The 142,704-nt window shown below is 48.7% G+C and overlaps 3 protein-coding genes across 10 annotated transcripts; 1 reads left to right on the forward strand and 2 right to left on the reverse strand.

The window, feature by feature from the left end:
- The first annotated feature begins 4,722 nt into the window (after window positions 1-4,722).
- On the forward strand, window positions 4,723-102,089 carry LOC106737887 (C-type lectin domain family 2 member L). 7 transcript variants are annotated; one of them, XR_009461915.1, is made up of 7 exons: window positions 4,741-4,997; window positions 6,457-6,546; window positions 7,237-7,421; window positions 12,103-12,203; window positions 18,004-18,339; window positions 23,350-24,040; window positions 101,573-102,089. XR_009461915.1 is itself a non-coding variant. In XM_019488529.2 (5 exons), the coding sequence occupies exons 1-5, from the start codon at window positions 4,772-4,774 to the stop codon at window positions 18,143-18,145; spliced, it is 744 nt and encodes a 247-aa protein (XP_019344074.1). In that variant the 5' UTR covers window positions 4,741-4,771; the 3' UTR covers window positions 18,146-19,653. The 7 variants fall into 7 exon arrangements, 3 of the variants coding, with proteins under 3 accessions (XP_019344077.1, XP_019344075.1, XP_019344074.1); XR_009461914.1 differs by lacking the exon at window positions 101,573-102,089 and adding an exon at window positions 24,784-27,436; XR_002090601.2 differs by lacking the exon at window positions 101,573-102,089 and having other exon boundaries at window positions 23,350-24,767.
- LOC109283440 (C-type lectin domain family 5 member A-like) lies at window positions 43,775-64,845 on the reverse strand. Of its 2 annotated transcripts, XM_059726788.1 has the most exons (9): window positions 64,614-64,845; window positions 58,799-58,855; window positions 58,020-58,109; window positions 57,693-57,758; window positions 56,999-57,055; window positions 53,664-53,720; window positions 51,614-51,756; window positions 50,944-51,053; window positions 43,775-47,694 (listed from the first exon to the last, which is right to left on the reverse strand). In XM_059726788.1, the coding sequence occupies exons 1-9, from the start codon at window positions 64,702-64,704 to the stop codon at window positions 47,571-47,573; spliced, it is 795 nt and encodes a 264-aa protein (XP_059582771.1). In that variant the 5' UTR covers window positions 64,705-64,845; the 3' UTR covers window positions 43,775-47,570. The 2 variants fall into 2 exon arrangements, with proteins under 2 accessions (XP_059582771.1, XP_059582772.1); XM_059726789.1 differs by lacking the exon at window positions 56,999-57,055 and having other exon boundaries at window positions 43,776-47,694.
- Window positions 73,219-93,476, reverse strand: LOC102574650 (putative DBH-like monooxygenase protein 2). The gene is made up of 14 exons (XM_019488523.2): window positions 93,456-93,476; window positions 92,403-92,561; window positions 89,061-89,207; window positions 88,103-88,264; window positions 86,761-86,844; window positions 83,872-84,039; window positions 82,845-82,947; window positions 81,513-81,679; window positions 80,820-80,911; window positions 78,781-78,877; window positions 77,363-77,422; window positions 74,959-75,089; window positions 74,560-74,674; window positions 73,219-73,233 (listed from the first exon to the last, which is right to left on the reverse strand). Exons 1-14 carry the CDS (start codon window positions 93,474-93,476, stop codon window positions 73,219-73,221), a joined length of 1,521 nt encoding a protein of 506 aa, XP_019344068.2.
- Window positions 102,090-142,704: the final 40,615 nt, after the last annotated feature.

Genomic DNA, 142,704 nt, shown 5'->3' on the forward strand with positions numbered 1-142,704 from the left:
CTCCTGTTACAACGAAGGACCTGTGCCCCAGCGACTGCCCTGAGAGTCTAACTCAGCCCCAGGAGAGCAGCACAGGCACTGGATTAGCACACAGCATCCAACCAGCAATTCCAGGCCTGCCCATCAGTAGCAACAGTGAGCACTTCCACTGGGGCAGGGCTCTCCAGGGCTTGATCTGTGGCTTCCTGAGCTCAGTAGAAATCTTTTTACTTACCTCACAGGGAGCAAGATCAGGCCACATGTGTACAGGAGCTGTGAACTAACCTATGCTAGGGGTCAGCAACCCCCAGCATATGTGCCAGAGCATGGCATGCAAGACCATTTTCCTTGGCACATCACAATCAAGCCAAGGACTCTGGGCAGCTGATGCCAAGCACAAAGCGTGGCACTGACTCCATACCAGCGGCATCACATGTCCAGACAAATGGCAGGGAAGAGGCCCAGGGCAGCGCAGGTGGCAGGAAAGCTACAAACAGCTGTACTGGGGTGCAGAGCCCTAGTTCAGCTCCCCTGCCAAGCTAGTAACTAGTCCCTGCTCCCCCTCACTTCTGGGAAACTGACAGAAAAGCAGGACACAGCTGGGAGGAGGGAGGCAGACAGCAGACACCTGCTGCCCTGCCCTGTCCATCATGGGTGTCTGGGTAGGGGCTGGCCCCCTGCCTGGGAGTGCTCTGCCTCAGAGAGCTCTGGAGGCAGTGGGCAACCAGGGACCTGCACCCTATGAGGAGGGAGGCATTGCCACCATGGTGGTGTTGCCCCACTGAGCTGGGAACCCCCTGGGGAAGGTGCCACCAGCTGCCAAGGCTGCCCCCGCAACTGCCAAGGTGCTGCCACAGGCACCACAAATCCCCTCCAGGCCATTTTAAAATGACAGAATGGCAGAGGCAAGCATCTCTTTCTCTCCCCTTCCTTACGCCTATTTGCAGCAGGCAGCTGTGAGGCTGCAAGCAGCTGGACTGGGGCCCGGAGTGGCTCCTTCCTGGTAGCGTCTACATGCATACCTTGGGTAGCAGGGCAGGGAAGGAGCCAGGGCTGCAGTGCCACAGTAAGGATTGTGTCCCTTGCGGCTCCCCCGCTGTCCACCCCGTCACACCAACATCTTCCAAGTCCACGTTGTACTTTTTTTGGCATTTGGCCCAAAACTGCTGCCAACCTCCGGCCTATGCTAACCTTCAAGCTGCAGTTGGCTGACCAATACTGCCTGCGTGTCTCTGCACCCTTCTGCTTTTGCTATTGTTTTCAGTGTCAAGTCCCCTGACTCAGCGTTGGTGATGCTGTGGTACTTCCCTATTTTTCTGTCATCCTGGGGGAGGCACCATAAATTACAGTTTCTTGGAGCAATTAAGTCCTGGGATCTACAAGAGGGAAGATGTTCTTAATTTAGTCTGAAGTAGTGCACAGGATTTGGTATCAAGGGTAGTTGCTGAGCCACTCTGTAACAGTGACAATAATGTAACTGGGTTTGACATTCTTGTAGGAAGGAGAAAACAAAAATGAAAACAAAATCTAACACAGGAACTTTTACCATTCAAAATGAGAACTATGCAAAAGTGAGGAACCTAGTTAAACACAAGGTTAAAAGGGCCATCAAATCAGGGTACGAACAGCATGGAAACTGCTGAAGAACATCATATTGGGGGCAGAACGCAAGTGCCTTCCACAAATCAAGAAACAAGGAAATCAGACCAAAAAGAAGCCAGCATGGTTAAATAGTAGAGTAGTGAAGATTATGAAAGGAAAAAAGGCCTCCTCTAAAAAATGCAAGTCATAGAATCATTGAATCATAGAAAATTAGGGTCGGGAGGGACCTCAGGAGGTCATCTAGTCCAAACCCCTGCTCAAAGCAGGACCTTCCCCAAGTAGATCATCCCAGCCATGGCTTTGTCTAGCTGGATCTTGAAAACCTCCAAGGATGAAGATTCCTCCACCTCTCTGGGTAACCTGTTCCAGTGTTTTATTACCTTCCTAGGGAGAAAATTCTGCCTAATATCTAAACTAAACTGCCCTTGCTGCAACTTGAGACCTTTGCTCCTTGTTCTGTCATCTGCCACCACTAATAACAGTCTAGCTCCATCCTCTTTCAAACCTCCTTTCAGGTAGCTGAAGTCTGCTATTAAATCCCCTCTCAGTCTTCTCTTCTCCAAACTAAATAAGCCAAGTTCCCTCAGCCTTTCCTCATAAGTCATGTGCCCCAGCCCCCTACCATTTTGAATGCCCTCCGCTGAACTCTGTGCAATTAGTCCACATCCTTTCTGTAGTGGGGGGCCCAAAAGTGGACACGGTACTCCAGATGTGGCCTCACAGCGCTGAATAGAGGGGAATAATCATTTCCTTCGATCTGCTGGAAACACTCCTACTAATGCATCCCAGTATGCCATTAGCCTTCCTGGCAACAAGGGCGCACTCTTGGCTCAGATTCAGCAGGGCTGTGCAAAGCGTCAGGTGCTGATTCAATTTGGAGGAGATTCAGCCCAATTCAGTGGCTGAATCTCCAAGTCCAAATTGAATCAAGGGACTAAGAAAAAGATCCAAATCAATTTGAAGCTCACAGAGAGCCTTGATGATTTGGGCAGTCCCCAGTGGCTGCAGCTGGGAGCTGGAGCTGGACTCAGAGCTGGTAAGTGGGGGGTGAGGGAGGGGGGTCTGGGGGAGGGGACTATGCCCTGCCTACTTCCCCAACCCCACCCAACCCTGCCCACTCCCCCAACCCCCCCACCCCATAGCTGCCCTGTCCACTTCAGCTCCCCATGCTTTAAAAAAAAAGCCCCAACCCCATGGGTGCTGCCAGGCCAGGAGGCGATCCTCACTGCCCTCCACTGCCCCATGCTGCATGGGGGGCTCTGCATGAGCCCCACAACCCCCTCCCCCCCCAGCTGTCCCAACCCCCCCCATGGCTGCCCCACCCACCCCAGCTCTGGCCCTTTAAGAAAAAAAACCCTGAAAAAATCACCAGGATGCATCAGCTCCTGCAGCGGCCTCGGGGCTTCGGGGGGCTCATGAAAGAGCCCCCCCAAATGGTGCGGGGCAATAGGGGGTAGGAGGGATCACCCCCCACCAGGCAGGAACTGGTAAGTCGGGGGGTGGGGGGGGGGGGTTTAAAAGGCTGCAGCTGGTGTGGGCAGGGCAGCCATGGAGGGGATGGGATAGCAAGGGGGGGGCATTTGGGGGCTCATGCAGAGCCTCCCATGCAGAGTGGGGCAGTGGGGGCAGCAGGGATCACCCCTGCCCCCCCCCCCCCCCCCCCGGCCTGGCAGCATCTGCTGAGTCGGTGCTGAGTCGGTGCTGAGTCGGGGCATGCGTGATTCGGAGATTCAGAGATTTGGCAGCAGCTAAATCTCTGAATTAGATTCGATCAAATTGATTCGGGACAGTGATTCGAATCACTAAATAAAATCGCTGCCCCCCAAATTGCCCGAATCCGAATTTGAAGCGAATATTAGCCGCTTTGCACAGGCCTAATATTCAGCTTACTGTCGACTGTAACCTCTAGGTCGTTTTCTGCAAAGCTGCTGCTCAGCCAGTCAGTCCCCAGTCTGTCCTGGTGCGTGGGTTTCCTCTGTCCTAAGTGCAGGACTTTGCACTTGTCCTTGTTGAAACTCATGAGATTCCTTTTGGCCCAATCCTCCAGTTTGTTTAGGTCATTCTGAATCCTAGCCCTATCCTCCAGCGTATCTACTACTTCCCCAAGCTTGGTGTTATCTTCAGACTGGCTAAGGGTGCACTCTATGCCATCTTCCAGGTCATTGATGAAGATGTTGAACAAAACTGGCCCCAGGACTAACCCCTGGGACACTCCACTAGATACCGGCTGCCAGCTAGACATCGAGCTATTGATTACTACTCTCTCAGCCTGATGATCCAGCCAGTTTTCTATTTACCTTACAGCCCATTCATCCAGCCCATACCTCCTTAGCTTGCCTGTGAGAATGTTGTGGGAGACCATATCAAAAGCCTTGCTAAAATCAAGTTACACCACATCCGCTGGTCTCCCTGCATCCACAGAGCCATCATAGAAGGCAGTCAGGTTGGTCAGGCATGACTTGCCCCTGGTGAATCCATGCTGACTGTTCCTAATCTCCTTTTTCTCCTCCAAGTGCCTAGAAATGGATTCCTTGAGGATCTGCTCCATAATTTTTCCAGGGACTGAGGTAAGGCTGACTGGTCTGTAGTTTCCTGGATCTTCCTTTTCCCATTTCTTAAATACGGGCACTATGTTTGCCCTTTTCCAATCATCTGGGACTTCTCATGATTGCTGTGAGTTTTTAAAGATGATGGCCAGGGGCTCTGCAATCTCATCAAGCCAACTCCCTCAGCATTTTTGGGTGCATCCCATCTGGCCCCATGGACTTGTATATGGACAGATTTTTGAAATAGTCCCAGGCACAGAAGACGGAGCTGGAGGACAGAGGCAGTGCCATGTCAAGGTCTGTTCCTGCTGCCCGGGATGCCAGTGTATGGGCTGGGGAGCACAGCGTATTTCACACAGCGAGTCAGGTAAGTTGCAGCTTCGTGCTCCGTGGGTGCTAGTGCCATCCCCACACACGCAGGAGCTAGGGCTTGGGGGCAGTAGGCAGCGGGTCGGGGGGAGGGGGCACAGGGTTGAGACTGGTCACCCAAATGGGTCCTGGTGCAAAAAAGGTTGAGCCCCGCTGCTCTCTGCACCCCCTGCTTCCCTCGGCCCCTTCCCAGATGCTCCCGGTCTCTGGCTCTGGCCCAGCTCAGCGGCGAGCCCCGGCGGGAATGGCTCGATCGGGCCGCGGCGGCTCTCCGGATGGAAGCCAGCTGGCCCGGCCCCTGTTCCCCCGAGGCGGACCGGACCGCCGGCCCCGCCCGCCTGTGTCAGGGCTGGCAGGGGCCGGCGCAGGCGATGTCGCAGCCCGAGCAGGTCGGGAGCCGAGCGGAGCCGGGGGGCGCGGAGCAGGGAGCGCCACTGGTGCAGCTCGGGGAGCAGGAGGCGGCTCGTCGCCCCGCGGCCGAGCCAGGCGGCACCACTGCAGGTACCGGGCTGGGCTGGGGGCTGCGGGCGGGCCGGCCGCATCGCTCCCCGCTGCCTCGGGCCTTCCTCGTCCCGCTGCCGCTCCGCTTTCCCTCCCGCGGGGCCCGGCTGCCTCCGGCGCCAGCGAGGCGACTCCCCGCTCCGAGCGCGGGCCCTGGTGCCTCCAGCCTTGCCACGTCTTAAAATATGAAATGATCCAACTGGAACCCCCAAATGGTTGCAGTTTCTGCAAATTGTCCTCCACTCAGAGGATGCAAACGTCTCCTCTTTACTTTCTATTGCTCTCTGTAATTAGGCCACACGTGAGTGAGAGAGAACTGGGTCACCCAACTTGAAGTGTTTCTTTATGTTGCACCAGCCGGCATGAGAAAGCGCTGACATCAAACCCAAAAGGCAGTTGAGGCTGCTTCAGTGTCTCAGGTGTTGCATATTGTTTTTGGATCAGATCAAGTGGGAGCATCCGAATCCCAGGACCTCCAGGCTGGGGCCTGCATGTAGGAGGCCGCCAAGGGATTTGGGAGTGTCCGAAGCCCCAGGGTGAGAGCCTGAGACGGAGGATGCTCGCCGGTTGTTAGCACTGTATGTGGTTTTTGGAACAATTGAGTTCTGCTCCATCAATAGGATTTGGAACTGATTTGGCTGGCTTGACCTAGAACATGCAATATAAAAAAATATGCTACATCAATTAACTGCCTCAAAAGTTACCATCTATTTTGAATACTTCTAGTATTATCTATTTTACATCATGCAAGGGTTGAAATCATCATACAAATATGATAATTATCATACGCCTGACAGTGCTAGCTGTGGAGTCTGCCCAGCAAAAACCATGCCCAGGCAAAGCACCTTCCATGGTGCTTGGAGCAGAAAAAAAATAGAGGAAAATGTTCAGCTTTTGTGACAAGAGTCAGATCCTCCCTGGCAAAAAGCGCTGCTCAGTGTGCCTGAGGCCCAGGCAGACAGAGGGGCTCTAAGTCGAGAGAGCATCTTTATAGACAGGGGCGGTAGCCCCAGCAGGAGAAGTCCTGGGCAAGGAGTTCTGGGAGTGGGGAGCACAGACAGCCCTGGGTCCTCTTATAATACCCTGCCCCCTCCATCCTCTTACCCATCAGCTGTCTCTTAGTTTTCTCTTCCTGCCTTCTCTGTCCCAGCTCATCCTGTCTCCCCTCCTTTTCTCCCCCTCAGGGACTTGCATCTTTTACCCTGAAAGTTCAAATCTGTGATTACGATTTCCCCATAGCAGCCTGTAATAGATAACTGCTTACTCCTTACTTCTTCTACCACCAGTCGCTTTCTGTTGACAGGTAACTGCTACCCTCCCCTCATCCCCAGGCTTGTGTCTGTCCTTCCTTCCATGAGCACCTGGGGTTTGGAACAGTTCAGAAATGCCAACCATCGCTGAGCCAAAATGTCTGGATAGTTAACACCTTGAGACTTGTAGTGACACATCTCCTTTCCAGGTCTCTACTCAGATATCTGGTCATGGAAGCGCACTGCAATTCTTCTTGCTTGTATTAGTATTGGAGCAGTCATCCTGAGTATTTGCTTTGGTAAGTGTTTGAATGATCTTCAAAGAAAATATTGCTTAGTGCTTGAGACTGACTGGTTTCCAGATTATCAGATGCATCTAGGCACAAACACACAATAAACTTTTGCAAATTTCCCCTTATTTCAAGGTGGCCCTTGGGATATGTTCCTTATAACAGAGGTTGAGGATTGGAGAGGTGAAACCCATGACAACAGAAATATAAGGGCAACATTTACTCCTAGCTTACTTATGACTTTGGAAAGGAAAGTTAGTATTTGTGCCTGTTTTGAAATTCAAGGCAAGAGTCTATCAGTTTGTGCAGGGAAGGTTCTTCTTTGCAATCACTAAGATTCTAGCCTTAACTTTTCAAAAAAATTAAGTGTCTTGTGCTTTAGTGGCCACAGAAACAGATGGGGACACCAAAAAAGTGTTGCAATGGCATTGAAATTGCCAGGAGCTTGGCAGCTGCTAAATTCATGATCCTTTTAGAAGATCAGAACTGTTTTCCATGTCTGCACAGCACCTAGCATCATCTAGGTAATGTACCAGTGAGACAATGCAGATCTGAGCCCAGTGTTCTGCATTGTTCTAGGGCTGTGCAATTCCACTGAACTGTTCTCTTCAATGGGGAAACATTCACGGCTGCGCTAGGCAGCTCCGGGACACATGGAGTGGGGAGAAATGTGACAAGTGTTGCGGTATTTTTTGGCAGGAGTTAAATCATCAGGCAAGAACTCTTCTGTCTCACCTGCTGTGAATCCCTGCCCTGCTGACTGGCTGTGTTACCAAAATGAATGTTACTACCTGTCGGAGCAAGAAAACAACTGGAACTCCAGTCAGAGAGATTGTTCCTCCAGGAAAGCCTCCCTCTTTGTGCCTAAAAACCAACAGGAACTGGTAAGAGAATAAAATAATCCCACTGGTTTCATTCTCTCCTGCCTCTGGGGACGTGTGGAACATCACCTCTCTCCATCCTTCCTTTCAATTAAATTCCTTTACAACCAGGACAAGTCCCAGTGCAGAGAAATACAGGCACTTGATTTCACTTAGTGTGACAGTTGTCAGCCTCACCGTGAGTCACCGTGTGAGAAGAAGCCCTATGGATTACTTGAGTTAATGTTTCCATTTATTATGTCTGAAGGGCAGCGCCTGAGACCACTGTCTAGGGAAGTGGGGAAAAATAAAATTTCAGTTTATCAGGCTAATCATGCCTACCAGACAGACATTCCTTGGAGCTGGCAGGACACACCCAGCTGCATGGATACTTCTATTAACGCTGACTTGGGAGTGAGGAAACCATTTTTGTTTTCTCTAGAGCAGTGTTTCTCAACCTGTATGTCATGATCCAGTAGTGGGTCACAAGAATATATGACCAGGTCACAAACAAACTTTAAAAATGGATGACCTCCTTTACAGAAGAAAAATATGGGAAACGGTGAACTTTCCCTAGCAGGCTGGCAGATTTCCAGCCTGTGAGGGGATGCTTGGGGCCCCCACGTGCCACATACCTGTCCCCTGCCCCACACTCTGTGGGCAACAAGTCAGGAGTGAGGGGCATGGGGTTGGGACTGGCCGTTGATGTTTACAAATGGGTCCTGGTACAAAAAAGATTGAGGATCACTGCTGGAGAGATTCGCCATGTCTCAAATGTTCTGTTCCAGTGCAGGGATGTTAGAAGAAAACCCACCCTGCTCTGGGCCATAAGGAAGACTTCTCTCTCCTCCCTGGTATAATTGCATCAGTGGGCAAGGTACAGAAGATCCCCATGGCCAGTCAGGAGAGAATTTTTCTAGCTGCAGGCAGTGCTGTACCAGCCTCATCACAAACTGTCAATGGGGGACGACCTTATCAGTGACCTAACGATCAAAGGGAACCTGGGTGACAGTGACCACGGGCTGATCACCTTCACCATCCACCGTAAAGATGGCAAGTCAGGAAAGCTGGCTTTGACAAGCTTAGGAAGGTTGGTGGTGAGACCCTAAGGGACCACGACCCAAAGGGGAGGGTAGTTTAGGAAGAGTGGTCGCTCCTCAAGGGAGCGATCCTGGATGCACAAGCAAAGTCTATTCCATCTCGGAGGAAAGGCAGCAAAAGAGCACAGTGGCCCCCTTGGCTCAAAAAGGAACTAGTGGACCTCCTGAGTCTGAAAAGAAAGGCCTACAAAGGATGGAGGATGGGATCCACCTCCAAGGAGGAATATTCTGCACTGGTCTGAACCTGCAGAGAGTGAACCAGAAAAGCCAAGGCTGCGACTGAACTCCAACTGGCTACAAGTATCAAGGACAATAATAAGTCTTTTTTTAGATACGTGAGGAGCCAGAGGGAAAGCAAGGGCAACATTGGACCCTTGCTAAACCAGACGAGACAGTTGACAACCAACGTCCAGGAAAAAGCCAACTTGCTAAATGGGTATTTTGCTTCGGTCTTTCACCAGTCCCATGGGATGCCCCTGCCCATTATGGGATAGGAAGGCCTGGGTGAAGGAGATTCCTTACCCTCCATCAATACTGACCTTGTGAAGGAAGACCTTGAGAGGCTGGATACCTTCAAGTCAGCTGGCCCCGACAGCTTACACCCCAGGATACTCAAGGAGCTGGTGAGCATCATAGCCCAGCCCCTGGCACGGATCTTCGAGAATTCTTGGTGCTCCGGTGAAGTGCCCGATGATTGCAAGAAAGCCAGTATGGTGCCTATCTTCAAAAAAGGGAGGAAAGTGGATTTGGAAAACTACAGGCCCATCAGCCTAACCTCTATCCCGGGGAAGATACTAGAAAAGATTATCAAAGAGACCATTCTCAACAGACTGGCTGATGGCAAAATCCTGAGGGACAGCCAGCATGGGTTTGTCACGGGTAGGTCTTGCTTGACCAATCTTATTTCCTTTTACAACCAGGTGACCTATCACTTGAACAAGGGGGAAGAGATTGATGTCATATATCTTGACTTCAGAAAAGCCTTCGATCTGGTATCCCATGATCACCTTTTAGCAAAACTGGCCAACTTTCAGCCTCAGCTTCACCACGGTCCACTGGCTGGGGAACTGGTTCCGCAGTCAGACCCAGAGGGTGGTGGGTGATGGAAGTCAATTGTTGTGGTGCGCTGCAACCAGTGGGCTCCCTCAAGGCTCTGTCCTTGGGCCTATATTATTCAACATCTTAATTAATGATGTGGACATTAGTGTCAGAAGCGGACTGGCCAAGTTTGCTGATGACACCAAACTTTGGAAAAGCATCCACACCTAAAACCGGAGGGTGATACAGGCTGACCTTGACAAGCTTAGGAAATGGGCAGATGAGGACCTCATGGTGTTTAACACTGAAAAATGCAAGGTTCTCCACCTTAGGAAGAAAAACCCGCAGCATGTTTATAGGCTTGGCAGTGCTTCACTGGCTAGCACTACGGATGAAAGGGACTTGGGGGTCATGATTGACCGCAAGATGAACATGAGCCTTCAATGTGATGCTGTGGCTAGTAAAGCAAGCAAAACACTGGCTTGCATCCATAGATGCTTCTCAAGCAAATCCCAGGACGTCATTCTCCCATTGTACTCGGCCTTGGTGAGGCCACAGCTGGAGTACTGCATCCACTTTTGGGATCCACAATTCCAAAAGGATGTGGAGAAGCTTGAGAGCATCCAGAGGAGTGCCACGTGCATGATCAGAGGTCAGGAAAACAGACCTTATGATGACAGGCTGAGAGCTATGGGACTCTTCAGCCTGGAAAAGCACAGGCTCAGGGGTAATCTGGTGGCTGCCTATGAGTTTATCGGGGTGTTCACCAGGATCTGGGGGAACGTCTGTTCACCACAGTGCCCCAAGGGAGGACAAGATCGAACGGTCACAAACTCCTCCGTGAACGTTTCAGGCTGGACATAAGTAAGAACTTCTTTACTGTCCAAGCCCCCAAGGTTTGGAATAGACTGCTGGAGTTGGTTCAGGCACCTACTTTGAGCACCTTCAAGATACATTTGGATGTTTATCATGCTGGGATCCTATGACCCCTGCTGACTTCCTGCCCCTGGGCCAGGGGGCTGGACTCGAAGTTCTTCCAAGGTCCCTTCCAGCCCTAATGTCTATGAATCTATTAAACCCCAGCAGATGGGAATCCCCATGGAAAACACTGTGACAAAGATTGTGGGCAGCCCTGGCTGCAATGCGTGGTATAGGCAGCCTGGGTGGATCTGACATAAATTGGAGCCATTTTTGGAGCTGAATTTGAGCGTGTTGGGGGCTGTGCTGCAAACATTTTTCACCTTGCCCCAGCTGTGTCTGCCCAGAAGCTATCTGTGTAGTGCCTTCTTGTGATAGTGTATGATTTCATGCTCGTCCCTCAGTTAAGAGGATCTTAGCATAAGGCTTATAGTTCTCGTTTTCAGGATTCTCTGCAATTTAATTCCTGACTCTGTCACCTTTCTCATTTCCTCCTCCTACTTCCCCTTTAGATTCCCAGGCTCCTCCCAAACTTCCTGCCTCATGACTCACTTTGTCTCCTCCCACACTTCATGTGGCCTGTTCTCTTTTGTTGCTTCCAGTATCTGGAGCTGTCTCCTGATTCTTGACTGTTCGGGGCTCCATTTCTGCCTTCCTGCAGGAACCCTGCCTGCTGTTATCTCTGTACCCATAACTTCTCTATCCTCTGCTACCTGAACTGTTTTGTTACTGTCTTTCTTTCAGCTCTGATGAACAGGGAATATAATTTGTCCTAGGTTTTGTAAAGTTCTGTTTTTATGGTTCTGTTTAAATGAGGGACTTTAAATTCATCCATCTGCATAGGCTGGATGAGGGGCACAGGGCTGGTCCAAGGGCCAAACTAGCCCCACGTTCTTCATGCCACATGTCTGCTGGCTCTATTCCTGTATTCCACATACAGCATGCACCAGCCTCAGCCTGGGCACTGCATGTGATGTGGGGCCAGTGTAGGGTGTATGCTGCATGTGGTGCTTACACTGCTCTTTGCCTGGCTCTTGCACAAAAGGCTGTCTGTGGGTCATATTGGGGCTGGCCCTGGATCCAGCATACAGGGCCAGTCTGGGTACAGCATGTAAACAAAACTGGCCCCACACACTACATGCAGAAGATGGCCTGGAGCAGCCCTGCACACTGTATGGGGTGCATGGGAGCGGTCTGAGACTCACAGGCAGCACCTCACATTGCATCATAGGGCTCCGTAGGCTGTATGTGGCCTACGGCTCATGTCTTTGGTACCCCTGATCTAAATCAGTAATAATGGTCTGTATCTCAGGATTCTTATTGTAGACTTTGTCCATCTTGGACAGCTGAGCTCCTCCATGGCTCTGCTTAAATGCTTCCCAACAGTCCCTGGAATCTTTTGAGCAGAGTCTTCCAAGCAGGCTGAGTCTTGAGCACAATACAGGATCAATACCCATGAACTAAAGGGTTCTTGAGCCGATTGGCTGGTACATTACCCTCAAGTCCTCCTCTCTTGCACTGATTCTTCTGGGAGAAAGGAAGGATCCTTCTTTCATTTTGTAGTCAGGAATAAAGATTTTACAGGTTGGAAAGTGGAAAAGCACTGGGAACGTTTAACCAGGAGATTCCTACCTGTGTTTTTCCTACAGCAGTTTATAACAAAAATAACAAAGCAAGATCCCTGGATTGGACTTCACAAGAAAGGAGAAGACTTCTTTTGGGTAAATGGAACTGCAATGAATAAGAATCTGTAAGTTGATCCCAACACTTCCACCCGAGTCATAAAACAAGGGAAGGATTCCTGAGACTGGCAGTGATTGGAAGGGAAAGCTAAAGTACAGAAAGGAGCATCTGTTATAAAGCTGAGGGTTTGAGACTGAACAGAGGATGAGGGACTGTGGTAGAAGATGGATTAGGGACTCCATCATTTAGCATGGATAAAGTCACAGGAAGAATTGAGACCAGGGAAGAAGAGAGAACACCCAGAACAAAGACCACTGGGTGGACAGGAGGAGGGGAGGGTGAGGCAGTGGTAAACAAACTGTAGAAAGAGTGGTGGGAAAAGTAGTATTAGTTGAAGAGAGCCCAGAGTCAGAAGAACTGGGAGGAGAGAAGGGTAGCGTAAAGGCAATAGGCAAATTGTAAAGGGACACAGAGGAGAGTTCTTTTGCTTTAGCAAAGCAGAGGTCAGCTATTTCTGGCGAGGTGGAGAGAGTGGCAGGCTGGAGGGGACCCAGAGGAGCCTGAGACAGTGTGAGAAGACACCTTCTTCTAGTCTGGTTCCCATTGGGACCTGGAAGACATTAAAATTATGGCAGGATTAACATGTTATCCACATCATAAATTGTAACATGCTACATTTTCACCCCAATTTACAGGGCAAACCATTCATAGGACAAAAAGAGATACAAAGATGGTTCACATTATACGTGGAACCTCTTTGTAGTTGGTTTGAAATGCATCTTAAATTGAACATGGGACATACGTCTGTCTGATATGGGGCTGCCCTGCATGGATATATGGCTCAGCATGGGGCAATCCTGGGCCTTTAAAAACCTGGGGCATGGGAACCTGAAACAGGGAAGAGGTTCTTCCCAGCCTAGATCTCTACACCTTGGGCTTTAAATTCCGGTTCCTGCAGCCCAGCTGAATGGCCTACATGTTGATTTAAAAGGCCAAGGTTCTGAGGCTCGCAGGGTCTGTGCATGTGCAAGTGCCGGGCAGGGGAAGCCCATAGACTTCTTCCTGCTCTGCACCTTTAAACCAGTGCCCCAGGAATTCCTTGCAGAGCATCTCCATGTGAGTTTAAAGCTTCTGGTGTGTGTGTGGAGCCTGGGACTGTGATCCTTGAGCTCCAAACATGCTGGGGGAGGCAGGGTCAGTGACCTGTTCCCAATGCCATGCTCCCTACAGCAGTAGCTACATGATTGGGGTTGTAGGGGAAAACTAGTCCCCGGGTTCGTTAGGTGGAGGCTCAGACGAATGATAACATAAGTTTAAAGACTTGATTTATTAAAGAATACATTCTGAACAGACAACTGCCCCGAGAGGAAACTGTCTGTTGTTCTACTTGGCATGCAACTTGATTAAATAGGAAGTATGACATCATAGTAACAGATACACCAATCATTAATAGCCACACTCTTCCTATACTAGTATTCTATTTTTACAAAACTAGAATAAGATTGTTCCAGTTTGTGCTTAGCCTAGCAGTTTGGGGTCATGCCGTTTGACTTCCTCATAGCTTAAGCTGGATACGTGATTTGCTCGCTTACACATAATGGCGATTGACTCCGTTCTGTTCCCCTTCAGGGTGTCCCATGCCTTGCAGATGGCATCATAAGTTGTTCATAACTCCAGCCAGAGGCTGAGCCAAATTCTGCCCCTTGCTGGACCTCTCGCACTCTGCCCTTCTCCGGGCCTCACACATCCCGCCTCTTTTCACAGGGCCTCTTTCATTACGTCCACTTACAATGGGCCTCCCTCATCATGCCTTGCTCTATAAGCAGCCCCCTTGGGCCATCAGTCTTATCTACTCTTACTTCAGCTAGTCCACAAGCAGCCCTTCAGGTCATTCAAGCATCCCTACTCTATGTGGCACTGGCCTTATGCCTCACACTGGGCTGAACACCATCCCTAGCCAGGCAACCTATCCAAGTTTTTCACTGTTGTGGGTGTTGGCCCATGTGCAGCCCTTAAGATTGCCCAGGCAGCCCTACTCTACACACCCCCAGTGCAGCCCTTCAGGCCTACCTGTGCAGACCCGACTCTACACCCCAACATACAGTCCTCCAGGCACCACTGTGTACCCTACTCTGTGCAGGCCTCCATATACACTTCTGTCCTCTGACAGGGGCTCAAGGTCTTATACCTCAAGGGCTCAGGTGTCCACAGACTTGCCTGGCCCCACAGCCTGTCCCTAATCTAAAGTTACCTATTGGGTAGTGGGAGCTGGGGTTATAAGGTGGCCCTACCTGCCTTTCACTGGGGAGGCAATGGGTCTGGCATTTCTGGTGAACTGCCCCACCATTGGCACTCCCACCAGACCATCCTTTCTCAGCAGGGTGTAGTTTCAAGTCATACCCAGGACCAGGAGCCTCCTGCCATCCCCACAGCACCTGTACTTACCTCCAAGGTGTTCTTGAGCAGCCACTCAACCAGGTTGCAATTTTCCAGCTGCCAGCAGCAGACTGCTGCCTGAACCTTGAGGGCCTGAGCTAAACTGGAGTCCACTCAGCCCTCTCCTCCAATCACATGGCCTTCCTGCGGTCCTGTGCCCGCCTCATCAGGGCTGACCTGCACCTGCTGGCTGCTCTCAGCCCTTCAAGTGGCAGGCATCTAAAGTGCTCTGCCATACCCTGCCAATCTGAACTACAGGAAAAATTAGGTGAGCTCTGGCCAACTTTGGCCAGTTGTCACTGATGTCTGTAACCGTTAATCCATCAAGGGCTGCTTTTATCTGCTCTTGCTGAGCCTTTGAGAGAAGGCTCAGTATATCCAGCGATTGTAAAAAAGGTCTGTCATTGCCCTCAGATACAGGATAGTACAGTGGCAGCCATTGGAGCCTTTCAGCATATGATTATTTGCTCCCATTATAAAATACACTGAAGTACAAACCCCAAGGAGTAGGAGTGTATGTGCGTCTTTTATCCAAAGAAAATGTCTTTAAAAAGAAATTAAACTGGGCTCTTCGTAAGAACAAAAGAGCTGCGAGGCTGTGTCAGTGCACAGGTCCATCTGGCCCACTGTCCTATATCTCACAGTGGCACAAAGCAGATGCTGAGGAAAAGAGTACTTGTGCAGGGCCTATCCAAACACATGTGTCCTGTGCCCTCTTCCCATACAAATTACAGTATTTAGAGGTTTAGGGAGCCCTAAAATAGAGGCTTCACCCCTTACCTTCATGGGGGAGTGCCCTAATCACTAGAATCCTATGAAAACCATGGGGGAACTCTCTCACCCACACATGCACACACCTGCACCTGTGTTCTAGGAGAAAGGAGTGATCTCTGCTTCACTTTTCAAAGGAAGCCCACTCTTTTTTAGGAGAAATCTTCATGCTTTGGGTCCTGCATGGACAGAGGCATCTCTAGCCACCACTGGAGGAGGCAGGTTTTCCTTGATTCCTGCTTCCTTCTGGCTGCCATAGGAACCTTCCAGCTCAGCATGCTGACTCTCTTGAGATGCTTAACTATAGGCACTGAGTCAGGACCTGGGGACAAAGCCTAGGAAGCTGGGACCTTCTCCAGCTGCCTTTGCAAATCCAGCTTTGCAAGGCTTAATTTGAGGAATGTTACCAGATTTGCCCATTACTTTGGGGTGTGCTCATTTATTAGGGATATGTTTCTAGGGTCTTGGTAATTCTGTCAATGTGCTGCTTGTGTTTCTATATGGAGCTATATATCTCCCTTCTGCAAGTCCTCACCCCCAATGGAGCTATCTTGCAGCGCTCAGTTTCAGTGGGGCTGGGTTCCTGCAGTCACCACATCAGTCATACACACAAACACACACAGATTAATGTGACATGCCTGACCCGGCTGGGTTGATCAGCATGGACAGGCTGACACCCTCATGTGCCAAGAATCAGTTCATCAGAGCAACAATAAACTGCAGTCAGACACAAGCACTCAGGTGAACAGAATCCCTCTGAATCCGGCTGAGTGTCCAGCTGACACCCTCATGGGCCAGCGTTCAGTTCATAAGGGCACGTCTGAGTCAAACTGGGTCAATCAGCGCGTACAAGCTGATCCCCGTATGTGTTTCAAACTCAGCACGTCCCAATCTTTGGCCTCTTGATGAGCAGACCCCACAGTATTTTTGGGCTTCACAGGGATCTTTAGCTTAGGTAAAAGAAGCGTTGCTGCAGAATACATGGGGAAGGAGAAGTAGAGAAGGAAAAATATACCCAGTTACTACCATTTTGACTATAAAAGTTATTTATTGCTAAGCATATGAAATATATAATAGTACTAGTAGTAATAGACATGCAAAGGAAAAACAAACACAAACAATGACAATACTACCCTGGTTTCACTAAGTATTTGGGGAAACTTAGCTCAAGCTTAACTAATACAGTTCAGGTTCAGAAATTTATGCCTAGAGAGAAAAGAGAGAGAGCGCTGGGATCTCACCAGTCCAAGGTACTCAGGCTGCAAAGCTGACAGGCAAAGTCCGTAGCACAATCCTTGAAGGCAGACGATCTGTTCTTCCAGTGTTCCAAGAACAACAGGGGATGATGTTAGCACACTATTTTTCTTCTTGAAGCACACACACTGCTGCTTTTTTACAGATCTTTATACCTTCAGTTCAGCTGCTTCGAAGCATTCTCAATAGTGTAAATCATTGTCTTTTCTCTTGACAAGGGGTTATCTGGTTTGGAACATCTCAACAAACTGATTAATAATCAGGAAACACATAAGGTTAGGGAGTAACCAGATACTTGGGAGCCAGCTTGAAATTCCTGTGGATAGCAGATATACTGATGGGATATCTCATGGCTTCTTCAGAAATAAGAGATAGCTTGTAGCATCAGGATTTTGGATTTTTACTTGTTGTGAACAAGCCTCAGCTTAGCATGACTTTTCCAGATCTTACTATAGTCTTTTAACAGACTTAAGGCAATTATTGGAGTGTTCATAACCTTTGGGCAGGAAGACTTCCACCAGTCATCCTGGGAAAAGCATGACAACACCTGTGGTAAGGGTTCCAACGGGCTGGACGCTGTGATGAACCCTTAACCATTGTTCAAATGTTGTCCATACCCCCTCTGACTCGGTCTCTTGCCTCAGCATTCCCTAACACGGCAACCGAGTTGTAGTCAATCAAGTTTAAATAGGCCTCCCATAGTGGGACCGGGGAACGTATGGCCTGAGATGCCTATTAAACTTAGAGGGGGGTGTGTGTGTGTGGGGGGGGGGGGGGAGGGGGGGGGAGTCCTTTGTGAATCCAGATTAGAACTGGTCTGATAAATGCTGAGCTGGGTGTGTGTGAACATGGGTTGATTAGCATTTGGAGCACAGATTCCCCATCATGCAGTGCTCCCCTGCTTCTCTGATCCCAGAATTCACTGCAGTCTCTGCTTCAGGCTTTCTGCTCTCCATCTCTCATGTAAATGAATGGTCATCTGGTTCCATCTCGGATGCAAATGAAACCTAGGGCAGTTGTTTCACTCTCGTCACCCTTATCTGGAGGGTTTTAGGTGTGTCTCTCACTGCATCTTGATCAGTTTCCTTTATGTAGAGGAGGGGAGGGGGGGTGAGTCCTTTGCGAGTCAGACAGGCTGTGTCCTGTGTCAGGGTTGCCCAAGAACACACAGCTGAGACGTAACAGGCATCTCAGTCCTTTATTGGTTCTCACTTTAACTAGGAAAGCTGGTGTATAAGGGTTGAGTCCCCATCTTCCTCTTTACAAAAATCTTGCTGCAATAAGTGAGGAGGATCATACAAAAAGAGTAGACAAGAGGGGCTGTTACCAGACAAGTGCCTCCTCATCTGATAGAACTATTCGATTTTGGATTTCAAGGTAATAATCCTTTCCCTTCTTTCCTGCAGGTGGCAAGTGAAAGGTTCAGGAGAATGTGCCTACATTGAATCTGAAGAAATCTCGTTCTCTGGATGTTCTTTAACCAGGAACTGGGTCTGTAAAAAGACCCATAACATGGGACCACCTGGCCTTTCATACATAACTTCATGACCAGCCGGCAACTGCAGCAACTGACAGTGTTGGGGACCTACTCCTTGTCTTTTCCTGTTTCCCTGGCTCATGCCCATTCCCTTTTTCACTGCCAGCCTGTACCTCCTGTGTTCTAAGTGGGTACTGCCGATCTTTGAAGGAAACCCCTGTTGCTTCTTCATGTTTACTGGGGAGACTCTTCTGGAGTAATTCAGGTTAGTTGCCAGGCACTTGGTGCAATCAGCCTATATCCTTTGTTCTTATTTTAATCAAGTTCTCTCCTACTCACCCCTTTTGGAGCACCCTGGGCAGCTCTTCTCTTCCCCTCCTTTCTTGTGATCCCACACATTTGGCAAGTGTTATCATCAGCTCCATTTAGCTACGCCATGTGTGTCAGTGTAAATGTTTGTCAGACATCCTGCATTTGTGGAGGAGGTTGGGCTGGTGGGAGATTTTTGAGGCACCTTCCACTTCTGTGGTTCTATAAGATGTTCTTATCTAGTTATTCTAGTGTTTCCTCTCTAATCCTCTCTTTCTCTCAATAACTGAAACCTTTGCACCTTTTCTTTCTGATTTCAGTACAACTTGCACTACTAATGTAGGATTCCTTATTTAACACTATCTGGTTTGGAAAGAGGCATGGAACATCACCACTATGAAGTTTTATGGGATACGTCTTCATATGCATCTCCAAGTACTGGAAATTGAATTAGCCATTTTGTTTGTCATTAGCAATGTCTAATTAGCTGCTTACTAACACTACTAGATCCCTTTCAATACACTGTGTCTGGGTTTCCTTTCCACTAAATACACAATAACAAATATCATCTGGAGAAAGAGTCAGAAACAAAAACTTCACTAGGACTTGTGAGACAAGTTGTTTCCAGATGGAAGTGAAATGCATTGGACTGTCAGTAATATCTCTCTTGCCTCTAGAAAGGTAGGAAAGAGAGACAAAACAATTAATGGTAAGAATTGCCCCTCCCAAGGCTGGTGACGTGCTCTCGAGGCCTTTTCTGCTGCCTCCAGCTGTGGGTTTTCATGTGAGTAGTGTTTCCCCTGAAATGGTCAGTTTTTCCTGTACCTGCTTTGCCCTGTATTCTGATACCAACCCTTATGTAGCATTCACGCTTTCCTCATGGTTTGGTCAAAGCTGAGCACCTTCCTCCACGGCTCTCCCAGTGGACCAGATGATGCTCAGCAGAGCACAGGCATGAGCTGAGGACTGCTGAAGAAGTGTGTGCTGGAGACATAAACCCCTTTCTCACTGGAGACAGTGGACCTCATTGGGGCATGGCATGAGTGCCTGTGGAGCTGTCCCTGGGAAGCACCGCTTGCCACTATCTTCTTGGTGTATCCTAAAGATAAGCGGAACCTGTGGGACAAGTTGAACAAGTCAGTGAAATGTACAGGAAGAGACAGACTTGTGGGTCCACAAAGAGCAAATTATGGAACTCATTTCTGTTTTCAGATATTTCACTAATGGGAAAATTCGATTGGTGCTGCTTTAATACAAAACTTATGCTTCAGTATCATTGTACCTTATAAATGCAGCGTGCTTTTAATACATTTAGATACATTATTTTTAGAGAGGTAAGAAAATCTTCCTACAAAACAGTGACCTTTCAGCTGTGTTCAGAGTGGAAAGGGAGAGGTCTGTGAGCCATGAAGCAAGAACTTCACCATGATCAGTGACTGGTGTGCTCTAGTGACTGCTTCCAGCTGATCATACTGCCCTCATTGCTTCCTTGTGTTTCCTTTCCTGTTCTCATTCCACCACCCACTCCCCACTCCCTTCCTTTCCCTGGCTGAGTTAATAACCTCTTTGAGATGAAGACTGTGCTTTTGTTACATATGAGTGCTATGGGGCTCAGGTCGCTGGCTGCTGTTGCCGTGCAACCCTCTTTCAACCTGGACTGAAGAATGGGAGTTGGGCAGTTCCTGAAACTGCATAACTTGGTACCATAATGCTTGGTTCCAGGACATCTAGATGATACCTTTCCTTTGGTGTTTCAGGATCCCATGTGGGGGAAACTGTCCAAAGGTGTGTCCTGAAAGGTGTATCCCTGAGTGACATGAGGCCTGCAGCTGGCAGAGGAAGCAACCTCAGGGTGCTCTTTCAAGACAAGAACCTATTCATTGCTTTGCTGAGTTATCTTTCAAAAATCAGGCACAAGCAGAGAATGCTGTAGTCAAGCACAGTGTATGGGACAATGACTGCTCAAAATGTGCTAGTGTGGTCCAGTCGCTGTACAGGGAAAGGAACTGTCCCAAGCCAACTTGTGAGAACTGGGAAAGCTCAGCTCTAGCTCTGTGATGCACAACAAAGCAAATTCCCAGAGACAGATTTTCAGGGCTAACTCAGGTTTGCACTCCTATTTATCTGCTATTAGTTATGTCCACCCTATGTATAGTGTTGACAGTGTAGTAGCTTCCTGTTCCAAGACAAGGACCAGTAACACAATGATGGATGAGTGGACACTGCCTAAAGACAGGGAGCGCCATAATGGAGTTGGGGTGAGCTTCACCCTCCCCTGTCTCCCCCTGCCTCCCTTCCCCTTCCCACTCCTCTTCATTGGCTCTGGATTTGTCTCTGGAAATGCAAAGGGCAGAGCAGCAGCAGTGGAGCATGGTAGCAGTGGAGCATGGTAGAGGAGCAGTGGCCATAGGCTGGCTGCTGCAGGGGGGCGATGTCACTTCCCTGTTGCTGGGGAAAATCAATGCTTTTTTGGCCACAGCATATGATAGCAAAAAAAAGTGACATCCTAACCTGCAGCAGCAAACCTCTGGCTTCTGCCCCTGCACCATGCATTGCCACCACCCAGGGTGTAAAACTGGCCAGGTAATCCTGTGGCAGGGACAGTATCTGTTGCATATCTAATATGGGGGAGACTGCAGGGTTGGACTGGGTAAAGCGGAGGAAAGAGCACACACTCCTTCCACATCCGCTTACTGATCTAGCTTTTTAGGAGGCATGTAGCACAGTTCCATGTGGCCATGGCAGCAGTGGCAGTGCAGTAAATATAGTGCTTACTAGCCAATTGCTCATCAAGAATGATGGGGAGAGGGAGCTGGGATGGAGTGCCGCCACCTAATCCCCCATGCTGCCACTGTTCTGCCTCTTGCCCCATGCTGCCGCTGGCCTCGGTTCCCCCACCCTCTGTCTGGTCCTCGACGTGGCTTTGGAATCATAGTGGCGCTCCCCCACTTTTGGAGTACTTTGATTGGCTGTTTCTGTCAGCCAATCAGAACACAAATAAAGTGTTACAGACAGACAGACAGACAGACATAGGCTTTTATAATATTAAAATATACATGATATAACAATTTTTTACTGACCACTGCTACATTTTTTTTAAGTTTTGGAGGGATCTAAAAGTTTTAAAGATCTAAAGTTTTCATCTAAAAAGGATGAAAATTACAGCTTTAGACAAATGCCCGTTTTAGAGGATTAATTTTTTTTCAGTTACTCTGAAAGATTTTCTGACAGACAGAGAATATATCTTGATCCATTCCTTGTGTATGTGTGGACCAGTATTTTGAAAGTAATGAAAGTTTTAGTTCTGTAACACCCATAATCCCATGAACCCATGAAAAGAAACCCAAGACAAACCAAACAACACTGAAAAGAGTTTGTTCAAGTGGCCCTGAAATGTTATTCATGTCAGTGAAACTAAACAAAAGGTTAACATTAGGTTTGATAGAGGCGAAAAAATTCATTTGATTGAAAATGAAACAAGTTAATATAACCTTTTTATTTTTAATGACAAATTTTAAATGAAAGCATTATGTTGAAATGAACTGTTGAAACAGGCTTTTTCAACATTTTTGTCAATAGAAACTATTTGCCAAACTTGACCTGGATTCTCAAAGAAGTCCAGTCTTCTGAAAACTTCATTTTTTGATAAATTAATAATTTGCCAAAAAGAACAAATGTGTCTCTAGCATATGGCTGTGTGTTATATGATCCAGTAGCCTTAATCAGTAAAATGCTTTGTTATCTCGTCTGATAAGTTCTGTGTAAAATTGGAATATGAAAAAAGCTCTTAACTGTAAGGGTTTTTTTATGAAATTTCTGTTTTTGCTTATATTTAAAGTGGATTCCAAAACACATTGCACTCTTAAAATGCTGCATGTCCTTTACATAATAGTGGCATATTTTGAATAAATAGAATAAATATTTAGAATAAATAGACATATAAATAAAATATAAATAAATAAATACATATTTAGAATAAATATTTGGAATAAATGTTTTCCTAATTTCTACCTATTTACATTCTAGTTGGCATCCTGCCACAATTTTAGCTTCTCTCATTCCTTGGAGTCTCATAACAGCAGACTCCCTATGCCTGAAGAAGGGTGATTGTGCTAGAAAGCTTGCTAAAACTTTTTTCCAACTACTCACTTGGTCTAATAAAAGATATCACACCTACCCAAAGAACCTTGCCTGCTTACATTTAGAATAATGCATTTGTAGGAGACAGTCAAATTTCCTACTGCTCAATTGCATGGCATTCTCTAAGCCTTTATAACCCTGGCATTTTACACCTGGATTTTTGCAACTGTAGTGAAATACATGCTGCCAGTAAGACTTATTGACTCTTCTAGTGTCACATGGAGAGCAGATACACTGACAGTTGTTTTTAACCATCAACAGTGCATGTTTTGTCAGTCCTTCTCACTCTTAAGGGAATTTTCTTAAACTCTCTCAAAATTTCACTCATGGAAAAAAAAATATTTTGGAAATGTTCAAGTGTTAAAGGGGAGTACTGTGAAGAGTTGGAAGCACAGGTGGATTATAAAGGAAGGTATTTTAAAGTTACTACAGTATAAGTACCCAAAGAGCAAAGTGCTGTGCAACTAGGGCCCTTGACTCCTCTTGGCGAGCAGGGCAAAGGAGTAATCCTATTGACAGCAGCTGGGTGCTTTGTCGGTTGTGAACAGCTCACAAATACAAGTGAGGGGGTTAGAGAATGCGCCCTTCCACAGTGCGCATCACCATCACATCTGAAGTGAGAATCTTCAAACCTTGCTTGTCCTGTTGGTAAAATAAAGCATAACTGTAAGGAAATGAGACCAGTAGTCTCTTTTAAATATAATTTTGTATTTAAAACAGCAGGATCTTGGAACTTGGGATATTTTTGAGGAGATAAAAACTGTCTAATTCATGTAGACAGTCACATTTTCAATTGTTCAGCATCCTGGAACATTTTATTTTGCAGCTCCCTGGCACAAAGACCTCCAGTCCTGGATGCGTTCTTACCAGATTTCAAAGACTCGCTGATAGTCACCTGGAGCCAAGGAAGACAAATATATCAGCCTGATTTTTGGTTGGTAAGCACCATGGGAAGAATATTCACGTGCATATTTCCTGTGATCAACTGCACAACACTTGGAGCTGTGTTCAGTAGATAAGAAGTTGTGTGCTAGGAACTCACATGTCATCATGTCTGTTGGGCACTCTTCAGCAAAGTCAGACTTAAAGGCCTTCAAGGCCCTCAGAAAACATGTCATTAGGCTGCTGGCCCAGCCTGAAGCCATTGCTGCTGTACGTTCCTTTCTCTTCTTTCCTATGCAAGTGAGACTGAAGTTAGCAGAAGCATGCCTATGTAAGCGTACAGCCTTACCTTTATTTCACTATGCAGAGGTGCCTTTCCTGAGGACAGTCAGGTATCCATAACTTCTGCCTCACCCTCTCCAAAACTCATGGCTTCATCAGCTTTCCACATGAGCACCAGTGGAAAGGTCCTGAGTTTCTCCTCATCAGCCTTCCTCAGAGACTCTGGAAGGTGTTCCAAACTCTAAAGCATGTAACAGAGACATTGGTAGAGCTGCTTCTTGATAATCCAGCAGAGGACAGACTGCAGCCAGAAGGAACAGTACCATGCAGACTCTGGGGACAGTCTCCTGAGAGTAAGTTAGAAACCCTTTCAAAGCCTATGTCTTGTGAGTGAAACTGCCTTCACCTCATGCAAAAGTACTGCACAGTATCTTGTTTTCTCCATGCAGTGTCAATAATGTGCTAGTTTCTGGATAATTCAGGGAACACAAATACAAAGAACTATGCTAAAGAAGAGAGTAGCTAGTCATGTTAGTCTGAAGTCAAGTAAAGGGCAAGACAGAGTTGTACTTTATAGACTAACTACAGCTTTTTTGAGCGCTAGCTCACTTTGTAGGATGCTATGAAAGGACATGCAAAGAGCAGGTTTTCAAATATGAAGGAGTGATTTAAATACAAAAAAGGGAAGATGGAGGAAGTGGGGGAGGGGGAAAGGAAAGAAGACAGTGCTGATAAAGGCAAAGACGCCAGAACTTTCACAGGACTAATATGAACTTTCACAGAACTGTCATAACCAAATGAGTTGAGTGCCCCTGTCACAATAGAAATGCCCTGAATAACCGCAGTTACTTTCAAATTTGGTCACGTTCCGCCTCATTAGTTATTCCTACCTAGCAGTCCGTTATTGGCCACTCTGGACATATAAAAGTTCATGCAGCTTCCGCCCAAGTCAGAGACCTCTGAGCACGCGGCAGAGTAACTACGGAGAACTCTGTAGCACGATTGAGGAAACTTGGCGGACCGATCACCCACCAATATCTCCCCGTCACCGGGTCCTTGACGTACCCCCCCCCCCCCCCCCCCCCGTTTCCTGCAGGTTCCTTTTCGTTCGTAAACTCGTTAACTCGTAACTCGTTTTGCTATCCGTGACAACGCAAGCAAGCTACCTCGAGGCCTGCGCTGCCATTCCATGCGGCGTAAGTAAAAGCAATTTTTTAAAACCAATAAGCTGTCTCGCCTCTCCATCGCCAGCCCACCTGACGTCCGATTAAATTAGTGATCCTCTGGTCGGCTCCGGCCACCCGAGACAAGAACTAATGCATTTGGTGGATTAGGGTGGAGCTCTTGACAGCCAAAGGGGTGTATAACCACTGTAGCCTTTCTGGATCTGCTTCTGTGGCAGGATGGCTCAAGCCTGGAGGTTCAGTTCCTTTTCCTTAGAGTTAGTGCCATGTTGCCAAGCACAAAAGGCCTTGCACTTGTGATTGATCAACTCTTGGATCTCCTGGTCATTCTCATCCAACCAGTCTTGATTTTTCCTGGTAGAGAATCCAAGTGTCTCTTTACAGGCAGTGATGATGGTGGCATTGAGGGCACCCAGCATACTGCTGACATTCTCCCATTCCTGTTGATTGGAATTCACCAGTTTTTTGTTAAGGCACTCATGGAAGACATCTTGCTTGGTTGGGTCCTTGAGTCCTTCAATGTTGATCTTCCAGCAGCATTGCTTCTGCTGCAGCTGCCTTTGGGAGCCAGTTTGAGTGAAATAACCTAGTCGATGAGTGGATTATGATCAGTCCAGCAGTCATCAGCTCCTAGCATAGCTCGGGTGATGTAGACATCTTTGCAATCCAAGGCATGACCAATGACATAGTCTATTTGTTGCCAATGCTTAGACTATGGGTGTTGCCAGGATATCTTGTGCCTGTTTTCCTGGCAGAACAGGGTGTTGGTGATGGTGAGTCCATGTTCCGTGCATTTAGTCAAGAGGAGGATGCCAGTGGAGTTGACTTTTCCTTTTCCTTTTCCTTCCTTGTTGATGGTTCCATTCCAGAGGTTTCTTGCCATTGGGACAGCTTCCTTCATGAAGCTCCAGGGCTCCATAGGACTTGGTGCTGCCATGTAGCAGAGACCTAGCTGGTCATCTGAGAAATCCATCTTCTCTCCTGGGCCCTGTACTCAGCCTCTGGTCCTTGCTCTCTGGGCTTTGCCCTGACACTTTTATATGGGAGGGTTCCAGGGTGATGTTAACTGGGGACAGTTCACAGGTATCTTCTCCACTTGGACTGGGAAGGACAGCTCAAGGGGAGACCCTGGGCTGGGGTTTGGGTGATGGGGAGGCCAGAGTGTGAAGTTAGTGTGGAGACAGATCAATTCCTTCATGGCAACAGCCTCAACACCAGGCCACTCTGCAGCCCTTCACTGATCTCGCTGCTAATTGCAGCTCCTCCCATGTCCTCAGTGATACTGCCTGAGAAAGAAAAAGAAACTGCACAAGGCTGGGGGCCCCAAGCAAGGACCCCCATTGAGGAATCTGTGACAGGGTTCCTTTTTAACGAAAAGCAGTTTCGTTAGGGAAATACCAAACCAGAGCTTCAGGTGGTGACACTGCAGCTGCTTCATAGGCCTGTGTGAGTAGGGAATTACTAGATTTGGATCTGGATTCAGCAGATTTGGATGCCAGTGATTTGATTCAGATCTCCGAATTGTTTTTCCGCTTCGATTCAGAGCCGATTCGGAGATTCAGCCATGGAGTATAATGGGGAATCAATGAAATATCTATAACTGTTGTTTTTTGTCTGATTCAGATGAAACCTGCAGGGCTGGTAGCCTCTGCAGAGAGCATAAAGCCTACCAGGTATCAAGGTGATAGGTGCAGGGCTTTCTGGGAAACTGCACCTCAAAGTCCAGAAAGCAAAACTCATGCCACGTGTGTGTTATACCACAGGGGGGCTGAAAACTGCAGGGGTGGTAGCCCCTGCCAAGGCCACACAGCCTGCCAAGTTTCAAGGAGATAGATGCAGGGGCTTGGGGTAAACTGCACCCCAAGCTGCAGACAAGTAAAACTCGTGACATAGGTGACAGTGTGTGTGTTAAGGCACAGCAGGGTGAAAGCTGCAGGCCTGCTAGCCCCTGCTGAGGCCATGAAGCCTGCCAGCTGTCAAGGAGATAGGTGCGGGGGGAGTCTGGCTTTGGTGGGTGACATTGTGTGTGCACTAAGGTGAGCCCTTACCGGCACTGGGCCTCTACACAACATGGCAGTGTGCCCCAGTGAGGCTTACTCCTCCCCTACAGCCTCAGTCTGGTCCACTGCTTTACATGACAACCGATAAAATAACTTAGTGACTGACTTTGCACTAGCAGTAGCACCAGCAGCATCTCAGGTAGCCAAACTGTCAGAGAGCCCTTCTTTCCTCTCAAGTATTACCTGCTTCTTCTCTAGCGTGTCTGTTAAGGTGTGCTCTCACTCTGTGTGTGTGTGTGTGTGTGTACTTGTGTTCAGGTGCGCCCTCACTGGCGCTGGGGCCTCTGCACAACACGGCATTGTGGCCCAGTGAGGTCTCCTCCTCCCCTACAACCTCAGGTCAATCCACCACTGTAAACAACGGCAGGTCAAAATAACTTAGCTGGCTCGATACCAGTAGCAGCAGCAGCAGCAGCAGCATCAAAGGTGCCCAAACAGACCTGTCACAAAGCCTGTTGTTTTATAAAGGAATTGACAGCAAGAAATAAAGATGTTGTGTTGGATATATGATGTTACTCATGGTCTGTGATGGCTTATCTTGTGTTGTTATGTCCATATGTTTATTATGAAAAAAAGGAATACCTAAAAATATATATCTTAGGAAGCTTCCAGTTTGAAAACCCCTTTGTCAGGCTGAGGAAGTACCTGCAGTTGGTGCATCTCCTGGTCCTGGATGAAAGGAATAGTAAAGAAGCCAGAGGCTGGTCTGGCACGCAATGCAGGCCAGAAAGCCAGGCAGTAAAAATGGAAATGGAGGAGTCAGGGGGTGAGGGACAGGCTGGGGTAGTGGGAGGAGAGGGATGTAACAGCAAAGGTAAAAATGCAGGGGTATCTCTGGTGTCAGATGTCTGGCAGGTCACGGTGTGTCTGAATTTATGGAGTCCATGAGTTTCTGTACCTACTACCTAGGAGGCTGATGAAGTGCATGCATAGACCCAGCTGTGAAAAGTGGTTTGTAAATCCCTTCCAGGATCAGGCCTGAGAGACTGGAGACAGTGGGTTTTTTGTGAGAAATGTGCCCCCACAAATAGTTGGGTATTCTTGTCTTTGGTATGTAACAGCTGCTGCTGGATTTGCAGCAGGGCTCAGGATCCCTGCAAAGGCAGAGTGGGAAAGTTTGCAGAAAGCTGTTGCCTGCAAGACTATATGCATCTCAGCCCTGGGGACTCAGCCAGGCTCAGAGAAGGGAAGGCGCCCCAGGACCACATTGCTCGGGGAGGAGCCACCCTACAGCCTGCCTGTGAAGTGAACCTGCCCTTAGTGAAGGGGAGAAGATAACCTGGTATCCTTTTTTTCCTCTGTGAGGCAGAAGGACCCATAGGGAAGAAAAAGGGAAGTAAGGAAGACTTGCCTAGGAGGGCAAGGTGTTGATCTGGGAAGGGTCTGGGGAGACTCAACTGAGAACCAGCCTGGGGCTGGGTGGTTGTTAAACCCAGGGTTGTTTCAGTTATCAGCACTAGGGCCCTGTCTGGGAACTGGAGAAGGGTGGTTTTGTGGAGCAGGGACAGTGTGTGTTTCTTTGCAGATACCACCAACAGCTGGAGCAGGAGATGCTGTTTCCCATGAGGCTCTAGCAGATAGCAGGACTTTCTGGAGCAGCAGCACCAGCCAGGGTTATTGCGCTGCCAGTGTGGAGAGCTTTAACCCTGTGTGCTCCTGCTAAAATTCACTGGAGTCTCAGTGTTTAAGCTGGGGAGTTGTACTGAGGGTGTCTTTGATTCAGTTTGTAGAGGGTTTTAGTTAATTGATACCTGACTTCAACAGTTAAATTACTGGTATCCTGTTCTGCTATTAACTTCATTCATGTTTCCTGTTTTGTAAATAATAAACTGTGTAAACAGTGTAAATAGTTAGACTGTTTGTACTCTAGTGTGTGGGGAAACCACAAGAAAGCACTCTACAGAGAGGCGGTCCCAGCCTTAGGGGCTGGGAGGTTGACTAAGGCTATTTGATACCCCAGGACCCTGAATCCGGATGTGGCCACAGGTAGCACTGTGGCTAGGGCCACAGATAGATTCTGGTGTGCAGTTTGTGGGGGTACTGGAGACTGTTGGCAGGTTTTGTGTTTTGAGCTGTAGGAAGTTAGCTTCTGGTGATGCGGTTAGCAAGGTTTAGTGCTTCTTTGAATTTACAAACCACTTTTCAGAGCCAGGCCTATGAACTTTGCTTCATCAACCTCCTAGGTACAGAAACTCATGGACTAAATATAGACATTGGATTTATGACACACCAGATGTAGTAGAAATAGACCACGACCTATTGACACCCCAGGATCCCAAAAATTTGGACATGGCTGTGGGTAGTGCTGCCACCAGGGTTACAAGTGTGAGCTGCTTGGCTTGTGGGACCAGGGAGAAGTGTTTGATGCAGGTCTCTGTGGAGCAACAGTTGCACCATTTTCAAAGTGTGTGGAGGACCCAGCACTGAGCCAGGACACCAGCTGGTCCAGTGAAACTGCTCCATGGATGGATCTAGCTTTTTGAAAAGTGGGGTGCAGATGGTGAGGTGCATCATCACATAGGAAACAACACACTTCTTTCTTCAGTTAAAACTAAACTAGAAGCTGTACTAATATACTAGTGGCCTAGGGCTGGATTATTCAGTTTAATAATCAGCTCCACTCAGTCAGTGTTTCAAAAGGACAGGCCATGATGGTCAACTACCCCTTGCCCTCTTCACAGAGACTTTCCTCAGAAAACCCTGCTCTGGGCCCAGCTGATACATACTCCCAAACCGGGCTGCTAGGATAGAGTTTACCCCCTTATCCCAACAGGGCCACTAGCCACCACCGTTCCCCTACCCAACATGCTTGAGGTCTCACTGACCCTCCCCAAGCCGGAGGCATTTTGCAAAAACCCTTAATATAATGCAAGGGGGTTACACTGAGATGTCAGGTGTTTCAATGTTGGGGTGATCCTGGTAGGTTCCTGCATCTTGCACTCATGACAAGCAGGCACTTCCCAGCAGTTTATCCCAGGGGAAAAGCAACTCATACCCTGCAGGTGGATCCAACCTAGGAAATAATGTGCTCAGCAACACCTGAAATTCCTGCAGGGGAGAGAGGAGAGGGCTCTTTGTATCTACAGGATGGGGAAGCTGCTCTGCCAGTAGCCCTGGGTGTGAAAAGGCCCCTCAGCCCTTCCCTTGCCCTGCAGTCAGCCAGTGACCCTGCCTGAGGCAGAACCTTGCTGGTGGTCTCTACAAGGGAAAGGCACCTGTGCTATTCCCCACCCTCTGAACCAGCCAATCCCTATGCCCCTGTCCTCTCCCTAAGAAAGAGTGAAAAGACAGCAAGAAAAACCATGTTTTTGTATGGGAAAGTCCTTACAAGGGGACTCTCTTGCCCTGAATTGTGTTATTGGTAGGGACAGGTGACAACACTTAATCACGTGACAGTGGTAATGACTCAGGTGATATTATTAACAGTCTGTTGTAGATTTCCTTTTAAATATTGAAGGTTGCTATTTTATATAAATATACAGTACAATAAAACCCTACTGCCTTGTGGGTACTCCTTGGTTGGAAACAGGCAAAGGGACATCATCCTGAGAGAAAGGCACCCTTGCTGAGGTGTTAGACAGTCAGCAGCAGCTCTATCTGTTGCTCTCTGGCAGAAGCTACAACCATGGAGGCACTGAACATCTGGACTTGTTCTGGCCCTGTCTCTGTGGTATGAAGTGGCGGTGGTAGGTCTATGGCAGCCTCCACTCCTCCATCCTCTTGCCTAGGTATATGTGCTGACGGTCTTGGTGTGATGGTTGTATAAACCTCTTCCATGTAAACCATGATCCAGAGGATCGATGGTTGCCAGGACAGTACAACACCAGACATGCAAACTGGCGCAGCCCTGACTGACTGGTGTTAAACTGCATCCTCCACTGCTTTGTGGACCTTTCTTGGTTGAAAAAAGGCTAAGGGACCTCACCCCAACAGAAAAGGCACTCATGCTGAAGCAACAGGTAGTTAGCAGCTCTATTCAAGTTGCTCTCTGACAGCAGCTACCACTTCTCTGTCACCGAATGTCTTGACTTGTTCTGGCCTTTGGATTTTGGCTCAGTGATCTAACACGGGGATGACAGGTCTATGGCAGCTTCCACTCCTCCATAACTCTGTCTAGGTCTTGGCAAGATGGTCACAGGGACTGGAGACAGGCAGAAGGGCCCTGAGGCAGATTTCCAAGCAGCCCTGGTTAGGGATGGCCTGCTTGCCTCACATGAGAGTGGCCTTAGAAAAAGTGGGTCAAACAAGGCTTGCCTCACTGCTGACATCCTGGATCAACTGATTTTATAGACCAAATTTCTTGTTGGAATATTTGAACTCTGATCCCTGGATATGACTTGGATCTGGATTCAGATCTGAGGAAAATGGCTTTGTCAAGTAATGAGCTTGAACGTTTCAGAATATATATTGTAGCTCTTTCGGAAACTGAGCTCTGAGACACAGGCTTCATAAAGGAGAAGGAATACACCATTTCCTGGCATGGCAAACCTGAAGGAGTAAGGAGAGGGCATGGTGTAAGTTTTGCTATCAGAAAGCAGGCAAGGCTTTTTGAGTAGCTGTGATATCTTTTGTTAGACCAACTGAGTAAATGGAAAAGTTTTTAGCAAGGTTTCGGGTTCAGTCTCCATTCTTCAGGCATAGGGAGCCTCTTCTATTCTGAGACTGTCCTTAGACCAACATGGCTACAACGAAAAACCCAGTTGCTATGAGAAAGGAACTTATGTCATCATGTGAAGTGTTCATACATCTATTTCAGTCTCCATATGTACCATGACACTTCATATTAGACTACAGAAGGGATTCATCAATCTCATCAGTGTCTATTCTCCCACTCCACAAGCTAGTGATGAGGAGAGCAGCTTCTATCAACATCTGGAAGAATGATCAGCTGGATTCCCTGGTAGGAACCCATCCTAGTACTTGAAGACTAATGTCAGCCTGCGCCTCCTCTTCCCAGCAGCTCCCACACTGCTCCATGTTGCACACAACCATGGAGCGGTTCTCACCAAAGCACAGGTTGAAGTGGAAGGCACCGCAGATTCAACGTGAACCTGTGATGGGATGAGAGGCCAGTGTGGCTCCCACCATGAGCAGGGTGGATGTGGCACTGCTTTGTGGAGGGCAGGGGGATAGGGCCTTGGGGCCAAGACTGACACATGACAGGAGCTGGGGGCCATCGTTTATGGCAGCAAGGAGCTGGCATTTGCTCTTATCACCGATTCCTTCCAGTCCTGGTGTCACGTGCTGGACATGGAGGGGCATCTGATTTGGGTATTTTCCTCCGCTTCTGCCTCGGCTGCATCTCAGGTGGCTTGGAGCTGAACTCACAGCTTTTCCTCCCTATGTCTCCTGCTTGGTGCTGTCCGGGGAGGAGAGAAGCCAGCAGGATTTCCCTGGTGCCACCACAGTGCTGCCAAGTTACTTGCCCTGGTCCTGTGATGGCCATGCAGGCTTTCATGACAGGCTCTAAGATGGACAAGGTGAAAGGAGACAATCACCGCACTGCACTGCCCTGGGCACAAAGGGTCTGAGTCCATGCACCTGGGCCCGCATAGGGCACAGAGCCTCACAGGGCCTCACCTGGCACTCCCCCTCCACCCCCACCGAACATGGCCCACCCCAGCACCAGGGCATGGCAAGCCCGCAGACCTACCATTCCCCAGATGGACATATTTGGGGTCGCTCTGGGCCCTGCCTTATCGAGGATGAGAGCCTGTTGGGGGAAAGGATGAGGGAGTCAGTACAGGAGACATGGGCCCACATGCCTGAACACACATGGTAGCCACTAGCACAGGCTCACAGGCACATATACACATGTACATGCACTACCATCCCTCACACAGACATGCACAGCACACAACACTGCCCCAGCACACATGGGCACACACCACCAGAAGGTTGTCTGGGACTGGGGCAGCAAGTATTACTTGGGGTGCAAAGGGTTTCAGGCCAGGACATGGCCAATTTATTGGTCTTCCCAGGCCCTGCCGGGGTGTGCAGGGCTTTGGATTCCTCTGGCCCACAGTTCTCCTCCCTGGAGCCTCCACCTGGACCCTGCTCTGAGGGCTTCTGTCCAGCCCTAGGAGAAGGAGAGGAGACAGTCACCATGCCAGCAGGGCTCTTCCCTGGCCACTGAGGATCTGAGCCCTACACATTTGTGGGCCCCATAAGGGAGGGAGCCTGGTGGGGGCTCCACCTGGTGCCCCAGCCCCTGGATACGGCCAACCCTGGCCCTGAGGCACTGCCGCTCGGGTGACCTACCACTCCCTGCACAGCCAGTCTGGGCAGCTTCTACCAGTGCCTCAGGGTTTTGGTGTGGAGCGGCTATATAAGGGAAGAATGGGGGAGTCAGCTCAGGGAGCAGCGAATGCATGCTGGGGACATGGCCTCACATGCATGCACACACACAGGCCAGACACAAGCATGAGCTCACACGTGTATGTACACACTACCCCACTAAACACACACATCCCCCCTGATGGACCCCTCTGCACCCCAGATGCTTCCCTAGGGCACATGGCCATGCCCATGCTACCATCCCACAAGCATACACATGTGCTCAAACATGGAGCCTGTGGGCAAAGCCCTCCATAATGTGTGCCTCAGTTTCCCCTTCACTATAAGACATATTCCAGAGGTCCTAGTGCTAAGAGATGCTCGGAGGCAGGAGACATAGGAGTCCCAGCCTGGCTCCTCAGGGCACCTAGGGATGTGAGTCCCTTTAGGGAGAGCATTTTAGAGTTCTCAGCCAAGGCAGGGCACAAGGAAGATTGGGCATGGACTAGATTGGGCCCCATGGCCAGGGCAAGTATTCATACATGGCAGGGCACAGGACACTGTCTGCTCCCAGGACTGCAGCCAAGTCTCTGGCTGGGGGTTTGTGTCAGGTCAGGGTGCAAGCAGGGACAGGGAGGGCCCAGCACATCATCACCGTCCTGTCCAAGGCTCAGGGCACAGTTCTGCCAGCACCTCACAGCCACTCACCTGGCTCTTGCCCCTGGGAACATCACCTGCCCCCATGTCTTCACCCTCTTCCCTGGGACATGGTGGGTGCACCAGCAGAGGGGCCCACACCCAGACTGGTCTGTGGGTCTGCTTAGGTCTTCTTGGAGGAGGCTGCGGGGCGAGCTGTGCCTCAGATCCTGCAGGTAACTGGATCTGGGATAGCTGGAGGAGAAGAGCTGCTCAGCAAAAGCCCCCTTAGGACCTCTTCCCCCCAGGAGTCTTCAAGCCACTTCCTGCACCCATGGGGAAACTTTGGGGCCTTTCTCAGCCTGTGCTGACCCAGCTCCCAGACCTCCCACCCTCCCAATCACCAAGGGGCAGCCCCAGCAGACCTGTCAATAGCCAATGGCATCACTGTTACCAGGAGAGCTCTGCTCAGCCTGTGCCTGGGTATGCAGAGGGCCCCCAGGAGGACTGTCAGCTCATGCCCAAGCCACAGATCACAGGCATGGTCACAGAGCTCAGGAGGCCTCATCTCTCCTCCCCACCCCCAATATCCTGCCCAAATGGCATCAAGCAGAGCTCAGCTGAGTCAAAGACCTTGGGCCTAAGAGCTAAAGCCACATGGAGCCAGGAAAGTGCTGCCCCAGCCAACAGGAGAAGCACATGGTAGCCCCTTGCCAGCAGGAGGCTGGAACACCGGGAACCCTTTGCTACTGCCATGCTGGCCTCACAGCTTGTTGCAAAACCTCAACGTGTTGCCAGCCCCTTACCCGCACTGGGCCGCCTCTCCGCTGTCTCTCCCAGCCGCTCGGGTCAGAGCAGCTGGTCTGAAATGGAGGGAGAGAGATGGGAGTAAGCAGCCAAGGGCTGGGGCCATGAAGCCCCAGGAAGCCGAGCTCTGTGAGGGCAGCAGGAGGCACTGGCTCCGGCACCAGGACAACATTTCCCTTTGCAGCTGGGTCTGGGACTTGTCCCTCCAATCACTCACCTTGCTGCTGTGCTGCAGGCACAGCCCTGGGTCTTCCTTACCTATCATCACTATTACTTATTCTATTACTATGCTATTACTTATTCTATCTACTCTACACCACTGTCTCTATCTACTATTTATCTCCTACTTTTGTCTGCTCTCCTATCTACTCTGCTATCTCTAAACTCTCTCTACAACTCTCCACTAACTACTCTCTATCTGCTGTCTCTAATCTATGTAATCTAACCTCCTAACTTGAACTCTCTCCACCTAATAAAACCTCTCCTACACCTTAGCTGAGTCTCTTGGGTTGCGCTGAGACTGACCAGAAAGCACTGGTGGTGAGCTTTTATTCCCTGCCGGTCCCTGGTCTCCATGGTGATGGACTGACACGGGAGCTATATCACAGCTTGTGTCGGGCCCTGCACATGGCAGTCGGGCTGGGACCCTGGGCCACATCCTGCCTCCCCACCCCCCAGCCATTAAGGCCTCTCACTGTGCTCAGGTGTCCAAACACAATCTGGTTCTGACCCCACGGTTAACACCAAGCGGGTCCTTCTCCTCCTCTCCATGGGCAGATGCTGGCTGAAGGCTCGGATGGGCACAAGGAGCCGTGGGCCCAGTTTCAGGGTCTGCAGCCAGCCGGGGGGTGGACCCTGAGCAGATCAGCGAGTCCAGCAGAGCCGGGCTGGCAGGGCCCTCAGGAGGGCTTGTCTAGTCCAGCCCCTGCTCAGGGCAGGATCAGCCCTGTGTGAACCCTCCTAGACAAGGCAATGGAGGAGCTGGTTCAAACATGCTCAGTAGCCCTCAGGCAGAGAAGACAGACCCCCACAGCAAAGGAGCGCCCCCCCACCCCTCCCGTGCTGATCTGACGGGGGGCCCCCGCCCATTCAACGAATTCCAGAGCTTCCCACAGTTGCTGGGCTCATGAATTGTGAGGGCTTGTCCAGACCAGAGGTTCTTGGGCTTAGGAGAGAATGGGCGTACTGGGCTACAAGGCCTGAAACAGCCATGATACAAGCCACTTGCAGGAAGGGCAGTCTGAGCTTCTGGCCTGCCCAGTGTGGCAGGGGCCAGTCCGTTGTGGGGCATCCTAATCCCATCCTGCCAGCTCTTCAGGTCATATCCACTAGTCTGGGGACCCTTCCCAAGCCGTTGGGCCGTCAGGTCTCACAGCCGAGAAAACACCCTCCTTCTCTACGTAGTCATCTCTGCTCCCTCCCAGGAACTGAGGCAGAAACGGGGATGATGTAGGTCCTTCTACATGGGCTGTCAATATGGTCCCCTGATGCAGACCCTTTCTCCACTGATATTAAACCTCTTAGGTACTTATTGAAATCCATGAAAAGGGAAGCATCTGTAAAGATTATGGGCCAGCTGCACCTCTGTCTCCATCCTGGTTTCTCTGAGTGTTCCTCCTTGTGTCTCAGGCCTCTTGCCTCTCTCTCTCCTGAGGTCAAATCCCACAATCCTCCCACTTGCAGACTGGGTCCTGGGCTGCAGCCCCTGAGGAATTGCTCTCCCATCAGATGACCCTCTTCCTTCAGATCCCCACTGACATTCATGAAGCCCATTCATTCATTTCATTCCCATTCACTGCAGCAGGGATGAAACTTCTTCAATCAGGATCCTAGGCCTCAGTGGGCAACCTGTTGCACACACGCATCCTGCCCCCCACTACAGCTCACACCCAGGGCCCCAATCCTGCACACACCTGCACACGTGCTAAGCTTTCCCACCAGGTGCATCCACGCAGGGCCAGGCACACACATTCCTTCCCCACTACAGCTCACCTGGCCCTGGCACCACGATGGAGGGACCATCCTGCTCAGCGGGTCACTGGGAGGTCAATGTCTCTGCAGAGGCTTCATAACTCAAAAAGCCTCAGCCCCAAGAACCAGGAGTTGTAGGGTAGGATGCAGTGCTAGTTCTGGGTGAAGACCCAATGTGGCTGTTTTCATGCTACAAACCAAAGTGGGTTTCCAAACAGGCAGAACCTCAGCTACTGCTGACAGGCAGGGTATCCCCTCCTAGGGGCCAGCCTGTTGTATGCCAGCCCAGCAGGTACAAGGTCAAGCAGGGACAGCATGGGGAGCTGTGCAATGCCGCTCACCCCACATGGAGCTGATTTGCTTTGTCACTGCCATGCTCCACCAGCTACAAAGGGAGCATCTATTTTTGTGCAGAAGGCTAGTGGGGCCCTTTCTTCGCTTGTGTGTGAATGGGAGGGGAAGGGATTTCACAGCCAGCCCCTTCAGCTATTGCTTGGAGTCGGCTAGGAATTTCTTTTTCAAATGTTTTCTCAAGAAAAAGAGCTTCTTGAAGGAAAATAAAGCATTTGCTTCCTTTAGCAGCACCAGCACTGCCACAAACTCTCCAAAGTGGAATTTTTGAAGGGTTTCAACAAATCCAGTGTCCAACCACTTTCTTCTTCTTCTTTATTGGTAAAAATCTGTGTCCTTTCAGTTTTCTAAAACTGAAAGTATCTTTCACACACCTGAAAGCTGCCACCAGAGGTTTATGGTCAGGGGGAACAAATTATGCAAATCTGGAAAAATATGGCTAAAATTCATACAAATATGAACTGATGGGAGGACAGCAGGCAAGGAAATCAAGAGTTAGTGTCGTGATTCTTAAGCAAGGGCTGCAATACACACAGGTGCCATGAGATCGTTTTATGGGTGCTACAGGTTGCCTTGCAATATCACTACTAGTTCTGCCAGTGCTTGAAGCAAAGTTCCCTTTTTCCTTTTCTTGTACACAGGGACTACATTTGGTTCTCACTCACTGTGCAGCGCTGTCCCCATGGGGACTAGTTTGGCAAGCACATGTGGCATTCATTCCATGCACAGATCTTTCAGTATTTGGGGAGGAAGATTATCCCGGCCTCCCCATTTGGTAATATGAAACAATGGACATTTCCCCCACCTCAGATTCAGCCTTTTCCACAGCCACATTCTCCTTGTCATATGGTACCAACCATTGTCCCCAGCCATGTCCCGTATTCAATTATTTATTTGGGATAAGCTTGGTGCTATAGGGAGGGCAATCTTGGTCCTAGAGATGACACATCCCAGCCTTGTGGGATGTGTCCCTCTGGTCCTTCTACCGTAAGATAAGGGAAGAACAGGAGACATGGTAACAACAGGCTGAGGACTCACCAGATCAGGGAACAAAAGACTTGGGCTTGTGACTTCACAAGTGAATCTTATAGATTCATAGCTGCTAGGGTCGGAAGGGACCTCAATAGATCATCGAGTCCAACCCCCTGCATAGGCAGGAAAGAGTGCTGGGTTTACATGACCCCAGCTAGATGCCTATCTAACCTCCTCTTGAAGACCCCCAGGATAGGGGAGAGCACCACCTCCCTTGGGAGCCCATTCTAGACTTTGGCCACTCTAACTGTGAAGAAGTTCTTCCTAATGTCTAGTCTAAATCTGCTCTCTGCTAGCTTGTGGCCATTATTTCTTGTAACCCCCAGGGGCGCCTTGGTGAGTAAAACCTCACCAATTCCCTTCTGTGCCCCCATGATGAACTTATAGGCAGCCACAAGGTCGCCTCTCAACCTTCTCTTGCAGACGCTGAAGAGGTCCAGGTACCCTAGTCTCTCCTCATAGGGCTTGGCCTGCAAACCCTTAACCATAGAAGTGGCCCTGCTCTGGACCCTCTCCAGGTTATCCACATCCCTCTTGAAGTGTGGCGCCCAAAATTGCATGCAGTATTCCAACTGTGGTCTGACCAGCGCCCGATAGATGGGAAGTATCACCTCCTTGGTTCTTTTCACCATGAATCTGCTGATGCACGATAAAGTGCCATTAGTTTTTCTGATGACTTCGTCACACTGCCGACTCATGTTCATCTTGGAATCCACTAGGACTCCAAGATCCCTTTCCACTTCCATGCCACCAAGCAGGTCATTTCCTAGGCAGTAGGTATGCTGGACATTTTTCCTCCCTAGGTGCAGCACTTTGCATTTCTCCTTGTTGAATTGCATTCTGTTGTTTTCTGCCCATTTGTCCAACCTGTCCAGGTCTGCTTGTTGTTCCCTACCCTCGAGTGTGTCCACTTCTCCCCACAATTTTGTGTCATCCACAAACTTGGACAGAGTACACTTCACTCCCTCGTCCAAGTCGCTGATGAAGACATTGAAGAGTACCGGTCCAAGGACCGAGCCCTGCGGGACCCCACTGCCCACACCCTTCCAGGTTGATACCGACCCATCCACTATGACTCTCTGGGTCCATCTTGGTCCATGTTGTGGCCACGGTGGGTGCTGACTGAGTCCATCGGGAGAAAGCAGGCCACTGCCTGACTTAAAGGTCATGCTGGTGGCAGAAGATAAAGGGGAGGAACGGACTCCGGGGAGTACCAAGTAGAGGGGGCCTAGGTCACCACCAGTCAGCCATGAGGTGGACTCCAAGTAAGGCTTCCTGTACTGTTGTTTGCCTCCACTTTGGGAAGATAAACAAAGACAGCAGATGTTTAGCAGAAGCTGCCCTGGGGCCCAGTCTCCCCCTGATGAGCAATGCCCCAGCAGGCCATGGGGAAGCAGAAAGGGCTTTTGCTACTGTTTGCTGATCCAAGGCCCAGCACTGGAGCTCCTGCCCTTTGCTTCACAAAGAAGCAGTCCTGGGTCCTGGGAAGAGCAACTGGTATCATGTTTCCCCTTGGGAGAACTCTGCTCTTTCAATGGCCACACCCTAAAATGGCCTAATATGTCCTAATTTAATTACATACTAATTAATTGTATAATTAACTGCTCAGTCACTGAACAAGGCATGGGCTGAACTGCATGGCTTCTGGATTGCCAGCCCAGCACCAGGACTCGCAGATGGATAACTGGGCTCTGCACACCTCTAGGCCAGGGCTGTTGAGGCTATAGCTCAGAGTCCCATCACCTGGCCCAGGCACTGTCCCCCCAGCTCTGCTCAGCCAGGGCACGCAGCAGGGGACTTCTCCCCCAACTCTGCCCAGCCAGATGTGCATACTCATGCCCTACGCCCTGGCCCACTTGTGTGGCCTGATTGCAATGGCTGACCCCAGGTGGATGGACTCAGCTTCCAGCTTTGTGCCCATAGGAATATTCAGCCCCCAATGAGCTGGAGAGTGTGTAGGGGCAGAAGTGTGACTCAGAGCAGCTGGGGCAGAAAGGGCAGCTCACGGCAACACATGGTGAAGTGAATGGCTCCAGCCCTTGTAACCAGCTCCCACCACTGGCCTGGACAACCCTGCTCCAGCTGCTTTGCCCTCCCCAGCCCACTTCCTCAGCCCACTGCCCCACTCCATTCCCACCCTTAAAATCCCAGGGCCCCAGCCTGCCCCAGGATCTGATGAAGGAGCAGCAAAAGAAGAGACAGCACTCACTGTTCCAGTGTGCCTCCTTCTCCAGCCACTTACCCTCTTGAAGATGGCAGCTTGATCCTGCACGAGCTTCTGCTGATGGTCTCATACCCGGCACCACACCTCATTTGTGTGCCTCATCGAGCTGGGCTACCCTTTCCTCTGGCTGCTTCTGCTCCTTCTCAGTCTGGTCCTGCTGCACTCAGGGGGTGATGCCAGGGCCAGTGACAGGTGCCAGCCCAGCCCCATGCATAGACAATGACTGTCCTACCCAGATGCAGGCTGGCAGGGCTATGACCTTCCTTCCAGGGAGTGCTGCACCACCCCTCCTGCAGACACATCTGACCAAGACCCATCATCTCCACAACACCTTGTGCTCCTTAAGTTCATCCAGAGCTGCACAGTACAGGTCTGACACTCCATATCCTACCTATGCTGCACAAAGCTCCTGAAGCAGGACCCCTGCTCCATGCAGAGGTGTGTGCCTGCCTGCACCCATCACCATATGGGGTTCTCTCTAACGCTCTCCTCTAGGTCCAGAGACACTAAGACCAGAGTACATCATTCCAGCCACCACTCAGGCTCAGCAGGTCCCTGCCTCTGCCTCTGCCTCTGCCTCTGCCCTTGAACTGTACCATTTTCTATGTCTGGTACTCCAGGGTCAGCTGCTCAGCCATCATCTCCTGCTCCGGTTGCTCCTCCTTGAGCTTCTGGTTTTCATTATTAATATGTTTAATCTCTGCCTGGATTTTCCTTTGCTGATCCTGCCTCTGCTCTGAAAAATGTTGGGTATTTCCCATATATTGTGAAGCTGTCTCTCGCAGAAGGCTGGCATTGGTGAAGAAGTCCAACATTGCCTAAAACATGCAGCCTTCAGATGCCCGAGGAAACAGATGTGTGAAGATTGCAACATCAGATTCAAAACAAAGCTCATGGTTTATTGAGCATTAGTGATCTGTGTTTTATTTTATGGAGATGAGATATGGACAACGATCAGGAGACACCTTAAGTCTCTGTAGAAGTATCATCAGTGCTGCCTGCAGATGGTGCTTTGAATCCAGTAGGAAACAGACACAGCAACATAAATGTCCTCTTGCAAGCAAATAAGCATCCAATGATCATCCAACATCAACTTTTCTGGGCTAGCCATATAATCCAGATGTTCAAATCCAGATTCCTGAATCAAGTTTTATTCTCCCATCTCAGTCAAGGTGTCTGCTCAAGAGGAGGGCAAAGAAACTGCTTCAAGGACATCCTCAAGACCAAGTTAAAAAAAAAAACTCAACATGGACATCAACTCGTGGGAGACTGTTGCCCAGGATCACCCAAAATGGAGGAAGAATCTGCTTCAAGAATATCAGGACTTTGAAACCTTATGATGACCAGAGGAGGCAGAAAAGCAGCAGTGGCAGAAACAGCGTGTTGCACATTGAATCAAGAATGAAGAGTCAGTCAACCTGCACATGTGAGCAAGTTGCAACATAGTCTGTCAATCCCGGATTGGTTTGTCAACCATCTTCAGACCCACAGATAAGATAATCATAGAAGGCAACCTCATCTACAAGGGATTGCTAATGATCTGCTCTGGGTTCTGAAAAAGGTACAACTGGGTGGGAGTGAAACAGATACCAAGGAGACACACCAGAATGGATCCTTGTTCCGCCTCTCAGCTGCCTGGAGCCTGACAGTGCCATGCCCAGCATGAGCCTGCCAGACCACCCCTCAACTGGGTTAGAAGGGCAGCACTGCTGTGCTGCACCACTGGGACACTGGGACTGGGGATCTGATTCTGTTTTCAGGCAGCTGGGCTTACAGCAGCGCAGCTCCCTGTGTCAGGTAGGGCAAGCTCAGACCCGCATTGATGGGGAAGGTCAGAATTGAACCCTCTCTTCAGTCTGCAGCCACTTCAGATGGTCCAGCATCTCCTGGGCCTCCTCATCCCTATGCTCAGCCTCATGGTTCTTTCCTCTCAATCCTTCTCTATCTGCCCAACCAGCTGGTGCCTCCCACTGGGGTGAGACACAAGACCTCTCACACATGGCTCCCCACTGGCCCCACACAGCACATACTGCCTTGTCTTGGTTGTAAGCATGAGGCTCTCATCTCTGCCCCATATGTCCAGCACCACCAAGGTGCTAAGGGACTGATTGTTACAGCACAACCTGCCCTCACACTTGGCTGACAGTGCCCATATGCTGTCCTGCCTGTTGTAGCTGGCCCTTAAGGAGATGCCGATAGCGGGGCTACAGTCAGGCTTGCTTCCAGTTTTCCTTTGTAGTCTGCTACTTGGGTTCTGTCCTGGAAGCTGTCCTAGAAAGAACCCCATGGTGTCTTCTGAGGATAGTGAGGACAAGAACACGAGCCCTGGGAGAAGCCTGAGGACCATCTGGGTGTCACGGCAGTAATACGTGGCTCTGGACCAGGCATCCTGAATGCCGAGGACTTGCTGACTATTGGTAGCTGGGGAAGCCCTGGACATACATCAGCGCTTCAGAGCAGTTTGGCAGTTACACATCCCCTGTGGCAGCTTGGGGCACTGGTATGTGTAAGGCATGCCTTCTGTTAGCACTGGGAACTCTGCTGCCCTGGGCTGCAGGCTCCACCCTGGATGCAGCCAGGCACCAGCTTGTCTCTACCTCCATGGTGAACTGATTCCCTGGTGCTGACAAGTAGGCAGCCCAGAGTCATTGCATTCCTGCGATAGCATCTTGCGGTCACAGGATGGCTGGAGACAAGTGCAAAACCCCATGTTCCCAACCTGTGCCGGGTTGGGGGCTGGAGTAGCAGCATTAACGCCATGTGCCCCCAGAGGCTGGGAGGGCACAGAGAGCTCCTGCAGGCTGTCAGCAGCAGGGGGCGGCATCTACCTGCAGATGCCACTGGCAATAGTGGACTGCCCACAGATGCCATCAGTGGAGTCGGCAGCAGGGGGGAGGGGGAGGTGGCGAGCAGCGACCTCCCACAAGTGCCGCTGGCAGTGTCAGTGGCGCCTTTTTGCAGGGGGTGCACCACCACACTCAGGGGGTGCACATGCACCCATGTGCACACCCTATGCATCGCCAATGAGTAGCAGCATTTCCCCAGGGGGGCAGGCCTTCACAGCAGGGGCCCTGCCCACATGCCACCCACCTGTAGGCAAGGTACTCTGCCTTCAGAGGAGAAGCCAGGTGCAAGCCAGGTGCAAGGAGGAAGGGGTGGTGGGCTGGACTCCTCTGAGGAGTTTGTCCACAGCCAGGTGAGGGAACAAAGCCAAGCACTGCCTGCTGGCATGGACTGCTGGGCCTGGGGCTGAATGTTCCTTGGGCCAGCTAAGGCAAAAGGGGAAGAGGTTTCTGAACCCTTGTGGAGCCCAAGCCCCTGTTGGCTTCCCCTATCACCTGTCCCTCAGAGTAGTGCCAGCCCAGAGCAGCCATGAGGTTGGGGCTCTGGAGAGGGTGTGAGTGAGCTCTCAGGGGCTCTGGGCAGTGCTGGTCCCAGGGGCCACAGGCAGCAGGGTGCAAGCTCCTGTTCTGATGACTATGCCCATGAAACGTGGCAGAGAGGCCATGGAGAGGCCCAGTGCCACAGCCTGCCAAGACCTGGGGCAGAAGCAGCACACAGGGGCTCCTGCAGGAAAGGAAAGAAAGGCTCTCTGATAGTTTGGCTGCCTGAGATGTTAGTACTACTGTGCTGCAATGCACTGCTTACAAGGGCTACTAGGCACAATACCATGTCATGTAGATGCTCCAGCGCCAATTAGAGCATGCTTTAGCATACACACAATCACCCATGTTATGAGTTTTGCTTGTCAGCAGCCTGAGGTGTAGTTTCTCAGAAACTCCTGCACCTATCTCCTTGAAAGCTGGCAGGTTTCACGGCCTCAGCAGGGGCTAGCATGCCTGTGGTTTTCACCCCACTGTGGCTTAACATACACACGTGACATGAGTTTTGCTTTGAGGTGCAGTTTCCCAGAAACTCCTGCACCTATCGCCTTGAAACTTGACAGACTTCACGCCCTCAGAGTGCGCTACCATCCCTCCAATATTTATCTGAATCAACCAGAAAATGACGAAGTAATAGGTATTTCAGTGATTCCCCATTATACTCTATGGCCGAATCTCCGAATCTCTCCAAATTGGCACCTAATCCAATTCACCCGAATCGATTCGGGACTTTGATCCCAACCTGTGAATTAAATGACTGCCTTCCAAATCAGCCAAATCTGAATCTGAATTGAATACTCCTCTATCCGCACAGGCTTAATGGCAACCCCATCCAATAAATGCCATGAGCTGCATAAAATGAACAATAACAGGGTTTTGGGGGTTTGGTTGTTTTGTTTTTTTTAAGGGGCCCTTTATTTTGGTCCCAGTAGAAAGTGGATCACTGCAATCACAGGCAACCTTCAAAATGAAGCAGCAGGAAAAACACAACATAGCAGGGCTTAACAGCATGGCTACAAGAGATTGTGCCAAATACCAGAGGTCAAATGGAAATGGGAAAGAATTAGACATATTTTCACAACTAACTACACATAACATGCAAATGGAGTGGGGCTGAGGGCTCTTCAGCCCTTCCCTTCTTGCTGAAGTTTACAGCTTCCAAGGAGAGAATGTCCTCCATCCCCTTATAGGTTTGGATCCTCTGAGGGAAGGAGTGAAAGGGATTCAGGTGCATGTGGGGGTTAGAGAGGTCAAAGCAGTGTGGTTCCCAGGAGGTGCTGTGCTCCATGTCCATGGTGGAGTAACTGTGGCTGGTGATACTGCAGTGTGGACAGCAGCAGCCCCAGAATGAGGTGTTCAGCAGCACAGGTGGGGAGGACCACAAGAAGAGATTACAGGGGAAACAGCAATGTGAACAAAAGCTGAGTGATGGGGCTGGTTCACTGACTACATCATGCATGACTGGCTGATCAGAGCTGCCAGGAAAAAGCCTTGTGTTTGCTGTTTGTGCTGGATGTTGCTTCAGGCCTAGTAGCCCCTTATGACAGAAGTGACCCCTCTTGACTGCCTGGCCTCCTCTCTGCACTGATTACCACACTCTCCTGTGCCTGCTTTTGGTTCACATCCTGCTCCACACTTCACACTATGATCCTAATGGGGGTACTACCCCAGCTCCCTCCAGGCCTCTATAGCCAGGTGCACTGCTTGGAGGAGTCCCCCAGCACTTCTTCTTTGCTCCTTTTCCTGCCTGCCCTCATGTTCACAAGGTGCCTGGCAGCCGATAAAGCCCTTGACCTTCAGGTTCTCAAGGCAACATGGGCCAACCTTGGAGGGTGGGAAACATAACATGGGGTTACCATTCCGTCACCAGGTTCAGAGAGAACCTGGTCCCCTTCATGGCTCCTAAAATGCCCTTGCCAGACCCTCTTCCCAGTCTTGGAGACTGGTGGTGGCTGGCTCTATCCCAAGTTGTTTTGGCTCCCCCAGGGATGTGATTGCTGCCAGCTCAGGTTTGGCTGTGTTTGGAGTGCTCACTGCAGCACCCCAAGCGTGTGTGGGGTGGAGAGAGGGTGGGAGGCAGGCAGGAAACACAGCAATATGCTGTTGTGGTTTCCCAGCCATCCTTAACCATGGACCTTGGGACTGGCCCATCTGGTAGCCAGGCAGTGACAGCTCCTCTTCCCAAAGCCTAATGAGATCCCACCTGATGCACCGCGATGTTGGTGCCCTCCCCTCCCCTTGAAGTTCCTGCAGGAATAGAAGACAACAGAATTCCATCCATGTCCCAGGGATAAGTGAGGCATCGCTGGCAGTGCTAATGCTTGGCTACTGCACTTCCATGGGCAGACCAGGGAAGGGCATGGGAAGTATCTGCCAGACCCACCTCTGCCAGACTGTGAGCACTAGCCTGCCGCCAGTGATGCACAATATATTACTATGCTCTTGAAACCCTGCATGAGGCCTGTGTACTCAGGAATCTATTTACATGTGCTTGTCCATGGTACATCCTCTGGATGTACCAGCAGTGGTGGCAACAGGAATGGAGCTGGAAAGCACCCACAGATGCCAGCAGTGGTGGGGACGGCACTATCAGGGGGGCACATGCCCACCCCCCATGCCCTCCCTACCAGTTGCCTATGTGTCCAAGAGGAATGAGCAGGCAGTGGTGCAAGGAGAGGGGGTTTTGCATGCAAATCTTGGTTCTGCTGCCTCAGCAGTACAAAGGACAGGGCTGGCAGGGCTAGCATTTGCTCACATCTGTCTGTAATGGTGGCAGCCCAGAGCAGCTGCATAAATAAATGCCAGTGGGTCACACTGATGTGCCAGAACTCTTCCTGTGTGAGGCATGCACGCTTACTGCCATTGTGCACATATCCAGTGCTGGTGGGTGCAGGCTGCCGGGGTTGTATGGAGTGTGGCTGGGTGGTGATGGTAATGTCACTGGCTCTGATTCTTCCTGTCCCTGCTAGGATATATGCCCAGGCCCTGGCTGGGAAACAGGTCCTGCTTCTCAGGGACCTCTTTGTCTTCACAGTCCCTGTAGTTGAGGCTGGGACCAAGCCCCTGCTATACCCCTGCAGAGCTGACTGTGCTGGCAGGAAACTTACTCAGATGGGTCTGAGTGAGCCGTGTGTCCCAGCATGCCAGAGGAAAAGGTCTGGGGAAAACCCAGGAAACAGGCAGAACCCAGAGGCATGAGAGCACATGCCCCAGAGAGTCTGCACTGATTGGTTCAGAAAGAAAACTGGGCAGTTTAAAGGAAGACCCCAAAGAGGAAACAGATGCTGAGAAGCTGTGGAGCAAAGAACTCAGCTGAGCTTGAAAGGAGTCTTTACTAGGCATCTCACACTTGCAACCAACAGCCTGAGAGGAAAGGGGCAGGGTGTAGGGAAGGTGGAGCCCTGCAGAAGACCGGTGACCCTGCCAGTATGACTTCTGCTCAGAGAATCATCCATCCTCCTGAGTATCATTTTACTATCACGGAGTGGCACGTGAGTGGAGAACAAGAGAGAGGTCAAGGCAATTTGAATGTGGCAATGGGGCGGAAGGGTACATACGCTCACAGTCCCACACAACACAAAGGATAGTCTCATCTAAGTCAAGGCAAAACATGGCTATAGGCTGCACAAGTGGACAACCCTCTCACACGTGGATGTGCCATCTTCTCTGTAGAATACGCTCAGACACTTGCAAGCATGATAGCACTTGCACACAGATAAGACCACAGGTCTGTGTGTATACACTTGTGTGAGGCTGTGCATGGAGGGGCTGTTTTGGATGACACCTGGGAATGTGGGAAAGTCTGTTTACACATGTTTCTGATCCTAGTATGTGAGGAGGAGATGGAGCTGGCTCCTATGCATGTGTGTGTTTGCATGTATATTAGTGAATGTGCCTGGGGGAAGTCCTTGTGAGTTTTCCCTTTGTCTGGGGATATTCCCCTTCCTGGAACATCTGGATTATTCCACAGCTTTCTCACACATATAGTCGGTTGTTGAGGATCCATTGCAATCAGCACTTGCTACATGGTTGTGTCCGACAACAGCACAACAATAGTCAAAGAAGTCCCGCTTTACGTTGAATCTGAGCAGGCAGAGGAAAAGAACCAGAGCATCTATTTAGTCCCATTTCTGTCCTGTGTTAAAGTATTAAAGTCCAATGCAAAGTGATGGATGTTCACTTGCAGGGAGATATGGGCCCAGGGACTGTGCAACTGTGTTTTTTTGTCCTGGCCAACTGCTCCACAGAAGCATTCATTGGTCTCTTTCCCCATTCTCCCAACTCACCTGACAGTCCCTGGCTTTGCTTTCCCTTCCAAGGAGCTATCTCTGGCCTGATTCCCTTTCTCTATGAGGGGATAGGATCACATTGTACAACCACTTCCCAGCACCCAGCTCTGTCCCCTTCTGATACCCACTCCAGGACCACATGCCTCTGCCTCAACCAATCTACAGAAAATTGTGGGTCCTCACCCCATTTCCAGGCCTGTCCACACTGAAGATGACCGATGCCAAATGTCACTGCCAGCAGACATAGGAACATAAGAACTGGCATTTACTGAGTCAGATCATAGGTCCATCTTGCCAAGATCTTATGTCATACCGTGGCAGAGAGTGGATGCTGAAAGGAGGAGTGAACTGGGTATGATCAGAGGTTTTTTCCCACTGTTCTTTGACTTGCAGCCTCCAGACTTTAAGGTCTAGGAAGTTCTGACTCAGGGGCTGTATCTCTAACTCCCATGCTCAACCGATATTGATGTCCCTTTCCTCAAATAATTTCTCCAGTACCTTTTTGAATCTGGTTAAACTGTCAGCTTCCACAACATTGGTGGCAATGAGTTCCACACCTTAATTACATGTAAAATGAACTTCCTTTTTTAGGTTCAAACTTACTACTAGTAGTTTCATTTTATGACTCCCTAGTTCTTGTATTGTGAGAAAGAGTAAATAGTAAACCCCTATTTAGTTTCTATTTAATATTTTGCAAACCCTTAACCTGTTCCTCCTCAAGCATCTAATCTCTAAACTGAATAAGCCTAACCTCTTTAGTCTATTCTCATCTAGAAGTCCCCTCCATGGCATTAATCATCCTTGTTGCCTTTCTCTGGACCTTCTATAGTTCTTCTATAATCTTTCTGAAGTGTGGAGACCAGAACTGGGCATACACTTTCAAGGTGCGGATGTACCATGGATTTATAAAGAGGTATGGTGATACTTTCCATTTTGTTTACAATTCTCTTCTTAAAAACCCAGAACTTTTCTTTTGACTTTTTGAAAGCTGCTGAGCACTGGTTTTAGCTAACTGTCCCATATCTCTTAACTGTGTAGTAACAGCTAATGTAGAGTCCCCCATATTGAAGGTAGAGTTTGGGTTATTTTTGCCCAGGTGCATTAGTTTATATTTATCTACATAGAACTGCATCTGTCATTTGGTTGCCCATTTGCTCACTCATGCCAGGTCCTTTTGTAGTTCGTCACAGTCAGCCTTGGTCTTTTCCATTTTGAATAATTTTGTGTCATCTGCAAATCTGGCCAGCTTGTTATTCACCCCATTTTCCAGATAGTTTATAACTATGTTAAACAGCACTGGTCTGGACACAGATCCCTGGGGGACCATTTATACTGACTCTTTGGTTTATATCTTGAAGCCAATTTCTAGTCCACAAGTGCATGTTCCCAGTAATCCCAGGAATACCAAATTTAGCTAAGAGCCTCTGATGGGGAACCTTGTCAAAGGCTTTTGGAAGTCCAAATATACTATATCAGCTGGATCACCTCACTTCACCTGCTTACTGACATCAGTTTTTCAGTAATGGTCCTGTCATCGTTTAGAGCACCTTTTACACCCTAATCATCCAAGGGCTCAACTGACTCCCTCGCAAGTCTTTAGCTTCTAATGTCCTTAAAGAAATTTCCTCTTGTAGGTTCTAGGACTAACTGCTCCAGGAAGTAGTCTCTTATACCATCAAGAAATTTGTCTTCTGGCCTGATGTTAGATTGACCCAGTCTATAAGTGTATAATTGAAGTCCCCCACAATTGCTGTTTTTTCTCCTGTCACAGCCTGTCTCAGCACACTTAGCATTCCTAGTTCTCTGCTGCCATCCTGATGTGAGGGTCAATAGTATATCCCTAGAAGTACTTTTTTTTTTCTATTGAAACCCAGGATTTCTATCCACAAAGGTTCTAAGGTACCTCTTATTAGTTGAAAAACCTCACCTATTTGATATGATGCAGCCTTTGATGTAGAGTGCCACTCCCCGACCACTACGGCCTACTTTCTCATTCCTATATAATTTGTATCCTGGTATTACATCATCCTGTTAATTTTCTTCATTCTACCATGTTTCAGAGATACTTAATATGTCAATATCATTATTTACTGCTAAGCCTTCATGTTCCCCCACCTTTGAGGTTAGACTTCTAACATTAGTATAAAAACACTTGTTCTTTTTTTTTGTTGCCTGGTTGGTTACTTCTGTGTGACCTTCTACTCATTAGAAGTATTTGCCTGTACTTGTCTGCATACTGTTTTTTACCCCTATAGGGTGTGTCAGTCTAAACTATGTGATGTTCCGCACCTGTTGGCTTCCTCACATTCCCATCATTTTTAGTTCAAAACCAGCCCTAACAACTTTTTAATGTTACATGCCAACAGTTTGGTACCATTTTGGCTCAGGTGGAGACCATCCATTCTGTACAGTTTCCCCCTGTTCCAAATGGTCCTCCAGTTTCTAAGAGACCTAAATCCTTTTTCCCTACGCCATTGTCTAAGCCATGCATTGAGCCTCTGGAGCTCTGTCTGTCTACCTGGCCCTGCACATGGCACTGGAAGCATTTCCGACAATGCTGCCATAGAGGTCCTGGGTTCAGCCTCCTACCTTGCAGCCTAAGTTTAGCTTCTACGTTCTCCCTGCTATACTTACTGACATTGTTGGCATCCACATGGACTATGACCACCAGCTTCTCCCCAGCCCTCCCCAGCAGGCTATCTACACACCTTGTGAGGTCCACTACCTTTGAACCCAGCAAGCAAGTCACCATGAAGTCCTCTTGGACATCACAGACTCAGCTATCTATGTGCCTAATAACCAAATTGCCCACTATCACCACCTGCCTGCCACAGACTCCCACCACTACCCAAGAACCCTCAGAGTCATCCCCCAGATGGACCCCTCTCCTGGCCTCCAGGTAGGCAAGCTGCTCTTAGCCTAGCTCTAGCAGGGAAACCCCAGCCTAGGGTCTGTACCACTGTGCCTGGCTCCGCAATCTTCACATACAGGCTCCCTGATGTTTATTGTTGTTATCTACAGGGTTAGGCAGAAATGCACCTACATGTCTGTATCAAGCTCTGTGTCATCTATCCAATTCCATTTCCTAGTGGTGTTGGAGTACATCAGGCCAAGGAAATAGTAGTAATTCCGTGATGTTCTGTTGAGAAAGTCCTAGAAGGGAAATGAACATAGATATCATGGCCAGAAAATTCTCCCTTCCCCAGAGACAGTCCTTGACAGCACCCTTTGAGGCATAGGATACCAGACCACCAATCAGAGAGCAAAGGCCAATGTGGGAGGGGGATCAGGCTGGAGTTATGGGGTCTGTATAGGTTTGTGGCTTGAAGAGCAGTGGCAGAACCTCTCACTGGTCCTACCCCCATTTCCAGAAGGTCTGTTTCCAGGGTCTCTAAGGGCTTGTTGAGACAGAAAAGAGTTATTGGTTATACCCATGTAATTGTCCCAGGATGGTTAGCCCAGCAAAGGTCCTCTGAATCCCTACATGGACCTTTCTCTTTCATAATGAGAGTCATTTCCTTGCTTTAGCAAAGGCACCCCAAGCAGCATTCTTCCTCTGGTATGGCAGTGTTCCCATCACCCAGATCTCCACCCAGAGCAGAGTGAACATGTCTGGCTGTGAGCACCTGAGGGCACTGGAAGATGCCAGTGCAAAAACCAAGGCTCATTTCCATTCATCTCACCAGGCATTAGGGATGGGGTAACCATCTCACCAATTCATCTTTGCTGTTGATAATTACAAGTTTGGAGCCATTCTTTTTACACTCTTCCATGCTGGCATTCCAGCTCTTTTTGTCTTTCCCTTCAGAAAAGAAGTAGCAGCTCGTTCCGTTTTCTCTCCACCCTGAAGGGCAGCCTGCAGGAGGGGGCATGAGGAGAGCAAAATCATGTGTGTCACGCAGCAGCAAGGAGTGCTCTCTTTGCAGATCTCAGAGAAGAGCAGAAGACATAGCTGACACCTGTCAGGGGGCTCAGGCTGGAAACAGACCTCGCAGAATGGAGCAGATCATTTGTGTTGCAACATGTCCCAACATAGCTATCCACTTCACTGGGTGAAACATATTTTGCCTCTTGTCCCACCCTTGATTATGCAGAACAAGGGGAAATGCGATCTCCCTGTGTTCCCTGCTGCCCCAGACTGGCACCATGGGTTTGAGGCAGTGGAGAAAGTGCTTCCCTGGTCAGCCAGCCCCATGGAGCTGGCAGAATGGGGAAGCACTTTTCTGTGCTACCCCAAACTCGGGGTGCAGGTATGGGGCAGTGGGGAAACCAGGGATTTCCCTGCACAGCCAGATTTTCTTGTCATGTGGTACAACAAAAGGTACTCATGTACCTTAGAGCCAGCTGCTTCTCTGCTTAGTCCCCAGGCAACTGCCTGGGAGGTGGGGAAGGAAGATTTAGCAACTGGAGTCATTCTGAGTGTGCAGATGCAGTTAGCACCATAGGCATTATAAGCCAGGGGTGGCCAGAGTTACTCACCCTGGGAGCCACATCTGGAGCCACATCAAGAGCCAGGTGGGGAGGGCGGAGAGGGGCTGCAGAGCGACCCAGAGTGGAGGTGAGCAACTCCCCCTGCACCGCTGAACTGCTTCAGCTTTCCCCACAGGGAGTGCTCTGGGGTAAGCAGTGCAGCTGTAGCCCCTGCCCCGGCAGGGGAAAGCCAGAGCAGCAGGAGGTGATAGTCTGTGCTGTCCCCTGGAGCCACTGGGGGAGCTGCAAGTACTGTGCTGGCAAGCCACATGTGGTTCATAAGCCACGGTTTGGCCACTGTGGTTATGAACTATATAGAGGCTACTGAGAGTGCTGTATCACAGCAAGAGGAACATCCCCTTCCATTGCTAGGTATTGGATAGGAACCTGAGGTGGAAGGAATATGGAATAGCGGCTCAAGGGTCAGTGGACATGGTATCACTGGTTACTGCATAGCTTCAAACCAACCCATGTTAGGGGCTGTGTCCTGTGTCAGAGTGTTAGTCACTCTGAACACTTTTTCACGGAGCCAATGTTCTGGGGACTGGCCAGTGAGATACCATGTCCACTGTTTTAGGAAGCAGCTGTTTCTGAGAACAAATGCATATCTGGAAAAAGCCGGGGGGAGGGCGGGGGAAGCACCACATACAGATATTTGAAAATAGCAAAGGAAATTTTCTGAAATTGCCAAAATGAAAAGAAATTCAGAATCCCAGACAGGTACAATCCTGAGGTCATGTTCTGAGAAGTGATGTGCCCCTGAATGTAGGGGCTTATAGTAACAGTACTTGCAATCCTAATGATGCCAACTCAGCCCACAGAAGAGAAATGCAGTAGTGACCTTAAGGGAGGGCAAACTGGGTGACCACCTGGGGTCACAAATTTTGTGGAGTGAAGTTTTTGCAAGAAAGTTGCTCTAAGGGGCCCCAGATAAGGGGCCCCAAATGACTGTCTTGCCCAGGGACCCAACAACCCTAAGGCCACCACTGAGAAATGGGATTTTTTTCTGCACCTTGACATATACAGGTCCCTTTCAGCCACTGGCTCTGCTACCCTCAAGTCAGGTGAGCAGACCAGGCTCCCACTTCTGGTCCCAGCAGAAGCCCTATGGAAGACAGAACTGCAGAGTCTCTTTGTCAGACACTGGGGGCCTTCCAGCTGGGCCAGCACGAGGGAGTCCCTCTTGTGCAGAGGATCGGAAACCTTGTACAGGTCCCTTTTTCCTTATACTAAGCAGAATATTACATGAGCATGAAGCCTGAGTTTTCAGTGACATGAGCTTATCTGTTTTACCTTTGGAGGTTTTGGAGACGGTTTGTAGCTTAGACGGGCCTTGTGAAGTTGGGAGACCTGGAAATAACAAGCACACACAGAGTGGAATTCTATTTCCCTTTGAACATCTAAATAGCAGTTTTCTAACCCTCTACCTGGCCATCCCTGGCCCTGGCATTATGCTCTGGACGCACATTGGCATTTGTAGCTATGCACAGATACTCATGATTTTAAGTACCAGAATATATGAGAAGATCATAGCCCTCTCATGTTTTAGCCATAACTGGTGCACTTGTTATGGAAGTAGGAAAACCCAGGTTCTCTAGGCTCCCACTGAAGTGATTTGAGCCTACATTTATTTTTATTTCTTAGCATAGTACTCCAGCAACCATACTATAAGTTAGGCATCAGCTAGTCCCTGCCCTCCCCAACCCCACTTCACTTGGCACTACTACTTTACTACTACTACTTGGACTGTTCCAGCCTACTTTACTTTCCTACTTTACTTTACCTTTACTACTTGTTGGATAACATAGACTAAGAACAGTGCAGTGTGAAATTTCTTTCCCACTGGGAACAAAGCTTCAGGCTAGAACTCAGGCTGTGCTCTCTCCCAGAGTAGCACCCACCTTACTTTGGCACATGCTTTGTTGGTTGCTCTTTTCCCCCTGCCTCCACATATCTCACACTCTTGGTTGTCCAGGTTGCCAGCTTCAACAAGGAGCCCTGGAGAAGCATTTCAATCATGCCTGACCTGTGATGTGGTTGTTACAGTGCTATGTTGGGAGGTCAGAGAAAGATGCAGGCTCAAACATCTAGGTGAAGAGGTCCTAGAGTGTAGGTCTATGGCCTTATGGATGACTACCCTAATTACTCAACAATTGGGACGAAAACATGGGAGGGTTCTCAACACCTTTTAGCCATGGGTTTCTGGCTGGCTATGTTTCTATGGTTAGACACAGATATGCATACACAATGGGCGCACATACATTTTCATGCAGTTAATATCATATTTACTCACATATAAAATAAACCTACATATAAGACAACCATCCCAATAATTGGATTCTATATATGTAAAATGTAAATATTTGTTATAATTTTACAGGTACAGAATCTAAGATTTGGAGGATTGCCTTGAATCCTGCCTTCCCAGTGTTATAGCAGGGAAAACAGTGCTTGGGGACTGGTCAGGTGGCCCCTTGCCCTGTGCACCACCCACTTCGTCACCCTGCAGCCTTCCCACCCCCATGCCACCTGCACGCCCCCACCTCCAGCTCCTCACAGCCTCCACCCCTCCCCAACTTCTCCCAGTCTCTGCCTGTTTCCACCCCTCAAGCTTCCCCTAGCCTCTGTCCAGTCACCCCCTGCAGTTTCTGTCTCTGCCCCCCACTTATTTTCAGATGCTACTTGAACTGCTCCATCCTGGAGCATAATATGTGGAAGCTCAGCCTTGGCTTGGCCAAGCAGAGATGCTGATTACATGTTTTTACATAAGCAAGAAAACTGAATTATTCAGTGACATGGGCTTATCGATTTTACCTTTGGAGGTTTCTGAGACTGTGTATTGCTTAGCTGGGCCTTGTGTAGTTGGGAGATCTGGGAATAACAAGCACATGTAGGGTGGAATTCTATTTTCCTTTGCGCATCTAAATGGCAGTTTTTTAACCATCTTTCTGGCCATCCCTGGCTTTATGTCCTGGATGCACACCAGCTGGATACATTTGTAGTGAAAATAACCCTACATATAAAATGACCCCCCAAGTAATTAGATTCTCTATATGGAAAATTAACACATTTGTTATAATTTGCCAAGTACAGAATTTGCAATTTGGAGGGTTGTCTTAAATCCCTCCTGCCCCACTATCAGATCAGGGAAAGCAGTAGTTGGGGGATGATCAGGTGGCCCCTTGCCCTCTGCTCCATCCAGTTCTTCCTCCCACAGCCTTCCATTCCCTCTGCCACCTGCAGGCCTCCACTGCCAGCTCCCCACAGCTGCTGCCCATTCTCCCCCTGCTCCCTGCAGTTTCTGCTTTCCCTCTCCCCTCACTGTCAGATGCTGACAGGCCAAGCAGTCTGGGTCACTTAAACGGGTGCTGCTTGGGCTGCTCCATCCCACAGCACAACATATGGAAGCTTAGCTCATGCCTGGCCATGCAGCAGTGTCCGTGCTGCTGATTATCTGTTTTAACATGAGCATAGAAACAGAAACCTTGTGCTGGCCCCTTTTTCCGTATACTAAGCAGAATATTACATGAGCATAAAACCTGAATTTTCAGTGACACGAGCTTATCTGTTTTGCCTTTGGAGGTTTTGGAGACTGTTTGTAGCTTAGAGGGGCCTTGTGAAGTTGGGAGACCTGGAAATAACAAGCACACATAGGGTGGAATTCTATTTCCACATCGAAATGGCAGTTTTCTAATGACTTACTTAGGAGTTTCCACGTGCCCTGAGCCAGAGCCTAGATACACCTGACAGTAAAGGGGAGGAAAAGGCCAGAGGGAGGTGGGCAGGAAGCTACTGTGGGTCTGAGTCTAGCCCAAAACCTGGGCTCTGTGGTAGTCAGAGCCAGAGCAGCTGCCTGCTACTAGCTCTATGTCATATGCAAATATAAGTTGAAGGGATTTCCCACCCCCTGTGCAGATTGAGGGGGGGAAACATCACCTTATATTTGAATTAATAGGGTAGTTTACTGCATATTCTCAGTCTATGAGCAGAGGGTGGCCATCATAGAGGACATTCCGGTTTTCTGCTACTCTGTCCTCTCTTGATACTAAACTCAATGCCTTTATATCCTCAATTTTTTCTCTTCAAGAGTAAATAGAGGACATAAAGGCATCCAGTTTCGTATCAATAGAGGACAGAGGACAACTGGACTGTCCTCTATGATGGCCACCCCAATGAGCACACACCTACATGTTCACAATACAAAAGAAGTAGAATCACTATCCACATATAAGTGCCAAACACATGGCTTTATAAAGTCACTAGAGTCCTGCTTTTAATCTCCACGTTGAATGGCTGCTTATGTTTCTGAAGTTTCTGTTGGGTTCAGAGAGGGCATTTGCCTGCAGGGAAAATCTCAGTGGTATGTGGACTCCTCACTCTTCCCTCCCTTATCCCTAGTCCCCGATGAGACAATATGGGCCAAGTTTTCCAAATAGCTCATTTCTGAGACACACCAAAATGAGTAGCTAGAATTTCGATTCGGCTCAGCATGCAGAGTGCAGCTGGCAGCACAACACGGGGAAGCTCAGCCCTTGCAGGGCCTTGCAGCACTGTCCACGCTGCTGATTACCTGTTTTTACATGAGCATGAAAACTGAATTTTCAGTGACATGGGCTTATTTGTTTTACCTTTGGAGGTTTTGGAGATTGACCGTGGCTCAGATGGGACTGGTGTACTTGGGAGCCCTGGGAATAACAAGCAGACACAGGGTGGGATTCTATCTCCCTTTGCACATCTAAATGGCAGTTTGCTAACTACCTACCTAGGAGTTTCCATGTGTCCAGGAGTGACCCCACCCAAAGCCAGAGCCCAGCTGTGCCTGACAGTAAGGGGAAGGGAAGGGCACATGGGAGCTGGATAGGAGGCTGCTGTGGGTCTGACTCAGGCCACAACCCATGCTCAAAGGTAGTCAGAGCTGCAGCAGCTGCCTGCTACCCATTCCATGTTGTCTGCCAAGTTTTCCAAATAGCTCATTTCCGAGGCTCACTAAAATGAGTAGCTAGAATTTCAACGCAGCTCAGCAAGCTGGGTGCAGAGCATACCTGAAAACCTGGCCACGTAGACAGTGATGAGCAGAAAAAAGTCTGGCCCTGGCTCTTTGGTCAATCTGTTCCCCCAAGTGCGTTATCATTTGTCTGGGTGTTGCAGCTACAGTCTGCTCCTGATTGCAGCAACCCAAGTGAGACATTTAAGCCTGACAAACCCATGTCCCCGGCAGGGAGGAGGCGGGGACGTGGATTTCCTACCAGGATCTCCCCTAAATCACAGTGAGGCAAGGTGACTGGCCTGGTTTTGAAGCAAATTGCCATGCCCCTGGCTTACCTCTTTCTCTAGCTATGGTGGCTGCAGAGTGGGTTTGCTGCCCTGATGACTTCTGAGCCTGTGAAACTGAAAACACAGGGGCTTAGTCTGTGCATCTCACTTCAGTTATGACATTTATCTTTGGGTGTTGGCAGGCGTGAGACTCAGGGGCTGTGTAATGGAGTCTTACAGTGTTGATTTAATCATGAAATAATTAGCTACCTGGTGCTCTGGGCTGTGGGTGTCATGAAGTAGATCCCACCTGGGGCTGGGGAATCCTGAATGGCAAATGCCAGCCACAGGGACATGGCAAGTCCAACCATTTGTGGCATTTTCGGCAATACTCACATACAACTATCAGCGTCACGCCTGTGGCCAAAAGAAAGACTGTCACAACCACCAGTGCAAGGGCACAGACCTTGGAGCAGCACCTCCCACCTGCAGAGAGGAGGACAAATCTGAGGGTGGACCTGCTGGGAAAGGAACCCTTCTCCTTCTCAAGCTATGTCCTAAGTATATTTCTTTCCTTTCCCCTCTCTGACCTCAGCAGCTAAATTAAATCTTCATAAGTTACATATTAAACCCTACAGCACTGAACTGCTTCCTGTTTGCCCTCTCTGTGATATGTTGGGGGCTCACCCGAGACCTGACAGATATCCTCCAGTACCACTTGGCCCTCTACTGGTGAGGACAGCTGTAACCCTTCCACCACTGGTTGGACCCCCACTACTGCTCAGCAGTGATTCAGGAGGGGTTTGGAAACCCAGGAGCAAGACAAAGCCTTGCTATAGCAAATGAGGGCTGTTACTATAAGAGAGTGCCCAGTCATAGTAAATCTGACAGTAGGGATGGGCTATCTCTTTTCTCCTCTCTCCTTCCCTCATTCTGTCTGTGACTGTCCTGTTTTGGGGTTTCTTCCCGGGTTTATTTCAGTGTGATCCTTGACATAACAAGGATCCTGTCAACTCAGCACAGAGCTGACCAGGAAGTAAAGAGCCAAGGGAGACTGGAAGGGAGATCATGTGGATGTTCAGGGACTGTGTGAACTCAGCAGACAAGGCACTAAAGGATCAAGGAGGCTCCTCCATCTCTTTCTATTTCAACCCTCTACTGGCATATTTACTTACCTGGCTTAGGCTGACTTGGTTCTTTGGTAGTTATATTTACTTCTTGGCTCATGAGACCTGAGGAACAAACTGTTGTTATTTGGTATGGCTATATATAAAAGTATTCTAACTCTGTCTCTCACCTCCAACCCACACACTGGCCTGTTTTGACACATGTTGGATGCCCAAGCTAACTTTCTTCTTCCTCCTTATCACACTCAGTTTGTCTCTCTAGCGTATTCCAGGAGGACTGATGCACTGAAAATCCATTACCTCTAATTATCTTGTAATTTAACCAGAACCAGAAAGTTGAAGGCAATCTGTCAGAAATAAAAATATCTTTGCAAAGTTTAGTGCCCAAAGAAAGTTTAGTCTGCAGGTGATTTCACCCCAAAAGATAGCTATGAAAAATATCCCCTTTTATTCACCAAGTCAACAGTCCAGGTTCATTAATACATTCAAAGTAATATGTATTGGGTTTGCTGACTAAAACATACTTCTGCTGTGGTTACACCTGGCTGCCAAGGAGACCCAGTACAGTACAGGGAGAGGGAAGTAGATTCCAGCCTTCCTTGTGCCTGACCAGCAAAAAGGATATGTAATTCCAGCTGCTATGTCAGATGTTGCCTTCATGTATCCCTGTGCAACCCCTGTTCAGATGCTTATGTCATCAGGCAGACTGCAAGATAAGGTGCATTTAGGGATGGATCTGGAGGGATGCAGAGCTGCAGTTATACCCCTGCTTTGATTCTTGATTCACCCAAACTTTAAAGGCTACCCTCTGGGACAGGCAGCAGCATTTCTATTCAGGCATCACTGGGGGAATTGATTGAATTCATGGATCACTGTAATCCACCTGCTTCCTGCCAATCTATCTTCACTACACAGGTGGTAATCACTCTCTCTCCTTTTTAATGGTCTTGATGTTCCATTATCACAGTATTTTTCCTATGAAATTGTGCTCTGTTAGCCATGCCTGGCAATATCTCTCTTCTTTTTCACAGCCCTGCAGATTTTTTTTTACCTCTACCTGAAAAACTAAACTCAGATATGGTAATATTAGCTCAGGTAAGCATTAACGGAGGTGTGGAAATAACCAACAGTGAAGTGTTGGCTGCACTGTCAGGAATACAAATAAGAAATTTACATTTAATTACAATGACTAATAAGAGAAATTATTTTAACTATTTTGCCTAGTTTGTTGTGTTTTTTAAGACTTTAGATAGGATCTAGCATTTTAGTTTGCACTCCCATAAAGTTACATTTGTTTTTCTTTGCTAGCATATTAGGAAAGATTTTAGTTTTTCTTTAACTTGAGAAAAATATGTGTTGTGTTTTATGTGATGATGCGCCTCAACAGTACACCCCCTTTTAAAAATCCTACATTTACCCATGGCATGCATTTAAGAGTTTGAAGTCCTGTGTACAGTACAGGTACAACTGTACTTTTCTAATGACTTTGGGACTTCTTCAGGCAAGACCAGTTACAATTAATGTAGTTGAACTGTGTCTGAGCTGTGGCCTTCCTGCCTCACACCTGCAAATGAAATGGGTGTGCACTTGTACTGTTCTACTTTACCAGCTGTATGCTGGAAAATTAGGAAGACCTGATACCTCCCACCCCCTACTTCTTGCTTTAACACCATCCAGTTCAGAAAAGAGGTACTCAGCCCCTGGCCCATGGGACAGATCTGGCCCATGGCCCCATGTCACCTGGCCTATGCATCTCCCCATGTGTCTGAAAATTTGGTAGCAGGAGAGTGGTGGTACTGCTCCCCCACCACCACATTCCTATATCAGTGGAGAGGTCTGGGCCCTGTGTGCTGAATCGGACATGCAGTCCCCATGCACATGGCCAGGCAGGTGCGGTGCTGGGCCCCAGGGCCCAATCCTGGCATGCACGAAATCAGAAGGGGGCAGTGGCAGGCCCCAGTGGGAAAGGATGGCAACCTTGCCTCTGAGGACCAGTCCCAGCACATGGGAGCTGCAGGGGGTGGTTGCAGGCCCTAGGGTCTGATCCTGGCACATGGAATTTGATGCAACCTGGAGACTGGACTCACCCCACTCATCTGGCCTATGGGGCCAAAACTAAAGGTTGAGCACCAGTGCTTTAGAAGACTCACCAGCTGCTGCACAGGTATTTAAGCAGCTCAGGTCCAGGGGTTTCAGTTTCACTTCTGCATATAAAGGATCTCAAAAGAGGGGGGGGGGGAAGATGTGAACCAGAGGGAAGAAGAAACCAGAATGGAATAAAAACCCACTAAGGTACCATAAACAAAAGGTGTCTTTGTACTGTGCTCAGCAACATCCCAGTTAAGCTGCTGTTTTCTCCGTGTGTATGTGTGTGTGTGTGTGTGTGTGTATGTGCGCGCACACGCATATACGAGCAGAAACTAGTACATAAGCAAAAGATACACATGTACAGCAAGGGAAGGGGGGGGTGAGAGGACTCACTTAGAGACAGCAGGAAACAGAGAACTGGGCAGCAGGAGTTTTGAATTGTTTTGTTTTACTCATTGTAGGCCCGTAAAACGTGAGTGCAGGTTTTGGTTGTGTATTACAAGCCATCATCTTGCAATGCATGAAGTGACAGTCTCTTACTCTTGTAACCAAGTGGCATTGCCTTCTTACATGGGCTTAATACACGGGCCTGCTGGTGGCCTGTTGCACTGGATCAAATTCTATCCATTTAAGAATGCAGTGGTCAGTGCTGGGCAGCTCAGAACCACACTAATATGGACTAACATAAAGGAGCAGGGAAATGTTTTAAAAGAGACAAGCCATGATATTTTGAATAACAGAATCAGAGAAAAGCAGAGAGAAGGTGAGAACTCCTTAGCCCAACCCAATCTAAACCCTCCTATATAAAGCCTTGTCTAATACATTAGTAAAACTACACAGTCAACCCTGACACACAACCACAAGAATAACACCCTAACGTGCAGCAGGTAAAGCAAAGGAACAATGACAGCTGGTGTTCCACTGCCACAAGGGTTGTTAAAATTCACTTGAGACAGAAGACAGAAAAAACAACACTGTCCATACCAATCTGAACCTGGGGTAAAATTAGTTCCTGACCCCAAATGTCGGGATTGGTGTGACCCTGAGCAGAATGGCAAGACCCTTTAGCCAGGGGCCTCTGGATTTTAGTCTCAAAAAGAGCACTGACATATCCGAGTCAAAATGCCCAGCCTTAGCTGCAGCCAACACTCAGTGCTTCTGAGGAAGGCTTAAAAACACCCTGACACATGAAGCAACAAGATGAGAAAAAATTCCTTCCTAGCTCCATGTGGCAAGCAGCAAAGCCCAGGAGCAGTCATAGTAGAGCATAGGCATAGCTACTCCTAGGTCATCGCTGACCAGTGCTTGTCCAACTTCTCCTTGAATGACTCCAATGATGGAGAGTCCACAACTTCCCTAGGCAGTCTGTTCCACTGCCTCACTGTTCTAACAGCAAAGAAGTTTTTCCTGATACCCAATCTAAACCTACTTTGTTACAACTTCAAGCCACTGGTTTGCATTCTGCTGCTTGCAGGGATGTCTTCTATGTATCTAATGGCTACATTGCTATCTGGCATTTTAATTACTAGATTTCCTCTGAGAAAAACAAACAGCTTAACTGAAGGGAAAAAACAAACAAACATGCAAAGTAGAAAACTAGGTGTTTTGTAAAATTCCTCATGGTGCCTGGATTTTCTCAGGTCCAGAAAGTGTGAAGAGACATAGAGTCTGCTTCTCCTCTCCCTGCACCTAGTATAGTTAGTTACAGGCCCATGCAAAACACAACGTGTCCAGAAGGGACATGTTTTGCACCCATTTTGCCCTCCCCTTAAGCTAAATGTGGAGCACTGGGGTATTTATAGTATGGCTTCATGACCACAAAGGAAACTGCATAATAATGAGCTGCCAGCGTGTGAAGGGTGTAAACAGGCGGGTGTAAATGGATATTTCTATTAGGCTCTGAAATAATCTGGTGAAGTGACAGAGACCCCAGTTTCCTGAGTTATTTAAAGCTAACCTGAACAACAATCTGCAGAATGGGCTGTGAATAGTCATGAGTTAGACAAGGTGAAAAGTGAGGGTGGGATGGAAACTGAACAGGCTTATCTGACGAGAGAAAAGAGAAGTAGAAAATGAAAGGAAGAAAAGAAAAGAGAAATCTGTTTGTCTGTAAATAGAGCTTCACTGGGCCAAACTAAGGCAGAATTTTTAAATTATGTTGTTAGGCTGCAACAGAAAGCTGGGAAGATGCTCTTGTTTCCATTTAAACCAAAGTAGGGTTTTGTTTCTAAAATGCTTAGGAATATATTTAAACTAACTGAGGGAGAATCACAGAATCAAAGAAGAGTAGGGGGTGGAAGGACCTCAGGAGATTGTATCTGGCCCAACCCTCTGCTCAGGGCTGTACACCAGATGTGTAAACTATTCTGGATAAATGTTTGTCTACCTTAAAAACTTCCAAGGATGGAGATTCCATAACCTCCTTTGGTCATTTATCCCAGCACTTAATCACCCTTATAGTGAGAGAGTCCTTCCTGACAGCCAAACTACATTTCTGTTGCTGCAATTTAAAATCCTTTGTTCTTGTCTGGTCCCCTGCGGCCACAGAGATTAATCTGTCACCATCCTCTTCATAAGCATGCAGTGGGAAACTTCACTTAATACAGATATAAATATATTAATTTAAATATGTCTGCACAAGCTTTTGCACAGTTTTCATTTTGTGTAGACAACAGCAGAGAACAAAGATGGCAGTCTCTACTACTCTCTCAGATAGATAGTCATAGAAACATGCACTAAAAGAATAGAAGTGCTTGGAATACCCTCGGTGATTTATCATTATCGGTTCAGTGAAGGCTTGTATGGGGATGATGTATTGCAGAATACTGTACAGTGATTATTTAATCACTGGACTAACTAGTCACTATGGCCTTATTACTCAGGGCACTTAAATGCCACCAGCATCATTCTGATTAGTACTCAAAACCCTTTGGTGAATTCATTGTTTATTAATTAGTCAACTCCAAATGTACACACATATTATGGAGCTTGATCCTTGCAACTAGTCAGCTTAAAAAGTGCTGATCTGTGTCCTTCATTGTATCTTTAAAAAGTCTTCAGCTTTTCTTGGCACAAAAAGCATAGATAATCAATTATTCCATTCTTGCAGAATTATTTTCTGTTTTGGTGATGAGTCTATGTAAGGGTGCAAAGCAAAAATTTCACCCATCATAATCATGTAATTGTTATGTAGTAAACGACTACATTTTTATGAAAAGAAATTATATAGTATGCCTTTATCTCTCTATAAGAACTCAATAGAGTTCTTATAGAGCAAATCAGAATATATACAATTTAAATCTGGAATGTTTGTAAAATATTTTCATCTCTATACATGTGAAAAATCTGCTATGCCTTGAAATGGCAGGCAAAATACAGATCACAGAAAGTTCAAAAATGACAAACAACTGATAAGCAGTCACTTGAGGATAAATAGCCATCATTTCCAATCCCAAAGAAAAATTAACTAGATCCTACTGCAAACCATCCTTTAAAAAAAATATTTTTCAATAACTGAATATAATGCATCCTTATTCTGTAAAATGAGCATCCACCTTCAGACATGAATAGAAGTGACTAGCAGCTTGAATTAAAATCATACTAGGTATTTGGGAGTAAGTTTGCATGGTGACTCACCTGTACTCCCTCCATCAGGGTCCCCTTCCTTCCTTCCTCCCCTTCCTTTCTGTGACTGTAGTTCTGTCTCTCCACAACACTTGTTTTTTCACAAAATGTGACCCAGGTACAGTACACAGCACACCAAGGATTGACCTACCTGCCTGGGTATCATTGTCCTTCACCAGCCTTGAACCCAACCCAGCTACTGCAGGAAAGTTCAAGTCAGTATAAATGATGTTTTCTGACATCCTCCTTCTTTCTTCCCTATTACCCCTCTTCTCTACTTCCAAAATGTGATTCCAGTCCGAGTATGACTCAAAACGCCTTCAAATAAAACTATCTTGGCTTCCTATCCTCAAGGAGGAAGTGCTGTCTCTTTTATGCTTTGTCATTTGAATATTATAGCAGCAGGAAGAAAAAGTCTAGTTTGAACCTGATCTTTTCATAGAACATAACCAGAAGCAGGGTAGTTAGAGAAGGAGTAACTCTCATTTGGGGTTCAAAAGCCTCTTTTCTGGCATTAAGAGGGTGGATTTTCTTGAATGCACTAAAAAAAAATGGTGTTATGTATCACTTAGAATCCCCACTACTTCTTGGTCTCCTTTTCGATGGATCCACCTAGCCCTCAAATATACAAATGAACACCATGTGAAGCAAAGTGAAGCAAGGTAATTCTTCCAGGGTGTGTCTACACGTTCATTTACACCAGCTTAAATTTACTGTAGAGTAAATTACTGCAAAATAAGTGGGAGTAGGCCGGCATCTACACATGCAGGCATTAAAGTGTATTAACACTGTGTGTGGACTGACTTAGAACTAAAGTTAGTCCCAAGACAGTCCACACACACAGTGTTACTGCTCAGTATGGCATCTGCATGTACATTACTGCACAGTAACTAATTGGGCATAAATTTGATACCTGCATGATGCAGGTATCAAATTTATACTCAAGTTGGTGTAAGTTGCCATATTTACTGTGCAGTACGGGCATACATATATAGACTGTTACCAGATTTGCCCATTACTTTGGGGTGTGCTCATTTATTAGGGATAGTTTCTAGGATCTTGGTGATTCTGTCAATGTGCTGCTTGTGTTACTATACGGAGCTGTATCTCTCCCTTCTGCAAGCCCTCACTCACAATGGAGCTATCTTGCAGGATTCAGTCTCAATGGGGCTGGGTTCCTCCAGTCACCAAGTCAGTCATACACACAAACACACACAAATTAACGTGACACGCCTGACCCAGCCAGGTTGACCAACATGGACAGGCTGACACCCTCATATGCCAAGAATCAGTTCATCAGAGCAACAATAAACTGCAGTCAGACACAAGCACACAGGTGAACAGAATCCCTCTGAAACCAGCGGGGTGTCCAGCGGACACTCTCATGGGCCAGCATTCAGTTCATTAGGGCACGTCTGAGTCAAACTGGGTCAATCAGCCTGTACAGCCCCTTATGTGTTTCAAACTCAGCACATCCCAATCTTTGGCCTCTTGATGAGCAGACCACACAGTATTTTTGGGCTTCACAGGGATCTTTAGCTTAGGTAAAAGAAGCATTGCTGCAGAGCACGGGAGGAAAGAGAAGCAGAGAAGGAAAGATATACCCAGTTACTACCAGTTTGACTATAAAAGTTATTTATTGCTAAGCATATGAAATATATATAATGGTACTAATAGTAATAGACATGCAAAGGAAAAACACAAGCAATTACGATACTACCCTGGTTTCACTAAGTATTTGGGGAAACTTAGCTCAAGCTTAACTAATACAGTTCAGGTTCAGAAATTTATGCCTAGAGAGAAAAGAGAGAGAGAGCGTTGGGATCTCATCAGTCCAAGATACTCAGGCTGCAAAGCTGACAGGCACCGTCCGTAGCACAATTCTTGAAGAGAGAGACGATCTCTTCTTCCAGCATCCCAAGAACGACAGGGGATGGTGTCAGCACAGGAGTTGTCTTCTTCTTTCTTCTTCTTTCTTCTTCTTGAAGCGCACACACTTTTTACAGATTTTTATACCCTCAGTTCAGCTGCTTCAAAGCATCCTCAATTGTGTAAATCATTGTCTTTTCTATTGACAAGGGGTTATCTGGTTTGGACCATCTCATGAAACTGATTGATAATCAGGAAACACATAAGGTTAAGGAGTAACCAGATACTAGGGAGCCAGCTTGAAATTCCTATGGATAGCAGATATACTGATGGGATATCTCATGCTTTCTTCAGAAACAATAGATAGCTTGCAGCATCAGGATTTTGGATTTTTACTTGTTGTGCACAAGCCTCAGCTTAGCATGACTTTTCCAGATCTTACTATAGTCTTTTAACAGACTTAAGGCAATTATTGGGGTGCTCATAACCTTTTGTGGAGAGGACTCCCACCAGTCATCTCGGGAAAAGTATGACAACACCTGTGGTTAGGGCTCCAACAGGCTGGACGCTGTGATGAACCCTTAACCATTGTTCAAATGTTGCCCGTACCCCCTCTGACTCGGTCTCTTGCCTCAGCATTCCCTAACTGAGCACCCGAGTTTTAGTCAACCAAGTTTAAATAGGCCTCCCATAGTGGGACCGGGGAATGTATGGCCCGAGATGCCTATTAAACTTAAAGGTGTGTGTGTGTCTGGGGAAAGTCCTTAGTAAATCCAGATTAGAACTGGTCTGATAAATGCTGAGCTGGGTGTGTGTGAACATGGGTTGATTAACATTTGGAGCACAGATTCCCCATCATGCAATGCTCCCCTGCTTCTCTGGTCCCAGAATTCACTACAGTCTCTGCTTCTGGCTTTCTGTTCTCCATCTCTCATGTAAATGAATGGTCATCTGGTTCCATCTCGGATGCAAATGAGACCTAGGGCAGTTGTTTCACTCGTCACCCTTATCTGGAGGGTCTTAGGTGTGTCTCTCACTGCATCTTAATCAGTTTCATTTATGTGGGGGGGGGGGTGAGTCAGACAGACTGCATCCTGTGCCAGGGTTGCCCAAGAACACACAGCTGAGACGTAACAAGACATGTGCCCATACTGCACAGTAATTTTGATTACTGCACAGTAAATGCGCATGTGTAGATGCGCCCACAGAGGAGTGCTCCCAGAATCAGTGGTCTTCACTGAAAGTCAACTGTAGCCAGACTCATGTAGCATAATGAATACCAGTACTTTCACTGACAGGGGATGGCAGTTGTATGGATGTTGCTTGGAGCTAGGAGTTAATGTTAAAGGTACAGTCTTGGCTTGCTGCTACTCATACAGTTAGAGAATTGCAGGGCTCCTTTTCTGCCTTGCAAATTGTTACCAAAGGGCCAAATGCACTGAATCTGTACAAGATGGATCCTTCCCTTTCTGTGTGCTTACTAAAATAAAGAAAGGATGACTTTGATTTCATAGATTTCATAGACATTAGGGCTAGAAGGGACCTCGTAAGATCATCGGGTCCAGCCTCCTGCCCAAGGTGCAGGAAGTCAGCTAGTGTCAAAGTATCCCAGCAAGATAAGCATCCAAATATTTCTTAAAAGTGTCAAGTAAGTGCTTGCACCACCTCCGGGGGAGTCTGTTCCAGGCCTTGGGGGCTCAGATAATAAAGAAGTTTTTCCTTATGTCCAGCCTAAAACAGTCTTGCAGGAGTCTGTGACCATTGGACCTTGTCATTCCTTGGGGTGCTCTGGTGAACAGTCATTCCCCCAGATCCTGATGCACACCCATTATGTACTGGGTAACTCAGGGGTAACTTGGCTCAGGGGTGACTTGCTCAGGGGTAACTTGGCTGCCACCAAGTTACCCCTGAGCCTGATCTTCTCCAGGGTGAAGAGTCCCATAGCTTGCAGCCTCTCTTTATAAGGCCCGTTCTCTTGCCTGCTGATCATGAGCATGGTTTTCCTCTGGACTCTTTCAAGCTTCTCCACATCCTATACTTTGGACTATGAGATGCTGGTTCCATGCCAAAATCTGGAGGAATGTAATCATTCTCTGTAAGTATTGGGGAGTACAGTGTGAGTGAAACAGGGACAGGTGCAGCCATTTTGCATGTGTTATAATCTATCCCTCCTCTAGGACTATCTGATCTTTATTACTACCACCCCTAATACAGCTCTCTGGTCCTGTCCAGTAGGTCTGGAGGACCAGGGCTCTATGATCACTCCAAAGAAAGGATAAGTATTCACACCATGGAGGGGCAAGCATATGGTCCTGGGTGAAGGTGTGCCATTCAGCTCATGGGGCTTCTTTTGGACCAGAAAACCAACTTCTGGATCCAGCCTGCAAGACTTCTTGCTGTGGTTGTCAGAGCGACTGTGTCATCATGGCTAGCACCCAGAGAGGATAATTTCTCCACCCTGCCCCCCACCCACAACTATATTTCTAGTTTTAGATCATTGCTGAGGACAGAAATTGGCAATGGGAGTGGGAAGGCAAGCAGTGGATTCAGTTGCTCACTCATTTGAGTCTCATACCCCTGGTTTACAGGGAATTTAGAGGATGTTATTATGGGCTGTGTGGCAAACAGAACAGGGGGGAAACTTTGGCTGGGTATCAAAGCAGCTTTCCATTGGTAAAGATTTTGAGCCAAACCTCATTTCACATGTAAGTCCCTAAGAGGAACTTGAGTAGCTGCCTGACTGCAATTTGTATATTTTAGATTTTGTTTCCACTTGTGACAGAGTAGTATCCCCTGAGTATACATGTAACTGTTAATGGGAGGGTGGGGGAGGACAGCTGCCACCTTATCACTCAAGTAGCCTAGTGACTGGGGAACTTACCCAGGGAGCAGGACACCCAGCTTCCATAGCCCCATTACCCAGAGGGGATTTGATCCTCTCTTTCCCAGTTCCCAGCAAAGCACTCTAACCAACCACCAAGAAGCAGTCCAGGTATTCCCCCCACCATACCTCTTGAGAAGGTGAATTTGCCCCTCTGGGAACTCTGTCTCTCACCACATGAATGTGGAGCACCCAGAAAAAGGTAAGTATATAATCAAAGAGAAGTGGGACTTGAAAGGATCTCCAGAGGTCATCTAGTCCAACCCCCTGCCTGAGGCAGGATCATCCCTATTCAAACCATCCTATACAAATCCATAATATAAACTCTTTGTAAAACTACCATCAACACTGACACAACATAAGAGATAACATCCTAACCTGCTGCAGGAAAAGTGGGGGAACCATATATCAAGACTTAAATAGTTTTCTCAGCATGAAATGAATTGAAAGGGGGACTTTTCATTGTTTTCTACTCTTTTAGATACTGTGCCCTGTGTGACATGACCATCATTGTACTGAATGGCTTCTAGGTGCTAATAAATGTGCCTCAACTCTGTCCCAGGTGGGAGAGGAGTTGCCTCTTTGGCCTGTTCAGATCATGATTTTGTAGTGCCTGCTTTAAATGCAACAGAGATATTACATTTTATGCTGATTATTGCCCACTCCAGCAGAGGTTGCATATTACAAAACTCTCGGAGATGTGTCCATGCAGAAGTACTGAAATTTGGAAAGATCAGGATAGTTGCAAGCTCAGACGGAGCACAAGCACTGCCCAATTCCCTGTCCTCTTTCTCAGGGAAAATTCAGAGGAAAAAAAGATGGCAGCTGAAATGTTCTTCTTAGAGATGAAAAAAGTATAAGGTAGCTTGCTGAGCATTTTAATTTGGTGGAGCTTCCTTAGAGATGGTGTGGTGCAGAGGACCTGTAGGTAAGCAATGACAGTGATGACAGGGTTGGAATGAAAGACCTGAGAGAAAATGCTAAAGGACACTGGAGAGCTGACTTTGGTGAAAGACATCATGGGAGGAATCTGACAGTAGTTTTCAAGTATTTGAAAGGCCATCATAGAGGAGGAGGAGAAGAAAGCTGGTTCTTCCTGGTCAAGCAAACAAGATGCAAAGTGGTAGGTTTAAACTGCAGCAGAACAGATTTTGAACACATCTCAGGAAAGAGAAAAGAGAAAATATAACAAACTGGGCAGGGAAGTTCTGGAATCTCCTTCACTGAAGGTCTTCCAGTATGGACATGTGCCCGGGCTGATTTAATAACAGCAAATCCTGCATCTCTGCAGGGGGATAAAGAAGATGACCCTGAAGGTCCCTGCCAATCCTATGGGACTATAATTCAATGATATTCTTAACACAAGCCAGGGAAAGACCAAAGGCAAATACACAGCCAAAATATTAATGAGTGTCAGCCTGCACCACAGCCTCGCAAATGGCTGCAAGCTGTACTAAATAGTCACTGATCTCAAATAGGGAACAACAAGAAGTGTGAGGAAATATGTTAATTGATTCTTGTGAAAGAGGCATTTCCCATCCTCCTGTTAGTCCACTGAGCTGGAGACTTGGAAGGAAGGGCTGGGCAGGGCTTCATACTATTTTTCGTATTACTGTTATCCTCTTTTTGGATCATCCACAGAGATAATGTTTGCTATTTTAAATGGGCTTACAGCTTTGTAGCAGGACATATTTTAACTCCTGTCCTCAGGGTGTTAATGGCACTGGTAATAAAGGAAAATTTGGTTAATAAAGTTGTATGAGGCCACTGAGATAAAGGTTTTTAAGGAACAGAAAAATAAGCTTTGCTTTCTGTCAGTTCTTGTTTCCATTTTCTGACCACATCAGGAGGTGTGAGGGAAGCAAAGAATAGCATAGTTGTAACAGCAACTTGCAAAAACAACCTATAGCTGTCATAAAGTAGCCAAGAGCCATAAATTCACCTTTGTCCTTCCTGCTTCATGGAAAGGTACATCAGCACAGAGTCTCAGTTTTCACCAGCTGACTCCATTGTTCACTCCATGTTTCAAACCCACTCATCTATCACTGCCTTGAAAAATATCTGACCTGTCCATTTATGAAATGACCACACGGACCTCACTTATCAAGTACATCTGAATAAGAGTGAACAAGAGCAGGAAATAGTAGAAAGTGACTATAAACCTCACACACCATCCTGCTTATGGCCTTCACTCTCACGCTCTCTCTTTTTTGTAACAGGTTCTCCATGTAATTCACGTGAATTCTAACTGCAGGGCAGGGCATTCTTTCCAGGGCAGGGAGATGTTCAACCAGTATTTTCTAAATGTTGATTCCCTACGTGATCAGCACGAAACACCCCATGAACAGATCGGTGAGAGCATTTTAAAATCCCCAAATAAAAGATCTTTTGGAAGAAAGAGCTGGAGGAAGAAAGATTTTGTAAGGATGCCTTGTCCCTTCTCGTTGCTTCAGTTCAGGGCCCGAGCAAAAAATCCGGTTCAGCAATTTTATGGATAATGTTGGGTTTTTTGTTTTGTTTTCTTTCTTTCTGAACTCCCCCTTCTTGTTGAGTTCCCAGTGTATTGCTCTGGCTAACTGTGTAAAATCAGGCCATGCTCTGTTAGCTGGGCAGCTACTTCACTGGCAGGATAAGAAACTGTTACTATCACCACTACCTTTAACAATCTCCTCTTTAGCTTATGTGGTAGAAATGTGTGGCTCGATGACATAAGTCCTACGTTCCAGCTTCACACATGGTCTGGGCAATGTTTATTTTCATCAAAATTTTCCACAGAAATTTTCACATTTTGGAAGAAATACTGATCAGTTTTGTGGTTTTCAATTTCCCCCAATTAGGGAATATTTTCTAGGAAAGTAAACACTTTCTGTGAAAAAAAAAAAATGTTTTCTTCCTCTAAAACATTTCATTTCAAAGGAGAGGTTTTTTTTTTAATCATCTTTACCCGCACCCCGCCATTGTTTAGAAAATCATGACAGTGTTGCAGTTAGAGCAACATTTAATTTGATTTCAGACTGATCATATCTACTTAAAGGGATTTAGACACTGCAAGAAATTAACCATTCATAGTTAAAAAAGGAAAGCAGAGAAACTAGCACAACAGTGAAGTCCAAACGATGGCACCACAACGTACTCTACCTAGGAGACCAAGGAAATAATCTGGTATTTGGGTTATCAACTAGCAAACTTTTTAAAAGTGTTGGTAGTGAACAGAGGGCACTGAATTGATAAGTAGCTTGTGACTAGATAGTGAATATAGAACATTGTCCAGGGAAGAGACAGTACTTACTAAAACTCCTGAGAGTAAATTCCAGGTCCCTGCCCTGATTGTAGAATAAGTTGATACCTTAACAGACATTGAAAAAGGGTCCTTCATCTTCACATGATAATGTATATATTATTTCAATGTATTCTTAATTTAGCTGGAGTTTTACACTAACAAGGTGAGTAACCTGTCACTGCCAAGGGACTTGAGAAGCTTTTCCAGGTAAATATCCAAGAACCGCAGAGTAACAGGAGAGAGAAATTAATTGCAAAATGGCAAGTAATGAGAGGGTGATTCTGCCCATCACATTCTACACTCAGAGAACATGAGAAGCCAGGTGAATCCCAACTGTGTGAAAAACAGGAGAGGAAGAGGCAAGATCGCTGGGATGCTGGGAGCCTTGGAGGTCTTTGCTGCAACACGAGGACCTGGAACTGGGTGGTGTCCTGAAATGTCACGACAAGGGTCAGGACCTTGAGCAATAATTTCACGGATTATACCAGTCTCATTTTTCTGCACCTCCTAGGAAGGAAAGAAAGAGAAAAAAGAATGGCATGTGTTTTTCCAAATGCCATTTTGAAAAATACATGCCTTTTAGTACAGGAACTCTATTACCGGATACAGCAAAACCCTTCAGGCTAGCATTAAGGCTTTTGGAATGCCTTGAGCCGGTTTATGTGCCAGGTTCCAGCCTATATGAAATTGTGCTACAGGACAAAAAATGTGATGTGGTTCATTTTGTCAGTAAGGAGCAGTCTGCAAGGGGAAGAGAGTGAGATTCTGATCCCTTCTTGATAGAAGTGATTTTTCTTGACCTATACGTAAGATTACAAGATAACCAATAGATGCATAGTATCTGTCTGTCTGTCTGTCTATGCCCCTGGGTCATCCCAATTTGTTTTGTATCAATAGTCTCTGAAGGGCATTCAATTCTATCAAATAATAGCGTATCAAAATGGTAGTTCCATGACATCACATGTAAAATAATATTGTGCCATCATGCTGCCAGACAAAAAAGGATTAGTGACAACCCCACCAATAGTCAAAATAAATCAGGGGCTTGAGCCAAAATGCCATATTCAGAGCTGAGAAGGATTGTTTCCCCTTGGTTACATTGGCACAATATGTAGCTTTTTAGTGTGAGGCACAATCCTTGTTCTGGGTTCTTCTAAGCATATATTAACCAGCTACTTCCCTATCATTGCAGTGGCAGAGCACTGGCAGTGCTGCCATCTCCCCTGCTTTTATCTATGTCATGTTTCAGGGCACACTTTGTTTTGAATGTTGTTCATTGTAGTTGAGGGCGAGGTTTGCTCAGAGCTCTTTGGGGAAGAAATCATTAAGTTTTCTATGCCTGTGCCATTCCCTTGCCTGCAAGGCCTCTGGGTGTTACCATAATAAAAATGACTGCATCAAATTTCTAAAGTACTTAAAACAAACGTATGGTATGGGAAGGGGGTTCAACCTTCTTCTGAACTGAGTGATACAGACCACTGTCCCAGCCTGGGTACCACACTGCAAAGACCACTGCTCCAGTCCAGGGAAGCAAATGCTCTACACCTCTGTAACCATAGTCTCTATGTGGCTTTCCCAATACATTTCTTCATAGCACTTTTGTGGATTGTAAAATGGCTCAGGGACATATTAGAGAAATCTCAAGAGTGTGATCTGTATGCAATGTAGATGCGAGCAATGGGATGAATGGATAGAACTGAGTGGGTATTGGAAACAGCAGGGTACTGGAAACAACTAAAACAGCAAGGTATTAGAAAGTGCCAGGACTGAGAGGGCTCTGCATAAATATCTCTGAGCAGTGCCCAGATCTAGATTAGCAAGGGGGGCTGAGGGCAGGCATGAGGGGCATTAACAGACTTATGTTCAATAAAGGAAGTCCAAGGTCATAATATCATGGGGTGAAGCAGTGGGTATTGCTTTATGTGTAACCCACTTGCACATCCCTGCGGTACAGATGCTGCATAGTGTTTATGGCATGGTTCCTGGTTCTGCTGCACACTTTATCTCCAGGACCCAGGGAGATTCCCCACCTGATAGTCACTTAAAGTAACAAAAAAGACCACTTACATCAATAGTTTTAATTATAACTATCTGATCTGCTTCCTTGGCTGCTTTCTCTGAGTTCTTGATGGTCTCGTTGTCCCATTCAACGAAGTTCATGGCCATCATACCTTCCATGGCACTACAGGGAAAGTTGAGGGAAGATGGGGAATTGAGGAAGAGTATGTAGTTGAGAGGAAGAGGACAGTGGAAGGAAGGAGAGGAAGAAAGGATTCTGGTATCAGTGGTATCATAAGTGATGAGCTCGTGAGAGGGGTTAAGTCAGACAGGCCCAGGCATGCAGATGAGGATCGGGGCCTCAGCTCAGCAACATCCCCTTACAATTTTTTCTTGCCCCACCAACTGCCACAGTCCTTAAAGTTTCTACTTCCCTGTCCCCAGAAGCAAGCTCTATAGGAGACTTACTCAGAGGCCTGCTGACCAAGGGCCTGGGCGATGTACTGGATGTCTGGGTACCCCATGCAGCTGGAGATGTTGCTACGAGGATAGTAGAAAAGGAACGCAAGGCACATCTCATTCAAGGTACTGGGTCCCCCCTGCAACAAGACAGGGAAATACAGGGCAACTCAACTTTCCACAAACATGCAATGGGAGCTGTACTCTGCATAATGTAGGCATCAGCCCTTTGAACAAGCACTTTGGCTATCCTGGTCCAAAGTGGGGAGTGCAATTAGGCACAGTCTGTGTTGGTCATTTTGGAAGGCAAAGAGACAGAGAGAACCATAGAGTCTCTTTGTTTAGCAAAATCAACAAAGAAGCCCCTTTGAATACTGCACAATCAAATCCCTTCTTTTCTTCTGCAAGAACACTGCAGCTTCTTGAATTTGATTTTGAAGGATTCCTGTGCCCTTTTCATGGGTGATAAATGCAACAGCCCTCTATGGAAATGCAATGCAAAGGCATCAAAGTGCTAACAAAATGAGCCAGGAAATGCAGCAGATAGCAAACAGATGTGTGCCCTCAACTTAAACTTTGGGTAAAAACAGCTCAAAACTTTTGGAATATAATAAAGAGGGTGGTTTTGGAAGCTGGTCTTAGAATTTTCTTGGTTGCTTGCTGCAGTCGTGTCCAGATGAGCATGGCCATGGGGTTGTGGTGCCACAAACACATCTGTGGCACCATATACCGCACATTTAGAAGTTTTCTGTACTGCAAGGGTGTGCTGCCCGTGTATGCACTGCTCCTCCTTTTTTTTTGCCCCCGCAGGTTTTTTTGGAGCCAGGAGGAAAAGTAGCAGTGGTGCAAGGTGTGTCGCTGCTAATTATCCCCAGGGAACCAAATGTCCATGCTTGTCTGAACGTTCCCTACCTCTCTGATGGGCCAAATGAAATCTGCCTCTGATGAAGTAAACAGAATTTGTTCAACAGTTTTGAACACAAACAGCAGAAGTGTAAAATCCAGTTCCAAGTTGGAACTGTGTGTCCTGACCCCATTTCTAGTTACCAGAGAGTAGGGTTGCCAGACCTCTAGGATTGCCCTGGAGTCTCCAGGAATTAGTTATAAAGCTCCAGGAGACTGCTAAGAGCCACCCAGGAGATACATGATAGCGCATTCATTAAAATATATATTAAATGTTGAATCCAATTTATGTAGTAGTCCAGTGGGTTTTAAAAATGTAATAGTAATGTGCAGTTGCCTTCCTGATGTAAAGTCTATGCACTGTAATCCATAACTGATATGCAGGCACATTTTCATTGTGTGTTGCAGGCTTGTTGGCATTATGGAAACCTCCCAGAATAGATTCAAACAGAGTTGGCCACTCTACATGGGGATGTTCACTCCTCTGTATTGTTCTTACTATCTGCTAAGTGGCATAAGTTAACAGCCATCATTCAGGGGCCATGTTCTCTATTTTAATTTGATGCAACCCAGATTACAAGATCCAAGATGAACTGCTACAGACTTGAGTCTATTTCTTTAACTGGCCCAAGCCAGGCCCTGTCTCAGAATGACTCAAAACCTAGAAGTATTTGGTGTGAGACCCAGCTCAGATTCAAGCACTGCTACTTGTATCCGTCTCTACCATTCAACGTGGAGAACTGCCTAGGGCAGTGTCATTCATTGGGAAGTATAGCTGGGCTTATTTACATGAGACGTTTACTGTGAAGCTGACTAATTAGCTCTGCAGTAAAGTTACAGTATCTACACATGCAGCCCTATTTTAGGCTGCAGTAAACTAATAAACACCGCCATACGATAATACTTGTAACACAGGTACTATTTGTGGTGGTGTTATATAGTGTCCTACAATGTATACGTAGATGTGGATGGGGCTGGTTGGAATATGAGGGTGCTTCAGTATGGGGGCTGCCTTCCAGCTAGTCCTGCACCCTGATCCCCCAGCCAGCATCTTTGCAGGATGTTGAGCTGAGTCAGAGTAGCCCTGGACTGGTAGGCTGACCTCCTGGCCCATCTGTCAGGTGGGGCTGCTCTGACCTGGCTCAGTGTGTTGCAGTCCTGGGTGTACACGTAAATATGGTGTCTAGGAGCACTAAATTGCCATGTCATGAATTGCCCCGGAGTTTATTTTGTTGCAATAACATAACATGCAGATATGTCCACTGATAACCTTTCTAGAACTAGGGCTGGCAAGACCTTCCTGGAGAGTCTCTCCTTTGCCAGGGAGTAGCTGGGGACCTGTGCCTCATTGATGGGGTGAGTGTGCATGTGTGAACAGGCAGCATGTATTCTGCTTTAGTCCCATCCTCACTGCTCTGGGAACAAAGATCTGTCAGTTTAGCACCTTCCAATAGCTCTAAACTGGTCTTAAAGGCAGAGGAAAGTGAGCAAGTAATAAAATCAGGCTTACAAAGGTGATCCCTGTCCTGTCCAAGGTTTCAAAGGTGCATTCCACCAGGATCTCGTCTCCCTGCAGAACACAAAAGGTTCCATGCAGTCAGGGCTGGAAGGGCACAGGGCCTTCCTTCCCCAAGCTGTGCCTGGGGAAGACTGGCTGCTGCCCAGGGGATCTAGGAAACTGAGCAGACAGAGGTTAGAGAACACAGAACGGGATTCACACAGAACTCAGCTTTTCTCAGTGAAACTGTGGTTGCTTGCCTGCTGTTCTCAAATAGGCTGACACTCTAATCCTTCCCAGTTGTCTAAGAGGCTTTTTTTAAATCATCTGCATGGCATTATTGACATTAACACACAGGTAGAAATTCTATCTTGGACACGTACATGCCCAGCTAAACATGTGTGCTCCTTCTGAATGCAAAGTGGCATTTAAGGCCTGAAAATACAGCTGGTTAACTGCATAACTAGCAAGTGTTAGACAGAAAATGAAGCCTTTCCTATCTCTCCCTTCCCCCCTTCTTCCCCCAACAACTGAGGACAGCACATGGCAAGCCAGAGACCAAAGGTATAAGCTCCCTTTTATCATATGGAGTTTTAATTTGCATTTTGCAGACTTCTCAGCACAGCACTCAAACCACTGTGCTGCATGTCAAACATTACCCAAGCTCTTCTCCAGAGCTGCTTTTGAAACTAGCCCTGTAGGCAGCCACAAGAGGGACATCTATAGAAGATATATGGCAACAGCCAGGGGCGTGAGGCTTGGTAAGATTGCTGTTGTCCAGCAAGATGGAGTGAGCATGGGTTTTATCCTACAGCTGGGCTTTCAGTGAGGTTGAAGCTTCTCTTGCACTACTTTGCTCCCATTCATTCCAATGACTATAACATGTAAGGTGCAGAGGCTTAGCTTTAAAAGCAGTGCCCTAACTACTCAGCAGTTGGGGGCAAAAGATGAGAAGGCCCTCCACCACTTAGCTGGTAATGCCTACATATGTAAAGGTTTACATGTGCAAGCTTATGTAGAAAGCAGGATACACATACACCTTACTGACTTAACTAAATAAGATATACAGAGAGCACAAGCTTTCATGAACTCAGGTTTACTTCATCGGATGCTGTGAAAGGAGAAGCATAGAGCAATGTATAAAGGTGAGTGCATAAAGCAGCGTATGCAGCCAGGAATAGAATTGCTACCTGCATATAAGCGTCAAAAAGTGTCATGTAGGTGATCAAAAATGGCTATTTAGATGACCGGGAAGGAATAAAATGCCACCATATATGAGAATAGCAGATTGCAAACCACAATAATACTGAGAAAAGCTGGGTTACTATGTGAAGCTTGTTCTGCATTCTCTGGCCTCTGCCTGCTTTCCCTCTCCCTCCAGACCAGTGCAGCCCAGCCCAGCCAAGACCCAGATCCAAAGAAAAGTGTACTGCTTTGACGATGAGGATTTCTTTCAGATCCCGTGTTTCCTGCAAGTTGAAGTCATACTTATTGTCTGCACAAATGAACCCCAGCTGCTTGCCATTCCTGCCAAGGATAAACAAAAGAAGATTAGATGTGTTTGCATACACTCCTGAGAATGGGAGTGTTGGGGAGAACCATAGGCACTGACTCTGTGGGTGCTTCAGGGCTCAAGAATCTACTGAAAAAAATTAATGGGTCCTCAGCACCCAGGAGTCATGGTCTTTTGGTTTTATATGTTAGATCTCTGTTGTGGCTGCTTGCAGACATTAAAAGAAACAACAAAAAAACAGACTTTACCAGAAGAAGCAGCATGTTACTTCAACCCAGTTCTGCAGCGTCTGTAAAGATTGACCGCTTCACTGGGGTGTTTTGGCACTTGTAGTTAAAGCTGATTCAATCAGCTATTAGAGAAAAGCCCAAAAAAGCTCCACTAAAGCACCTGATCTTTACAGATGCTACAGAGCTGAGTTGAAGTAACATGCTGACTCTTCTGGGCATGTGCAGGGCTCAGCGTGGGAATGTGTCAAGTTTAAAGTAAAGCGTTGTTTTGGTTTTTGGTTTTTTAAGTCTGCAAGAGCCTACCCACAAAAACCAAAGTCAGCACCTATGGGGAGATCTTGCTTCCAGATAAAATATGGTAATAACCAGCTTCTGAATTTTGTCTTAGAAACTCAGCACCTAACTCCCCCAGGACTTTCATTTTCACCCCCAAAACCCACAGTCTGAATTTTGTGCCTCAAAACTTAAAGCCCAAACACTTCTGATCTAAAAACCTCCCACACCCTGAAACTCCAATACTGAATTATTTGTCTTCCTTGCTCACCAAACCTTCAATCATCCCCAAATCCACCCATAATTCTGCATCCCCAAATTCACCCATAATTCTGCATCCTGAAAGTCAAATCATTCATGGTGGACATGGTTTGGGTATTTTTCTGGACCAGCCTCTCAAGCTTTGGAGGTTCCTTCTGAGACTAGTAAAGGCCCACCTCCTCTTTCCTTTATCAGATGAAATTCACCTGGAAGCAGATGCCAGCATAAAACCTGCTCAGCATTTAAACCATCAAAACAGGGCTTAAATTAGGTTAGCCTGGTAAATAGATCATTTGCTGCACAAGGGGGGGAACCTTTCATTTTCTGACTTAGGGCTTTTAGTGAGATATCTAGGCATTGTAGATCTGGTTTAGCAACTGGGGAAGGACTCTGTTGGAGGACTTCTCCCTCTGGTCCATAGACAAGTGGGCTACTCCAGATTCTGAACAAACCCCTCAGGGCTGGAGATGGGCCAGGGTCACAGAATTCACCTCTGAACTCCCCCATGGTACAAGAGTGTCTAGATCTGGGATTCTAGTTTGAGGGGCAGATTCCCTTTTTACATCCTTGTTTCAGAAGGGCTGACACTGGGGACACCCATGGTGGAGGCTCCTTAGATCTTGGCACTCGTTCTGCCACGCAGGAGACTCATGGTCAACTCATGGCTGCACCAGACTGCACTGACAAGCACACATTTGCCATGTGGCTTAGGTTGTAAAGGCAGGTTAGGTTGTAAAACAATGCCTACCCAGAGGAGCTCTGAGAACATTCCCAAGAGGTGGGCCATGGCATACCCACTGCATCTGCTAATTGTCTGGCAAGTGCCCTTTCCCACAGCCCCTTCCCTTGAGCTGATTAACTCACGATGACACAGGAATAACCTTTGCAGCTGGCTCTCATACATGAATGATAAAAGGCACCTCCCATCTTGGTCTGCCTTTATGCATCTGTGCAAAGACCATGTGCAAGCTTTCCCCCAAGGCGCTTGCTCTCTGTTGCTCCAGGCCTCATCTCTGACAGGTTGTTAACCACATTACAGTACAGAAGAGGTGTCAGGTTCCCAGCAATGGGGCAGGTCCGTGTGGGTTACCCTAGGAAAAATATCTTCTTCCACTACTTCCCAGAAGGTAGAGCCCTGCATTAAATTGTTTCCCAGGCCTGGCCAGTGATGATGAAAATGTCTTTTTCTTACCGATACTGGACAACTCTCACTCCTCTCCCAGTCAGGTGGGTGTGCAGCAGATAGCCAAACACATGCATGTCTGGCACTGGTGTCCCATTCATCTGCAGGATACAGAGAAGAGGGTCAAAAATGGGCAGTTGGGTCTGGCTGTGCAGCTCGAGGGTGGCTGTCTTGGGGCCTTTAAGGCCTAGAGGTCTGGCAGCTCATCCATGAATATTGACTGAGTCTGTGAGAGCTGATATCAATCAGCCCCTGTAGAAAGAGGGAGTTCTGAGCCAGGTTTCTTGCAGATATCAGCTCAAGTTGAAAGGCTGGCCAGTAAGAGTTCCTGAAAAATTGTAGACCTTGTTCTAGCCACCTGGGCTTTTGGGGGTTTGCAGCTGGGCCTCATTATATTTTACATATATTCCCCCGCTTGTTCCTAAGGATGTCACTTTTTCTTACTGGTGTAGTTCCCTTTGCCCTCAAGCAGTGATGATATTAACTGGTGCTCTGGTTCTAAGAAGCTTATGCCACTCTGCTAATGCACCTCACCCCTGGCCAGCTCCTCCAGCCCTTGTGCAGCAGTTGGACCAGACTGGTATTAATATGTGCAGAAGCACAGCCAAGGACAGCACCTGAACCAAGTTAGTCTCAGGTATGACCTGACCAAGGTGTAAACCCTGAGCACAAGCAGCAGCACAGGACTTTCCCCAGACTCACCTCCTCAAACTGGCTGCTATTGCAGAGCCCATAGGAATGGTAGGCAGGCGACCCAGGGGGGATGAAGTGGACCGGGAAGGTGAACACCCCTGTTTGCAGAACCCCCATGTCGTACTTCCGTAGATTAGGGGTGAAGAACAGTCGTATCCCCGAGCTGTCAATTAACCCTTTAAAAGCACACATAAGCACTCTCTCAACAACTGCTGTGGCCCCCTGCTCCATTTCAGAGGTGTAGTGTGGGAAGAAAGTGAACCCCTCCTTCTGGCTTCCCTGCTGCAGAACCAGCAGCAAGCAGCAGGAGCAGGCAATGTGTTGCATGCAGTGCAAAGCGTCCGGAGAATTGTAGTTCTCTAGCATGGTAGTGGATTTTGCTGCTGCTAGAGCAAATTCTGTAGTTGGAGAATGCAGGCAGAGGGAGGGGTGGGAGTGCAAGATGCCCCCTCCTCATCCTTCTGGTGCCCCTCTCCTGCTCACCCACCCCATATTATGCTATGGCTCCGCTGTCTCAGGAGTAGTCAATTTTCCATCTTCTGGCTCAATGCTGGTTTGTCTTCAGCCTTCCCATCTCCTCAGCCCCCTGGCATTCCTCTGGTTAAATATCTGCACCCTCCTTCTCACCAGCCTTGTCCTAGACACAAGTGCCTTATCTCCCTCATGCTGCCCCTTCTCCAGCTCTGACATCTCCCTGCTCCCTCCAACTTGTATTTCTAGGCAGTCCTGGCCACTGTCTCCTCCTAGACTTGAAGTCTTCTCCCCTGTCCTTCTGCCAAGGCAGAGCTCTGGTTAGTGGGCAGAACCCGAGGAGGAACTAGAGGTCAGCAGAGGGGGCTGTGTCTCCACCACCGGTTCTGTGCTGCAATGTCGTGGGCTTTGGTGACTGTCTTCATATTAGTTTGTGCTTCAGCTTGCTCTTCTACAGAATGGAGATGGTCAGTTATCCTGATCTACCTGCCATAGCTCTTGTGATGCCACATTTCTGAGAAATGGGAAGTGCTACAGAAGAATATAGTGGTGTGACTATGTTCTCACAAGCTGCTGGTTTTTCTGATACCCAATTCACTCCGTCCACATTAACTCATCTCTTAGACCTAAGTTGGTTACTTAAGCACCCACCTAATGTTACCCCTGTGGGAGCATTAATCTGCAGAGAGTCAGGCATACATTTGATTTCCTTCTGAACCAGAGCCTTAGCAGATTCCTCTCATGTCAGTGGAAGTTGGTCTAATTAAGATGAGAGGGTATTTCCTTTGGGAGGTGGTTTCTAGTGTATAGGGAAGTGAGAGAACACAGGGATGGCATTCATGAGTCTCAGTCAACAGTCTTTTCTCCCACCTGTCAGCAAGTCAAAATTGCTGTAGTGAATTTCCAGCCGGATATATTGAGGATCCAGGGGTGTCCCTATGGAGATTCCAGTGTCATCAGGGAACGTGTAGTCCTAGTTAGAGCAGAAAAGAAGAAAAGAAGGTTATCATGCAGGGGTTATGTTTCAATTCCACACAGGGTCTTCCTGCCCTGCAGAAAGCAGGACAATTACATAGGAGTCCTGATTTTCATGTGCCAAGAACTAGTTTCTGATTGGGAAGCAGAATTTTCTTTCCATAGGTAATTCCAGCATTTCATTTAAATTACAAGTGAAAATAAAAGGAATCAAAGTGTTTTAATCAGAGCTTGTCAAATATCTTTGACAAAGAATGTATTTTGACATCCATCAACTCGTACATCCATCCATTCATCATAGAAATAGCTATATTCCATGAAAGGCAAAGTGAACATCTCAAGGCAAATGCTGAATACATCTGTGCAGCACTAGACATTAGGAGTTGTTAACCCCAAAACACTGTTTTCACACAAGAACCAATTTGCTTTTCCTTAGCTTTCTCTTCTTATTTCCTTATGCTGGAAAAAAATGAGATATGGAAACTAAAATAATGGAGGTCACAGACAAGGAATATGGGTGACTCTCTTTGCTGTATACAGCGATACAAAATCAAGGGAGCTTTAGTGAACTTAATGGCAAACATTTTATACAGATCAAATGACAAGTCTTCTTCTGGGACATATTATTAACTGGTGGAACTCCCTGATCCAGGGTGGCATTGAGAGAAATGCCTGAAAGGGTTCAGTGCCTGAAAGGGATTTGCCATATGCAAGACAGTGACAGGTACTAGGACAAACATTTCCAGAACCATTATTCCTTCTGCGTGCTTTAGGGGTTCAGCAGAGAGCTGCAGTGCCTGGTAGGAGAAGATTCCCCAGGGGGTAACACTCCAGAATTAAATGCCATAATGAACTTGTGTGACGAAAGAGCCTCGGCCTTTACAGCCAAAAATGAATCATGCAATAAATCAGACAGACTTACCCCTCCTCCAACAGCCCAGCCCACAAGCACCTGAGAGCACAGGGCAAAATCTGGATCAGCTCCATAGCAGTCGCTGACACCACTGGGTAACACGCTAGCATTGCCACAGGCATAGACCAGGATGTGATGGATCAGGGTTACATTATGAGGTGTTATCACGGGTGCAAACTGTAATACAAAGGACAATTCAGAGACAGTTACCTTGAACCCTGTAACTCTTTTCCAGGTTTCTGAAAGGTGTAGTTAGGAGAGACTTGGTCAGAGGAATATGGGTCTGTTCTGCAGAAAGAGAAATCACCTTATGTGCTGGGCCTATGGTGGGGGCGGGGGGATTTCAGAAAGCAATCATGTAAGCAGAATTTACATCTTCCTCTGATGTGCCTGGCACTGGGCATTGTTAGAGGCAGGACAAGCTGGGCCATGGATTTGACCTGGTGCATGTTTCCAGACTAGAGATTTCACTCATTTTCATAGATTCATAGATATAGGGTCGGAAGGGAACTTGCAGATCTCCTAGTTTAACTCCCTGCCCTGGGCAGGAGAGAAAACTGGGATCAAATGACCCCAGCCAGGTAATTGTCAAGTCTCCTCTTAAAGACCCCCAAGGTAGGAGCCAGCACTACTTCCCTTGGAAGTTGGCTCCAGATCCTAGCCGCCACGACACTGAAGTAGTGCCTTCTAATGTCTAGTCTGAACTTACACTCTAACAATTTATGGCTGTTAGTCCTTGTTACTCTGAGAGGCGCGCGGGAGAACAAGGTCTCTCCCATTCCCCACTGGTCCTCCCTGATAAGTTTATAGACAGCCACCAGGTCCTCTCTCAGCCTTCTCTTGTGAAGGCTGAACAGATTAAAGTCCCACAGCCTCTCCTCATAGGGTCTGTCCTGTTGTCTCCAGATCATGCGAGTGGCCCTCCTTTGGACCCTCTCTGTTGTCCACATCCCTCTTGAATGCTGTCCACATTCTTCCTGAATTGTGGTGCCCAGAACTGGACACAGTACTCCAACTGCGGCCTGACCAGTGTCACATAGACGGGGAGGATCACCTCCTTGGACCTGCTTCTGATGCATCTGTGGATGCACGACAAGGTGCGGTTAGCCCTACTGACCGTGTTCTCACATTGGCGGCCCATATTGATTTTGGAGTCAATAATGACTCCAAGATCTTTTTCTGCCACCGTGCTCTCAAGAAGGGAGTTTCCCAGCCTATAGGTATGCTGCTGGTTCCTACTGCCCAAGTGCAGCACCCTGCACTTGCCAGTATTGAATCCCATCCTATTCTCATTTGCCCACCCCTGTAACCTGTCCAGGTCCCACTGTATCCTGTCCTTCCCTTCTAGCATGCCCACCTCACCCCAAATCTTAGTGTCGTCCGCGAATTTAAACAAGGTGCTTTTTACCCCCTCGTCCAAGTTGCTAATAAAGAAATTGAACAGTGTGGGCCCAAGGATCGAGCCCTGGGGGACTCCACTGCCCACTTCCCTCCAGGTCAAATATGACCCATCCACCACCACTCTGTGTGTGTGGCCCCTCAGCCAATTTGCTATCAATCTGACTGTGTAGGTATCAATGCCACAGTCACCTAGCTTTTTAATGAGAATGGGGTGGGAGACAGTGTCAAAGGCCTTCCTGAAGTCCAGAAAGACTACATCCACCGCGACACCTGCGTCCAATAATATTGTGACCTGATTGTAGAAGGCAATCAGGTTGGTCTGACAGGACCTGCCCCTAATGAAACCATGATGGTTGCCCTTGAGCATCATCCCTGCTGCTGGCCCATCGCAGATGTGCTCCTTGATAATCTTCTCAAGGAACTTCCCCGGGATTGAAGTAAGACTAACAGGCCTACAGTTGCCCAGGTCCTCCGTCCTCCCTTTTTTGAAGATGGGGACCACACTGGCCCTCTTCCAGTTGTCCGGCACCTGGCCAGAGCACTACAAGTGCTCATAAAGCTGCACCAGGGGCCCCGCGATAACCCCTGCCAGTTCCCTCAACACCCTGGGGACTATAGACCAAATGGAGAAGGGATCATTGAAGATATTGAAACTCTTCTCTTTCCCTCCATTTGACACTTCAGTTAAAGACTGGAAACGGTGTTATGCCACAGCTTGGTAGATTCCAAGACTCAGCAGCCCTTGTGTACCTGAGGAGTTGGACCATGTATTTCCTTGCAAAGGCTCATCTAGACAGGATTTACTGCAAGAGCCCAATCATATGAAGTGTTGAGTACACTCAATGACCACTAATGGCAAAGAAGGTGCGCAGTACCTCTCTGCTGGCACTTCCCAGTTGGCAGTCAGGCTTATCGTTTGTTGGGTAGTTGTCCAGACTCTTGAAAAATCATACTCTTTTATGGAATTTATTAAAGAAAGTTTGATTTTTTTTAATCTCCTTGATTTGTTCCAGAACTTTGACTTCATGCAATTCCAATTAAAAGGCTATTTTTTAAATAAAAAAATTAAAAAAGCAAAACCGTGACTGTTTGTAGAACAGACATAGCTGATGGAACGTCAGGATCATGTTTGGCTTATGGACCTAAACAAAAACTGGGCTGTAAAAATGACTAGTTTTGCATTTTAAAGACAGGTTTCTAGTCATTCCTGAGGGTAAGAACCGAGGCCCTTGTATCTTTTCCAAAACTCAGATAGTCTGAAGTTTGGTCACTGTTCACAGACATGGAGATGAAGCCAAATACAGTGGGGTGCTCCCATTGTGGAATCATCCTATTAAAGTTAACTAGATTGGCAACAGGCTTTGATACGGCCTCAGAGACTCTCGGAAATGTACAAGGTTCTCTGAAAGGCAGAGGGGCTGGGTTCTCCCAGATAGACAGACTCTGAAGGAAACCTTTCCCCTCCTCTGTTTGTTAGTACCCAGGGTACTGGGTTACCTTGTAGATATGGTGTTTCTTCTTAACCATGGGCAGTGGGAGAAATGTGCAGGCATAGGTGGTTTCTTCAACAGGGACGTGAAACTGGAAGACAGCAGAGACACACAAAACCTGTCAATCACCACCAGTGATCCAGGCAGTAACCTCCGAAGACTGTAGGAAAGTCCCAGGGAACCAGGATGAGAATAGGGCCCATCACTTCTTGGCATGAGGAGACAGGGACAATGCTCCATCCCAACTCTTGACCTTCCATTGGGGATGGACAATTTACAGCATTTGCAGTGCTGAGGCACCCTCCATTCTGTGTCTGGCCCCAAGCAAACCCTTTCCCAGCACTAAGCAATGGCAGCAATTGCATGATTAGCATGTAGGTCAAAACAATAGTGCACTTTACTACTACTATCTGCCTCTCCTGACCATTTCATCCTGTGATACTGCTATGGCTCCCTCACAGATCCTTGCACACCTTTTATCCTCCCTTATTAATAGCCGACAAGACCTAAGAAAACCTTGTCTATCGCTTTGTGGCCATCCTCTGCCTTCATTACACTCTTCACTCCCAGATTCTCACTTTCTTTTCCTCCTTTGTGCAAGAAAATGTCACTATCTTCCTGAGGCAGCTCAGTGCTGGAAGTGTTCCCTACTCTAACTCTGACTCCTGTCATCCTCCTTGATGGTGTATGAGTTCCCTCCTCCTGCTCACGGTGTATTGATTGGCTTCATTCTTCATTGTTTTGTCACTAATAATGGCAATGTACTAAGAACTTCGGTTAATATAGCAGCTAGCATACAAGATGACGGGTTTTTTTTCTAAGAGTCAAAGCCCCAAAATGGGGCCTATGCCTCACTTACCAGCCTGCCTCTTCTCCATGAGAAGCTTACAGTTTCCAGAAGCAGTGACACAAAGATAGCAATACATACCTTGGGATCACTGCCTACACATATGCATGTGTATAAGACATTAGCACAACCTTAATGATACAACAAGCTACGAGCACTACAGAACATGCTTTATCAACTAAAATTCCCATCAGAGGAACACTCCTGAGATCTGAACCACATTTTCTGTCTGTTAGTAATTTTATTCTTGTGACAGCAATTAGTCTGATCCCTGACTAGATCACTGGGCTAAAGAAAAAGGAAATCAACCTATAACAAATGTAGCACTCAATTGCCCTCCACAAAACTACCCCCTCACCCCACTTGATGCTGTGCCTATCTGTCCATGCCCATGTTTGTCAAGGTTATCCAGGCACATGCATCTGCTCTACTTCACCCAGAGGTGCGGGAAAGGGAGAATTTTGTGTCAAGGGGATGGGAGGTTCTGTGGTCAGGCACTCACATCAGTTAGCTTCAGGTCGTAGGTATAAAAGATTTGGGGCTCATGCAGATTTTCAGGGTTCATGAACCGCATCAAGAAGAGCGACTTGATAGACCTCTGGCCTTTGAAGAACTCGACTGTGTCGTCTGTTCCAAAGGCAGATACCAGACGCTCTGTGTCCCTCTGCAACAAAAGCAGCAGTCAGTTGAAAAAACTTCCTCATTTGCTCACACCTGCAGCAAATTGTGTCACATTGACATCCATGCACACAGTGAACTTGCTAAAGAACAAGAACCCACATGCCAAAGCATGCCACACCTTATACCCCAATGCACATGTTAAAACACAACCTACTTATTACATGCATACAACTAAAAATACCTAAACACCTCCTAAGGTGCATATACATTACACACACTGAAACCTTGACAGGTACACATGTACATAACACACATCATATGTCAAAGCAATACACAATGCAACAGCAGAAAAATCTCTTTTGTACACAGACTTGCACTCCTTTCCTATATGGAGGACCAGCTGGTAGGAAAATCTTCCAGAAATTATCTTACAAATGCAATCCACAATCACATCACACACAGCACACACAAAGAATGTTTAAAGAGCTGATGAGTAAAAGAGAAGAAGTTGAAGATCACAATAAAAATGATAAGGATTTGGTAAAATCTTTAGGTTACATAGAGGGATAGGAACAGTAATCTCTCTCTCTTTTTCTGAAAGGAGAGTTGAAAAAAGTTTGTGTATGTATGTGGACACATGGTCACCCTTTCTAGTGCATGTGTGTATATGTATGTATGCACAGACATGCTAGTGGTGGTTGTGTGTGCATATGTATATACTCATGCTAATATATACATTATCTGTATTATATGCAGAGAATGACAGTTTCCTTCCTTTTGGAGACTGATTTATTATGTATGTGTGGTATGGGGGTGGGGGTGGGGGATTCTTGCTTTACCGTAATATCTCTATCATTTGGGTCACATGTGAAGCAGTAGCGCTTGAAACGCATTGTGGTGAAAGTTTCATCCTCTGTCAGCGACAACAGCTGGTAGTCTTGGCTCTCGTCCTCCTTAATGGTTCTCTCATCCACAACGTGCCAGTCCTGGAGAAGACATAGGGAGGGGGAAAGTCCAAAAAGGAAGCAGCTTGGAGGGGAGACAGATATTTTCTCCTCACCTCCAGAAAACATTTATTCGTTTCTTAGAATAGCACTGATGAGAACTGAATAATTGTTAAAATGTTTGGGCCATTTCAAAGCCTCTCGGCCTTCACTGCTAATTTCCTAAAAGTGAGGGAAAACATGAATCACATTAGTCAGTCATAGTCCATAGACAAGTAGTGCTCTGCACAGAACTTGCTGGATACGTCCACCTTAATAGTGAGACTTTCTCACATAAGCAATTGCTGCTGTTGCCAGAAGAATGTTAGGTGATTTCCAGTCCAGCTGCTACAGGGCTAAGATCAGCACAGATGACTTACCTGACTGGTACAGTAAATTAGTGCACCATGTGCTCTGGGCTGCCACATCTGGATGCTGCTAATACCCATGCTTTTCATCTAGGTCAGCTCCACTGCACTCACAGACCCTCTGTGCTTCCCACACTATGAAAAAATTTGAGAACAAGTCTTCTCTTTGAAATTAACAAAAAGCAAAATTTCTAAGGACAGGGAAGCCTTGGTTCCCCATAAAGTTCATTATCCCACTCCTATCCTATTCCAGATTGAGCAGCCTGATCTCTCTTCTCTATTATCTCTAGACTTGGGGGATATTTTTCTTGTAATAAGTACAGGCTTTTTAAATGAAGCACATTCAAAGTCCATGTTCTTGTCAAATGGGTCTGCCTCTTCTGTTGATCAGGACTGTGAAAGTGTTCACATGGGAACACACAAAAATAGATTCCCTAGTCCCTCTCCCCTTCTCCCCTCTGTAAGTGTCAGTCCCAGGCAGGGGTGTATCACAGAGTAAAGGAGAACAGATTGATAGATGCTCTGTGTCACTATATTGGCAGCATGCCTCTGCTCCTTAGGGAGGTTGGTCAAAAACCCAGCTGCAGCTGTTACTGCATTTCCTCATCTCCAGCCTGGCATTCTTTTTTGTTCATTTTCATCCCCAGTTAAAGCCTCCTCAAGATCATTCAACACCAACTCTTTCCCATTCTGGGACTCCGATTACAGAGGGAGACCGTGGACTGTGAAAATGTACCTCTGTTTTCTACGTTTTTAAGTTCCCATTTGTGTTGTGCTATTCACAGTGTTCAGGCAAAAATGAACAGTTCCCAAGATGAGCTAGGCAAGGTTCAATAAGGAAATCCGGCATTTAAAAAAGAAAGATAATAAGTTGGCAAAGGGAAAAAACAAAACAAAACAAATCCCTGCCCTTGTGAAGTAGAAAGAAAAATTATTAAGATGGGTGGGGAATGGGGAGCCAGGAATAGATACAGAGACAATGAAACATTCACACACACACAAAAAAGAAAAACTCCAGCTTATATGGGAAACACACTTAAGTATCCTTTCCCTCTCAATTGCCTGTTGTTCCCTACCCCCCGTTCAGTTGTCCCACTGATAGAAGGACTGTTCTTGTGGGGTATATAGATCTGCTGTATTGATAACTGCCTGTGCTTTCCATGTGCTCAGTTTCTGGTAGAGTTGCGAGAATGAATGGATAGTATACAACAATACATTCTCTGAAAAGATAGATTCAGAGGCACTGAATCTATTTATGAATGAGAGTTGAATTTGATGAATAGTTTTGACAGAAATAATGGGATGGGGGGGAGAGTTCTGAACATGTTTAAATGTTTGTTTGACATTTTTGTATTATTTCATTTTGACTTTTTAATTGTTGAGACTTTTCAACCTTTTTATTTCAAAACTGCACTTTTCTTAAAATTGATTTAAATTTAAAGAAAGAAAAAGAGAGAATGAAATGGGGTAAATAAGATGGCAAGGAAAGAGATTTTGTTTCAGGTTGAATGAAGTTTCCAATTGACCCAAACAATTTTTGCTTTTCATTTTATCATAAAACCTGAAACAATGCTAATTCAATTCTATCTAAACAGATTTTCCCCATAGTTATTTGGTTTAGCTACTGAAGTGAAAAATCCATTGTTTGCCCAGACCTACTTTCTGGACCTGCAAAAGAAATTGAAAAGTCTTTTGTGTCTCACTAGTGCTTTCTCAGCCATCCATATAGCATTTAAATTACATCATCCAGTGGTTTTGGGTGCCTCACAGTTTAGGAAGAAATCATAAAACATCTGAAAGAAACATGATTTGAAAATTGCAGTCACTGTAAGAAGTATTTAACAACCAAGCATGGAAAACATATCTAGTTTTAAGTTCAAACAGATACCAGCTAAGTAGAATGATTTTATTTTTTCAGCCTGCAAAGCCTGATCAATGTTATGCAAAATTGTTTCTGACTTTAGATAAAATTAAGCTTTTCAGCTTTCAAGGGGGCTTTATGATGGCTGGCAACATGATACATTTTTCTGTAAGTAACACCCAAAGCTTCACAAAGTTCCTATTCACGATATGTACTTCATAGTAAAGATGGGCCAAAAGGGACACTACATTTTTCAAAGCCAAATCCCAGACAGGGCTGGTTGAACTCTGGGTTCCCTATCCAAACTATCAGTCTTTTGGTGAGAAAGCCAAAATAAAAGCAACATTTTTTTTCCTTCTCTATGAGGGCCAAACTGCAGTGGTTTTGATTTGGCAAAAGTTAATCAACTGGGTTTGTCCTGGGAAAACTCAGAAGCAGGTTTGCACACCAGCTGCTTTTTATCTCTACTGTCAAGGTTGACAATATGTTAAGTCTGTAGGAAATTTGATAAAATGTTCCAATTTTAACTGATCTCAAATCTGATCTCCAAAAACTCAAATCACAGGAAGTGGAACTGACAGAACAAATGGCATCAAAATCTACAGGGACTAAACCATGGGTGATTACCCTCATCTCTTGTTTTAGCCATTGTAGGTCTTGGAGTGGCAGAGTAGGGACATATATGTCACCATATGTTGGTAATCAAAATCCTGCAGTGCTTTTAGGGGTATTTCTCAGTGGGGAGGCATTTGAGATGTGAACCTAACTGTACACTGATTCCATGGGTGTTGGTTCATGCGTACATGACTGTGCATTAGCAGAACCATACTGCTTCTGGAGCATCCAACGAACTAATGGTGGGAAACTGCCTCAGTCATGTATACCTTTCAGGCTGTGGTTCCAGCCCACAGCGGTTTATGCCTACAACCCAGGGTGTTCAGAATACATAGCAGAAAGTTTTCAACTTACAGAGAAATAGATGCTGCCGTTGGGAAAGACACCACCAATCACAAGGTCAGATCCAGGCAGCTGTCCATGAGGGGTGATTCCAAATGCCACCCAGCCAGTTGTCCGAACCTGTACTTCAAAGATGATCATGTCTTCATCAAGGCCCCAGGACAGGTGCACCTGGTGTGAGTGGTCAAGGAAAGTGGAGAATTTCAGTGGCGAAAGTGAGGACTGGCTCAAACAAGGGCATGGTATTGACCAAAGGAAGAACAGACTCTTGATCCAAAGGAGGCTTATCATCTTTCTTGGGAGCAGGACAACCTCCTTCTCTTGCTGATCCCCTAGGCAGCTGCTCAGAGGTGACCAGATCCAGCTTATATGGGAAACTGGTGAAGTTGGGCCTGATGCCAGGGAGGAGGGGCAGTAGCTGTTGTTCTTCCACATCCAGTTTAACTGATGGGGAAAAGCTGACACTTTATATAATCTGCCCTGGCACCCAGCCCAGGGGAGACTGATATCAAGCTGCCCCTTTATGTGCTCATGTCACAAGAGATGTAAGAGCTCTGTGGCCCCTCCTAAGAGCCAATGAGACATCTACAATCCCACTTACTACTCCTGTGGGTGCAGGGATCCTGGCTGCAGGTACACAGGAAAAGGACTCTGCTTACTGGCCCTTCTGTCTGGGGCATATATGTCAAAATGAGCACTTCATTAGGACCACTCCATTGTCAGTTGCAATGACCATTTCCAGATCCAAATGAGTCCTAGTGCAGTTCCTCATCTGAAAAACCACCAGTGTGAGGGGCACCTTCTATGGCAGACTCAGGAGAGAGGCAATGAGCTGCATAGACTACTTTCCCCTCCTGGAAATCAGCCCTTGCTGTATAATATCCTTAGTAACAACAGCAGCTCCTGAAAAACTGCATTGAATTGACACACAGTGAGCTAGGGAGAGTCAGAGTTGCATATTTCCTACTTTTGAACTTATCCTCCCTACTCACTGGTTTGACTGAATCCTCCCTCCTGCCTTGTCTTGTTGGCTCTAGGCTCCTCACTGCAGGGATGGTCCTTTACTCTGTGATCTCTTGGAGGCATGTTGGAGTCTCCATTGCTAAAAATTGTTGAGTCTATACCAGACATCTTTCTGAAGATGTACTATTGTACAGAACAGAAGCCAGCAATGTGGGGCAGGACTTTCTGGAGGAATTCTGTGTCTTGAGTCAGGCAGAAGACAAGCTACATAATAATAGTTGTCTCTTCTGCTTTGGAGTCTATGAGTCTATGCAGCAACCAGCACAGTGGAGACTCCCTTATGGGCAGTACCACAAACAGTGACAAGAGAAATAATGGCAATAATGTTGAGGAGGAGGATGCACAAGGAGCCTGCCAGACAGCTGGAATTGCACTGCAGGCAGTTCTCAGACTTACGACACAATTGGTTCCTGACAGCCACCTCTTAAGTCGAAACGTTGTAACTTGGAACCAATTTTTTCATAAGAAACAATATTATAAATGGAGGATTTGTTCCTGAACCAAGGCCCAATACCCTAATTTCACCAAAAATACCCCAGGATTTTGTACTCTATCAATTATAGATGAGTAATATAACTACATTAATGTATTTATATTGTAAATAGAAATCATATTGACTTGGAAGGACTTCTTTGAGGTGACTTTGCTGGACTTTTTGAAGGGCTCTTGGTTGGACTTTTGAAGGGTTCTTGGCTGGAGTCTTGTCAGGAGCCTTGGCTGCAGTTTTTTCTGGAGTCTTGTCTGCTTTCTTAATGAAAGTGTCCAAGGCAGTTTGGACAGATGTTCTCCAGGAAGATGAGCGATGCAGCGAACTTGTTCGCTGCTGTGGCATGGTGTTGCATTAGATCAAGTGTTGTAAAGTCAAAACTGACAACATAAAGTTGAAACAGGGTGTCAATTTATAAACGTTGTAAGTGCAAAATGTTGTAACTCGAAACGCTGTAAGTTGAGAACTGCCTGCATGAAGTATTTTGCACAAGTGAAATTTGGGAAAAGAACATAAAGGAAAGGGTGTGTTGTCTGGTCCTTGAGCAAAGTTCTTGGTAAACAGAGTAAATAGCAGCGTGTGTGAGAGGACACCATGCAAACACTGTGACCTTACAAGAAGTCTTACAGTGTGCAGATAGTGGCCAAGCGCCCCAGTAACCGCCAGTTCAGACAGGCAGTGACTTGGATCCCTTTTAGTCTTTAGTCCCATCTCCAATTTGTTCAGTTGCATAACCCACTGTGAGCTGTTCCTCACTTTGTGACCCATTACAGAGGTTGGAGCGGGGCAGGGGGGTGGGGTGCTCATACGTGCTACAAGGTGGGTATTTCTTTCTTTACACTTCCTGGAAAGGCCTAGAAGAGCCCATCTGTGTTAATCTGAATTCCTTAAACAGACAGACAACAGAGAAGGAGGGGCCTCTAATCTGATTCTCGGGGACAGGATTTAAGTGGATCATATTCCACACGTTTTTCTTGGATCCAAGGTTGTTTTGCAGACAATACTATTATGGGCAGTGAATGTGTCCACAGTCCCTTTTTACTTACAAAACTATACTGTTGTGCAATGCAGCATCTGTAGTATTCTCTGCTCAAGGTGGACCTGAGGCACTGCACTGTAGGTACGACACAGAGCTCAGGGACACTGGCAGAGCTATTCGAGGAATTCAAGGCTGAGTTAATAGAGGATGCTACATGCAAGGGGTAGAGGGGCACTGGCAGAGCTCTGCAGGGAACCCAGGGTTGAGATAGCAGGAGGGCTGCAGAGCAGGAATGAGGGGACTAGCAAAGCTTTGTGGATATGTGCACATGTACATTGATGTCTGTGCACATGAAGTTTGGGCAGACCTGCTCTAACTGTCTTTGTTACAGGTCCTAAACACTGCTGCAGAGAAGAGCAGCAAATCCTTTCCTCACATGGGGTGGAGCGTGAGATTATGGGATGCAATTGAGATGTTGTTCAAAGAGTTGTCTCTCCAGGGATTATGGGAAGCGATGATTTAGCTGTGTCATGGAGATTAGTATTGCATGGTTCTTTTGATAGAGCAGGATGTGGGCAAGACTCTGTGTCTTTGTACCAGAGCTTAGCAATGCAAGAGGTAGGTCCAGGAATAGGTACATGCCATAAAGTGACGGTGAAGATTGTGCCAAAGAAGATTGTGAAATGATAGATGAACTAGATAAGAAGAAAGAGGATAAAAGCCCTCCTTTAGAAGGCTTAAGAGCTGATATCAGAGCTGGCTGTGGAGGGAAAGGAGGAGGCTCAAGTCCTCAAGCCTAACAGTACAACAACAATCTTGAGGATCTGTTTTACGTAGGAGATGGAGAGACAAATACAGAAGGTTGAAGGAGTAGGAGAAGGAGATGGCAGGGATGTTTTGTCTGCCTTGACATTTGAGAGAAGCAGGATGGGACCAAAAGCTGAGAAGGGAAAGAGAAAAGAGGAAGCCATGGGACTGGAACAAAGATGACAGTAAAGTTATGAGAGCAACCTTGGACATCTTTAAAGTGCATTTCTAAAGGGATTCCATTTTGATGCCTTTTGCGTTCAGAAATTTCATTGTTTCTGTGCAACCAATTCGAATCTTGAATAACAAAACCATTTAATGTTGTGGGACAAGAAGCAAAGGAGAATATTGAATCACTGAAGCAGAATACAATACATTATACAGAAACAAACCAAGTGTCAATGTATGTTTGTTCTAAAAGTGCCATGATTGGATTTGGAAAAAAGGATAAATGTTATGGTTCAACAATCAAACAATGGGAAAAACATCAGTGCCTATTGAACAGAAATGAAAAGGGGTGAAGGGGGGTGGTAAAGAGAGAGGGGAGTTGTTGCAGCAAAACCAAACAAACAATAACAAAAACCAAAAAACATTTTCTTTTGATTTCATTAAAACCAAAGTTTTCACCCTGGGCCCTGGCTGCCCAAACCTTATTCTGAGTTATCTTGGCTTGAAAATCTCCCCCACCTCCAAGCCTGCCAATTTGTTTTAACTGAGCTTTCTGCTGTCAGGCCTCTTCTGACTTTTTTGCAAAGGCAGAGAGGAAATTGAAATTCCCTTTGATCAGATGGTTGGAAATCTCTCTCTCTGTCCCTTGAGAGATGTCCTGATCAAATAGGTAAAAAGTCACTCCCTAGTGATCAGAGTGAATAGGGCACTGACTTGGAGCTCACTACAGGGGAGGAGCTTTATGGCTACTTCAGTGACTACTAAAAATATGCAGCCCCTTCTGAAGCAGGAGTGGAACCAGTGCTATCAGAAGACAATCTAATCTATACTGTGTGGGGCTCAGAAAATAGAGTGCTCCAAAAGTACAATGCCTTTTTCCTGTTCAGTTGAAGACAGTTATCTGTACTTCAGTGTAGAATCTGTTAGCTGTCCCATGAATATACTCACTGATTATTGCTGACATTGGGGATTGTGATCCTATTTTAGATTTGTCTTTATATATGGTTTATGAGAGCTTAAAAGGTATCTACTTGTTTTAAAGTGCATTTGGAGTCTTACAAAAGTCCTTGATCTGAGAAATGTGTACTCAAGAGACTCACTGATAAGTTTATTTCAACATCACTCTTGCTGTTGGCAAATTGAGGGTGTAATGCTGTATTTTTTCCCACATATGGATTGAAGAAGTCCGAGAAGAAATGGAGAAGTGAAATGAGGGCCCTGTTTCACAGGCAGGTGGCTGTCCATACTGGTGACCCAAGAGATGCCCTTAAAGTCAAAGAACAGGAACTCAAGCTGGGATTTGAAGATATGAAAGAGAAGTGTACATTAGGCTATGACTGTGCCCCATGAGACAGTATTGTGGCAATCTCTCAGGGCATCAGCCTAACTAATGCATCCTGTGGTACATATTTAAAGCAAGTCAAGGTATGAGCCCTGTTAAACTGGAAGCTGGAAGAACACACTATCTGATCACTCCTATAATTACACTTGCTGTAGGAGAGAGGGATTCCTGAAGCGAAATGGCAAGGGCCACGGAGTTTGATCCACCCTAGTAATAAAGTAGGAGGCCTCATCCCCAGTTGCTGTGTTGCACACTGTGAAATCCACTCTTTTGGGAAGGACTGGAGGAAGTTGGGGTAGTGTTTATGTGTTGCATGACTTCCAATCTATTTAGCTGTCATGTTGTGGTATTGCTACACTACTTATGGATCTTTCCTGTTTGTTTTAGAACCTGCCTGAGAAGTTGAACAGGAATGAATTTCAGACACTTTACACAGGAGCAACCAGACCATTTCACACTGGACATAAACCCAGTATATGCCAAGACATGAGTATTATGGTATCAAATTGAGTGGCTGAGCGTGAAATTAGGCATAAAGCCAAGTGGTCAAAAATGCCGAGCTCCCAGAAGGCATTTTAGTATGCAGGGGCACAGAGAGCATTCCCCTCTGCCTGAGGGGCTGTACTGCAGGAGCAGGTTCCTTGGTCTATGGGCACATCTACAAATGTGCCCCACTGTGCAGTTGTTAATGCATAGTCATTTAGTACTTGCTGAAGCAATTAATAAAGGACTGTGCAGTAACTGCCAGTACTGCACAGTCCCAGCAGTGCATGGGTTGTTTTTGACCCTACTGCTCAGCAGCAACAATGTTGTTTCCAAATGCAGTTTAACATTTATGTCTAAAAATATAGAAAATAAATATTTCAGCATTTCCAAAATGAAATGTAACTTTCTAGAACTGGTATCATGAAAACTTTCTCCACTTTTAAAAAGATTCTCTCATTTTTTTAGCTCAAACTGTCACTAAAATCAACCCAAATTCACATAATTTCCATCCCCTCAAAAATCAATTATTAGGTATATAAATATAACATTTGTCAAAAAAGTCCGGCCATGGACTCTTTAGTGACCACCAAGCTGTCAAAGCCTTCAATTTACATCATTGCAAAGGTGAGGGTGAAGTACAAGACAAGAAGTCTGTAAAAGAAGTTGTCACTATACTGTGAATTTCTTTGTACTAAATCATCATATATTACATTACATTGCTTTGCACTGCACTATATTATACTGAAATGTCTGAACTGCCAATGCAGTCCATGGCATGGGATTGTGTTAAATTAGAATATCCCAGAGAATACACAGCTGTCAGCATTACACCGACTCAAGTCAACAAATCAGCTTCATGTTAGTGAGAAATTTTAAGGGGAGGAGTTCTGATAGGCCTGAGATGGAAAAATATTGCCCTCTTCTGGACACACATATTTCTGGCAAAGATACAGTAACATGGGAATTCAGGAGCTGTCGAAATGTATGTGCTTAGCCCCAGATGAGAATCACCTAATCACCTGATACCCACATTGCCTATCTTAATGATCAGTGTATGCAGCCTGTCTCATCAGCTTCATCAGACAAGTAATTGTATCTTCTGCCTTTGCTAGGTCAGCGAAATTGCTTTTTTCACAGATGGGACAATTAGGTTTATAGATGGCTATGTCTCTTTCTCCCTCAATCTCTCTCTCTCTCTTTTCTCCCCTTCCTCCCCGCCCCCAGCAAGTTGCCACTGAATGAAATCTAAGTATGTGTCCCTCTAGTGACTGGTGGTTCCCAAACAGGTTCAGTGTCCCTGGAGCTGTTCAGAATTTTTTTATTCAGAGTTTTCAATGTGAAAGATTTCTTTCAAAGCCATAAACATTTCTAGAAAAAAAAAAAGTCACATTTTATAAAATCAGAAATGTAGGGCTGGAAGGGTTCTCTGGAGATCACATCTAGTCCAGCCCCTTCTCAGGACATGATCATCCCTAACTAAGTCATTTAAGGCAAGTATTTATCTAAACTGTTCTTAAAAAACTTGGAAACAAGCCCTCATGCATAAATATCAAGAATAATAGCCAAAACATCAAAAGCACCCTTTACCTTGCCACTGGTAAAGCAGGGGGAGAAAGACACTGACAAATTTCTGCCACTGCAAGGTTAGGAAGTAGACCTAAATGATTCTGAATTTACTTCTTTTGTCCAGCAAGGTAAAATGATTTGCAGTAGTGCCCTGGTATGCCTCTGGTACCTTGTTTCATTTTGCTGGTGAGAGAGAAAGAAGCTGCATAACTAATCAACATGCTGGTGCCTCTGGCCACACCTGGATAGTACAGACAAGACAAGAGATGTGTGAAATTCACCTTGTCCTTTCCACCCCCCAATTTTCTCTAAGAATCACACCTGTACTAAAAAGCACAGGCAGCCAATGAGAGGGTGGTGGGAATGATGCTCTTCTTCAGCTGGTACTAGATTTGCTTTCCCAGTTGAAGTTTGGGTCCCCTGCAGCAAGTTACTTGGGCTTGGCCTGACTATTTCAGAGAGTTACATCACCTCCATGGGAAATCCACATTTTTTACTTTTAGGTGCAGAAAGCATACTTGTGGAGCAATCGCCCCACTATTTAATAGTGAGCTGGGGAATGCCAGCATCAATGAATTGACGCACCTCGAAAGACACAACCTATGGTTAGATGAGCTGGTATCTCCAGGAAGCCCAATGCCGGCTGCACTTTCTGGCAGCTTTGAGAAACACAGGAACAAGAAGGAAACTTCCCAGACTCTCCACTGCACCTGCAGCACAAACACAGTGAGAGCCTAGAGGATAGAGGGTGACAAAAATCTCCCAGATTCAAACGCATTTCATACCTGGGGGAGGGGAGGGAGGGAAGGGCACCATGGAAAGCAGTGGAGTGGAGCTTAGACACCTTCAGGCTTTGAGGCACCTGTCAGTTATCTACTACAGTGGAAGTGAAGTAATATCAATAACCACCAATAGTGCAGACATCCCTCCACAAACACCACCTTCTTCATGGCAGGGGCTCCTTTTTCTTGCCCACCAGCAGCCTTCCCTTGCCCCCATCAAACATGCCTGCCTCTCTATGCAAGCCTTGCCTCACCCAGTTCTGGCACACAGGACACACCTGTGCCTTCACCACCTGTTTCCTCCCCTGCCTCCCAGCCCTTCTCATCAGCCCTCCAACTGGTCTGTAGAGGGAGCTCTGGTCTTAGGAATTGACTGTATTTCCCATCCACACTCAGGTCACTCCTCATTACATCAGTTCCTTGGCTGGTTATTTGATGAGAACAATAAAATGATGTATTTTCAGGGTATGTTGACTTCTGGCCAGGAAACAGTGTGATAGACAGATACGAGCATTTGCACACAAACAGAGAGAAAATTGCAGAACAGTTAAGTGGGATATGGAAATCTGAAGTAAAAAAGAGGAGAGCTGAGACGAGAGGAGAGGAGAGGAGAGTGAGATATGACTCATGTTCAATGTACTGTCTGATGGCAGAAGCCGGGTCCATACCCAGGGCTTGTATCGCAGCAGGTTCATGTGGCCTCTCCTCTGGGGGACCTCCCCTTCCCCATCACTAAAAAGACAGTCATATTGCTGTGTGACAGGCCTGGAGACGTCATCCTAGAGGAGGGGTCCAGTCTCCAGTCCTCAGCAGACTCCTCCCCTTGTCACCCAGGAGGCAAAGTTTGGAGAGGCTGTGTGCAGCCTGGGTCTCTCCATTGCACTGACACCCCAGGGTGCTCTGCCCTCTGAAACATAGGTTTGCTCTTCCCCTCCTGCTTCCTATGAAGTGCAGCAGGATGGAGACCTAAAACAGAGAGGAGACTGAACAGAGACAGCTGCCAGGATGTGGGGTCCTCTCCTCTTCTCCATGCTGCTGCTTTTGGGGACAGGTATGGTGTGAGTGAGCTGCGGAGGGTATTAGGCAGGCAGGCCCATAACATACTCTAAGCAGGTACTATCTCATCACAACGGTTTAAGGTGGTCTCTGGGTACTATGTCTCATCTGTATCAAGGCATGGAAGAAGGAGAGGATCACAAGGGAGCAGAGGCATGTGGGTAAAAATGCCCACCTGGACTTGTCAGAACAAGAGGCAGTGAATGATTCCCACATGAGACAGCTTTTCTCTGGTCTAGCACTTCCTGCCATATCTAAGTCAAGACCAGTGGGATGCAAATCTCCTCCTTGTGCCCAGGGAAGGAGGTGGCCATCTTTTATCCATTCCTTTCCCTGCTCTTCTCATTGTATCCAGCCTACACCTCACGTCCACCCTCACTTTTCTTTATAGTGTACACCTTTCAAACTGCTAGCTTCTCCTTCTCCAGTGTCTGCCCTAACTTGGAGCTGTGCACTTCTCTCAAACTATATCCTGTTTCCTTCCAGGTGTGGGCTCTGCCCCAGTGGAGCAGACGGCCTTCCTCATGGGGGTCCCACAAAGCAACTTGACCCTGCAATGTACACTAAAACAGGCTGACTGCAAATGGATGTACTGGTACCGGCAGCAGGGAAGCAAGGCGCTGGAGGCACTCTTCTACTCTTACGAGAAGAGTCTGGTGAACTTCACAGCCGAGCCCATGCAAGCTGAAAGAAAAATGGGGTATTTCACACTAAAGTGGATCAACCTTTCACCATCAGACTCAGCTGTGTATTATTGTGCCTGCAGTAGTGCACAGTGAAACAGAGCCCTGAGTCAGCCAGGAAAAACCCAGAGACAGGGGTAGGGAGGAGGCAGGGGGAGCTGGCTGCACCTGGCCGACTTACTGCTGTGGAAGAGCAGAGATGAAAGGATTACATGGGGTGTCTTCAATGGGACTGAAGGCATCCTCACCAACCTCCAAGCCAGGACACTTCCAAAATCTCAGTGAGTTGCAAAGTCAAGGGAGCTAACTTTTACTACCCTTTTCTTCTCTTCACTGTTCTCTTTTCTCCCTGTCACCATTTGCTCTCAGTTTTCCTTCCCTACCACCTTTCTTGCTTCATGAACTGCTGGGCTTCTTTCCAATGTATGCACTGTGGCCTGCCTGGCTGACTGTTTTGGCTCCCACAGGTCACAAGGTTAATCAATCAGTGAAGAAGCTCCCTCCAGGGCCAGCCTGGCAGTGGCTTTTGGAAAAACCTGCCTATTACTTCATGACACAGGGCCATCAGCATCCATGTGCCCTGTGTCTCTAGATATAGGTGAGGAGAAATCAAGAGAGAGCCAGAATGAGCATCTCCCAAATGGATGCATAGCACCTTTGGTGCTTTCTTTCACTGCACAGTACAGGAAACTGGACTGACAGCACCCTCTGTCTGTGTCCTGGAAAGAGAGCATGTCATATACTCCAGGCAACTTCCTCTGCTAGGGATTTGCCCCTCTGCCCCATGCTAGTGCATCCCTGCCTAGGGGTGTAGGAGAGCACTTTGTCCCGTCTGCAAAATGTCTTTCAGTGGGGAAACCCAAAGCCATGAACCCTCTTGGCATTAATTTACTGCCCTTAGGAGGTTTGTAGCTCCTGGTATTATCACTACTACACAGAAGGGGAAATTGAGGGTTGGAGCACATAAGAGACTTCCTGAAGGCCACATGAGGTGAGAGTGGGAGAATAGGTTTAGGTCAGAGATCAGAAGGCAAAATTTTACAGTTAGGGTGGCCAAAATCTGGAAACAACTTCCCAGGGAAGTGGTCCTCGCCCCTACCTTGGGCAAATTCAAGAGGAGGTTGGATAATCACATGTCTTGTGAACCCAGCATTCATTCCTGCCTGTGGCAGGGGATCAGGCTAGATGATCTGTTCAGGCCCCTCCTGACCCTAGCTACTATGAAACTATGAAACTGGGAGCAGAACCCAGGCATCCTGTAACTAGTCACCGTGGTGTATTTGCCACACAGCACTCCCTGCTGTTCCCTTCAGAAAGCTCTGCCACCCCTATCCTGCTCTCTGCGTTGTCTCCACTTTTCTCTATTGCCCTCTCCCCCTCCCTCCATCTTCCCTGCTCTCCTTCAGTCTTTTCTTCCTCAACCCTCTGCCCCTCTTCCTGTCTCTCCCTTATTCCCCTAAACAATAGACAGTGACCTTGGTGGAGGAGGGGTCCTTCTACAAAATTGCAAATGATCTCAGTTGCACACGTGCAAGGTCCACGTCCCCTGTGAAGGTGTGCGACGATACTGCTGTCCTGGCTTAGCAGCTCCACCCAGCCATATGGCTCTCAGGTCCAATATCCTCCCTTTCCTCCCTTCCCCTGCAAATATCTTTCTCTTCAAAAAGCCTCCCTTAATCTGCACCCACCTCTCCCACCACTTCCTGTCTCACCCATCTCTGCCTCCCTTGCTGGGGCCTGGATGTTCACAGTCAGGCTCAGGCTGGGGGTTTCTGTGCACCCATTTCAGACATAGTCAGGGTGGAGGTGTCATCTGCTATGGCTCCCCACTGGCTTTCCCTAGTTGTCCTGTTCGCACTGAGTAAGTGAAACCCTGCTTATGTCTCTCCAGGGATGTGACAGGCCGTGAGTGAGTCTGCAGCCCAATCTGTTTTTTCCCAGAAGCAGCAAAGATGAGATGGGGATGGCATGAGCAGAGAGAGAAGACCTTCTCCCACCAGTGAGATTGAGGGGTGAGGGGGTCTGAGACACTGGGAGGTATGGAGGGAATCACAGAACAGCGTGAGTGTAAATTGTGTGAGTCTGGTACACAGGCCAATGAATTGTCAGCCAAACACATCCTGCTGGCACTTCTGTTGACCTTTGCAGGGGAAGAACTGCCTTCCTGTCTTCATTTGCTCCTGGTAGCCTCTCAGTTTTTCTGTCATCTTGCTCATTGCCACTATCCCACTTTTCCATTCCCAACTCTCTCTTCCTCCTTTGCTCCCTCACTCCTTCCCTCCCTTCATCTCTCTCCTTCTCCTGAGTTTCCTCTCCACCTTGACTCCTCCATGTGTTGTTTCCTGTTTCATCCCAGGTGTGGGCTCAGACTATGTGGAGCAGCCGCCTTTCCTCATGGGTGTCTCTGGGGCTTCCCCCATCCTGCACTGTGAATTGAAAGAGGCCATATACCTCTATATGTACTGGTACCGGCAGCAGGCAGGCAGGGAGCTGCAGGTTCTCATCTATTCTGCAGGAGATGGATCTGGGTACAACTTCACAGCAGAGCCCATGACAGCCAACAGGCGTGGAAACAACTGGACTCTGACCTGGAAAAGCCTTTCACACTTAGACTCAGCTGTGTATTACTGTGCCTGCAGTGATGCACAGTGACACAGAGCCCTAAGCTAGCTAGCAAAAACCTATGGACAAAGTTTGGCGAGGCAGCAGGAGAAGTCAGATTGCCCTAAGGGACAGAGACCTTTCATATGACTGGGAATACCAGACTCCATCATCAAACACCCCATGGGATCTGGGCCCAGCAGTGTTCTAGGTAAACAGGTGATGGAGAGGAGCACCATGGACTATGTTTCTTGGAGATTCCCCACCCACCACACATCACATAGTGCATGTGGGCTATGTGTGTGTGTGTGAATATGAACTTGTGAGAAAGAGAGAGAGAGAGAGAAAGGGGAAAACAATGAGGCTACCAGTTCAGCTACTAGTCTGCCACTGGGGTTATCATGGGATGCCCCAGAGAACCGCTGATGTATGACTGGCAATGGTCTTATCCATCAAGTCTGAACTTTGAATGAAGGTCCTTTCTCTGTATCTGGGGGTCAGAAGAATTTGTGGAGGGCCACAGGACTAGCCCATGCCCCAACACCGTCTGCAGGTGCTGGGAGGGAGACATAGTGATGGAGAGGAACTGCAGGTCACAGCTGAGCCTATGACAGTGAAGAGGAGTGGAAACAACTGGAATCTTACTTGGAAAAGACTTTCACCTATATTGCTGCACCAGTGGTGATGCACAGTCACAGGGTCCTGAGAAAGCCAGTGTTAAGGCAGCAATACCAGGGTGAAGAGTCTGGGATACATGGAGTATCTCCAAAAGGACTGAAGAGGCTCCCTGTCATCATCAGTGGAAGACAGAGACCACAACACACAGTTGGTGTAAAGGACAGGCATGTTTCTCTACATTCCCTCCTCCCCCACATTATACTTTATTATAGCAGCTGTCCAGGAGCACTGTGGGGTGGACCTTTCTCCACTCCTGCTGACCCAGATGCATCACTGGGCAGCTAGGCTGTATGAGGGCAGAGGACACAATGGAGACAATCATGGCTCCAAAGGATCATGGTAAAAGTGCCCAGAGGGTAAGAGGGGGGTCTCAGGCTCTGCTGCCAGATGTGTTCCAGGTATCTATCCAGTGATTGTCTAATGTAAAATGTAGACTCCCTGTCCAGGGAGCAGTCATGGGAACAGAGCATCCCCCTGAAGAGCAGAAGGAAAAATGAGTCCCTTTTCTTCCTCTACTGGATCCTCTGGCCCCTATTTCTTCTAGGACTGAAGTCACCCCCAAACACACACATAAACAATTTTCCCAGCCAGGTCATGAGGCGCTACAGGGATTTGGGAGCGGGGCTCAAGGGTCTGCGGGCACAGGTGGTGTTCTCATCGATCCTCCCAGTCTCAGGCTATGGGCTGAGAAGGGACAGGAGGATCTATGTGGTCAACCAAAGACTGCGGCGCTGGTGTCGTCAGGAAGGCTTTGGCTTTCATGACCACAGCCCACTCTTTGGCGAGAGAGGCAGCGAGCTGCTGGGAAGAGATGGTCTCCACCTCTCTCCCCTAGGGAGGAGGCTCTTCTCAGCCAGACTGGCTGACCTGCTCCACCGGGCTTTAAACTAAGCCCGTTGGGGGACAGGGGGACTACCGCCACTGCTGGCCCGCTGAGCAATCCTTGCAAAGCCAGCGGATCACGGCACTCAAGGGAGCCCACTCCAGCCCCAGCCCTGGTAAAATCTGTGGGCAAGGAAGGAGCCCCCCAGGGGGCACTTGCCTGCCTGTACACAAATGCCAGGAGCTTGGGGAATAAGCAGGAGGAGCTCATCCTCCTGCTCAGTGCAAACAATTACGATGTCAAAGGGATAACGGAGACCTGGTGGGACTCCACCCATGACTGGACCATGGGGATAGATGGCTATGCCCTGTACAGGAGGGATCGTGTAGAGACAAGGGGCGGGGGTGTAGCTCTCTATGTCAAGGAAAGCTACGCATCCCTGCAAGCCAATATTGGCGACCAGGGTGGACGGCTGGAGACCCTCTGGGTTAAAATCCGTGGGGAACACGGCACAGGGGACACAATGGTGGGAGTCTATTACAGACCTCCCACCCAAAGTCCTGAGCTTGACCAGGAGTTTGCCCAGGAACTGGCTGAGGCAGCTTGCTCCAGGACCATGGTTGTCATGGGTGACTTCAATTACCCGGACATCTCGTGGGAGGATCGCTCAGCAAAATCTGAGCGGTCGCAAAGCTTCCTCTCGTGCGTGGATGACCTCTACCTGACTCAAGAAGTCTATGGGCCAACGAGAGGCAAAGCGCTGCTCAACCTGGTGCTGGCTACTGGGGATGACCTAGTCGGCGACCTAGTGATCGATGGGAAGCTGGGTGACAGCGACCACGAGCTGATCACCTTCACCATCCGCTGAAAAGCTGGCAAGTTGGTCAGCAACACGGAAGTCCTTGACTTCAGGAAAGCCGACTTTGACAAGCTCAGGAGGCTTGTCAGTGAGGCCCTAAGGGACCGTGACCACGGGGAGAGGGGAGTTCAAGAAGAGTGGTTGCTCCTCAAGGGAGCGATCCTCAATGCACAAACTAAGTCTATTCCATCTCGGAGGAAAGGCAGCAAGAGGGCACAGCAGCCCCCCTGGCTCTCCAGGGACCTAGCAGACGTCCTGAGGCTTAAAAGAAAGGCCTACAAAGGATGGAGGATGGGAGTCACCTCCAAGGAGGATTATTCTGCACTGGTCCAGTCCTGTAGGGAGCTGACCAGGAAAGCCAAGGCTGCAACTGAACTCCAGCTAGCTTTGAGCATCAAGGACAATAAAAAGTCCTTTTTCAGATATGTGGGGAGCCGGAGGAAAAGCAGGGGCAACGTTGGACCCCTGCTGAACCAGATGGGGCAACTGACAACTGACGCCCAGGAAAAAGCCAACCTATTAAATAGGTACTTTGCGTCGGTCTTTCATCAGCCCCATGGGACGCCCATGCCCGCTACAGGGCCGGGAAGTCCGGGTGAGGGTGATCCCCTGCCCTCCATTAATGCTGACTTTGTGAAGGAACATCTTGAGAAGCTGGATACCTTCAAGTCAGCCGGCCCTGACAATCTTCACCCCAGGGTACTCAAGGAGCTGGCGAGCATCATAGCCCAGCCTCTAGCGCGGATCTTTGAAAACTCTTGGCGCTCTGGTGTAGTGCCCGAAGACTGGAAGAAGGCCAATGTGGTGCCTATCTTCAAGAAAGGGAGGAAAGTGGATCTGGCTAACTATAGGCCCATCAGCCTGACTTCTATCCCGGGGAAGATCTTAGAAAAGTTTATTAAGGAGGCCATCCTTAATGGACTGGCCGACGCCAACATCTTAAGGGATAGCCAGCACGGGTTTGTTGTGGGTAGGTCTTGCTTGACCAATCTCATTTCCTTCTACGACCAGGTGACCTATCACCTGGACAAGGGAGATGAGATTGATGTCATATATCTTGACTTCAAAAAAGCCTTAGATCTGGTGTCCCATGATCGTCTCTTGGAGAAACTGGCCAATTGTCGCCTTGGGTCCCCCACGATCCACTGGCTGGAAAATTGGCTCCGGGGTCGGACCCAGAGGGTAGTAATTGATGGAAGTCACTCATCGTGGTGTCCTGTGACCAGTGGGGTCCCCCAGGGCTCTGTCCTTGGACCCATACTGTTCAACATCTTCATTAATGATGTGGACACTGGAGTCAGAAGCGGACTGGCCAAGTTCGCAGATGACACCAAACTTTGGGGCAAAGCATCCACACCAGAAGACAGGCAGGTGATCCAGGCTGACCTGGACAGGCTCAGCAAGTGGGCGGACGAGAATCTGATGGTGTTCAACGCCGATAAATGCAAGGTTCTCCACCTTGGGCAAAAAAACCCACAGCATCCTTATAGGCTCGGCAGTGCTATGTTGGCTAGCACTATGGAAGAAAGAGACTTGGGGGTCATCATTGACCACAAGATGAACATGAGCCTGCAATGCGATGCTGCGGCTAGTAAAGCGACCAAAACGCTGGCTTGCATCCATAGATGCTTCTCAAGCAAATCCCGGGACGTCATTCTCCCCCTGTACTCGGCCTTAGTGAGGCTGCAGCTGGAGTACTGCGTCCAGTTTTGGGCTCCACAATTCAAAAAGGATGTGGAGAAGCTTGAGAGAGTCCAGAGAAGAGCCACGCGCATGATCAGAGGTCAGGGAAGCAGACCCTACGATGACAGGCTGAGAGCCCTGGGGCTCTTTAGCCTGGAAAAGCGCAGGCTCAGGGGTGATCTGATGGCCACCTACAAGTTTATCAGGGGTGATCACCAGTATCTGGGGGAACGTTTGTTCACCAGAGCGACCCAAGGGATGACGAGGTTGAATGGTCACAAACTACTACAAGATCGTTTCAGGCTGGACATAAGGAAGAATTTCTTTACTGTCCGAGCCCCCAAGGTCTGGAACAGCCTGCCACCGGAGGTTGTTTAAGCGCCTTCATTGAACACCTTCAAGATGAAACTGGATGCTTATCTTGCTGGGATCCTATGACCCCAGCTGACTTCCTGCCCTTTGGGCGGGGGGCTGGACTCGATGATCTTCCGAGGTCCCTTCCAGCCCTAATGTCTATGAAATCTATGAAAAAGCCCATGAACACAGCCAGGTTCTCCCCGCTTTCCCCCTCCAGCCGGCACCTAGAGTCACACACACTGACATACAAGGTTCATATTGCTCTAAATATGGGTTCCCACTAGGTGCTTTCAGGGAGTCGTTCCTAGTCACACTGTTCTCCTGCTTAACACCCTCCCTCTGCCTCCCTCCAACAGAAATGTCTCCCCACCCCAGCTCTCCTCCTTTCTCTCTCTTCCTCTCATCATTTCCTGCCCCCGAGGCAGGAACTGAAGCATCAGAGAAAGGCTCAGGCTGCCTCCATTTACCCATCTCAGATAGTTCACAGGTAGACATGCCCTGCTCTGTTGTTCCCTGCTGGCTCTTCCTTCTCAGCCTGTCCTCGCTGGGTAAGTGCATCTCTCAGGGGAAACAAGAGAGCAGAGGCAGGAGAGATAACAGAGAACTGTTGTGCACTTATCCCAGCACCCATGGGCCTGGATCCTGTCCAGCTGCATCCAGGGTTTGATGCTCCAAGGCTCCCTGCAGTGCAGTAAGAAATGGGGGAGGTCCAGGGGAACAGGGTGGAGGGTTGCTGCCTTCCCCTGGGGATCATTCTGCAGCCTCATGGACCTGCTGGCTTTCAGAAGTTTCCTCATCTCCAGCCTGAATTTTTCCCCACTAACCAGTCCCAGTGTGTCCCAGTGAACACTCTTCTCTTCCACTCTGCCCCTTTCCCCACAGGATGTGCCATCCACCAGTCCCCAGACAGCGTGGTCCAGCAAGGAAAGCCAGTGACACTGACCTGCTCCCAGGAGAAAACCCAGATGGAGTTCATGTCCCGGTACAAGCAGGCAGCTGGGGAGGCCACAGGGCTGCAGCTGGTGGTATTCTCCACAGAAGGAACCAAGACAGAGATGGAAAAAGATTTCCAGGGTCATTTCTACAATAACAGGACAGGGAGCTCTCAGCTGTCTGTACACTCACAGCACCTGGCTGAACGACTCAGGCATCTATTACTGTGCTAAGCAAGAACTCACAGTGGCCCAGCTGCTAGAGGGGCCTAGCACAAAACTCCCCGCCAGCGGTAGGGAACAGACTCTCCCTGCCTACTTCGCCTCCAACCCCAAGTCGAGCCCTGAACCAGGCAAAACAGCCTCACTGCCCCCCACCCTTGCCATCCTGCCCCAGAAGCATCAGCCACTGCCCTGCCCTGCCCCTTCCTCTCTATTCCTATCTACCCATCTCACACCTTCCCCCACCTCCTGTTCCCTCTTGCTGAGTCCCACCTCCTCCCCCAAACTCCCTTTTCTTCCCTCCTTTCTTCCTCTGCTTGCATCCCCTTGTTCAGGCCCTTCTCTCACTTTCCCCTCCCTCTCTTCTGGCCTCTAACTCCTTCCTTGCTTTCCATTCTGCCATCTCTGACCTGCCCCTCACTCCCTTTTTGCCCCTCCTCATTTCTGCTCCCAGTTATTTTGAGACTTGCAATGCCAACCATTTCCACCCTGATGGGGCTGGCATCTTTGCCCTCCCCTGTACTTTTACCCTCAGGATTCCTCTTCTTGCCTCCTCTTCCCCTTCTGATCCTTCCTCCTCTGCCTCCCCCTTGTCCTCTGTTCCACATCTCAAGCATGCTTTATCTAGAGCAGGCAGGGGCAGCTGAGCATATAAGATGTTGTTACCAGGATTAAAAATTTGGTCTGAGATTTTTTTCGCTGCTGGGTGCAGCTCAGAGCAGACCGCCTTCCTGTGGAAATTGCTGAGGGCAAATCTCTTCCCAAGCCAAGACTCAGGATCTGTCAAGCACTGGGGACCCTGGCTGGTTCTCCAGCTGGAGGTGGATGGGTAAGGCACAGAGAGCAGAGAGACCCCAGCACAGGCATCCCCCTGCAAGTGTGAGAGGTGCTGTACCCTGCCCTTGAGGTCCAGGTCCCTTCACACACATTCCCTGCTGTCTACAGGCTGCTCTCATACCTTCCCCCCACACAGCACACACCTGCACCCAGGCCATGTGCTCTCCCGCCTGGTTCACAACCCCTCTTATCAGCTCGCCAGTCAGTCGGTAGAGGGAGATGTGGTCACACAAATGGACCATGTGTTACACCCACACTTCCAGACCTCCTCTGGTCCCCATCACAAGTCTTTGAGCACATAAACGAGTTATTTAACCCTTCTCATTTAAAATGATTTCACTGGTTTTCTTTGCCCTCTATCAAAACAAAAAGGCAGGCACCCCAATGCTCACAAATATACACAAACAGAAAAAATAGAGAAGATATAGCTATAAACTACCATATTAATGAGGCATATGATGCCTTAAGTCACTGTGTGTATTACCCCTCCTTGCTATCTGACATCCACAGGCCCCAGCCAGCTGCCTGGATATGATCATGTCCCTTGGTGGCAGTAGCTCCTGTCCATCTGCAGTGGGCCTTGTCACTTAGGATCAATGATAGTAGGAACTTCAGAGTGGGAACCATGATTACCAGTATGTGGTATATGGGCAGGGCAGAACAAGGCAGAAGGGGAATGGAGACCCAGAAAGAGAGCCATGTGGACCAAGATAGGCACTTGCGTATATAGAGCTGTTCTGAGGTAACCACAGAGACTGCAGTTAATATAATAACCCTCTAGTATGTGAGGGTGCAAGGCTCTCTTCTCTGGGGGGCAGTCCTTTCCATCCCTTTCATTCAACAGACGGTTACACTGTTGTGTGATGATGAGCAGGGACCCTGGTTTTCTCTGATTAAAAAAAAAAAAATCCCCAATTTTCGGATTAAAAAAGTGCCCCCATATCCTCATTTTTCCATGATTAAAATGAAACACCGCTAATATATAAACATCCACATTTTTCTATGATTAACATAAAACACCACTAATATATGTCTATATATTATAATATATATGTATATAAATTATATACATACTATACATACACACACACACACATACACACACTATATATTATAATATATGCCGATATATTAGTGGTGTTTCATTTTAATCATGGAAAAATGTGGAATTTGGGTTACTTTTTTTAATTCAAAATTTGGGGATTTTTTTTTTTTTATCAGAGAAAACCAGGATCCCTGGCGATGAGCAGGAAAGCATCATCTCTGCAGAGGGACCTAGTCTCCCACTTCCAACAGGCTCTTTTCTTTACCACCCAGGAGACAGAGCCCAAAAAGGCTGTGGACAGCCTGGGGTCTCCTCTGCACTGACTCCTCAGTGTCCTCCTCCCTCTGAGGCATGGGTTTGCCCTTCCCCTCCTGCTGTCATGAGACACAAGAAGCAGGAAACCCAGCCTGGGGAGGAAACAGAGTAGACACAGCTGCAGGGATGTGGAGACATCTCCTCTCCGTGCTGCTCCTCTGGGGGCAAGGTACAGTCTGAATAAGTGGGGAAGGTGTGGGACAGGCAAGGGGACATGCTCCCACTGATGGGTGAAGGGATCTTTGGATGCTACGGCCCCCTGATCTAAGACATGGGGAAAGACAAAGGGAGTCAATGGGGGGACTGGGGTGAGTGGGTTGAACTTCCCTGCAGTTCAGAGAAGTTCCTTGGCAGGGCATCCTTCCTGCTGGTCCTCTCAGTTGCATCCATGGGGAAGGCCAGCTGCAGCTGGGAGGTCCCTTGTGGGCTGCTCTTGGTTTGCACAGGAGAAAGGACAGCTTTTCTTCTCTCTTCTCAGTTTTTACCAATTTCCCCCTCTCCCCTTCCCCTTCGCAGTTTGTGCTCTGAGTGCAACCCTCCTCCCCCAGCTCATTCTTCCATGCTGTGTCCTGTTTCCTTACAGGTGTGAGCTCAGCTTATGTGGAGCAACCACCCTTCGTCGTAGAAGTCCCAGGAAGGTCCCCTTCTGTGCAGTGCAAGCTAATACAAACCTCATGCATCTTTCTGTACTGGTCCCGGCAGCGGGCAGGCGGGCAGCTCGAGGCACTCTTTTACTCCTTAGGAGGTGCACCACAGAACAATACGGCCGAGCCCATGAATGCTGAGAGGAGCGGAAACATCTGGACTCTAAATTGGAAGCAACTTTCTCAATCAGATTCTGCCATGTATTACTGTGCCTGCAGCGAAGCACAGTGACACAGAGCCCTGAGACAGGCAGCAAAAACCCAGACGGGGCAGGGATGAGGCAGGGGGAGCTGTATGCTCCTGGCAGACAAAATCCTGTGTGAGGGCAGTGATAAAAGCTTGAAGATACCCCACGATCTGCCAACCCAGGACACTGACCAGAACATACATTCAGTATAAGGCACAGGCACATTTCTCTCTATTCCCTTCTCTCCTTTGCCACCTCTTGCTTTTCTCTCTTTACCGCCTCTTCTTTTGTTTTCCCTCCTCTTCTCCTTCCTTGAAGGGTAATGAACTGGTTGAGTCACTGGGTCCATTCCCTCCACTAGGGCCTTGATCTCACTGTCACGTGAATCACATCCTGTCCTGATGACAGCTCCTATGGGCTAAAATGATGGATGCGGTGGATGGAGGAGTTCTCACATGTCTGTGGGCTTAGAGACAATTTCTGGGGATCCCAGGTTTCCTGAAAAACATTGCCCATCATTTTGCCTCCCTATGCTGTTGGGCAGTCGGCTAGCAAAAGCCAGCACCAATTGCATTCCCCCAGATGAAAACTAAATTATGTCATTTGTGACCCCCTAAAGCACCAGTGAGGAAGGGAATCAGGAAGCAACTTATCTTGCTAAGTCCACAACAAGGATCATGGCTGCGCGAGCCATTGCAAAAGGGAATGGAGAAGAATGGGTGGCTGCATGCCGCTTCCCTCCTCAGACCTGATGAAGAATTGCATTCAAAGCCTTGTCCAACTTTACCCCAATCGTGCATTTGGTCCAATATAAAAAATCACCCCTCAAAAATCCTTGCCTCTTACATGCATAACACACAAACAGCCCCAAAAGTCCAGAGCAACTACTTAAAGCTCTCTGAGCCTTGCAGAACAAACTGACAGGCTGTTTGCAAAACACTTTCAGTTGTTCACAACCAGTAGCTGCATTTTTGTCAGAAAGGATCCTGGTTTTCTCTATTTAAAAATCAGAAATTCTGTGATAAAAACCCTGCAAATTCTCTGATGAAAACCCCAAAATCCAGGACTAAAGTGAAATGCCACCCTATATATAGGTATCAATCGAATACAATGTTTTATTGATATAGTCACAAGTTTAAAGCAATTTGGAAGCCTACTGGTGCCTGTATCACTATAATAAAAATACATTCTACTTACCTATACATTTGGTGTTTGATTTGGGGTTTTTATTATAGAAAATCAGAGCTCCCCCAGCCTTCTTCATTCACCATGCACTTCTAAGCCACAACCCCCAAGCCCTGCTAGTACCCCTCACTCACCGTCCACAGCCCCCTGCCCTTCCCAGCCCTGCCGAAGGGGGACCCCAGCTGCTAGGGCTATGGGGCCAGGGACCCAGGTCCACAGCCCCTGCACCCCCCAGCAGTGACCAAATCCTGGCTGCTGCCCAGGGGAAGTGGCGGCTCCTGCACCATGAGTGGAGTCATGAAGGGAAGTTCACCACACTGCCCTGGTGAGGCACCTCGTGCCTGCCCAGCAGCAGCAGGGGCAGTGGTTCTGTTATGCCCCTTGTGACTGCCGGGCGGGCAGGGGACACCTCACTAAAGCAGTGTGGAGCTCTCATTGGCAGCACCGAGTTTCCCCGCCCAGCCCTGCTCTGCCGTGCCACATTAAGTCCTGCCCGCTGGGCCGTGGAGGCCCCAGGGGGAGAGCAGCAGGGTGGGGAGCCCAAAGCCTGCAGTGGGCAGTGCCTTCTCCTGCCCCCACCCCATGCACAGATCTGGGGGGCATGTGTCCCCCCTGCCTTTCCCTGGGAGTGCTTACAGCAACAGGGAGCCACCGCGCTGCCCTTTGGATGAGCCGCCCACAGCCCCGTCCTGCTCCCTGCTGGGGCACTGCAGCCTTACATGGGTCTGGGCCCCAAGCCCCACACACCGGCCTACCTAAGCAGCAGCCCCAGCCCCTGCCCCTGCCCTGCCCAACTCCCTCCCTCCCTCCCTTCCTACCTCCCTATGGGGCTTCAATCTCCCCTTGCCACCCACCAGCTGCTCTCCAGGCTTCCTGGTGGCCATGTGCACATGTGAATGTGCACATGCACATGCCTCCCCCTGCCTGACCACCATCTGCCCGCTCCCCCCAGCCCCTTGCAGGCTGGAACTCTGCCTGCCTGCAGAGAGCTCTGCAGAAGTGCAGAATCTGCGTGTTTCTTTCTTAAAATGAGAAAATCATGTTTTTCTCATTTAAAAGGGAAAATTTGCATTTTCCCCATTTTTCTATGGAAAATGGAAAACCAGGATCCTTACTTGTCAGTACAGCACACCTATAGAAGCAAAGACCTATAATTTCTTGAACAACTAGGACCAAGAATGTGATTCACGAAGCTGGCAAAATGTCCTTTGTTACAGCAGGCAAATCTGGGACCGAGAGGTGCAGCTGAGGTGCCCAGGAACAAGCAGCTCCCCTTTGGTGAATCTCCATTTGTTCTCAGGGACCAAGAATCAGGTGGCAGAGAGAGCTCTGCAGTGAAGGACACCCCTGAAGGTGTGAATGCACCCTAATTGTGTCACATGTGCATACTGCAAACCTCCAGCCTCTTACTCAGGGCTGATCCCATCTCATTCACTACCCAGGAAAAACATCCCCTGGACGCCAATAATCTGAGCATCAGACGTCAGATAGGCTCAGGTGCTGCACACTGTGAGTGACAGGTTCCTCCTGGCTCTTTGCAGTGACCTCAGGACCATCCAAACCCAGCCACCAGTACTCACTGAGACCTGCCTCTTGCCCTGCCTTTCCCACATTCATCCCCCTCCACAAATCACTGGTAATGCATTTACAAATCGTGCCATTGTGCCCATGGGCAGTACCTGCCATAGTATAGCAGAGATTCCCGCCTGTCCTTGGGTTACAGTTCAGCTTGGGATGCCCCAGGAACCACTAATGCATGTTCAGCAATGCGTGGGCTATGAGTTCTCCATCAGGGTCATTCATCCCCAGCTGCAGGGAAGGAAGAGCAGGAGCAGGCAGTACAGGGCTTACCCATCCCCTAGTGCTGTCTCTGGGTGCAGGGAGGGAGACACAGCCACAGACCTAGGGCCATCATGCAGGCGGGGAGGGATAAATTGGGATGGTGGTACAGGAGGGAAAAACAGGAAGAGGGGTCCCTAGGCCAGATGTCCTATTGCGCATGACTCTGTGGGCACCAGACATGTCTATGAGCTGGGCTCAGGGAGAAAAGGTGCTGGGAATGGACAGACCAGGCTCCTGTGGGACCTATTGACTTCCCTAGCAAGCAGGGAGAAGGGCCGAGACCGATAGTGCCGAAACCAGTCCGCAGAGACCTCCTGGGTAACATCCAGGGCGGGGAATCCTGCTTGTCAGGTCTGGCTTTCACCACACTGTGCTCCCACCTGCACACATGGTGCTCCCTGCTTTCTTCCCTATCGTCCCCACAAACAGGACACACCTGCACCTTAGTCATGGCCTGGGCCCCGCAGCATGCCTGTTACCCCCTGGGCCTGGGTCCCCTCCAGCAGTTCTCCAGCTGGGTGCTAGAGGGAGCCATGGTCACATGCACAGACCTGGGTTATAGCCACTCTCCAGGCCCAGGACTGATAATTACTTGAGAACAGTGACTTTTTACCATGCTTTTTATTTTTTATTACAAATTTGGTCATTAAGAAAATCTGATGTTTTGCCTCCCACTGTCAAGGAAAACACAGAATGAACCTGTGCTGATGCACAAGCAGATGGGGAGTGCAGTATGTGCACAAGCACAAAAATACAGGGTCCTGATGAATCTCTTGGCATAGCCCACACTCAGTGCACTTCCCAGCCCCCACCTCCCAATACTCTGATTCCCCCAGGGGCCCAAACAAGTGCTTCTCTCTGTCCTTATGCTCTAGTGGCAGCAGCCTGGTGCATTCCCAGCATCTGTGCCCTGCCAGGTGTGCACTTGTGGCTTCTTCTCTTGGGGGGGGGGGGGGGGGGGGGCTCCCTATGTGCATCATTGCAGAGGAAGGACCCAGCCTCCAACATCCAGCAGGCTCCTCCCTCCGCCGCCCAGAAGTCAGCACCCATGGGGGCTCTGGACCGTCTGGGATGTGTCCTCTCCACTGATCCCACAGGGTCATCCTCCCTCTATGCCATGGGTTTGCCATTTCCCTCCTGCTCCCAGTGAGGCCCAGTGAGAAGGAAACCCAGCCCAGGGAGAAGACAGAGCAGGGGACAGCTACCAGGATGTGGAGATGTCTCCTTCTCTCTCTGCTGCTCCTCTGTGGGCCATGTATGGTCTGAGTGATGGATGTTGGGGGGAGCAGGGTGGCCCTGAATGCCAACCTGAGGGGACACCATGCCTTTGGTGAGACCGTGGGGTGCAGGGGTCTCTGGAGTCCATGACCCACCTGGCCTGCGACACAGAGAAGGACAGAGAGAGAAAAGCATTTGAGAACTGGGTTTGTGGGCAAAGTTGTCCATGTCCTTGGATTGTGAGACCTACCGTACTGTACCCGTTCCTATATGGGCGCCTTCTCTGCAGGTCCTGATGACTCCAGCCATTGGGAACTCCAGCCTCATCCAGGATCCCCACATGGACTTGCTTGGATTCAACTGGGAACGGGATGGTTTTCTTTGTCGTCCTATTTTTCTTCTCAGTGTCTCATTATTCCTATCATTCTTTTCTTTCTTCATTCCCACTTCCCCCTTCCCTGTTCCCTTCCTCATTCTCCCTTTCCTCACTCAGTACCATCAGCCTCATTGACTTCCATTTGTCCTGAGGGTTTTCCTCCCAGCTGTGTCCCATTTCCTTACAGGTTTTTGCTCCATATACGTGAAACAGCCACCTTTCCTGACGAGGATCCCTGAAGAATGCACACCACTGCAGTGCACCTTACCTCATATTCCTATATGTTCTGGTACCGACAGTGGGGAGACAGGGAGCTGGAGGCGCTCTTCTACTCTACAGGACAAGGCAGTGAGAGCTCCTTCACAAAGGAGCCCATGGAAGCCAAGAGGAATGGAAGCAACTGGACTCTAACCTAGAAGAACTTTTCACACTCAGACTCAGCTATGTATTGCTGTGCCTGCAGTTATGCACAGTGCACTGAGCAAGGCAGCAAAAACCTAGAGAGAAGAGCAGGAAGGCACCTGGGTTTCCTTGGCAGACCATATCATGGTACAAATCAATGTATACCACGCTGAATTGTCCAGCACAACACTGGGCACCTCCAGAAGGAACATAGAGACCCCTTAGCCAACTGCTCACAGGGTCACACCCCTCCTGTGTATGTCTGACCCTGATAGTAACTTTGGGGAGCCTGCCAGTCATTGACTGGGGCTCAGTTTGACTTATCTGTCCTGGAGCTCACTAATATCTCTCTCACTTATTCACTGTCTACATAGCTTCATCTTTCCTTTCCTTTCTCTCATTGCTGCTCTCTGGTTTTATTTCATGCTCCCAACCTGCAGCTGGCTCCATCTGCCCATCAGTGATCTAGTCTAACTGTGCCTCAGAGCCCTGTCCTGCCCTGTCACTGTCACACTCACAGGAAGGCTGAGCCAGACATGGCCACGCAGAAGTGTGTGGAGGAGATACAGGACCTCTGCCTTCAGCAGGGCTGAGACCATGACTGGAGTTTGGTGACCAAGTGCAGAGCCACATTTCATAAAGGATGTTGCAAAGGAGCTCCAAGGTTGTGGCTCAAATGAGGAGTCTCTGGGCACCCAGACATAATACTAGGATCCAGGAGCAAAGCTGCAGGTAGAGATAGAGCTCCCAACAAATCCAGATTTTGAAATCCATAAGGAAGGAAAATGAAGGCTAGAGTGAGTAACCCTCAGTGAAGGTAAAGGAAACTGCAGTGGGTCCATTGAATTGATATCTATCTGTGGGGAAAATGTGTGGGGGAAAAAAATCTTTTCCTGAGATATTTAAGTTTCAGTGGTTTGGTCTTTCCAAATGAACACCAAGTTATTTGACTTCCCAGTTTTTGAGATCTCCATCAGCATCTCCCTGAAAAGCTGCTCAGTCTCTGCTCATAGAGGATTGGGTCAGTGCCCCACATTTACTGATGTGTGCAGATGTGTGCCATGCAGGAAATGCCTCAAACTGCGTGGGCTTCTGTCAGCAGAAAGTCCAGGCCAGCTGCACTCTCTGGTGCCAGCAAGACCCAAGATGGGTCCTGAGGAAATTCCCTTGAGGGGGACATCTGGCTCCCCTGGACAGTTCAATGACAGGCAGCTCACGTTGGAAAAGAAGACACTCAGGCCCAACCTCCGCAGTGCACCCATAGGAAAGGAGCCAGGGAAACCTCAATGCAGACACAGGGACAGACATGTATCCCTGATTCAGACATCTGCCCTGAAGGATCTTTGCCAGACACCAAGACTCAGAAACACACAAGTTGTTGGGAACCCAGCATGTAGCCCAGCAGGAGGAAGGTGGGCTACGATCTCTAGGGCAGGGACCCCTCCACACAGACCTCTGATGCAGATAAGGTCGTTATTATCCTTCCCCTCAGCAGCCCACAGGTCATGCATATACTCCTTCCCCTTTGACACATGCTACTCCTCCTCCCATGTGGTTCCCCTGCCCCTTACACAGCATAAATCTGCTCCATGGTGGCTAGGGGGAGCCCTGGGCACACTTACTGACAAGTGTGTATCAGCCCAAAAGATGGGTTTGGCCTTCCCCTCCCACTCCCAATGAGGCACAGCAAGAAGGAAACTCCGGGCAGGGAGGAGGCAGAGCAGGGCGCAGTTGCCAGGATGTGGGGATGTCTCTTCTTCTCCATGCTGCTCCTCTGGGGGCCAGGTAGGGTGCAAGCAGGCAGGGGAGGGCATGCACCAGGCAGCACCAAATGCCTGGCTGAGGGGCACATTCCAGCTACTGAAACCAAGGGGTAAGAGGTTTCTGGAGGCTACTGCCAACCTCCTCTGAGACACGAAGAGGGACAGAGAGCATAACCATGGGGATTTGCCAGGGAAAGACCAAAGGGTGAACCCCTGCATAAGGAAACCCCTGTGTATCTTGTCAGCTCAGTGGTTTGGGAGAAGAAATGGCAGTCTGGGACAGAGCACTGAGCATCTTCTGTTCATCAGTGAAGCCGACTTGCTTCCATTTCTGTCTGCTCTCAGTTCCCTGTGTATAGCATGGCTCTGGTTGTCTTGGTCAGATTTTCCTTTCTCACTTTTATTTTAACCTCTTTCTCAGTCATCTGATTTTTCATCTGTTCGGATGAATCTGTCATGTTCTTTCCCATTTCCTCTAAGGTTCGGGCTCAGACTATGTGGAGCAGCCACCTTTCCTCACAGGGATCTCAGGGAAGCCCCGAACAGTGCAGTGTACACTAAAACAAAGTGCCTATGACTGGATGTATTGGTATCGACAGAGGGGCAGCAAGGAGCTGGAGGCGCTCTTCTGCAGGAAATGGAAATGAAAACCCCTTCACAGCTGAGCTCATGACAGCCAAAAGGAGTGGAAACATCTGGACTCTCACCTGGAGCAACATTTCACTGGCAGACAGAGCCATTTATTACTGTGCTTGCAGTAGTACACAGTGACACAGGGCCCTGAGCCAGGCAGCAAAAACCCAGAGACAGAGGCTGGGAGAAGAGAGGGGGATCTGTTCGCAGTCATGTGATGGAGGGGAGGGTGGTACCACAGGGAAGAACCTATCAGTAAGAGCTTGGAGCAGCCCCTGTTGTCACAGGGAGCAGAGACGCAGGGATCAGGGTGCCCGCAGGAAAACTGTGGATCTAGGAACAGACTTAAACACACTATAAGGCCAGCGGATGTGCACAACCGAGGGAATGTTGTGAATAATGTGAATGACTTGGGACTAGATCCTGACATGCACACAGGTAGTTTTCCCCTTTGCTACCTCCCCCCCTCCCCCACCCCCCGCACTTTGGAAACTGTGACAGGAGTGCCTCTTCTGGAGTCCGGGTATCAGTGACTCTGCCCTCCTGTTATGGACCAACTGCTCGCCTTCTCGCCTGCCATGCCTTGATCTTAATTAATTAATGGATGTTAATTAGCAGGTAGCTTCCCATTTATTGCCCCAGTGCCAGGGAGTGCTATCTGCAGCTCCTTTTCCTCCCCTACACCGTAGCCCAAGCCTTGTGGATGATACTGACATGGTTTGATCTGGGCCTTGTTGTAATTTGGCCCTCCCCTTGTCCTCCCTGGGCTTTCGCACTGTGCCTTCACTGGTGCTTGGGCTCTCCAGGGCCCAGTCTCGCACTGAGCCTCACCGGCGCTTGCTGCCCCCTCTCTCTGGGGGCTTCTTGCCACCCCCTCTCTCTGGGCCTGGGGTTCCCAAGCTGCTGCAGGTCCCCTATGAGGCCTCCTCCATCCCCTAATAGCCTCACCCAAACTGCCAGTTAAAACAGCAAACACAAAACACAAGGCCCTGGGCTATAACATAAATTCAAGCTGCCCGGCTAAAACTTCATTCAGTCCCTACCAGGGAATACTCCATCCCCTAACAGCATCAGGAGCTGCTCGTGCAGTCAGGCCTCTCCCCTTCGCTTGTTCCGGCAGAGCTCCCTTCCCTTTGGCTGCCGGCAGAGAACTGCCCTCCTAGCCTCAGGCCTGGGAATTATGTGGGAGGCAGGCCCTGCCCCTTCCGCTCAGCTGACCAGGCGCAGTTGCGGCCAATTCCATCCTTAACCGGCTGTCCCGGCACCGGCGCCTGGGTTCCTTCCTCTGCTCTGAGAGTAGCAGGCACCTTAGTGTCTTGCTACAGGAGCTCTTGAGGTCTGTCGAGCGGGGTGACAGTGCCTTACAAGAAGAAGTTTGTAGCTATCTGTAATGGGACCAATGCAAGTCTCCAATGTGAGCACAATGGCAATGCCTACTATCCTGTGCAGGAAGGGGCTGCAAGAAAGCAGCTGGAGCTTGTAGGCAGTCATAAACAAGGTGGTGAATGACAGCTAGAGGCCAAATTCACTTGGTGCCTGAAACCAAGCTGATGCCCTTCCTGGACTTTGTGGGGGGAACAGCCAAAGTCTCTGCAGTGTATTTCTGTGCAGCCAGTAGAGCACAGTGGGTCCTTCCTGCCTCACAATTGTGCAAAATCCTCCCAGCCCCACTCAGCCCTCACCATGCATGACAGGGCCATGGCCAGGGTCTTAGCAGTGAGGTGAGAGTAGGACACAGATGCCCATTAGTGTGGCAAAGACTTGTAAACCTGGGAAAGGAGCCTGGACAGCAGCCTGGAGCCAGGACCTTTCTAGCCCACAGCCCAGGGTCAGGAGAGGGAAGAAGCAAGGTAGGCATACATTTCATACATGTGGACTGTCATTGATGGAGGCTTGGTAGGGACCCCATTCCTGCTCCCTGCGGGTGTCTCAGGAAACCTTGAGCAACATAATTAGCTTCTCCTTGCCACAAGTCTTGGCTGCACTGCCTGGTGCTTGGCAAACATCCAATGGGAGATAGAGCAGTCCTGGCAGCTATGATATGGAGGACAGATTACACTTTTGCCATGGAGAGGGTCCTGGCTACTGGAGCTGCACATACCCTGTTTGCTACTATCCTTAGGCACCAGGGCTTGTGTACAGCCCCTTACACAATTGCTGCCTATGTAGGAAGAGGAGCCCACAGGCAGATCCCACCTCCTTCCTCTAGGTCCAAGGAAGGAACCAAGCAGGCAGAGCAGAGCTGCACCACAACCAGTGCAGGGGGCACTCGCACTGCCAGGAACATGGCCTGACTCCTGGCACAGCTGCGATCACTCCCCACAGGGCCCTGGATGCCACAGACATTGGGGCCTAGTCTCTCCAGCAGTGGGTGGTGGCACTCCAGGGACCACAGCAGTCCCCGAGCACTCGGCTTCCAGCTGCAAACCTGCCCCTCCGGCGGGGGAGATGAAGATGGTCCTGGCCCACATCCTGGCCACTGTCCCTCGCACCCAGCAGGGCAGACAGTTCCAGAGAGGGAAGGGTGAAAAAACTGCCATGGGCTGCTGCAGCCACAGTCTTTTTCTTCTTACCCTCTGCTCCTGTCCAGGGGCTGGCAGTTTCTTTCATTCCCCCTCACCCTTGCCATTTTGCACATACTTGCCCCCCTCCTAACCCCATGGCACTTACAGCTCCCCTCATCTCTCCTGACAGAGCAGAGGCAGGACCCTGGAGAGAAAGGACACCCACTCCATCACTGACCCAGGCTGCACAGCCCCAGGCTGATGGGAGGTGCCAGTGCCAAGGGAGTGGTCTTGGCCCTTCTCCCTGCAGACTCAGGGCTGCAACAAGCACTGGGCTCCCTGCACAGGCACCTTCTCCCAGTCAGGCATCTCATCTCGCAGATGCCCAAGACAGACTCCAGGAGTACAGTGTCAGTGTAGCATGTTCCCTAGTCCATGGATGGCCACTGCAAGGGGAGTGTGAGGAGGCAGGACAGCCCCAGACTGAAACATGGCCCTTCTGTCCCACTGTCACACCATGAGGTGGAGCTGCAGGCTAGACAGAGGAGCAATCTGGACAGCTGTCACCTGCAGGTGAATCCCCTCTTTGGAGAGCTGCGCTTCCTGTCTCCTCTGCAAGGTCTCTCAGACTCAGGTAGAGCTGTAGGAGGGGCACCAGGTGCCTAATGCTTCCCTTGATCCTGTGAAAGGCACCAGAGGGCCCTGGGACACCGGCTGCTGGACATGCTGCACATCCTGCTCTTGCTGATGCCTGGTAAGTGCCAGAAATACTGTGCTGCACTTGGAGGAGCGCAGCATGATTTCTTTGGAGCCTTGAGCTTCTTGGATCATGGAGCCCTGTTTCTTACCATCTCTCCCTCTCTTCCTGCCTCCCACAGCTGCTGGGGCAGGAGACCTCATTTCACAGTGGCCAAAATCAACAGTCCAGAGCCCAGGAGAGACTGTGGCCGTGAGCTGTTACCAGAACCACACCACTCACATCTACATGTTCTGGTACCTGCAGCCCCAGGGACATGGTCTGATGTTAATAGCTTCTGCCCATACTAACAGAGAAGCCTCATATGAGAAAGGTTACAATAAGACTAAGTTCCCTATCACCAGGGATGAGACAAAGCTGTCAGTCATGACAGTCACGAACATCACGGCTGGGGATGCAGCTACATATTTCTGTGCTGCCACTGAATACACAGTGAGGTGAAGGGATGAGGATCTGGGGCAAAAACCTCCCTGGAGAGAAACAACATCTGAGAAACAGGAGAGATAGATCAAAACACACCTGGCTGCAGAATGGCAAGCCTTTCAAACCAGTGAGCCACTTCAGACTCACACATGAGTCCCAATCCTGAGATGTCAAGAGAAGGTGCTTGGGAGTGGGTAAGTCCTTGTCTGTGCCCCAACAGCCATGATCCTTTCTGTAGCCTTTGCTTCCAGCTGTGACCAGCTGGGAACTGCGATAGCACAAGGGTGTTTTCTATGCAGTCTGCTCCCTGCTCTGGATTTTGTGCAGAATAGAAGGTGTCCTCTTCCAGGGAAATATCCTTTGAGCCATGCAGGTCGTGAACTTCAGGGTACAATCCTGCTTCAAGGCCTCTGAAGGCTCCCAAACACAGAGACATCCAAGGACATAGCCCCGTCATCTCCCCCCAGGTTTTGGCATGGTTGTATGTGCCTACTCTTCACTTAGATTAGTGCTAAAGGAAGAAGTAAGTGGACTAGCAGGCCATCTGTCATGGTTCCTGCTGCTGTAATTTTTTCACCACTATAAGAACCAAGTGATGTTCTGGGGAGAGACTCTAGTCCCCTTACTAGCTGAACAATCAGCCTGAGGCCCCTATATGCGATTGTATTATACCCTGCTCAAGTCCTTGCTGAAGCTGATGCAAAAGGGCAGAAGGTCCTCATCCTGGCTGTTTCTTTGTGACTTCAGAAATGATGGTGCACTACAGAAGAACATGCATTAACAGAATTTTAGGGCTACACCAGGGTACGATAAGACTGCACTTTAATATTTCAGTTCCGAAGTCAAGTGTCCCCAGAAATGGCACAGCACCTGTCCCTGATCACCCAGTAGGTATGGCAGAATCTAGCTTTTACTGGGTGGAGAATAAAGGGAGCCATACACAAAGACACATGCACACAATAGGGACATACCAACCAACACCACTTATAGTGCAGCGCAGCGCAGCAAGCTTTGCTTAAACTTCCTTCGTTACATACTGGCTGGTAGCAGGGTGTGCCCCCAGGGGTGGTTGTGTACCCGTGGGGGTCATGTAGCACCTATCTCTGCCTACTCTGATGTTGATATTCAAAATTAATTTGTTGTTTAGGAGGCTCCTTTGGGTAAAAATTCTACCTGTGTATTTCTTGCTTCCCGCTCCTCCTTCCCTGACGAGGAGCAGGGACAGCTAAAAGATTTCTGCATGGGAAGCCCGACCCAAGCCACAACCAAAGCATCAGCATGTCAGATGGCCCTGTTCCAGAGGTGTCTGTATCCAGGTCTGGGCTTTGCCTGTAGCTCTGGGAGAGGCAGCAGCAGGGTCAGGGTCCTGGTCCAGGTCCAGCTGCACCTCCTATTGTTACAGCCCGTCCCCCACCCAGGGCTGCTCCTGCCCCACCTCCTCCCACTCCTAGGCCCTTGCAAATCTCCACCTCCAGGAAAGCCCCAGCACAAACTCTTGTTTCTGGCCAGTCTGTCCAGCGGAGACCATGTGGCTGGTGCTGGGGGTCTCCTGTGGCTTGCAGCTGCTGGCAGGTAGGCCTGTGCCTGGGGGAGTGCTGGGGGCTCCAGGGCAGTGCAGAACTTGCTTTGGCAATTCGCTTCACTGCTGCCTACCTCTGCCTCTAATCACGGAGCAGAGCCTGGTCCCAGCCCCTGGGGGAAAAATGAGAGGCTGGCAGAGACAGGGGCTGTTTTCATCTGGGGTAGGGATGGGGTGCAGTTTGTGGGTAAGGGGGTGATAATAAGTGTAGCAGATTCTTTGCTGGCAGAGGAAGGGTGGGGGGCAGGAGGGTAGAGACAAGGCCTGCCCGGGGAAGAACCTGAAGCCAAGAACTCTGACCAGCTCCTGTTGCACGTGATTCAGAGACACTTGGATGAGGGCTAACACAGGAAAGCTGTGGAGCTGGGGACTGGATCCTCATATACGCACAGGGCAGCTGAGGCTGTGTCCCCCTGTGTGTGGTTCCTGCTCACTCAGCCCCTTGGTATCCCTTGTAGGTCTGTGCACTGGGGTGACAGTGACTCAAAAGAAGTTTGCTGCCATCCGGAATGAGGCCAATGTGAGTCTCCCCTGCGAGCACGACGGTGATGCCAACTATGATACTATCTTTTGGTACCGGCAGGATGGGGCTGCAGGAAAGGAGCTGGGGCTTGTAGCCAGACATATAGATAGGAGTGAACCAGAGATGGAGGCCAAATTCAAAGGAAAGTACCATCTACAACCTAAAACCAGGACAAAGACCTCCCTGTACATCATCAGTGGAACAGCTGAAGCCTCTGCAGTGTATTTCTGTGCAGCCAGTAAAGCACAGTGGGTCCTTCCTGCCTCACAGCTGTACAAAATCCCCAGAGCCCTGCTCATCTCTCAGCACACACGACAGCCGCAGCCATGGTCTGAGCTGTGATGTGAGAGGGGGACAAATGCCCATTAGTGTGGCCAGGACTCTTGAATCTGTGGAAGGAGCCTGATCAGCAGCCTGGAGCCCAAGTCCTTTATTACCTGCTGCCCAGGGACAGGAGAGGGAGGGGTTGGAGCAGCTGTGTGAACTGTCATTTTGCAGATTTGGTAGAGACCCTGTCCTTGCTCCCTGCCAGTGTCTCCGGATACTTTTAGAAATACAGCTCCTACTACAATGTGCTCCTGTCTTAGCAGGGTTGCAAAGTGCATGACACGTCCAGTGTGGAAGGAGCCATCAAGGCAGCTGTGATACTGAGGACAGATTATGTTGGTGCTGTGGCAAGGGCTCCATGACTCACAACCCCTGGGGCTGGATCAGTCACCCAGCTGAAGGGTCTGGAATTGCCTACACAGCATCTGTGGGGACTCCACAAAGGGAGAAGGACCCTGTATGCCCACTCCTGTGCTCTCTGGGATCAGTCTGGCTACACAGGTTCTCATCCACACAGATGCGGCAAACTCATGGGGAGGCAGTGCGCACTCACACATGTTTTCAAGTCTGACCTCTGTCAAATGGTGTCAGAGCACTAAGCAGATCCTCAGGACAGGGGCATTCACCCACTTGTAGGGAGATGCAGACTGAACTTCTGGCCAGGGGCAGCGCATGCACTAGTCCCTGGACAGGAAGTGCAGGGGTAATATGAGGAGAGAGGACTGCCCCCAGGCTGAAATGTGGCCATTTTGTGCCACTATCACACCATGAGGTGGAGCACCAGGCTGAACAGAGATACTCTCTGGACAGATGTCACCTGCAGGTGAATCCCCTGTTTGGGGAGTTCAGTTGCCTGTCTTCTTTGCCAAGTCTCTCAGACACACTCAGAGCTGTGAGAGGGGCACCAGGTGCCTAACACACCCCCTTGAATCAGTGAATGGCACTAGAGCAGGCTTGTCCAACATACGGCCCGCGGGCCGCCATGCAGCCTGCCAAGGGATTTTCTGAGGCCCGTGGTACTGTGACGGGAAACGAAAGTAAACATAGTTTACTTTCGTTCCCACCCCTTGTCCCTCCCCCAGCCCCTCAGCAGCTTCCTAATGGCTTCTGAAGGGCTGGGGAAGGAACAAGGTTCCCACATGCACCGCGTCAGCTTGACATTGCCGACGTGGTGCGTGTGGGAAGAGGAGTAGCCATGTGCCTCTCGGGACAGAGTGAGCCCAGCCGGAGCAGCAGGGGCTCAGCTGCACTTTCCCCCTACCTGCGCTGGTCAGTCCTGAGCAGCACACAGCTCCGCTGCCACTTCTGCTGGCGTTACAGACCCAGCCGGGCTCCTCCCGTCCCCAGCAGTATGTGGGAAGCCAGCTTCAGCTGCATGCTGCTTTTCCTGGCCGGTGCTGACCCGGCTGGGTCTCTCCCATCCGGAGCAGCATGCAACTGAGGCCGGCTTCCCATGTGCTGCTGGGGACAGGAGTAGCCTGGCCGGGTCTGCACCGGCCAGCAGAAGTGGCGGAGCCGTGTGCCGTTCGGGACAGGACAAGCCCGGCTGGAGTGGCAGGGGCTCAGCTGCATTTCGCTCCTGCCTGCACCGGTCAGTCCTGAGAAACACATGGCTCCGCTCTGGTCAGTTCTGAGTGACAGACAGCTCCGCCACCACCTTTGCTGGCTGGTGCCAACCTGGCCGGCCTCCTCCCATCCCCAGCAGCACATGGGAAGCCAGCACAGGGGGGCCTCGGCAGGTGGGGTGATCTCTGAGGGGTGAGGCAGTGGGAGGCAGTGTCTGCCGGACCCCACGCTCTGGGCTTACAGTGCTCAGGCCACCGGGGCTGTGTGCGCCGGCGGCCAAGCACCACAGTGAGCGGAGCCACGTGGGGGGGTGGGTGAGGGGCTGCAGTGCAGCGGCCGCCTTGCTCCAGCCCCCCTCAGCCGGCTTGTGGGGCTGCACTGCTTGGGGGATGGAGATGTGGAGCTATTTATTTCTCCCCTTCAGTCTCTGGGGCAGTGGCTGGCTGGATGCAGAATGGGTCCCTCCTGCCCCTTCCACCAGCAGCTACCATGAACCTTGCAGTAACAGACAGGTGCAGTAGGGCTACACAGGCAGGGTCTCTCTGGCCCAGGACAGAGGGTGTTTGAATGTGGCTCGCCAGCCCACTGGGTGATAAAAAGTTCATGATCCGGCCCCACATTCAAAAAGGTGGACACCCCTGCACTAGAGGGTCCCAAGATACTGGCTGCTAGACATCCTGAACATCCTGAATTTGCTGGTGTCCTAGAAGTACCTAGAGCTCCTGCCTGGCACTGGAAAGAGGGCAGCATGGCTCCTCTGTCTCATGGAGCCCTGTTTCTTTTCTTGCTTCTGTCCTTCCCACAATTTCTGGGACCAGATACCTCATCTCACAGTGGCCAAGAACAACAATTTGGAGCCAGGGGAGGCCACGATCATGAGATGTTACCAAATACACACCACTCACCCCTACATGTTCTGGTTCCTGCAGCCCCAGAGACATGAGCTGACACTAATAGCTACTGCCTACACCAGCACACGACCCTCTTACGAACAAGGCTGCAATGACACCACTTTCCCTATCACTAGGAATAAGAAAAGCTTTCAGTCATGACAGTCAGGAGCATCACAGCTGTGCATGCAGTGACATATTTCTGTGATTGCTGCCAGCGATCACACATTGGGGCAAAGGAATGAGAGCCTCGGGCAAAATCCTCCTTGCATGGAAACAGAACATCAGAGAAACAGGAAAGAGAGACCAGTGCACACTTGGCTGTAGGCAAGTGAGCCCTTCAAACTCATGGGCCACTTCAGCCTCACCAATGAAACCAGTTCCTAGGATCTCAACAGAGGCTGATTGGGCCTGTTTATAACCTTGTGGGAGACCCCACAGCCCCAGGCCTTCCTTGTGATGTTTCCTGGCAGGTACACTATACTGGGAGCTGTCATGGCAGGAGCAGGTTTCCTATGGGGTCCTCTCCCATTGTGGGCTTTGTGCTCTTTGGTGGGTGCTGTGGAGCAGTGAAGTGCCTGTGACGCAGGGACTCCTTGACACATGGGATGGGCACTTGAGAGGCATCATCCTGCTTTAGAGGCTTGTTTTCTGGGGACACAGATGCCTCTGGTGGCTCCCAAACAAATAACCAGTCAGGGTTTGGGAGCTGCACTCTGCATCTGTGCTGCAGGCAGAGGACTATATGCCTAGCAGGAGCTAGGCAGAGCCACCCTCTTCTTTATCTCTGCTTCTCTCCAAACCTGTCGACACCTTCCATCCCACCTCATCCTTGCCATCTGCCTATGCACTGTTCTCCTTCTGACCTCTGGCTTGCAGAGGCTGCAAAAGCAGCACTTACGTCTTCCCTGAGTCTTCCTGACACAGCAGGGGCAGGACTGTGTGACAGGAACAGCTTCCCCCACTTCTTATCATAAGCCCAGGCTGTAGAGCCCCAGGATGCTTGGAGGTGCTGGCACCATGGGAATAGCCCCTGCCATTGGCCTTGCAAACTCACGGCTAGAACAGGAATGGCACATGCTGCCCTGTTCCCTTCTCCCAAATTTAGGCTGGGAGGAGCTAATGGCTCCTCTGGACAATGTAACCGGCAGGTGAATTCCTGCACAGATAATAGCAGCTTGTCTTCAAGTCTCACAGACACACTCAGAGCCATGGTCTCCTCTCATGTCCCCTGGAAACAGCAAATGGCACCAGGCAGGCTGGTGACATCAGGTGCTAGATGTGCTGAGGATGTTCACAGGGCTCTCCTTTGTGCAGTGAGCTTTGTTTAAACTTTTCTTGTAAGCCCTGTCCACGGTGCCAGCCCCCCCTTCCCCATGTCTGCCGGGGCTGCCAGAACCCAGACATGCACTGTTGTACTCAGGGCTCGGGAGTCCCTAAGGCAGTGATTATCAGCTGGGTGCAGTAGCAACCTTGGGTGCCATGAGATCCCTTTAAGGGTGCAGGGCAATATCAGTGCTGTCAGTTGTGCAAACGCCTACGTGTGTGTCACAAGTTAAACCCAGAGTCTTCAAGTAGAGCACCATAGTGTCAAGAACACAGCGACATGTTGCAGTCTTTCTGAACCCTTTGCAACAAAAGAATCACTCCATTATTTGTCCATAGTCAATAGGAAAAAAAAAGAATAAAAGCTAAAACCTGGCATTTTCCAAGGGAAATACCTTCAATCTAATGAGGGGAGCTTTGAGTCTAAAAGGGCTGACAACCTGTTATGACCTTGTTGCATATTGTCCTTCAAGTGGCACAAATGTTGATGGATGTTATGGCTAGCTTAAATTCGGAGAAGTCGTACCTTAAGGCTAAAAACCTTCTCTGACTGTCCCCTACCTGCACAACTGTGATTTGTCACTACAGGGCTGGTGAGCAGAGGCCTGACTTGGAGCAACAGCTTCAAGTTGCGAATATAAGTCTAGTGTGTGGCAGAAATGCCACCGTTGGTGCCCCTCTCCAGAGACCTGTCTCAGCCAGCCTGGGAGGCTGGTGTTTCATTCCTCAGGGCGGGGATCTCCCACCTGGTCTACATGACAAAAGCCTGGCGCCTGGGAGGCGGATGCTCTAGTCACCTGGACAGGGGGGAAAGACCCGGCCCTGCGCGGGCCCAGGTAGCCAGGGATGCTGGGGAGATTGGTCGGCTTGTGGCCAGTATTGGCAGCTTCGATTGGACCGGGCTGCTGAGGTCAGAGAGGTTATTTAAGGGCTCGGTCCAAGAAGAAGAGGGGTCAGCCATTAGCCATTAGCCATGCGGTCATCCAGGTGAATCTGAGCCTGGCTCTCTCCTCATCACCGCATGCTCCAAGAGTGCACTGCCTTCAGAGGATACAACAACCACCTCTGGACGATGAGAGTGAGTAAGCTACTAAAGATCCGATTAGATATTTAGTTTCAGTAACTCAGATGCGTTTAAACAGCTACCTCAGCCACCCTGGTTTGCTCTATTGGATTCCTTTGATATTCCTGTAAGATTTCTATGATACTGCTCTACCTTTTACCCTGTTTTCACCCTACCCCCTGTAATCAATAAAGTTCTCCTTTGTGACCGGTGTGGGAGACTTATTGAGGGGTGGGTCTAAATTATGCCAAGGAGGCCCCTTAGGTCTGCGGACTAAGGGAGACTTTCCTAATAAGCCCCTGACTTGGGGAAGTGCCCCAAGTGCTTGTATTGGGTCTAGCACCCATTGGACGATCAGGCCTGTGTTTTCCAAGGTGCGCAGAGCCAGAAGTGAGTCCAGAGCCTTGGATGGTGGCAGCGGGACCCCAGGCTAGCGGGTGTGCTCCAGGGAAGGGGTCGGCCGGACGGGAGGCACCCTAAGGGAGGCACTCGGAGCCTGGAAGGTGGTCGGGCGCGGGGAGGTGGGCGGCTCAACGCAGGAGCGCCCCCTACTGGCCCGCCACATAGTGCACCAGGACAGGCTTCTAACCCTGCTGTAAGTGGGGACCAGTGAGAGGTGGGTTGGGAGGACAGGAACGTGTAGCAGAAAGGTGAAAAGTTACTTGGATGGTGCTGGGTAATGATATGGGAGGTGGAAAGGAAATGGAGGTGGAGAAAGGGTGGTGAAATGAAGTCAGCCACTGAAGGATAAAATAAAGGGTACCAAAAAAAAATTTAAAAGAAATAAAGAGGAAGTAAATTAAAGAAGGTCTCATGTTTTAATAAATTTGGATTTGGGATTGTGCCATGGCAGGTGCTGGTCATACTGCCCAGGGTGGTTGGGAGCTGGGAGTGGTGAAGGAAGACCCTTTTTGGGGAGATACTGCCCCTTCTCTGGGAATGAAGCCCCAACTAATGGGGATCTGATCTGGCTCCCTACCTTCCCGCACATCCTCCAAAAACCCACTTCTGGACCCATCCATGCCCTGCAACCTGGCTAGCTAGCATGTGTTCTGCAGGCTTTTTGCCTGGGGTTGCAGCCCTGGGGATGGGAATATCACAATCTCAGGGGTGGGAGCAGGAATTGTCTCGGTGCCAGAACCCTCACCCTCAGCAGCAGAGTTCAGGGGGAAGAAAGTTTGTCTACAGTAAACAGTAGGGTTGAGGAGTGGACACTGCATCCTGGGTTGCTGGAGAACTGCAACTTGGGTGGTTTATCTGTGGGGACTGGCCACACATTAATGGAACACAAGCTAGGTAACATAGAGCAGAGAGAAACCTACCGTGGAGTGGCATAAATTTAAGCCACCTAAACTGTACTTAAAACTATTTTCAGGGGTTACTGTGTGGATGATCCGGGGGTTAAGAGTTGTAGTAGCTGCCTAAATTGAATATGTAATAGGGCTTTTAGAGGCAGGGGAAGGTAGAATTTGTAACACCTGAACTAGGTTCATGCTGGTCAGTGCCACTAGAGGGTGATGGAGCCCCAGCAGAAGGAAATAGCAAAAGTGTAAAAACAGAAGGGTTCAACATATTTCCAGAAATAATTCATTTATTCGATTTATACTCTGCCCTTCCCAATAAGATCTCGGCAGAATACTATGAGAGAACAGAATAACGTATTAAAGAAGGGAAAGAACAAGAGAGCACAACAACTCAAAAGGCAACTAGATTATCAACATAAAATAGAACCCCCTAAACAATAGCCCAGCCTATGTTGGTTGCTAAACATCTGCCCAAATATGAAGGTCTATTAGCACTTCCAAAATGTGCCCAGGCTTGGTCTCTGGCAGAACTTAGGAGGGAGCTGGTCCTGGAGCAGATGAGCTGAAAAGGACTTGGTGCATCAATGATACTTGCAGGAGTATATATATACTCTTGGCCGACATTTGGGATTGTGATGGGACATCAAAGACAGTGCCTTAGGTATGCAGAGCCAAGACTGTTCAGGGTTGTATAAGTCAAACCAGCCCCTGAATTGCTTCCGGAGAGCTATTGAAAGCCAGTGCTGAATCTTGAGCACTGAGGTTATGACTCCCTGCTTTCAAAAAGTAGGCCTCCACAGTCTGCACCAGCCGCAGCCTCTAGGCTAGTGGTTCCCAAACTGGGATATGGTGTCTGTGTGCGTATGTGGAGGGTTGCCTATGCACTTGTCCTGGGAACTGGCCGGAGAGGGGGCAGGGGTATATAAGTATGTGGTATATGCAGCAAAGTTGGCCTGGGCAGTATTGTGTAGGTGCAGTCTGCCTCCCACCTGTATTCGGCTGCTCTTCCTGCTAGTTGGGCGGAGTGGCAGGAAGGCAGCCTGGAGCTGGAGCTGTCACCCCACACACCTGCCAAGCTGCACCTTTCCACACTGCCTGGCCAAGTGTGTGGTGCCTGTCATGCATCCTCATGACCCCCTCGCTTCCCCACACTATCTGCTACCCAGACCAGTACAGAAGGGGAAGGAGGAGGGAAGGAAGAGCTGCTGAAGCTGAAGGTGGGGAGCCAAGCAGTACAGGAGCAGGCGCAGCTGCACCAGGAGCAGCCCTGCTGGGATGTTGTGCATGCTGGCCAGCTGCAGGCAGAAGCACAATGAGGACTGTCACATGCAGGAGCAGGCAGGTCTTGGCCCCATTCAGAGCACCATGGGGGCAGCCACAAACCAAATCCAATCAGGTGGTAGGCCAGATCTGAGCCACGGGCCATATTATGCCCGCCCCTGGCTTATAGTCTCATAATTCTGTTTCCATCTCTTTGTAGCTCAATACACGGTCACTGATTTATATTATTTTTCCTGTTTATGTAAAAAAAAACCTTTTTTAGTCCTATTCCCTTGCGTATTAGCTTTGGCATGGGTAATTTCAGAGCGTTTGATAGGGCAAACTGGTCACTCCTATAGGATCAAGGACTTATAATTTCTTGAACAACTAGGACCAAGGATGTGATTCATGACGCTAGCAAAATTTCCTCTGCAAGAGCTGGCAAAGCTGGGGCTGAGAGGTAGAGCTCAGGTGCCCAGGAACAAGGAGGTCACCCTTTGGTGAATCTCCATTTGTTCTCAGTGGCCAAGAAGCAGGTGGCAGAAAGAGGTCTCCAGTGAAGGACACCCCTGCAAGTGTGAATGCACCCTATTTGTGTCACAGGTGCACACTGCAAGCCTCCAGGCACTGGCTCGGGGCTGACCCTATTTTGTTCACTACGCAGAAAAAGCATCCCCTGGACACCAATAATCTGAGCATCAGATGTTGGATGGGCTCAGGAGCTGTACACTGGGAGTGACAGGTTCCTCCTGGCTCTTTGCAGTGACCTCAGAACCCAGCAAGGAGGAAACCCAGCAGAGAGAGGAGACAGAGCAGGGGACAGCTACCAGGATGTAGAAATGTCTCCTCTTCTCTACGCTGCTCCTCTGGGGGCCAGGTATGGTCTGAGTGGTGATGGAGAGTGTGTGGCAGCGTGGCCCTGAATGCCAACCTGAGAGGAAACCATGCCTTTGGTGAGACCATGGGGTGAAGGGGTCTCTGGAGTCCATGACCCACCTGGTCTGCAACATGGAGAAGAACAGAGAGAGAGAAGCACTTGAGCACTGGGTTTTTGGGCAAAGTTGCCCATACTCTTGGATTGTGAGACCTACCGTATTGTACCCATTCCTATATGGGCACCTTCTTTGCAGGTCCTGATGATTCCAGCCATTGGGAACTCCAGCCTTATCCAGGTTCCCCAAGGGGCAGTTTTCTTTGCCTTCTTATTTTTCTTCTTAGTGTCTCATTATTTCTGTCATTCTTTTTTTTTCGCTCTCAATTCCTCCTTCCCTTCCTCTTTCTCCCTCTCCTCAGTCAGTACCTTCATCCTTATCTACTTGCATTTGTGCCCTGAGCTGTCCTCCCAGCTATGTCCCATTTCCTTCCAGCATTTTGTTTCATCTATGTGGAGCAGCCTCCTTTCCTTACAGAGGTCCCTGAAGGACCCACACCACTGCAGTGCACCTTCATTCAGACTTCACATTACCATATGTTCTGGTACTGACAACGGAGAGGCAGGGAGCTGGAGGTTCTCTTCTTCTCTTGAAGAGAAGGAGGTGGAAAGCGCTTCACAGAAGAGCCCCTGACAGCCAAAAGTACTGGAAACAAGTGAACTCTAACCTGCATGAACCTTTCACACTCAGACTCAGCTGTGCATTACTGTGCCTGCAGTGATGCTCAGTGACACAGAGCCATTAGCCAGGCAACAAAAACCTAGAGGGAAGTGCAGGAAGGAGGCAGAGGCAGCTGGGTACAAAATCATGGTACATATCAACGTATATCAAGCTAAATTGTCCAGCACAACACTGGGCACCTCCAGAAGGGACACAGAGACCCCTTAGCAGACTGCTTACAGGGTCACACCCTTCCTGTGTACCTCTGGCTCTGGTAGTAACTTTGGGGGGCTGCCACTCATTGACTGGGGCTGAGTTTGATGTCCCTGTCCTGGAGCTCACTAATATCTCTCTCACTTATTCACTGTCTACATAGCTTCATCTTTCCTTTCCTTTCTCTCATTGCTGCTCTCTGGTTTTATTTCATGCTCCCATCCTGCAGCTGGCTCCATCTGCCCGTCAGTGACCTGGTCTAACTGTTCCTCTGAGCCTTGTCACACTCACAGAAGGGCTGAGCCAGGCATGGCCATGCAGAGGTGTGTGGAGGAGGTGTCTAGGACACCTCTGCATTCGGCAGGGCCGAGACCATGACTGGAGTTTGGTGACCAAGTGCAGAGCCATATTTCATGAAGGATGTTGGAAAGGAGCTCCAAGGCTGTGGCTTAGATGAGGAGTCTCTGGGAATCCAGACGTAACACTGGGATCCAGGGGCAAATCTGCATCTAGATGCAGAGCTCCCAAAGCCTCCAGATTTTGATCTATATAAGGGAGGGAAATGAAGGCTAGAGTGACTAACCTTCAGGGAAGGTGCAGGGAACTGGGACAGGTACAAAAATCAACACCTATCTTTGGAGAAAATGTTTGGAAAAAAAATTGTTTTTGTGCGATATATAAGTATCAATGATAGTTTCAATGATATGGCCTTTCCAAATGAAAACCAAGTTATTTGACGTCCCAGTTTTTGAGAGCTCCATCAGCATCTGCCTGAAAAGCTGCTGAGTCTCTGCTCATCGGGCACTGGGTCAGTGCCCCACATTTACTGATGTGTGCAGATGTGTGCTATGCAGGAAATACCGCAAACTGCGTAGGCTTCTGTCAGCAGAAAGTCCAAGCCAGCTGCACTCTCTGGTGCCAGCAAGACCCAAGATGGGTCCTGAGGAAATTCCCTTGAGGGGGACATCTGGCTCCCCTGGACAGTTCAATGACAGGCAGCTCACACTGAAAAACAAGACACTCAGGCCCAACCTCCGCAGCACACCCATCGGAAAGGACCTGGGGAAAGCTCAATGCAGACGCAGAGACAGAAATATACTCCTAACTCAGAGAAATCTACCCTGGAGGATCTCTGCCAGGCACCAAGACTCAGAAACACACACGTTGTTGGGAACCCAGCACGTAGCCCAGCAGAAGGAAGCTGGGCTATGATCTGTAGGGCAGGGACCCCTCCACACAGGCCTCTGATGCAGATAAGGTCATTGTTATCCTTCCCCTCAGCAGCCCACAGGTCATGCATATACTCCTTCCCCTTTGACACATGCTACTCCTCCTCCCATGTGGTCCCCACGCCCCTTACACAGCACAACTCTGCTCCATGGTGGCTAGGGGGAGCCCTGGGCACACTCACTGACAAGTGTGTATCAGTCTGAAAGATGGGCTGGTCTTCCCCTCCTACTCCCCATGAGGCACAGCAAGAAGGAAACTCTGGGCAGGGAGGAGGCAGAGCAGGGCGCAGTTGCCAGGATGTGGGGATGTCTCTTCTTCTCCATGCTGCTCCTCTGGGGGCCAGGTAGGGTGCAAGCAGGCAGGGGAGGGCATGCACCAGGCAGCACCAAATGCCCGGCTGAGGGGCACATTCCAGCTAGTGAAACCAAGGGGAGAGACGTTTCTGGAGGCTACTGCCAACCTCCTCTGAGACATGGAGAGGGACAGAGAGCATCACCAAGGGGCTCTGCCATGGAAAGACTAAGGGGTGAACCCGTGCATAAAGAAACCCTTGTGTATCTTGTCAGCTCAGTGGTTTGGGAGAAGAAATGGCAATCTGGGACAGAGCACTGAGCACCTTCTGTACATCAGTGAAGCTGACTCGCTTCCACTTCTGTCTGCTCTCAGTTCCCTGTGTATAGCACGGCTCTGGTTGTCTTGGTCATGTTTTCTTTTCTCACTTTTATTTTAGCCTCTTTCTCAGTTTTCTGATTACCTGTCCAGATGGATCTGTCATGTTCTTTTCCATTTCCAATAAGGTTCGGGCTCAGACTATGTGGAGCAGCCACCTTTCCTCACAGGGATCTCAGGGAAGCCCCGAACAGTGCAGTGTACACTAAAACAAAGTGACTATGGCTGGATGTACTGGTATCGACAGATAGGCAGCAAGGAGCTGGAGGCGCTTTTCTACTCTTCAGGAAATGGAAATGGAAGCCCCTACACAACTGAGCTCATGACAGCCAAAAGGAGTGAAAACATCTGGACTCTCACCTGGAGCAACGTTTCACTGTCAGACACAGCCGTTTATTTCTGCACCTGCAGTAGTACACAGTGACACAGAGCCCTGAGCCAGGCAGCAAAAACCCAGAGACAGGCAGGGACAAGGCAGGAGGATATGTGCGCTGTTTTGGGCAGCAAAGGGAAACGCTACCAGGTGGAGTAGCTTATTGAACCACTGCTGCATTCCTTCTCGCCATCTCATTTGAGTCTCGGGGTCCAGGGCTCTAGTAGATCTGAAGTCTAGGACTGCCTTCTACACCACATGTGAGCTGGTGGAGCCTTTAGTCAGCTCACATTGCTGGATTCACAACCACAAGTATATTATGTCTCAATTCTTTTATTCACAGGGTGCCTTTTCCATGCATAGGACCCTTCTGTTTCTCTGATTAGTTCTGCTCCTCTCTTCTTCCACTGGCAGCCTAGGCCATGGGACCCCATGTGGTCAATGTAGATGCTATTTCCCTCAACCACACTTGACTGAACACGCCTAAGCCTGTTCTTTCATGGCATCTCCCCACACTGGGAACATGCCTGCACCCTGGGCAGGGCCCTCCCAGCTGTTACCTAGCCCCCTCTCACTGCTTTCCAGCTGGTCCCTAGAACGAGCTGTACAACACACAGTGATCAGGTGTTACATCCATACTCCCAGATTGCTCTGCAGTTCTTTAATTGTATGGCTAGGAATTAGCTTAGACATTTTTTTTTTTAACCAACTACTGTTATAATTGGAAAAATGATTTTCTCCCCATGGTTTCTTTGCCTGTCGTCAATAAGGAAAGGAGAGTGATAAGCAGCGGCATGCAAACATTGGCATGGAGAGAGGGAATGTATGTGCAATGATTGCAAATATAAAACACTGGATTCATTCACAGATAGAATCCCTGCTCAGTCAACAGATGCATAGGCACTGTGCGCAGTCACTGTGCTCAGATGGAAATTGTCTTGTAGAAGCTGTTCACATCTTCAGAAGGTGGGGAGAGGTGCTGAGACAAACAGTGCAAACAGACGCCTCCATGGAGAGCCTCTTGGTAAAATCTGGGGTGCAGAATCCAGCCTGGCAGGTCTAGTTTCCACCACACACCCTTCCTGCCTGTAGACATGGAGCTCACTGCTTCCTATTGTACCATCCCCACAAATATGACAGACCAGCACCCTGGTCCTGGGTCCTGTTTCCCAGCCTCCTCTCCTCAGCTCTGCAGGTAGCCTCCATACGGATCTGTGGTCATGCAAAGGGACCATGCAGCTAGACACAGAGCTCCCAGCACATCCAGGCTTTCAGCTCCATAACAGAAACACGAAGGTTACAGGGAGTAACCTATCAGGGAAGGTGAAGACCACTGGGGCAAGTGCTGTCTGTTGGGAACATGTGTGTAAAACAAACTTCTTTTCTGAAATAGTCAGAATTCAATTATTTGACTTTTCCTAATGAAAACCTGATTGTTTGATTTCTCAGTTTCAGAGAGCCCTGTCAGCATCTCCCTAAGCACTTGGACAAAGCTCAGAAAGGTAAAGTTCAGAGTGGAGATGGGGAAAGAAATGTTCCCTGACTCAGACATCCCACCCCTGGGGGATCTCTGCCAGGCACCAGGAAGCAAAGACCCTCAAGCTGTGCACTGAGACAGGCAGCAAAAACCTAGAGGAAGGTTTAGGAGGGAGGCAGAAGCAGTTGGGTTTGCTTGGTAGGCTGAATCATGGTACAAATCACATATTAGTATGCAGCTGAACTGTCCAGCACAAAACCAGGCACCTCCAGAAGGAATGTAGAGACCCTTTGGCAGACTGCTCACAGGGTCACACCCCTCCTGTGTACCTCTGGCTCTGGTGGTAACTTTGTGGGGCCTGCCAGTCACTGACTGGGGCTGAGTTGGACTTCTCTTCGCTGCAGCTCTCTAAGAAGGAGTTAGTTTTCCATATTAAAATTCTCCCAGCAGGATGCAAAGAGCTTCTACTGGATCACTGACTGGATCAAGTCCCAGCTGTGTAACTCTGGCTCTAGTAGTAAAAGTGAGAGAACTACTACTGATTGGGAGAGGCGGGATTTCATTCATCTGCCAGTGAGATACCTCCTGCCCTAAGGGATCTCAGCCAGGCATCAGAAACCTCCAGGTAGTGGGGAAGGCACCAGTCCCCACTCAGAAGGGACACAGGGTATGGCCTCCAGGGCAGAGGGACCCTCCAGAGAGACCCCCTAGGATAACAAGGATACCATTTTCCTGCCCCCCAGCAAACCACTGTCACAGGCTCCTTCCCCCTGTGCACGCTACTCCTCCTCCCTCCGGCTCCCCACACAAAAGCACACCTGCATTCCACAGTCCCTAGAGGGAGACCTGGTCACGCTCAACAACTGGTGTGTCACAACCCCGAGGCCTGGGTTGGTCTTCACCAAACCCAAACCACCTCACTCCCCCTGCAGTGCAGGGAAAAGGAAACCCAGCGAAAGGAGGAGACAGAGTAGGGGCAGCTGCCAGGATGTGGAGACATCTCCTCCTGTCTCTTCTGCTCCTCTGGAGACCAGGTACAGTGCAAGTGAGCAGGGGAGGGTGTGCCCGGCTGTCTCTAGGGGCTACAGCCCACCTGCTCTGAGACCTGGGGTGGCACGGAGACTCAGCACAGAGGTGCGCCGGGAAAGGGAGGGGAGGTAAAACTGCTCCCTGCAGCGTGAGTTGTTCCTGAGCAGGACACTCTTAGTGCAGGGCTGTACATTAATTCATACCTTACACAAGTCAGACCTCAGCCATTTTTTTCCACATGGGGAAGGGTACTGCCTGCCTTTCCTTTCCGCTTTTCTTCTTAGCTACTAAATCCTACTTTCCCCTTTCCATCCCATAGCTAGTTTCCTTCTTTACCTTTTCATTCCTGCCCCGACTCTATTTCCCACTCTCTCTCTCCCCCTCTCTCTCTATTTCTCTCTCTCAGTACAGTGTGACTCTGACATACTGCTTCTCATGTCCCTCCAGTTGTGGCCTCAGACAAGGTAGAGCAGCCACCTTTTCTCATGGGAGTCCCAGAAGAGTTCCCTCCACTGCAGTGCACGTTAAAGGATCAGGCATTTTTTAATATGTACTGGTACCGGCAGCGGGGCAGCAAGGAGATGGAAGCACTCTTCTACTCTGCAACAAACGACAGAGAGACCAACTTCACAGCTGAGCCCATGACTGCTAAGAGAAGAGGAAACACCTGGACTCTGACATTGAACAGCCCTTCACGGGAAGACTCAGCCATGTATTATTGTGCCTGCAGTAAAGCACAGTGACACAGAGCCCTGAGACAGGCAGCAAAAAACCAGACAGGGACAAGGAGGCAAGGGGAGCTGTGCCTATCTTCAATGTGCTAAAAGCTGGAGGAGCCTGGGCACTTGACTTAAACAGGGGGACAGTGGAGAAGAGCCACAAACACACACACCTACAGACTGTGAGCCTCCAGCCCTTCCACACCAGGGTTCAGCCCCTCACAGTTCATGCGGAGAAAGATCCTGTGGTGAAGAAAATACTGGATTCCTTCTCTTTGCCTTAGTCTTCCTGAGCCCTCAGAGAGCACGGGGGTCCTGTTCACACTGTTTGCGTCACTCACAGCACAAGACACTGGCAGATGAAAGTATCCGCTCAGTGCTTGTCTCTAAGAGCTGGTCTCCCCTGACCGGTGCCACCATCGCATAGGGCCAGACAATGGCCTTAGACTCACTGACCTGCCATGCGCATGCATACTCACCCACTGCACAGAATATCTGAACCATCCTCCCCCTGCCGAGTTTATACCCACCTAATTCTCCCCTCTCATGGCTTCCCCTTGCCCACAGGACACACCTGCAGCCTCCTTACCTCCCTTTCCCATCAGCTGTGCAGACAGTGGGAAGAGGGAGACCTGTTCACACCCACTGACCCTGTGTTACACCCACACCCCTCGCCTCCTCCTCAGGGCCCAAGCCTGAGGTTAGTAGTTAGCTGAAAGCAGAACTGCTTTTCTGGATTGAATTAGTTTTCTTTCCTGATCCCTTTGCTCTCTGTGAACAAATACGACAGATGCATTCACAAGCCGACAGCAGCACTCACCCACTTGCAAACAAAAATGGGCACAACCACTACAAACAATAAAATCCTGGGTGAATCCTAGACATAACCCACAATAAATCACTGTGTGCATTACCCGCCTTCACTCCCTAATGCCCCTGGGCCCCTGGTGTCAGGAGTGCCCAAGCACTCCTGGGTCTGTGCCCTGCCAGGTGGGTTCAGAGGCCTCTCCTCTGAATGACCTCTCCTCACTCCAACATACAAGGAGTGCCAAAAGGAGCAGGAAAGCACCATCTCAGAGAGATCCAGCCTCCAGCAGGCTCCTACCCCTGCTGCCCTGCAGCCCAGAAAGGGAGTCCATGGGCAGCGTGGGGCCGGGCACTGCTCTTTGCTGAAACCTCAGGGTCCTCCTGCCTCTGAGGCTGGGGTTTAGGCTTGCCCTTCCCCTTTCACACCCTGTGAGGCATGCCCAGAAGGCCACCCAGCATGGGCAAGGCAGAGCAGGGACAGGTGCCAGGATGTGGGGACATCTCTCAGTGCTGCTCCTCTGGGGACTGGCTATGGTCTGAGTGAGCAGGAGAGGGTGTGGGGAAAGCAAGCCCCAAACGCAGGGCTGAGGGAACATGTTCCCACCAGTGAAAATGAGGGGTGATAGGGTCTCTGGGGGCCAGGATCTTGCTCATCTGACACATGGGGGAAGAGACAGAGTCACTGTCAAGCTGGGATATGT

This window comes from Alligator mississippiensis, chromosome 4, assembly GCF_030867095.1.
Source record: "Alligator mississippiensis isolate rAllMis1 chromosome 4, rAllMis1, whole genome shotgun sequence".
Classification (NCBI taxonomy): Eukaryota; Metazoa; Chordata; order Crocodylia; family Alligatoridae; genus Alligator; species Alligator mississippiensis.

Bases quoted from the DNA above. Each gene is read 5' to 3' on its own strand.
- LOC106737887 (XM_019488529.2), top strand. From the start codon at position 4,772: ATGGAAGCCAGCTGGCCCGGCCCCTGTTCCCCCGAGGCGGACCGGACC. The intron at 4,998-6,456 runs GTACCGGGCTGG...TCTCCTTTCCAG, and splicing joins GCCAGGCGGCACCACTGCAG to GTCTCTACTCAGATATCTGG. The intron at 6,547-7,236 runs GTAAGTGTTTGA...ATTTTTTGGCAG, and splicing joins CATCCTGAGTATTTGCTTTG to GAGTTAAATCATCAGGCAAG.
- LOC109283440 (XM_059726788.1), bottom strand. From the start codon at position 64,704: ATGTCAGAAAACATCATTTATACTGACTTGAACTTTCCTGCAGTAGCT. The intron at 57,056-57,692 runs GTAAGCCAGGGG...TGTTATTCCCAG, and splicing joins CACCATAGCTAGAGAAAGAG to GGCTCCCAAGTACACCAGTC. The intron at 53,721-56,998 runs GTAAAACAAATA...TGTTATTTCCAG, and splicing joins AATCTCCAAAACCTCCAAAG to GTCTCCCAACTTCACAAGGC.
- LOC102574650 (XM_019488523.2), bottom strand. From the start codon at position 93,476: ATGCCTCCAAGAGATCACAGA. The intron at 84,040-86,760 runs GTAACCCAGTAC...TTTGTATTACAG, and splicing joins AGAAACACCATATCTACAAG to TTTGCACCCGTGATAACACC. The intron at 75,090-77,362 runs GTAAGCCTGATT...GTCTTGTTGCAG, and splicing joins ACAGGACAGGGATCACCTTT to GGGGGACCCAGTACCTTGAA.